The sequence below is a fragment of the Molothrus ater genome, chromosome 6 (assembly GCF_012460135.2).
Source record: "Molothrus ater isolate BHLD 08-10-18 breed brown headed cowbird chromosome 6, BPBGC_Mater_1.1, whole genome shotgun sequence".
NCBI classification, from domain to species: domain Eukaryota; kingdom Metazoa; phylum Chordata; class Aves; order Passeriformes; family Icteridae; genus Molothrus; species Molothrus ater.
Window position 1 is genome coordinate 26,934,945 of NC_050483.2, and position 142,164 is coordinate 27,077,108.

At 41.9% G+C, this 142,164-nt stretch overlaps 6 protein-coding genes across 12 annotated transcripts; 1 reads left to right on the top strand and 5 right to left on the bottom strand.

Moving 5' to 3' along the window:
• Positions 1 to 438: 438 nt before the first annotated feature.
• MIDEAS (mitotic deacetylase associated SANT domain protein) lies at positions 439 to 53,877 on the top strand. 3 transcript variants are annotated; one of them, XM_036383861.2, is made up of 14 exons: positions 625 to 924; positions 26,473 to 26,578; positions 29,632 to 31,321; positions 35,370 to 35,693; positions 36,668 to 37,013; positions 37,429 to 37,495; positions 41,714 to 41,856; positions 42,702 to 42,805; positions 44,146 to 44,221; positions 45,369 to 45,457; positions 46,573 to 46,722; positions 46,926 to 47,105; positions 47,502 to 47,701; positions 48,790 to 53,877. In XM_036383861.2, the coding sequence occupies exons 3-14, from the start codon at positions 29,867 to 29,869 to the stop codon at positions 48,995 to 48,997; spliced, it is 3,342 nt and encodes a 1,113-aa protein (XP_036239754.1). In that variant the 5' UTR covers positions 625 to 924; positions 26,473 to 26,578; positions 29,632 to 29,866; the 3' UTR covers positions 48,998 to 53,877. The 3 variants fall into 3 exon arrangements, with proteins under 3 accessions (XP_036239751.1, XP_036239754.1, XP_036239752.1); XM_036383858.1 differs by lacking the exons at positions 625 to 924; positions 26,473 to 26,578 and adding an exon at positions 439 to 515; XM_036383859.2 differs by lacking the exon at positions 26,473 to 26,578.
• Positions 53,878 to 58,607: 4,730 nt separating this feature from the next.
• On the bottom strand, positions 58,608 to 71,097 carry DNAL1 (dynein axonemal light chain 1). The gene is made up of 8 exons (XM_036384505.2): positions 71,053 to 71,097; positions 68,483 to 68,521; positions 65,449 to 65,558; positions 64,745 to 64,800; positions 63,173 to 63,228; positions 61,815 to 61,941; positions 61,259 to 61,402; positions 58,608 to 59,724 (listed from the first exon to the last, which is right to left on the bottom strand). The coding sequence occupies exons 1-8, from the start codon at positions 71,053 to 71,055 to the stop codon at positions 59,654 to 59,656; spliced, it is 606 nt and encodes a 201-aa protein (XP_036240398.1). The 5' UTR covers positions 71,056 to 71,097; the 3' UTR covers positions 58,608 to 59,653.
• A 955-nt stretch (positions 71,098 to 72,052) lies between these two features.
• On the bottom strand, positions 72,053 to 79,284 carry LOC118687775 (acyl-coenzyme A thioesterase 5-like). The gene is made up of 3 exons (XM_036384900.1): positions 78,747 to 79,284; positions 75,609 to 75,811; positions 72,053 to 74,800 (listed from the first exon to the last, which is right to left on the bottom strand). The coding sequence occupies exons 1-3, from the start codon at positions 79,282 to 79,284 to the stop codon at positions 74,225 to 74,227; spliced, it is 1,317 nt and encodes a 438-aa protein (XP_036240793.1). The 3' UTR covers positions 72,053 to 74,224.
• Positions 79,285 to 79,475: 191 nt separating this feature from the next.
• LOC118687768 (acyl-coenzyme A thioesterase 1-like) lies at positions 79,476 to 92,264 on the bottom strand. 5 transcript variants are annotated; one of them, XM_036384890.2, is made up of 3 exons: positions 91,655 to 92,196; positions 83,036 to 83,238; positions 79,476 to 81,279 (listed from the first exon to the last, which is right to left on the bottom strand). In XM_036384890.2, the coding sequence occupies exons 1-3, from the start codon at positions 92,112 to 92,114 to the stop codon at positions 80,674 to 80,676; spliced, it is 1,269 nt and encodes a 422-aa protein (XP_036240783.1). In that variant the 5' UTR covers positions 92,115 to 92,196; the 3' UTR covers positions 79,476 to 80,673. The 5 variants fall into 5 exon arrangements, with proteins under 5 accessions (XP_036240783.1, XP_054371259.1, XP_036240785.1 ...); XM_054515284.1 differs by lacking the exon at positions 91,655 to 92,196 and adding an exon at positions 84,910 to 85,473 and having other exon boundaries at positions 83,036 to 83,241; XM_036384892.1 differs by lacking the exon at positions 91,655 to 92,196 and adding an exon at positions 84,504 to 84,887.
• A 2,167-nt stretch (positions 92,265 to 94,431) lies between these two features.
• LOC118687335 (acyl-coenzyme A thioesterase 6-like) lies at positions 94,432 to 97,123 on the bottom strand. Its single transcript, XM_036384259.2, has 2 exons — positions 97,037 to 97,123; positions 94,432 to 95,486 (listed from the first exon to the last, which is right to left on the bottom strand). Exons 1-2 carry the CDS (start codon positions 97,121 to 97,123, stop codon positions 94,905 to 94,907), a joined length of 669 nt encoding a protein of 222 aa, XP_036240152.1. The 3' UTR covers positions 94,432 to 94,904.
• Positions 97,124 to 98,813: 1,690 nt separating this feature from the next.
• Positions 98,814 to 100,628, bottom strand: RIOX1 (ribosomal oxygenase 1). The gene has a single exon (XM_036385174.2). It carries the CDS (start codon positions 100,611 to 100,613, stop codon positions 98,856 to 98,858), a length of 1,758 nt encoding a protein of 585 aa, XP_036241067.1. The 5' UTR covers positions 100,614 to 100,628; the 3' UTR covers positions 98,814 to 98,855.
• Positions 100,629 to 142,164: the final 41,536 nt, after the last annotated feature.

Here is a 142,164-nt window from a genome sequence, read left to right on the forward strand (position 1 = left end):
TTAGAGAGAAAGGACACGAAGCCTCATCTAGCTGAAGAGGCTGGCTCTGAACTCGGGACATCAAAGCGGCGCTTTCCGCCGGGTATTGGACACGGCAGTATTTTGCAGGGCTTGGCTTTCAAATCAATGCTGCAAACTCTCTGCCCGCCCCTCACTCGCTGGGGATTTCCTCTCCTTCGTTGCCAACAGCAGCGACAGCCAAGCGCAGAAGGTCAAGCCGCGATCTGTGGACAAGGGCAGGGGGCCCAGGCCCGTGGCGGGACGAGGCGCTCAGGGCCGGCGGGGAGCTGCGCCGCGGAGGGAGGAGGAGGAAGGCGGGAGGAGGAGGAGTTGAGGAGCCCAGGCCCGGGAGCCTCCCCGCTTACTGCACTAGGAAGTGACGCTTTCGCTGAGTCCCGGAGAGAAAGAAACAAAGTTTGTTTTTTTTTTTCCCCCCCTCCTTCTTCGCTCCCGCCCCCCTCTGCAAACAGCCGCTCCACGTTCCCCCCCGGCGCCCGCCGTGCCTGGCTGCGCAGGTGAGCCAGCACGTTCTCTTTTTTCCTTCTCCTGTTTTCCACGCGTTTGGTTTTTTTTTTTTTTAACTTGCACAATTTGCTTCCGTTTTCCTGCCATTTTGGAGAGGGGGTGTCTTTCCTGGGGCATTTCTTTTGGGGGTCGTGATGCGTGCTTTGTTTGTGGGTGCTGGGTGCAGGATGAGGAGCAGAAGTACCTGTGGCGGTGACGAGGGCGGCTGGCTCCGCGCCCGGGCCGCGCAGCCCCACGGGGCTGGGGCAGCGGCACTCCCGGCCCGCCTGCTGCGGGGGACCAGGCTCGGCTGCTGAGCCGTCGCCTCCTGCCGTACCCTGAGTTGTTACGAGCGCTCCGAAGGGGTTTCTTCGCGGCTGCCTGGCTGCAGCACCGCTTTCAGGATGTGTCTGTGTCCGGGTGAGCTGCCTGCGGATGGATTTTGGGGGGTTGGTTTGGGGCGCGGGGAGGTTCTCTTTGCTCGCGGCGTGTGCGGGGCCCCGGGTGCTGCGCGGGAGCCGCCGGGTCCCGGCCGCCGCCGAGCGCGCATCGTGGCGAGGGTCGGATCGCTCTGCTGGGCTTTACGCAGTGGAGGGGGGTGGGGAGGAATTTGTTAGATAATTTTTGAAAAATCCCGTGCTCCCAAGTGTACAGCTCTTTTCTGGCAGCAACTGCAAAAGACCGATTCGTTGCAGTTTAGCAGTAAAAGCTGACAATACACCTACGCGCGTATGTGAGAGTCTTATATAATACTTACGGGGTTTTTTTTAAACAGGCGTAAGCAGGATTTATTTTTGGTTTGTAAAGTCTTGTGTGGTTGCAGCTTGCAGAATTAGTAAAATATTCTATTTGCTCATCAGAGATTTATTTTACATTCTTTTTAAAACATCCAATTTTTTAATAATTACTTGATTTCGTTCCGGCTACGTGCTTTGAGCTTAGTGTAAAGGCCATCTGTACTGGAGCAAGCAGTTAAGGGAGGGGAAGAGAGAAAAAGAAATGTCCTAATGCAGAGACTATTAGGTTGTTTAGAGGGCGAGACTGCAGTTCCAGGCAGCAACAGCAGCAGCTTTATGACTGTGTGTAATTACAGAGTGATTGCATAGGACAGCATTGTTGGAACGAATACGTATACACAGGCTATTGTGCAAGATTTCTGTACCGAACAAAACCTAGTTTTGCATTGCAAATGCTAAAAAGAGAATGTGTTCTGCACTGAACTGCCACGTTCCTCTTAGACTGACTTCATAGAATTAGAAGAGGAAGGTAGGAGAAGTGGAGTGAGGCTGATCGTAGAAATCACAGATCTGAAATACTCAGCAGTAACGCCACTAGTAGTTTCTGAAATCACAGCAGACAGAAATTAAAAGCTCATTGAATCTGCGGGTTCATGTTTCTAAAGTGATTTTATACAGGTGAAATCTACTCAGGTTTGCTACAGTCCTGCACATTTAGCATAATTCTTGCTCTGGTCAATTTTTTTGTGTGCTTGTGTGGGAAAAAGACCTATGTTAAAATAAGCAATTGCAGTTTACCTAGCTGGCTTGGAAATGGAGAGAAGAGTATCGGGGAGAGTTTCTGTGTCGGGCCACAAAAACTTAGAGCTTGAACGAACTACCAGACCAGAGATTGACTCAGAGCATGCGTTTTCAACTCTATCTTAAAAGTTGCATCTGGTTCAGTGATCTTGGAGGCAGTGTTGGCTGAGGGATAGTATGAGGCACTGAGAAAATGTGCCACTGACACTGTATTAGCAAGGCTTTTAACTAAGACTTTAAAGAACATCATAATAATGCCAAAGTTATTGTGGGTGCAACTTAAGTTTCCTAAGATTTGTGTTTCAGAAATGCTGGTCACGTGTTATTTTTATCAGCTTAGTTTTGAGAGTACTTGGCATTCATGACAGATCTGAAAGATTTCAGATCTGGTGCTCAGAGAGTGGCCTTTCTAACATTACAAACAATTTTCTGGAAGTGTTATCTTCAGTTATTATAGCTGATGTCTTATAAAAGCCACAAAGGCTTGTAAAGTATTTTGAGCACTGCAATGAAAATTACTATAAAAATGGAAAGTTGCTTTAAAATTTCTCGGTGTTCAACTAAAACATATTGTAGCTGAAGACACACATATTTCCTAGTTTCCTCAGGTTGTCAAGAAAGTGGTTAAGGTAAAATATATGTGGCTTTGTTAATGAAGAATGAAGGGATCTTCTGACAATGTTTTTTGTGTTTTGTTTGTTGGTTTCTTTTTTTTTTTTTTTTTTTTTTGTCATTTGACAAACTATCCTAGTGATCCTTCTGTACGTTTACTGGAGCATTTTGTTTTAATAAAACATCAAACAAATATGGTAATGCATTCATTACTGTGATGTTCTACTTGTAGATTTTTCTTGAAATTGTAGATCATGTCTTGACTTACTTGACAATCTGCGTGTTTTAACATCAAAATTACCTCTGGAGTAGTTCTTAAAGATTTGATTTGAATCATTTGTGGTAGTGATACAAATAGTCATTCCTTATGCTAAGTCTTTTGGTTTTCACAACCTATGTGGTGGGAGAGAGTTTTTGGCTAGGATTCTTTGGGCATGTATACAAAGGAGTAGGTAACTTGCACGTCCTTGAGTTGTCCTGTGGTTCTCAGTGGAATTAGTCATAGATATATATACATTTGTGTGCACGCTAGCAAAACAAAGGTGTAGCTGTGCTAGCCTTTAACCCGTCCAGGTGTATGCGAGTAGTGGTGATATGAAGTGATGAGGGCTGTAGCACAATGCAAGCTTTTCAAAAGCCTGCATAAATGCTCCAAATGTTAGTTTACATTTTTGCATTTTCACTCTTATGGTCACCTGACAGTAGTGGCTGCGGAGCCACAGGAGATATTTTCAAACCTGTCATCCCTTTCATGATACTCTTCTGTCAAGCTGCTGATGAAGCCATTAAGTTGCCCCTGACTTGAGGACCTGCAGCCTCTTTTTGGAAATGTCCACCTTGGTGGTGCATGTGTGGAGGTGTGCCCAGGCACGTAAGGAGACAAGAGGGACTGCCATGAATCAGAGTGGAAATCTGCTAGCCTGTGGCCCTGTTTGCAAAAGTGTATATATTTTCTATATGCTTAGTTCTTGAAGGATTTCTACTCAAGAAACTTAAAGTTTTCTGTTGAGTTTAGGTAAACATTTAACAAACACTTTTTTTTAACCTACTGATCAAATTGTGGAATAAGAATGTTGGTAAGAGCTGGGGGGTTTTTTTGTACCCTGTTTTTTGGGAGGTTTTTTAGGTTTTTTTGTTTTGGTTTAGGTTTTTTTGTGGGTTTTGTGGGTTTTGTTTGCTTGTTTGTTTTTGTTTGGTTTGGGTTTTTTGTTTTGGTTTTTTTGTTTGGTTTTTTGGGGTTTTTGGGGTTGGTTTTTTTTGTTGTTGTTGTTTTTTGGGTTTTGTTTTTTTTTTTTGGTCTGGAGCGTTGCATAAAATCTTAGTACTGGTTGCAGTAGATTACAGTTTATGCTAAAATTAAATGTAGTAAATATGAATGTTGTCTCCAGTGCAATTAGTTACATTCTAAGAGACATGAAGTGAGAAGTAAACCACTTTGAGTATTCATAGTGTGAAATGGGGAGGTGAGGGAGGCAGGGGCTCTGGTGGTGAGGTTTTGCAATACATGCCCAAAAAGCTGCAGGTTCTGGCACAAGCAAACCAAGGCTTATGAGTCACATCCAAAGGGAAGAGTTGTCACTGAGCAATTTGTAAATAGGAGGGATGAACTGCTAGTTCAAGGAAATATCCTCAGGACCTTCCCTAATAATTGCAAGTGTGGCAGAGAGCTTTATGTCAGATGGGAGTTGCTTGTACTTTGAATCACACGTTCCCCGGTGTGATTTGAGCCTTCAAACTAAGAAATCCTCGTTATGCATTACAGACGTCCCTGAAAGAGGTGGCTGGTCGGTCAGTAGTAATTTGAGTTTTTCTAGCTGCATAGCAGCCCCTTGCATTCGGTGTGGAAGCTCCAGCAGCTCGCAGTGCACAAATGGCATGTGTGTGCAGCAGGAGGCTGCTCAAGGAGCGCTTCACAACGCTTTCCACAGCTTCTCTTTCTGAGCGGTCTCCAGCTGTAGCCCTTGGTGCTCTGCTGGTCGACTCCAGTGACTGAAAAAGTTATGAGGGAAAGCTCTACTCTGCACACCGGGAAAAAGTCTGAATACATGGATTTTAAATGCAGTCTGGGTATTTAGGAGCAACCATTCGAATGTGGATGCAGAGATAATCTTGGTAATTAATTCTTTGCTTTTCAGGCTCTCTTGATGCTTTTTATTGTATTTTGTGCAAGTGACAGCACCAAATAACAATGCTTAAGTTAATATAATTCATTAATCAGTATATAATATGATGTACAGATATTCTTTGAAATGTACATACCCCAAAATTAATGTTCTCTTTATGTACAAGTAAACTACTTGATTGCCCCTTGTTGAATTGATGTCTGGTGTTAATCAAGAAGTTGAGAACTGGGAAAGCTATATTGGGAGGGTGTGGCCACTCTGAGTTAAATTTTTCTTTGTTCTTAAAGACATTTTGAAAGGCTTACAGCAAAGCAGAGAAGAATGTTTTCCTTTTTACCCTTAATTAGTGAAAATTAAGGGTACAGTTTGACTTTAGCATTGGTAAGAATTAAAATAAGTTAAATGCTATTAGTACCTGAAGTAGTAAAACGAGAAACAGTTCTGATATCTTTTTTACTAAATATGTTACTGATACATAACATGTTCAGAGCTGGGATGTAAAGAGACACGAAGAAGAATAAAGTCAGTGTTCATGTTTTGTGTTTTCTTTGCTGCCTGTTATCTTCTCACATTGGTTCTCAGTTGCTTGGCTTTCCCCATCATAGCAGAGAGTACAGTACAATGATATATATTGGTACATCCTCCTGTCGTTTATTTCAGGAAGACAAATTAAATGTTTGTGCATATTTATATGTACACACACTATTTGTTATATACACGCACCTATCTCATTTTATAACTCAATTCCCCTGAGAACAAAAGTTTCTTTTCTTTGTGATGCTAGAGTAGTTTCGGAAGTTTTGTTTGGTTTGTTTTTTTTTTAAACCATGCTGAAGTTCTTCGTTTGACTGTTTGTACTATTATTTTAACCTTGAATATAATGCTGCATTTTGGAGTTTATCTTAATTTCTTGTCTTTGATAATGTTGTTTTTGTTATTTCTAGAGTAATGGTGATCAAAATATGCATGAATTGTAACTGCAAGTTTTGTTCTTGGCTATTTCTTTATTTTCTTTTTTGAGGGCTTGTAACTAATAGGACTTTTTGAAATACTGGTTTGGTTTTGCAGCCCGTTTGTGGTACGGAGTTCTGTGGTGGATTTCCAGCTATCGGAGTGGCTGCTTCCCTTCAGCATGGACAAACCAGAGCCTGTTGTTCTCTGGAGCTGCATGCTGTGGGGCAGTCAGGGCAGTCAGCCTGCTGAAATGCTTGCCACCTTGTCTGCGCTGTGCATCGTAATGAGGTCCAAAGTTGAAATAGTCCCAGAAGTCTGAATAATCTCCAAGTAGCCTTGTTATGGCATAGTCCATTGGTAAAAGTGCATTTTTGTTTGGATCCCAAGTTTCATGAGGATGTTGCAAGATTTCAAACTTGACTTAATCACATATGTTTAGGTGCGGCCTTACCTGCTATGCCGGTGTACACCTGGGATTCCTTGAGCATTTCCTTTGCAACTCCTGCATATGTCACCTGGTTATTTGTCAAGAATTGGATTCTTGTTTACAGTTTTATAATATCCTTAACAATACTTTTGGGAGTTTAAATTGTTTTGATTTCAGGCGTTTATTTCTCCCTACATAATGGATTCTTTCATGCACTTCCTGAAAGGAGAGTTTGCTGTGTTTGTGGGAAATTACTGCACTTGGGTGGAGAAGAATTTAGCAAAGTATTTTCCTATTTAAATTTGATTTTGTACCATTTGAGAACAAAATCCCAGCATTGCCAAATTCCTGGTGGTAGGAGAGAGAGCCACCGTTGTAAGACTGCTTTAGGAGATTTCAATGATGACAGCTTAGGATACCAGATACTCACATATGTGAAACTGGCAGGGAAATCTGACTACCCCTATGATTTAGTTTGATTTCATGACTTCGAAAATTCTGAGTTGAATTATTCTCTTTGAATCTTTTGTGATAAACTCTAGATGTTATCTGCATGAGACACGCTATATACTGGGGACAGATATAGTATCCATAATATTTAATTAATAAAACAGATTTTATTTGTATTTTTTCATGGAAAGCTATTGTATTTTCAAATCTTTATAAAATATAAGTATATATAAGTAAATAATGTGGACTTTCCAAACAATATTTGTTTAAATTAACATGTTTTAAGGGATGTTGAAATGCCACTGCAGAAGAAAAGGAATATATTAAAAACAAAAGCTAGACTTTTGTCATACTAGTGAAGCATTACTGTACCCTTAGGCATTCTGGTTATTAGGGGCTTAAGCTGCCCTTCTTGAATAACTAGAAAGCCTTTGCACATAAAGAGTGTGATTGTAAATAAACAATTGTGTAAAATGTTGTGTTTGATTATCAGACTGACTTTTTTCTGATTTAATTTCAGCATTGGTCTTTCGTTATCATGATTTTCTAAATACATTTAAGAGTCAAAAGGATATTTAAGACATTTCTTTCCCTTTGAAGTATGGGAATTGCTTTCCTGTTGAAGTATGGGACTCCTTGGTTTAGTCCTTTTTCTTTGGCAAAAATGAAATATTTCAGGTATGGTACTAGATGACTTATATTGCTATTGCTGCTTCCTTTCTGCAGAAAATGTACTGTAAATGTTTCTGTAGAAAAATCTGACCTGTGATAAAAAGACCTTTTAGTACCTAAGTAGATACAAAAAGAATGTGAGGCTCCTTATAAACAATGTATTTTAATTTTGAATTTGAGATGTAAAGAATAAACATTTAAATAACTGAGGAATTAAAAATCTGAGAAGTGTGATACAGCTGATACTGTACTTGGGGTTTGAACTTGTTAACAGTGAATAAGGGTCTACCCTGCAAGAAGCTTTATTGATGTCAATGATGATATTTTTCTATTAAAAGATGAACAAAGCTATCTGGGCTTTTTAAAATTTTGCAATATAAATAAACCTGGTTACCTTACCTTTAGAGAGGAAATTAAAATGCAGAGAGCTTTGTTAGCAAAAGAAATGCAGATTTGAAGCCTTGATTTGTAAAATTTTTTTCTGCAACTGGAAGAGCTTTTTAATAATAATAGTAATGACTACTGATAAAAATTTTACACTGGAAAATTCAGTTTCCTTATTCAGGGAATCTCTCATGGCATTTTAAAATGAACTAGCCTGCCTGTGCTCACATATATGCCATGATGCAGGTCTTTGTTTGTTTGTCTGAGAGTGGCATAAACATGTATTTGCTGAATTCTTAAGCACAGGAGACAGATGAAGCTGGGGTGGACTGGTCATAAAGCAAATGCATTTCTAACACAGAGGCGACAGAGCAAGGCTAGAGACCCTTCATTGTCCTCCAGATTGCACTGCTGCTTTTTAGCCACTTTATGGATTTCTTTGCTAGGCACCTCTGTCAGAGGTATCATTAGGCAAGTATGAGAGCAAGGGCAGTGGCCCAAATACTTGTCAACACCAGCAATTGCTTGACCACATATACATGGATATTTAGTTAAAGGGACAGTGTATTTGATACTTGAAGTTGATGTTAAAACATCCATGTTGGCAAGATGCTGCTGCTTCTGTGCTGACTAAAGTGATGTTGAAATGGCTTTTACTTTTTTCTTAACAGAAGTGTTTCTTTTTCCCCAGTGGTGATAAATCAATAGTCTGTTCCAATCCTGATCAGCAATATTCTATTGTTATAGTACCATAAATTTCCTGTTGATATTTGTGGAAGAATGACATTTAGATGAAAGAGAAAAACACCTTGTTTTTAAAAGACAACCCACAAACCAACATTCTTCTGCTCACACAAAATAAAAAAGTGCCAATATTTAGGTTTAGAAATGCTTAATGATTCCTTCAGAGAGATATTGGTATTTAAACTATATTTTGAATTTTGATCTCAAATTGTAAATGCTTACTTGAGCCTGTATGGTACCATAATAGCACACTCCAAGGACCATGTGACAAAAGCAAACAAGAAAACTCAGTGGTTCACATGTTACTCAGCTGAAAAGCAGAGATGGCACTAATGTTTGCAGCAACCCTTTGGTGTCAAATACAGAAAGATGGTTTTTTATGAACCAAAAATAAAATCCAGTTTCCTATATTCTCTTGAGTTTGAGGTCTGCTGAAGAGGGATTTTGAGGGATTTTAATTCAAACCTGTATAAGATGTTTTTCTTCTGCTCTTCTGTCAAGGTTTAGGAATGGTACTCCCCAGTCTAGTGCCCCCACTCTCCAAACCACACATTGGTTCTCTGTCTTTTCTCTTCCTCTCCCACTTTGATAGCCTGAAGAGGAGAATTGGAGGCATAAAAGGCAAAGATCATGGGTTGAGCTAAGAACAGTTTACTGGAAACAGCAGTGAGATAAGAAAAGGAGCAGTAGCAGCAATAAAATAGCTGATGGCTCTGCCACATTTTCTCACCTCAAGGAAATCTACAATTTGAGCAATCACCCTTTTCCCTAGAAGAATGTCCCTTTCCTCCATCTCAGCAATGACATGAGATGGGGTAGAGTAACCTTCATGACCTAGATGTGCCCCTCATGTCTGCTACAAAAAATAACCCTCTGCTGGCTGGAGCCAGGACATCTTCACATCATGAGCATTAATAAAAAAGACTGCACCTGATCTCAGGCTGCATAGAAAGTTCTACTTTCGTTTTCTGAGGCAATATGGTTTTACTGAGGGTTTGTACCACTTTAGTTTGGTTTACAAAGGTGCAGGATACACCTAGACGTTTGGAAAGCTAAGCAATCTATAGGGGTCCTTTTTGTCAAAAGTAAATTTGAGGATCTCATTTGCCAGTGGAAATTGCAATGCTGTGATAGGGTCTGTACCAGCAGTTTTTACAGAGATCTGCTTCAGGGACACAGCCTGGAAATTGAAGCTAGGGGAGCTTTCTAACATATTAATTGGGTTAAAATATTTAAGAAGTCACATCCATAGTCTTCCCAAGAAGGCAATGGCTTTGCATTGCCTTTTAAAATCTGAAGTAAAATCTTGTTCTTAATCTCTTTTAGTAGCCTGAAGTGCTTTTATTGTTTTTTCAGTGGTGTCCCACCCTTAAAGGGAAATGATGATTTATGATTTAATTGAGTCTTTTATTCATACTTAGACTCAACAAGCTGCTTATATGGAAGCTAAAATGGGCAGCAATAAGGAACAGGTGCCCTGAGCTTAGAACAAGTCATGCTCTTTGCCCTCATGCGGAAGAGATTAGGTTTTCCAGTTGTGGAGTTTCCTGTATCTAATACACGAGTCTTCACTTGCATCTACAAGCTGTTAGCTATAGGATAAGGAGGACTAAAGGCAGGCAGACCTGAAAGAGTAGACAACAAAATGCAATTCATTAAGCATTTGTTTTCTGGTGCCACGGGACATAAAACAACAAAATGTTTCCAGTCTGCTCCCTTTCTTGCAAGCTCTCAGCTTACAAGTACTTTACATCCTTTGTGCCACGTTATCATCTCGTTTAAAGGTGAGGTAATCGTCTTCAACCGAGAGGCTACGAAACCATACTCTCACCTAACACTTCGGTGGCATAACGTGAGTAGAAATGGAGATTATGCCCCACACAGAGGAGTTGATTGATGGGCCCTCCTGATAGGGGAAGGTGTGGTATGTGAGTGTGAATTTGCATCTCTATGGCCGGGTGAATGTTTTGTCAGCAGCCTTTGTAGAGGAGGCCAGACCCTCTCACACCTCCTTGAGAAGCAGGTGACATCGCTGTTCAGAAGTGGTTTTTGGCACCCTCTGTTTGCCTCCCGCAGATAGAGGCACTTAAGCCTTTGCTGAAATAGCAATTTTTCATCGAATTGCAGATACATTATTGCCTATATGCATCTGCTGTGAGCCTTCTTGACTGGCTTTTTCCTGGACATTGTGATTAAAAGTCTGAATTATAGTTCTCTGCTGAATCCTGTCATGTTTGTTCTGGAAATCGAAGATGTGGAATGGAGTCTTCTGGATTGCACTCTAGAAATGCGTGCGTGGAAATGAGTGCTTCAATTTCTGTGTGGAGCAGATTGAGTAGTTTCTCTAGCCAGGTTACTTACTTGGCTTTCAATCATGTCAGTGAACAAAGTTATTATCTCCCTGGTTCTGAGCACTTAGGTGATTTCAGTCTGCCTCTTATGCAGAGCTATTTCATACTTTTCTGTTTCTCAGTTGGGTAACTTTGGTAGTGTCACTGAAAAGGTCAAAGATGGAAGAAAAGAAAGTGGTGGATCAACATTCTCCCTTGAAGCATGGGTTCAGGACATTTTTTACATCTCTCAGCTGCTCTGATGTGGTTTTTTTTTTTTTTTTTTTATTGTGAAAATGAATAGAACTACTCAATTTTGCTACGTGCTATAAAGCATTTTAAAAAGACAGTTCTTTCTGAGTGACTTGTTTTATAAGAATACAGTTTGGAGGTGGAAAAATATTCTTTGTTCAGTGACAGCTCTAACAGAGTAACTCTTAAGTGACAGAATTTGCTTGGGAAAGTGCTCTAGGTTAAGTGTAGGATGCCTGGCTGTTTACAAGTAACCATCGAAGCGATATCGTTTGGATGTGTGGGGGCAATGTGAAAATCTATTGACATCTTTAGTTACTCAACTGGTTTATTTTTGGGAGCTCATGAATTGGCAGGACATCCTGACCCTGTCTGGAGGGGAAAAGCATAATGACTTTGAATGTAAGAGACTTTGTGAATATTTTGTCAAGTTACTTACTAATATTTCTTTGCAGCAACTATCATGGAGGTTTTAACCCTTTGCTTTCCCCTCTGAACATTTTTGCATATTGTTGATACATATTAATGAAAATCTACTAGTCTGTCAAGACAAAATGGCTTATTGCATCCTAATTTGCATCCTAGATTTGAAGAGTGTGAAGTTTTCTTGCATGAAGAAAGGTGAAAAATATTTAGTTATAAGATTACTTGTTTGTAACCCTTTGTAATATTAAACCTTCACTTGGACCAGCTATAGGTTGGATTCAGGATTGGTTGTTGATGCAGAAGGCCAAAGTGTAGGAAGGACAGGGCAGTCTTGCACACAGGTAGTTTTGGATTGTAAGGAAGTAAGGAGTTGAGAGAAGCTGTATTTATGTTAAAAAACACAGCTATATTTTTTGTGAAACTGATACTACTTTTGCTCTATGTGACTAGAGAGGACCAGCAGACAAAATCAAAAACTGACAGTAACAACTGCAAAGTGAACACTTTGCCCTTCCTATTATAAGGTTTCTGCTTGTGACTGATTTACACAAAACTATTACCCACTGTGCATAAGAAAATGAAAACAGGAAGGGTTTCTTGTAGTGTTCTCTTTGTAGCTACTACTTATGGTTCTGATTTGGAGAGCTGGTGCAAGGGTGCATGGAGTAAATAGGGAGTTTGTCATGGAAGAAGGTGGTTTTCTTTTGGCTTTCAATATTCAGTATTCTGACACCATCAGAAAATCTCAACTGCATTGTCAGATTAGTTGAAAACAATTTTGTTGCAGGAAATAAGTAACTTCAAAACATTTTGCTTGATGATACTTGCAGTCATCTTACTGAAAAATTAAAGTTGTGTTTGTAAGTCTTAATTATTCCATATCCCTTTATTCATTCACACAATTAACTTGAAGTCTCATACCCGCATTGCAAGATTTCTTCCAAATGCTGAATTGTGAAAGAGATGAGTTACCAATTGCTTTGAAGGGAAAGAACCACTGATTTGACTTTTCTGTGTTACACAAGCAAAATTTAAAAGAAACCCAACAGATGAAGAAATAAAATAAAGCACATGTTAACACTTGGCAAGCTGACTGGACTCACTGAGACTATTTTGTTTGAAAGGTGTCTCCTTCATCATCTCTTTTTTTTAAATAGGTAGAAGTGGTGGTGAGTTTTTTGTGTTTGTTTGGATGGGTTTTTTTGGTTTGGTGTTTTTTGGTTGGTTGGTTGGTTTTGTTTTGCTTTGGTTTTTTGGGGTTTTTTGGTGGTTTTTTTTGTTGTTGTTTTGTTTGGTTGGGGTTTTTTGTTTTTGTTTTTGTTTGTTTGTTTGTTTGTTTGTTTAATGTTTTTAAATATGAAAAGGGAGATCTGGAAAACTCATGTGTCTGGAATGATGTCAGCTTATCTGTTCAGCAACAGCCCAGTTCCTTACTATTATTAAATACAATTGCTGGAAAAATTGGCCTTGAGGCAGGAATGTTAATTTATTTTTGATGGGGTTTTTTTTCTGAAGTGTGTGTTGGGCATTAGTTTTAAACAGTTGGTTTTTTTCCCCCTCAGTTCTATCAGTGCTACTATTCACCTTACTGTAATAAATTTGTGACTTTGTTATAAAGTTATATAATGAATGATTTTGGGGCTTTCCTTGCAATGCAAAAGTTGAAAATGAAGCTGTGTATATTCATAGCTTGTAGAAATGTCAAATATATAAACAACAGAAGACGCTGTATATTTAAAAAAAAAAAAAAAAAGAAAAATCCTCATTCACGACCTAAATGAAAGGAGTGTATTGCAGAATGCCTTTCTGTGCAGGACGCAGTGCTTCGGTGCTCGTGCTGCAGGCGCCTCCAGCCTGGCCGGCCTGTGCAGGGGGGTTCCGTGTTCCGTGCCCGGCTGGCGCTGGGGCCCGCCCTTGGTGGAGGTGGGGCCGGGCTGGGCAGCAGCCGCAGGTCGGGGCCTGACGGGCGGACAGGGGCAGCTGCCGGGTGCCTCTCGGGAGGCAGCCCTGGGCTTCGTGACTTGCAGGGACGGAAAGCTCTGCTGCGGGGGGACACAGACCCTTTGAGAGATACTGTTTCTAAAGGCTATCAACTCGGGCTCTTGCTCAGCAGCTGAGGCATTTCACTGGGAAATGCAACATCAGAAAAGCATGCTTTTAGACTCCAAGTGGCTTTGGAACAGCTGTACTGAGCAGCTAAATAAATATAACCCTCTATAAGAGGAAATAACTTTTCTAACAGATATATGCACAAATGGATTATAATCATACTGAGCCCAGTGTTTGCTTGAGCAAGAGAGGAAACCTTTTAATAGTGATCTATAAATGGAAATTTGTGCTTAAACCAGCTTCTTCTAGCAGTGATTGGAGAACGCTACTCCTGCCTAGTGGAGGAGCATCTCAGGGAATTGGAAAAACTAGATGAGCTGGGGAGACACTGGCCAGGAGCTAAAACAGCAATGTACATTCAAATTTATTGGTGCTCAGATGCCAGCAGAAGTGTCCGGGCAAAAGCAGTTCTTTTACAGTAGTGTGAGTGGGCCTGGGTAACACAGAACTGAGCTACTCAGTATGCTTGGAGAGAGCAGGGGAGCATAGCACTCCTGTCAGGGGAAACCCAGCGTTTTGCTACCTCCAAAATGCAGAAAAATAAGATACTAAAACAAATTTCAAATTTGGAACATATTTAGTAATTACAGATGCACGTCCTAAAATATTTTATAATAATAAAGCAAAGCACAGAGCTGAAATCATATGCAAACAGCACTTACCAGAGTTGCTGCTTCAGGAAAAAATTAAAATTGTAAAATAGTCAATCTGGTAAAAGTTCATCCCAGGTTTGTTTTTTGGTTTTTTTTTTTATTCATGAATGAGGGAGTTCTTTAATAAATACTTTAATGAAGTACTGTCCATTTCTTAATTTTCAAATTTTAAGATATTTAATGAAGAGGGAGTTGTTACTGGTGGGATTTTGCTTTCAAACAGCAGCTCCAAACTGAAAGCAAATTGGTAGATTTAAACACCAACCTGTGTATCTTCAAATAAATTGATGGCATCTCCTGACAGACATGGTGCCAGTAATCCAGAGGAGACCCTGGGGCCATGTGATGAAGTTGCATGCTTTAAAGAATAAAACGTGACTTCAAGTTAGTGCATACATTTGTAATTGTATGCCTGTATTTTTTTCTTGGGGGGAAAAAAAAAGGGGAGGGGTTCTTAAACTTGAGTGTGGGATGGAAGAGGTGGTCAAGGATTGCTTTTAAAGACTGAGGTTTTCCAGAATGCCTGGGAAGGACATGGTGCTGCTGTTGTGGTGCACGTTTGCTGAGGTCTGTGCCGCAACAGATCTCTGGCAGGAGCTTGCTGTGCTGCACAGGCCAGTTTTCCACAAGCCTCAGCAAAGTTGGTCACTGTGGATTATTCTTTCCACATGTCGATTTTGTGCATGAAGCTGCTTGAGGGAATTGAAGCCAAAATTCAGGAGTTGGAAGGTTAATTGTTTTCCTTGCCCTTTGTTTGTCTGTGTGTGCTATTTACTTGGAGGGAGAGGGAAGAGAGTGTTAACCAATTACAAGTATACATCTTCCATTTCTTCCTGGAATGATAGTGGAAAATATTCCTAGGGTAGTTAACAGCCAAGTCACTCTCAGTAGTAGATACTGTTGTAAGTACACAGATTATTAGCAAGAAACACATCAGGACTTGGATTTTGTTGCTGAAGAATTAGTTCTCCACAAGGAACAGGAAAAAAATGTGTCGATACTCAGCTGAGGAAATTTTTACTGATGCAGCTAGGCGAGCATAGTATATTTATTGCTGTGGTCTTTATTTTAAGCCATTTTTTCAAGGACTGCCAAAAATGTCATTTTACCTACTTAAGCATAAAAAAATATAAAATTGGAACTGTGGAAGGCAATTTCCCTTTTTAACATTGGAGCTGCAGATACACTTATTTTAGAAGTTTACTAGAGAACTAGTGAAATGATACTGGGAGCTGAGGAACTGACAGGTGGGGTTTTTCCAGTTGCTGCTTTTAAAAACTTGAACTTTTAAATCTAATATCTACTGAATGCTAAGGAAGCTTAGTGTATGAACATTTTCAAATTATTTTAAACAATTTGCAATATTTGAAACTATGAGCAGTTTTCCCAGTGATACTGAGAAAACTGGCACACAACATTCTCTCCATATATAAGAAAAAGGTGCTAATTCCTCTTTACCATGCAAATATCTTTGCATAAAATGAAATTCATATTTATTAACAAGAAAAATAAGAAAAATATTTTAGAAAACCTTATATTTCTTCAAGAAAGGGAGCTAAGGACTGTAACAAAAATTATAAACAACTTCTTTTTATTGGATGCAGCTTTTTATATGTCCAAATCTATCTTATTGTTACCAGGTAGAGTATAAGTAAAAAAAAATACATTTAAGAAATTACCAGTTATTAAAATCTACCTTTCTACCTTTAAAAAAAAGGGGGGTGACACACTAAGAAGTTATTATTGTGGCTCAGTTGGATGGGTGGTTCATATCTTTTGGAACAGTTTGAACTGCCATGATGTCTTTGTGGAACTAAGTATGTTAACCTGGAAGGCATCATATTCTAGAAAATGGACAAAATCCACTGGAAATGTAGGAGCAAGAGGAAAGGCATCTGGAGGGACTGATACACTTGTGGTTTGATGAGATTTTCTTCTTTCTGCTAGTTTTTTTTTTTTTGTCATCTCACCCTTTTCTCACTTGTTAGCTTCTTGTGTGTTGCAACACAAATGAAACTGAATGGAAACCAACCATCGTGCCTGACCTCGGTTGGAAGCGTGAATTCTTCAGCCCTGGGCCTCTGAAAATGCTGCTGGGGAAATAATCCCTGTCTCTGCACTGGTGCTACTGTGAAACTTTATGCCAGCACCAGCGTCACAAGTCTTGCAGAAAGTGAGTTGAAGACAGCTGAAGGGTGTGGAAACCTTGCTTAAGCAGAGCCACTGAGTTTAGAAACGTCTGCAGTAATACAAACTTAGCCTGCTACCTGCAGGATCTGTATATGTGTAAAAGCCATTCTTTTATTTAAACTTTTTCCTCATGGTCTAAAGTACAGATAGCAACGAGTGTGAATTTCCTTCTGCTTTTTTGTTAGTTTTTGTGGCTCTGGCAGTACTTTTGTGACTGATTTGTCAGGTTCTGTCTGCAAGGGAAATTTTTGTGCAATGTTCAAGATTTTCAGTAAGACAGAGAGAACAAAACCACAAGTACAAGTGGTACAAGACTTCGGAAGAGCATTGACTTAACTATTTAACCTACTGTAATAGGTGAATGTCATCAATTATGTGCAAATCAGTACTTGCCCTTTTTTTTTTAAGTAATACTGTGACAGCATTCCTCATGCATAGCTCTCAAGGCTTAGTTCTGTTGCTGTTTCTTGTTTGTTTTTCTCCCCTGTAAATAGCTGTGACAAGTACATATCTTTTTATGTAAAGGGAAAAATGACACTGCCAATTTCATCCATACTGTTTACATTTTAAAAATTCTGGGTCCTATTTTATTTTTTTTCTGTGAAACCTGACTATATTTCACCACCAAATGTGTGATTGTTCTGACCATCCCTTCCCCCTCTCACCCCTTCAATGACAGAAATCTGACATTTGCTGCTGCAGGTTAAAACAGTAGCCAAGGACCATGGTGCTCCCTGACTTCTGGGGCCCTCAGAAGGGGCAGTGGGAGCAGTGGCAGAGCTCTTTCCGCAGTCTGCTGAAAGGACCCTTGTTCCTGTAGTCCAGCTGCTGTGAAGTGTGCTGTCCTCCTACTAAAAATCAGTACAGGTTGCTCTTGTCCAGGTGAAACAGAGCATTCAGTCAGAGGGTTCAAGGAGTGGAAGATGCAGAAGCTTGTCCCTGCACGAGTGAGCTCTGAACACATGTGATATCTTTTGAATAAATACCTATCCTTTAACACTATCTAGCCTCTGTTCTAGGTAGCCTCTCAAGGCATCACATGCAGTTCCAATTCATCCAATCCCTGTGGGCCTGAAAGCTGTTTCTTATTTGTGGCATCTCAGATGTTGCAGTTGTGGGGAAAGAACAAAAATTCTTTTTTCTTGGAGTGGTGGTTGGGAATGTGATTGTGAAGATGGGAGGAATATACATGTCATGGTAGTTGCTAAAAACACTCTTACAGGCTTTTAGAGCCCCCTTTTTTGATTCTCTGATTCCAAATTGTGCTTATGGTGCTCATAAGCATAAATGCTCATAAGCATCTGATGTAAACATATGAAAGCTTGTATCAGCGTTAATCAACTAATAGGTATAAATAAATACCTTCCCTTCTTTGTTCATATGATTTTTTAATTGCATGCAGCGAAGGAATTGGATGAGATTCTTCAGCAATTTTATCTAATTCCTAGGCAAAGTTAGTAACAATGTCATGATTGCACCTGAGTAGGTCTGCCTAGTATCCTGAATTTCTCTGTGTCCCCTGGACACCACCACAGCCAAGGCTAGCGTATGTGCACATAAGTCTTACAGATGACAACTCTAGTAAAAGCTAGCATGGTATTTTTAGATCCACAATAAACCTGCATTGACTGCTGTATGCTTATCTTGAGTTTATTAATATGCATGGCATACGGTCTCGTGGGCGGGCTGAAATAGGAAGAAATGTTTTGGAAAGGTTTCATGTGCACTTTAGCCAACCTTAGGATGGGATTTCAAACTGAGTAAGAGACTAAATATGATTGAAAGGATAGTCACTAACCTGAGACCGAGTTAGGTTATCTCATTTGTCCTAGACCTCTTCAGGCAAGTAATTTTAAAATCTCCCTCTCCCAGACTTAGCTGTCTTCAATAAAAAGGGAATAATAGTAATTTAGTCCCTTAAAGAGACATTTCCAGAGTAAGTGCATTAAGAGTGTAATCTTTATGCATTCTTTAATGCTGTTATACTGTGAATATGAGGCCATGCAGCCATGTAAAGTAGAAAATGCTGTAATTTGGGTTTTTACTATAGCACCGGGAATGAAGCCATGGACAATAAGAGCAGTACACCTGCCCAGTGTTGTCATTTTCTTTTAAAAAAAAGGAAGCCTAAAACCCCAACCACCACAGATCATGCAAGTGGAAGAGCCCTTCCCCTTAGGCTGCAGTTCCAGGCAGAGCTTGAGGAGAGTGTGAAGGCCTTATGGAACACTGCATCTGTGGAGTATCAGAGATTGCTACTATGACACTGACATGTATATTTTAATGTTAGAGCCTTTAATGTCTACAATTGAAATTTCATGTGCTTTAGAGGACTTTGTGACTTTTATATAAATTGCCTTAAAATTTACCTCTGGATGGGGAGAGTTCTACAGCATACTTAAAAAGTAGTGTTCTATAGTAGTTTCTGAATTCGGTATAACTGTTCAAATGAAGATGCTTTACCTAAAATCTTGCAAATGCAGTCTGTAGACAAAATTGAGATAAAAGAAATACAGAAGAATAACCTCATCTTGGCTGCCTTTGCTTTTTAGTGGAAAACAGACTGCTTTGTCTCTCTTTGTGTACCTGGTAGCAATACAGCATGTTGCAAGTGACACATGTTGTGAAGTTGAATGAATTGGTGTTGATATATTGCTTTAACTATTGCCAAGTATTATGTAAATGGTAAGTATTCCACTAACATGAAGTTTGTTCATGGACAAGTTCCTTCAACTACTTTCTGTAGGAGAAATTTGTCTGTGGTATAATAACTGGTAGAATGTTTTTCTGCCTTGGTGGATTCCCAAATGGGGAAGAACTGTGTAACATTTGTTACACAGTTGTCTCACAGCCTGCTGATGAGAGATTGGATGTTCATTCTTATTGTTTGGAGATGTGTTGAAAATAGTGATGTCATCAGATGCTGTGGGACGTAAGCTGGACCACTTGAATTAACCTGCTTGAAATGGAGAGAGTGCTATATACCTGGTGTGAAAAAATACTTTAGAATCCATTATCACAAAATCAGAATAGTTTGCTTTGGAAGGGACCTTAAAGATCATCTCGTTCCACCCCCCTGGGAAAGGCTGGAACACTTTGCTCTAGTCCAGGTTGCTCAGAGCCCCATCCAAACTGGCATGAAACTGGATGACTAGATGCATTATGGATTGTAAAGGAGCATCAGTCTCAGAGTTTCTTTGGTGTGAGACAATCAGGTTAATGGAATCCATATACCTGAAGACATGATTAGTTCATTAGCCCTTCATTCTGAAGTGAAAACTATATAATATAAGGGAATTTTTTTTTCCTTCATGCTTAGTGATTTCTTTTGTAGATGGTCAAGTGTTTAGTGCAGATGATCTTAACAGCTTTTCTAGTAAGTCTGATCTTCCAATTATTTGTATCCTGAGGTTTTTTTTTCACAATTTGCAAGGACTTATTGTTCCTGTTAATAGCAATTTCATAGCCTGTATCTTTAGCAAATACAGCTGTTCAAAATGTAATGTGGGATTATTGAATCAAAATGTTATGACTTCAATTAAAATATATTCGAGGACACGCAGAGTAAACTGTGCAAGTGCAGGATACTTCTGATCTCCTTAAAACGCATAGAATTCCATCTCCAGGTGGATTAATGCATAAACTTTAGTTTTTCTCATAGTATTGAACTTAATCATAGCGACCTCAACTTTGTTTTACTAACAGCTGAGTCTTTTGCTCAGTTTAAAATAGCTTTGTAAGGATTCTTGATAGAGAACGTTTTTCCTCATGCTGTTATCAAATAACTTATTTTCTTTCTAGTTATAAAGTACAGAATGAGTGGCTTGTTTGGTTTCAGGTAGGTTTGTTGAGCTGAATCTTTAGGAAATTTCTGACTTTGCTCTGAGACCATATGAACCTGATGTCACTTATGCCCCTTAGTGGAAGTGCTTTTATAATGCTAGTAAGGATACAAATAAGCCACTACAGAAATGGAAGCGCTTTGTATTTGATCCACTATTGGTGGCAGCCATCTGCTCTTTCCTTCCTCCACTGAAATCCCTGTGGCTAAAAGGAGGAAATTGAGCAGGTGTCTGTCAGGTAACTGGCAGGGAGCTCTGAATCCAGCAACCTGGAGAGTGCTTTGATTTTTTAATTAAAGGTTAAGAAATCAGACTGCTCTAAGCCCCTGGAGTCTTAAAACCTTACTGTTTTCCACTGTGTGATGATCCTGCTTGCCCGCATCTTTCAGTGTTCCTACTCCCAGTGCTGGTATGCAATTGCTTAGCTGCATTGCTGTAATGCCTGACAGCCCCAGTCATGGCCAAGAGCTTACTGTACCTTGTAACAGACCAGCACAATAAAGAGACCCTTTTATAGTCAACAGGAATTCCTAAAAGACGTAATTTTAGAAATTTGAACTGAAGCCCTGTCAGTGCTGTAAAAGACTGTGCTCAGTCAATACTGTCATCTGTTTGCTGCAAGTGTGTGGATGTGGGCAAGCCAAGGTCAGTACTGCTTCAGCTTAGGTAACTGCTGATAAACAAAGATATTTCTGGGTCAAGTGAGATAGAGGCAGGCATATGACAAAAGAGAACTATGTTATTGTGCGACTTTTTCCCTTCACTTTTTGTCTACTCCCTCTTTTTTGTTTATCACTACCCTGATTGCATCATGTCTGAAATTAGGCTTCTAAGCCCTTTGTGGAAGACTCTCCATCTAGGCAGTTAGTGGCTGTTGTTAAAGATAATACAACTTTTATGACCTCAAAATACTCCATTAATATCAACGTTTTTGGTTTCAAGTATTATTTTATGAAACAATTTGAAGTGGCTTGCTTAAGGTGCATGTCTGTAGCAGAGTTGGATGCTGATCCCAGATCCCAGGGTTCTTCCTGTATGTGTAGTCTCAGCTACTGTCCAGCCAGACTTGGGTGAGTGATGATGCTTGCTTGACGATCTTAAGAATGTCTCTGCCAGGGGCTCAGGCTGAGGAATTGAGTACCTTTATATTTCTCATGAAGAAATCTCTGGGAATGGAAAGTATCACTGTCTCTATGAACTTTCACCATTCTCTTCCCTTAGTTGTAGCCCATTACCCCTTGCAGAGCCTGAAAGGAATCTGTAAAACATTCAGACTTTTTTGTTCTGTACACTGGATGTCTGTGCAAGCCTGTTTTTTTTTTTTGCTGGAGTGCTGAAGAGGTTGAGATGGGAACAACTGAACCTGTAGCAATCTTTCTTGTTTAGCTCAGTGCGTTCAGTTGTGTTTTCTTCTCAGGGCTAAAGTGCAGAGAGATTTGGCCTGTCTCTGGGATATGCATGCAGTTCTGCAGCTGGTGTGTTTGTGGCAGGAGAGGCATTTGGAGTGAAGGATGTGTTGTGGTCCTGTCAGGCATGAGAATGCGAGGGCAGGGAAAAGCTTTTGGCTTGCTCTTTGCCATTCTGACTTTAGAGCCTGCTGTGATTCCTGCATGTTAGTCTCTGTTGCTAGCAACTGCCTTCCCAGACAGCTCCAAACAAAAAAGCTTAAAATAACTGTCTAAGGGCTTCCAGTTAGAACTGTTAACCCATTTCCAGTGGGAAGGAATGATGTTCCTGTAACTGTACAAAGCCTGAAAGCAGCATTTCATACTCCGTAATTACTGTGCTCATTCTGCTCTCTAAGACTGCCCAAACCTCTTCAGATCAGGGTTTGTTATCATGACAGATTATAATAACAATTATTCCTAACTTCAGTACAGTTTATAAACATTAACCAATATAAGAAATGTACCATGTATGTATTTTATTAAAGGATAAGCCTGGTCTGTGTTGCAAAGCATTTGTAAAGATGGGCTTTCCTGTGTTTGTGTTTACAAGTGTCTGGATTGTGGAGCTGCCTCTCTCGTGGTACATGACAAAAGACTAGTCTGCTGCAAATCATGAATAATTTGTTTTCATGTGATGAGGTTCGCATGAAATTTCGGTTATTTTGGAAACAGCACTTAAAGTTTTGGTTGAAAATAAGTGAAAATCTTACATATCCTTTCAATAGCTGGTAGAAGCAACATTGTCAGTTCCTTTAAAAAAATCTGGTTGTGGCCTTTTTTCCCTTTTGTTGTTTGTTTTATTATCTATTAAGTTTTAAAATTTTAGTCTGTCTTTTTAGTAGTCTTCCTACCTCATCCATACTGATTTTCTTCTGGTGGAGCTGTTTGTGTTAGCCAGGTTTTGTCTGGCTTGTTATAAGGATAAGACTAATCAGCACTTGATGGGCATTTTCTTTTTAGCAACTTTTGTCTCTTCCTCATCCATTAGAACAAAATTATGTGGAAAATTCTGGGTGTGTTTTGAAAAGGAAACCTCCAATAAACTTGTAACCAGGTTTACAGCTTGAACTGAGGAAGACAACCCCAGAAATTAGGTTATTTTTAAGTGTTCAGCAACAGTCTATGACTTCCCCTTATAGAACTGTTACCTGAAAACTTCCCTTTGAGGTGTATCTGAGGTGCTTCAAACCCTGTAATTCAAAACACCAAAATCCTTCTCTGTAACATCCTCCATACTAGGATGGATCTGTGTGTTTAGATTGAGTGTGGAAAAATTGTGGTGATGTGGATAAATAAAATCACATCCATGGATGTCAAAAGTAGGTCCAGATAGAATCAGAGTGCATGCTTTGGTGAATTTGAAGACCATTGGAACAGAAGTGTATCTAATTAAATAATGTTTAAAGGATTGCATTTTCACTGTTTCACATTTATTACCTCCTTTACCATAAACCAAAACTTTTTCTTGAAGTAGGATTTGTGTTTCTCCTTGGATTGATTACTTTGTGAAGTGTAGTTCATGTATTTCCATTTGGGTATGTGTATATTTTTCCCAGACAATATGGTAGTTCTACATTTTGTGTTATTTTGCTCGCTGTGGATAATTAACCTCTGATGGTGCTGAATGTCAGGAATGGTTTAGATTGGAGCAGTAGTTTGGGGTATGGGGTTGTCCAGTACAAGTGACCTGATTTTGCTGGCACGTGGTCTTTCTCAGCATGACTGCTTTCTCACATGTTTCACCTCACAGAGCTGATGGGTTTCATTTTTGAGTCTCTGGTTAGTACAGTGGTTTAATAAAGCTTTATTAACTCCCATCCTCCGAAAATGGGAAAGTGAAAGTGGCAGCACAGTAATTTTAAGCGTGTCCTCAGGGCAGAGGTGCCCCTGTAGTCAGTCATAGCATCAGTCTTGCTCTGCAATAGAAATGGGCCAATCACATGAAAATTTGGGCAGGTCATATACATACTACTTATTTAGGTATGTGTTTGCTAGCCTCAGGCAGGCACCTTCAGGAATCAGTGGAAGTTGCCAAACTTCCTGGATGCTGTGTTTTCCCTTTTGTTGTCTGCCTGTGAAGCAGCTTTCCTTTCATCTCTTTGTCTATATTACTGGCCTGCTGTAGGATTCCTTTTTTTGCTATGCAGTGTTGCACAACAAGTAAGCCTTCCCCATTTCATAGGCTCTGTTGATTCTAGGACTTTGACCTGATAAATTCTCTGGATTAGTTTCGTACTTGGAGGTGTTAGGGGAGATGATTGATACCTAATTGCATTCTTTTATAGTGGGCTTCTTTTAAACTGCAGGACTGCTCAGTTGGTTCCACACTCCTGGAAAACACACCTTTTGCTATAGAGACAGACATTCAGGATGTCTAGAAAATGCCATACCATAGGTGATAAAGTGACAGAAACATAAAACCATCATCTTTGTATTTATGTGTTTTGCTTTCTTGCACCATATTGTGTTTTGTAGTTGCTTTGAGTTTTCCCCTGCTTTCTTCAGAACATAGATTGCTGTGCTTAACTGCATAGAATTTACAAACATGGTTTATTTTCTGTGCTCTGCTGTTATCCTTCCTGTTCAAGGTGTCTGAAGGTGGTGAGTGGGAGGTTGAAAACAATCTGCAGGAATTTTGATGTAGGTAACTGTCTGGAAGAAAATGTGACAAAGTGAGCGTGCGGGAGAGGCTTTGGAAGGAGGGATTGAAGCTGTTTCCATATACAGCAGAGTAAGCATAGGTTATATGCAATAAGCTTTGCAAGTCTTCTACAAACACAAAAACTGACCCATGCTTTCAGCCTTTTCTCTGTTCTCACTCAAGACTTTTGCAAATGGTGCTAGTGGTTTCACAGAGGCAGATTTCTGCTGGCTGGAACAAGTTTGTGATGACCTGTAACTCTCCAGTCATTTTCAAAAATGCAAACCACAAAAGCCAGAAACAAAATCTACCCCATTGAGCCTCCTCTGACCTTCTATTGCACTGAAGGAATTTAAGCGTTTTTGCCCTTTCTGCACATGTGTGAATAGCATACCCACTTTCCATCTTTCACAGGTAGATTTAATTAAACCCAGGTTTTCCTTCAGGTTTGAAGGGGAACTGGTAGCTATTCTATTATATTGCTTAATTTTTGACCTTGCTTGTTGTGTGATCTTAGAAGTGAGTTGTTTTCTCTGTTATTATTAAAATATGTATTATAATTCTTTATGTGTTTCATAAATGTGGGATTTTACCATAATGAGCAAATTGGAGAAGGAAGGTTTGATTGTTCTGTCTCAGAAGGACACGGGGTAACTTGCTGCATTTGTCTTAAATGTAAGATTGTTCTTGGAATCTGTCCATCATCCTGGTTGAAAGTGATTGAGCTGCTTACTGGGGAGAACCATAATTTCACTTGCTGGCAGCAGGAGGACTTAGTGAGAAATGATTGTCATCGCCCTAATCGGACAGATTTCCTGTAAGGAACAGTGACTGCATTGTTGCAATTAAGGCTGAGAATGTACATTAGCTAGAACAGAGGAACACGTTATTTCACATGAATAAAACCCTAAAAGAGAGGAATTTTAAAGCTAAGATGGTGGACTAAAAGATGGTCTACAACTGCAACTACAACTTGTTAGTATTCTCAGCATCCTTAATTTTGCTGAAGTTTGAGGAGAAATCTGAGTTTCCTGAGTCATTTCTTGAGCATTCTGTCAGAGAGAAATGCTTGCAAATGTTCTCAAAGGAGAATGAGAAATGTGCACAATTTAAACTGGCTTATCGTGCCAAATATAGCTGATGTAGCAAATGGACTGAACAAAGCACAGGACAGCACAGCCCTCAAAAAGTGAGCTGAAGAGTAAAGTTCGAGATTACTACAATATGTGAGGTCATGAACTTGATATGTGAAACTGTACAAATACACATATGCTTAGTTAAGAGAATATTTATAGAAACAGAATAATGGTGGATAGTTACCAGTTATACAGGCAACAGTTGCCAGCTGTACAGGCAACAAGTTTTGAAGAGAGATAGAGATACTTTACATTAAATGGTTACCACTGAGCGTTTTTTATTTGTTCCCTAAATCAAATAATCTTTTAACTTTAGTTAAGGTTTTATATCAGGCTCTCTCTAGGCTAATAATAAACTGTGGCAAGACAGCTGCACTGGGTAGGGATGTCTCAATAATTCTGCTTTGAATTGGGTAAAATCTGCTGATGGGTGGTCTGGCTGGTAACTGCCTAGTGAGTGGCTCTGAGTGTCTGTGCCCTGCACCCTTCTGATATCTCCTTTGAAAGGACTTCATCATTTCAGAACAGAATCCTGCATGAAGGAAGAGACTCCATAGTCCTGTTGTATACTTTAGGAAGCCCTTCAGCATTCTTTGCCTAAATTTAGCTCATGTGGTGTTTTATATGTGTTTATGATTTTATTTAATGCATTAGTGCAGATACGCTAGAGAAGTTTTTAGCTAAAAATGCTAACTCTAACTTTTCTCAGTAAGGTGCCATGAATTACTTTCCTTAGGTATTTTTCCTTCCAGAAAATACTGCATATGTGCCCATGAGATATGTATATCTAATTTGTCATTCTTTTTAGGTGTGGAAGAGAAAGCCTTAAAATATCAAAAATCCCTTAGAAATATGAAAATATTTACAGTATTAAAGGAGGTGATGTACAATTTGTATTCATCTGGAGGAAGTTCAGGAGAAGTTCTTGAATTTCAGAAGCTCCTGGAAGTGAACATAACTGATGATGTTGCATGCCAAATCTTAGAGTTATTAAAACAAAATATACTGATGCTAGGTTCTGCTTTTTCTCTGTGCAGTGTAAAAGCAATGCTAAGTATCATAATACTTCTGTATATTTGGAGGCAAGACACAGTATCTTCTGGGAATTAGAGTATTGGAACTGGCTCTGTGCTTTATTCAGAGGTAAGGAATGGTCTTGAGTGTACTGCTCCAAAGCACTTAAGCCTGGAAGCATGTTGCCATTTTCCTGTGCTACTGCAGGTTGACTCTTGTGCTGAAATTCAAGTAAAACAAAACAAAGCAGAAAAACCCCAAAGCTGGTAATTGGCTGGGATGATGATTGTGTGAGCTCATTCCCCCAACCTCAGGGAGGGAAGCCTGTTTAGTCAGCCAACAGTGCTCATGCAGTGAAGCTGCCAAGCATGAGCTTTCCTGAAGCATAGTCATGCTGCAACTTGAACATTTATCACTGCAGCTTAAACTATGAGCTGTTATTATTAGGATGACATAGAAGATACTTTTCTGTAGATTTTCTATATAGAAAGAACTTCTAAAATGCAGATTTTGTGATACTTTCTTTTACCATCAAATACCAAATGCACCAAATCCTCCTTTATCTTGGTGATCTCTTATGTTGTTATTTTTGCATGTAACTGGGAGAACTGGGATGTTCAGTAAACATGTTTTGTTCAAATTACCTTGAATCTCTTTTCCTGGGTTTTGTGCTGAATAACAACTTCAATTGTACATATTCCTTTTCCTCATATAGGTTATCTCTGAACTTGCTCCTTTTTATACTTTGCGTCTTAATAGTTTTGTTAGATCTCTTTCCCAGATTGTTGCAGTTCTAAACTGGTCCGAGTTAGACCTTGTGATGCTGGTGTTTTCTTACCTAGTAATAGAAAAAGCAGAACCAAAGTCCACACAAGTGTTGTGCTAATGCAATGCTTTTTACTAATGTGAGAGTTCTGTTTGTAAAGGTCTCCTGGGCACTTTTCTGTGTGGTAGCTGCAAGTCTCAGCCACAGCTATTAAGAACAGCATCAGCTGGACTCTTTCTTTCTTTTTTTGGTTGATAACAAGGACCCTTCAAGTTGAAAGTTGAATGCTGTCTTTTTGACGATTATTGTTGTCTTTTTCTTCATAGTGTAAAAAGTCTAGAGCAGAATTTCAGAAAGCTGTCAGCTTAAAACTTGATCTACTGGTAATGTCTTCTAATATACAGAAGACCTTGCATTCTTTTTATCAAAATGATGTGACTGAGCATTGCAAAAGCATCTGTGGAAGGAAAATGTTGCCTAGTTTGGAGATAAAAATAGTTTGTGATGATTTCACAAAGTAAGACTGACAGAAATCACTCTTAGTAGTATTACCTCAGGTGTTGAAGTTTAGCTGTTATCTCTGATACATTTGCAGTACTGCAGAAAGCAAGGAGAGAGGATAGCATTAAGGTTTCTGAGAGGCATATAGCAGCTTATCCACCTCTACATTTTTGCTACCAGGGATTCAGTTTCCTGCTGTAAGATGTTTTTTCCTCTCCTAGTGAAATTTTGAAGTAAGAAAAACTTACTTTATGAAATCATCATTCGTGTACTAGTTGCAGTTTAGAGAGAATTTTCCATCTCACATAATTTCTCCTAGAGTTATTTTCATCCTGTTGTGATAGTCTTGGGAAATGAGCTGAGATGTTGTGCTTAGAGGAGGGAGGAATGCCCTGGCTCTGTGATGCGGGGTGGCAGAGGTCCATGGTTTGTAGCCAAAGGCGAAGGGGAGGCAGTGTGGGGGAGCAGCTATGTAACAGCCTGAGGAAGTGAGTCACTGCGCTCTGAAACACAGTCCCATGGTTCCAGTGGCACTGAAGCCAAGCTTGGCCTCTGAGGTGGAAGTTGCGTAAGTTAATTAAAACTCTTTGTCCTTTCCTCCTCGTCATGTTCCCAACCCCACCTCAGTGTTAAAACCTGTACCGTCTGAGGAAGCCCAGGTTACAGGACTGCAGTGTGCTGTATCATTTTGGTTTATTATTTTTCATTTTAGAAAGCAGAATAAATAGATTGCAGGTTTCATTGGAGGGAATGTGTGTGTTAGTCTTACCTGCTCCACTCAAGAGAAACTTGATTATGTAACAGAAGGGGTGTAATAAGAATAGTTTTTTTACAATTTGCTGTAATTTTCCTGGAATGTATTGGCTGTGGGATTTAAAGTGGAACAGAATGCACGCTGAAAAGGATAGGAATAGAGACTTACACTAGAATGTTAGTAGTGGTAATCTGATAATATAATTGAATTTAAAACTAAACATCTAAAAAGGTTTTAGGTATCCAAATAGGAATACTAGTGTATGTGTTCACACATTAGACCTTAATCCTGCAAGCTAGCCTCTTAGAGTTTGTGGATAGCTTTTCTTCATGGAAAAAGGGGGTAAGAGGGTAGAATTGTTGTAGAATGTCTGTTCTGGAAGGGCTTTCTTCTATTACATTTGTAGCTTTTCACTAACAGATATTTGCTGATGTCTGCAAGCAGCTGTTACAAGAGCAGCTGCCTGAACTACCTTTCAGTGAGTGTGACCTGAGCGGGAGCAGTTTCTTTCAGCTGAAGAAAACTTCTGAGAGAGCCACAGGTTGAGCAGGCCGTGGCCCTAGGATGGGATCCTAGGGGCTTGGATGCTGGGTGGGCAGATGTTGACTGGAAGGCATCTGTAACCATTGGTGGGGTGTGTGTGTGACTGATGGGCTGTTGCCTGACCATTTTCCTTCAGAATACTGAACTGAGCATCTTGTTGCATGTTTGGCTGCAGTCTTCATGTACATATGTGGCTTTTAAAGGTCTTTGGGAACTGTGGCCTTTTGGCAAGCCATGAGGGGTTTTTGTTTTGTGGTTTTGAGCTAAGATTAAAACCAGATTATTCTGGCTACAGAAAGATGTGGAAGTAATTGGCCAGATCAGATGTAGTAAAGAGTAAAAGTAAAACTTTCAGGGTGAACTTAAGTGATTAGTCAGAATTCTGTGTGCAGTAGCGAGTTGCATCATGCAAGTACAGTGTGATACCTATTTTGTAAAACGAAGTTGTTTTGTTTTGCATTCTTCTAGCAGGTCAGATCTGTTCTTTCTTCCATCTATTATCCTGGTCTTCATTTCCATGGGAAATGGGACAGACATACACATTGTTGCTTATCGCATGAGCATTCATAGGCCAGTTATGTCTGTTGATGATTCATTGCAATTGCTTCTCTATTTCAGGACCTGTAACTAAGTGGACCCTACTGACCTCTGAACCACAAACTATAAGAGTGAAAAGAAGTGGGAGAAGCACACAAAGAAAAAGGAAGTGAATGCACTTTCATCTGGACTTCTTTCCTGCCCTTTATTACTTAAGCTGAATGGAAAAGAAAGACTGCTGTGCCTTTCCTCCCCCAACCTCAGGGATGGGTGGATTATAAATACTGTGTATGTGGCTGGGAGAACAGACTGAACCATGAATCTTCAGGCTCAGCAGAAGTCTTCAAGCAAACGGGCTGGGAAACGAGTTGCCTATTTTAACGAGCAGGACATAGCAGTGCCGTCAAAGGAACCACAGCAGCAGCTTAAGGAGGGACAGTACTATGGTCACGGAGGGAATATACCAGTCTCTCAAACTATGGAGATTTCTCATCCAGGAGGATTAACGAATGCACCCAACAACGTTGCTTTGATGAACTCTGTTTACAATCAAGATAGGGGAGAGTCAGTGATGATGCCCCAGTCAGTAACAGCTGTCAAATGGCAGAATTCACTAATGGGAAACCGGTTACCAGAAAGGGGTGACAGCCACTGGCAGTCTCCACCTTCAATGTGGAACCACGGTATGGTTTTTGGGGGCAACCCAAAAGGACCCCACTCCAATGCTGGTGCCCCAGGCTTCTATGGCCACCCAGAAGCCCTTAAAAGAAATCAAGAGAAAGGAGTGTTTGTGTCACAGCTGGATTTGTATGGAGATGCTGTCCAGCAGATGATGTCCCAAAAGGCTCAGCTGGAACAGCAAGCCCTGGTTAGACAGCAAGCTCAAATGAATTCTTTTCATCAAATGCAGAAACAGCAGCAGCAGAATCAAACTCTGCCATTGCAGCCTTTCCAACTTGCATTTGGTCACCAAGGCCAAAAGCAGGGTCTTCCTGAGCTGTTACATGTCTTTCAAGAAGCCCCAACTTCTTCCAGTCCAGCATTTACTGCACAACAAAAACAGCAAGCTCTTCCCCAGCTACAGCTCTTTGAAAATTTCTATCCTCAGCAGCAGCAGCAACAGGCTGCCACACAAGCCTTTGGTCTGCAGCAAACGACTTCTATAGCACAGCCTCATGTGGCAGCTGCAGCACCTCAGCATCACATGATGCCACACCAATTTCAGCAAGCAGAGAGGAACCAGGAGCTATTCAAGGCATTAACAGAGCAGAACCAACAGACTGTGCTACCTCAGACGCAGATTCCCTTTCCAAGAAGGTCACGGAGACTCTCCAAAGAAGGTGGCCTGCTGACATCTGCAGGAGAAGTGTTGACTTCTAAGCAGGCAGAAGAACAACCCAGCAATTTATTTCTGCACCACTGGCAAACACATCAGCAAGAGGTCCCGATACAGCAAACACCTGAGTCGCTGGGCCACAGTAAAAGTAGCTATTTGCACCCCAAAAGATTGGATCTGGGGCAGAAGGATGTCCTGGTGAATAGTGAGCAGTGCCAGATGGAAACAGACAGGCAAGCTGCAGCCCAGAATGGTAGAGATGAGGAGAAGCAGGCAGCAGCACCTGAAGAAAACAGTCAGAGAACTAATGATTTTCAGAGTGTCAGAGGTGGTGTAATCCAGAGTACCCGACGGAGGCGACGTGTTTCTCAAGAAGCCAATTTGCTGACTTTGGCCCAGAAAGCTGTTGAGCTGGCTTCTCTTCAGAATGTAAAGGTAAGGTATAGACCCTAACCATATAGCATGTTTTACACGACAAAATAGGGCTGAAAGGAAGGGAAGTCATGTACGTATGCAGGATAGGATGGTATCTTGGAAGTGTGCAATGAGGGCAGCTCTGGTGTGGAGGCATGTAAGTTCAGCTACTGTAATTCATAGATGTGGGAGAACAGAGATGTAGTATAGTGAAACCACTAAGTGACAGTTTTATTTCACTAACACCAAACATTATTTTAGCCCATGACATGAAAATATGGAAGTTTTCAGCTTAGGTCTCAAGGTGATAAGGAATTTTGAGAGGCAGGTACAAGCAGCTTACTTGTTGTCTTTTTACCAATTTAACATTCTCTTTCTTTTCTGTTAAAAGACTTAGGCTTACCTGCCAGTTTTTCAGTTTCAGCAGTTGAAGTGTTTCTAAAATGTGCTCTCTAAAAATTACATAATGCAGTTTACATGTTCAATATTTCTCAAATATTAAAAGTCTAAGAAAGCTTCACTTACATGAAGGACCAATACCAGGCATGACAAAGGCCTGTCTCATGCAGCATCCCATTTCTAAGAATGACCTGAGGGCCTGTAGACCTCCTGTAAGACTTAATGAGGAAGAAATTTAGTGCTGACTGATTTGGTAGTTCACTACTCCTAATCTTTTGATATCCCATCAGTCTAAACTAAACAGTATATATTCCATATGGCAAGATGACAGAGTTCAAAATTAACTAGCCTATTGGGAGACAAGTGATGGGATTTTTGGAGTTGAGTGGGGGTTTTTGGAGGGATTGTTTTTGAATGTTTTTCTTACAGTTGTGGTTTGCCTAATCTTTTATTGAGTGCTTCTTAGGAGGCACACTTTTCCTTGGAAGTTCTCTTCCCAAAGGCTGATGAAATATACGTTACATGAGCTGTTTTTACCTACACTTTGATATCTGAGTTGCTATCCAGTCACACAACAAAGGGAAAGGCATTTTATTGTCCGTTTCATCATCCTTTTTATCCTAGTCTGTCTCTCACTGTTTTTTTCCATCTCTTCCTTAGGGGAATGTGCTGTTTGAGTGAAAGAACTAAACTAATAAACAATGAGCTGAATATCCATAGCCTACTCCATCTCTTGGAGAGCAGAAACCAAACAGTGACTTGACTTGGTTGATGTTGTCTTCAATCCTTTTTGCTCTAACTCCAGTTGAACCAGCAGATTTGATAAAGAACTGGTAGTTTGTAGTAGCATGGTGTATTGCTCTTTGCCAGCCATTGTGTGATTATATTGCAGAAGGCCTGCAATTCACATTGCACTTGGATCACTAACAGAGTGTCAAGAAGAAGCAAATAGAGCATTTAGGAAAGGGCCCTGAGAGATGAAGCAAGAAATTGGCTGTTTGAAGGCACGTCTGCTTGCAGTCTGATTCATAATGTAAAGACCAGAGAAGTGTTTTGACAGATGCTCTTTTGTTCTTTGCAGTTATGCAAGCATAATGGCACTAGCAGAACTCTTTATGTTTAGATCTCTTCAGGTTTTCAGGATGAGGTTTTGAAAAATGATAAAATTCTTACCAGAGGTCTGATGGATTTTACATCTTTAAGGTGTTGAATATTGTGTGAGGGAGAAAAAGAAAATATGTTTGCTGAATGAGAGTGGGCTGCTTCTCTTATGAGTGTCTTTCTGTTAAAAACAACCTAGAAGCCTTCTCTGCATAGATGATCTGAAGAGTGTGTAGAAGGCCATAGAGTTAAATTATTGATTGAAGAAGATATCATTCATAATTTGAACCAGTTTTTTGAACATCCCAGTCTAGGTATGTGTACCTTATGCAAAAATAATATTCTGGACAGTAATATCTGTCTACATGCAGTGTCACGACTGATGCTTTGGAACAGGCCTGTGGCTGCCTTTTTTTCAGGTGATGCAAGCTTGTTGCTGCCTACAGGCTGCAGTAAATTCTTAACTCCTTAATTATTTCAGTGTGACTTGTTGAATTCTGTAAGTACAGAAAACTTTTCTCAAACCTTAATGGTTTTCTACAAGGGTGTCTGAATTTAAATATTCCTTTATGGAAGGAAGACATGTTTTGCTTACCTAGCTGCTTTCCCCTGGCACAGGGCAGGGCACCAGCTGCTACAAACAAAAGGAAGAAAAAAGTTTTGTTTGCAGAATTGTAGTTCTGGTCTCGTCTCTTTCATGGACAAGCTTTGGTTTGACTGCAGACAGAAGCTGCCTCTCCTTGATGCAGATGATGCAGAATGATAGCAGAAAGCCCTATGTGGGCAGGTGTTTTTAAAAGGCTGGTGTGGTTTCTAATCAGATCACAGATGTGGCCTTGGAACAGTTCTTCCAGCTGTTGTAGTTGGGTTTTTCTGTGAATTCTAAGATTTTTAGAAACAGCTTGAGGGATAGAGAGGATCGATGCCAGGATGTCTGATGGGTTTCTGTGGATTTCCTGGAGAAAACTATGACTAGTTCATACCTCAGTATTTATGCAAGAGTCTAAATGAAAGTGCCATATGTTGCACTTGCTGAAGTTATCCAGCAGCCCTCCTGCCCCAAATTCTACAACAGGGATTCTGAGGTAGCCAAAAATCCCCTAGCAGGTCCCATCCTTTCTGCTTACCTCTGAGAATAATCAAACAGCTGAGAAACTGTTTAGAGATCTGAAGCAAAAGGCTTAATTCCAAAATTAGTCATGCCTCTTGTAAACATTAGGTATGTGTGAACTTTGTGATCAGAAAAGCTGTAGTGTGGACCAGAACATCTTTAAGGATGTCTTAACTATTTATATTAAGTCCTACTGGTGTTTTTTCTCTATCTGTGCTACTATTCAGGTCTCCTGTTCTTGTTTTGTCTTGGAGGGGTCAGCACTCCCATCTCTGAGGAGGAGTCCTTTGCTGATTGCCCCCCAGTTTTGAAAATAAAAGGAGCATGGTAAACCAATCATAAAGCCAGAGAAAAGTGACACTTTTGGGTGACTGTGGCACTTTTGAGCTGCCATAATTTCCTTCTTGTAGTCAGCAAATTAGTTCAGGTCTCTCGACCTACAGAGGTCTGTGTAGCACCCAGGAGGTACCTGAGATTTTTAGATTGGTCAGAATTGGTGCTTTTTCACACATTCACATTGTCATTATGTGTTGCTGTACCCAGAAAGTGGTGGAGGAAAGCTACAAAGATTTACAGGAACCCCTTTCTATGTAGAGTCAGTGGACTCCAGTGATGTCTGTCAGCATGATGAACATGATGAATGCCCTCCAAACCCAAAATTGGTAGTTTTATGGGAAAGTACAGCCTGTCACCAACCTGAAGTGAAGGCAGGTCCTCAGACCTCATTAATTTCTCCTGAGGCTTATTCTGGGACAGTGGATGCCACTTGTGACTTTACAAGTGCGTGTTCCATCACTGTGTGGTAGAGGTGTGCATTTGCAGTGTCTGTGAAGAAGCAGTCAGACTTGTAAACTGCAGAGTCAGGAATAAACCTTTCTGTGCAACTTAGCCCAACTCAAAGGAGGCAGTCCTGGATCTTCTTGATATAGTAGATTTTATGTGCTCAATCTTGTTATCTGGCTTATTTTGAAGGCTTAATGTTTTCCAGAGTCAGAAAAAAAATGAAGCAAAAACTAGCTCTGGGTTTAGGTTTTTTGTGTGTGAGAGATTTAATTAAGATAATACCACAGTTCAGTCTTCCCTGGAGCAGAAATCCAATATTTGAAATTAATAACCTGCAGCTTTTGATCGTTACTAAAAATGAAGAGCTGTTGTCGAAAGTTATAAAGCAGGACACAAATTCATATAGAAAATAAACTGTTAAAACATAGGTAGTGAAACAATTCTTATAAATGACCTATATAAGTGTTCTAGCAGTTGAGACTACAGGCAATCTTCAAGTAATTCTATGAAATTTTAGTAACACTGCGAAATATTCTTTTAACCTCCAGTAACACTTCCAAATCAATTTCAGCTTGCAAATTGCTTCGAGAAACTTGATATACACTGAAAGTGAGATGGTATCTCATTTATTACATAAGTAATACAGAATTTTTAGGAATCTATTTTTCTTCTCAGGAGCTGGATAATTCAGAGGAGAAGAAGAGTGTGCTAGTAACAGCTCCAGGACCTACTGGAGCTTCAAAGAGTGTTGTGGAATTCGCCAGTTCTTCACCAGCTCCCAAAAAAGCCCGGGAGGATAACAGCCTTGTGCCTCTTATCATTCCTGTGTCTGTGCCAGTGAGAAAAATTGACTTGCAGAGCCTTGAAAAGGAAAAGTCTGAGGATGGAAAGCTCCAGAAAGGCCAAACAAACGATCGAGCTCCTTGTGAACGGAAGCCTTCTGTGATAGTCACTCGGAGGCGGTCTAATCGTAATACTAACATGGAGACCTCAAGTCAGGTATGGATGCACTAAGAAACCAAAGATGAGGCACATCTGTTCGATTTAATCACACAGTTTTTAACCATGAACTTATCTATTAAAGTAGTCTGATCTCAAGGCTTGAACTTGGAATGTACATAGTCTGGGGATTTTATCATAGTGTTGCCATGTATTTGAGCATTGCTGGCTTTTCATGACCTACAGCTAATGCTAGTAAAGCCAGGCAGCGCCTCACTAAATTCATTAAACAGTGAATAAGGCCAGATGGACAGTAAGACTAGAATAGTTGTCTGTCTGTGTCAAGAGTGCTTTCTTCAGACATACATTAATACAAATAAATTCTAAGTTGTGCACATATCTCTCAATGTGAATAAAATCCAAAGTGAAGATTTATTCTCATGCAATGGAAACTTTTACTGAGTTCTGAAGGTCAGTACTTGATTGTTCCCCTGCAGCATGGTAGTGATGAGTGGGTGGGTTGATATTTTTATTTCCCTTCTCCTTTATCCAGAAGTACAACAGAATGTTCAGATATCACAGGAATGGCAGGCATCTGGGGAGGTTTCTCTGTATTTAAATGCTTGACCATCTAATAAAATACTGTTATATTGTCTTCTGTTCTCTTACCACTATTCAGTGTCACTGCGTATCTGTATGAAGGTTGTGGTGTATCTCTACCAGGATTCTGCTGTGCTTTTTTATTGTCTTTTAAAGCTACCATGAAGGTTGGACCAGATGGACATGAAGTTCTTGTAAAATATAACTTCATAATCACATGGGCTAGCGCTGCTACCTAATGGTTCCTGTGTCCAGTCCATTCCATTCCCTGTGTTCTTCCTCTCACTTTCCCCTTCTGCTAATTGTTGAGACATCCTCCAACTGTTCTATCCAGATTTTAAGCTGCCATGAAAAAATGTTATCATCTCACTGACATTTTTCAAGCAACCTGAGATTTTAAATTAAATTAACAATGCAATTTCTTTTTCTAATAGCATGAAGATGCTGTTCCAAAGGATGAAGCAGAGGGCTTTGCCCGAAAACCAAAGCAGCGGCCAAGACCCGAGCCCCTGTTCATACCACCTAAAGCTGGCACCTTTATTGCGCCGCCTGTTTATTCCAACATTACTCCATATCAGAGCCACTTACGGTCACCTGTCCGTCTGGCAGACCATCCTTCAGATAGGAACTTTGAGCTACCTCCTTACACTCCTCCCCCAATCCTTAGTCCAGTGAGAGAAGGATCTGGGCTGTATTTTAACGCTATCCTCTCTTCAAGCGGTCATTCGGTTGCACCTCCAGTGACGCCCAAAAGTGGTCACAGAACTCTGCTTAGATCAAGTAAGTTGCATTTTAACCTTCCTTTCTTGTGTAATTTATGATCGGCAACTGTGGAGCATTGGGAGGACCATGATGCCCTTAGGAGATGTATTTGTGTGAAACTGGAGCTCCTTCCTGATAGTTTGGGAAGCCAGAATACAGGAAATGCAGTATTGCTCCATCTGGGCATGGATGTTAGGATGGGTTCACAAGCAACCTGCAACACCCCCTGCTGACGTTCTTAGGAATGAAAAGTCAGTTCCTCTCCCAGGTCACTATCTTCAGCTGAGGGGAGGAAAGCTCTGGTCATCTGAAACTCCTTTATTTAGCCTGGGGGTACCTTTTTTCAGAGATGGACAGCTCTGATTAGATTTGCAAGCTGTGTGATAAGTAAATCTCAGATGTGAAGCTGAGCAGTTCTTCCTTCTTGTTGCAGATAGTTCAGAAGTTACCCCTCCGATTCTTACAGTAGTGGGGGAAGCCACCCCGGTCAGCATTGAACCGTAAGTAGGCAGCAGATTCAGAGTCTCTTAGTAAAAGTGCTTCCTTGCTTCCTCCTAAACTTTCAAGCTGCTCCCTGTGTGACTGATGTATCTCTTAGAAGCATTAAAACTATTCTTATTGGTGGCTCAAAATACAAGTTGTGTTGATTAAAAATTGCACCATATGATAAATATTGTTTGGTTGGTAAATGTAATTCTGGTGACATTAACAGCTTTCTGTTGATGCTCACCTGTCTCTGGGCTGAATTACTGTTAGTTACCTAAAGGGGAATCTGTCCTGTGTTGTTCTATACGAGCACTTCTTTGTATGCTGTGTGCTTGTTTTAGGGTGGGAAGATGATGCTCCTTTAGAGGAAGGACAGAATGTCCTTGGAAAACTGGGGTTAGCTCTCCCATGGACTGGTCTGGTTGCAGGTGTGTTTTAGCTGCAGCACAGCTGTGAACACTCCGCTCTCCCCTGGGCGAGCTCAGCCTGAAAACGCTACAGCCAGTGGCATATGGGCTGTGTGCCCTGAGCTAATCAGCCTGGTTGGTCTTTAGCTGGCTGTGTGCTGGGAAACCTGGGGACACAACAGCAGTAGGGAACACAGTCTGGAGATGTTGAAGCTGGAATTGTGAGCTTAGGCTTGGTGTCAGTCCTGCTAAACCTGAGCAGAGCTGCAAATATCTCTGCACAGCCTTTGCCAGTGCTCTGGGAGTGTTATCAGTTCAAGCTGAGTACTGCAGAACTACAGCAAGGGAGTGTAGTTTCAGTTCATTACTATACCTAATTAATTAATTCCTGCAAAATCTAATCATGGAGATGCATGGCTTGGAAGCACCCATATGGCATAAAAACACCCACATGGCTCTGCATCTGACTGTGCAGTCAGGAATCTCTGCTCAAACTCTGCAGCATATCCCATAACATTTGAGATATTTGACTCAAAACTTCCCCAGGTAAATACAACGCTTCTTTTGCTTTTATCCAAAATGGTTGTATCTTAAAAATAGACTGGTGCATTTGCTGAAATTTTTTTTCCTCGCCCTTTTCCCATTCTGCCTTCTTGTTTGAAGGTCAGGTTTTCTGCACTTGTCACAGCAGCCTGTCCTGAGCAAATGTTGCAATTGTGAATGAATGTAGATTTTTCTTGTAACCTTTGCAAACCTCCTCTAGACCAAGCCCATTCATTGAAATAAGCACATTTATTGTTGTATAAATTTATTTTGGAAGTGTCCCAATTAATCTTTTTCCTGTTAGTTCATTTAACATTAATCCAGGGGAACTTCTTGAACAGATATTTTTTGTGTCCCTCTCAGGTCTCCATCTTTGACCTCTCTGTGGTGCAGTTGTCTTGTGTCTGTTGGCTTAAATTGCTGAAGTTGTTGACATAAAGCTGGTTGTGATTTTAGTTGTATGTGAAAATTTTCATATTTTCAAATTAATATTGCCATTAATTTCAAACCATGGTATCTTAGTAGTGCAAGTTCATTTACTTTTGCCAAAAGGGATTTTTGTGCAGATAGACAGTTTGTCTAACTGTCATCTTAAGTCTTGCTGAGCAGATGCTTATGGAGGTAAATTGCTTTTAACTTTTAATGACAGCAAATTATTAACCTGGTGTCACTTCGTGTTTGGCAGCACTGGGATGGTCAGTTATGTAGACATGTCTTCCTTAAAGAAAATGTGGCAGGAAGCACTTTTTTTAGAAGAAAAAAATGTTTAATTGGCTTTGTAGTCTTGTCAGAAGTTGACTCTAACTTGTGATTACCCAGTATAGTAGTCTTAATTGCTTGCCAAGCCTTCTGTTAGTGCTTCTTAAAAGGTTATTTAATTGCAGTGATTTGAAATAGGAAGTGTGATAATGAAGCTTAATTCTTTGTGAAATGGTACAATAGGCAGCTGTTGTCACAGATCCTTGTGTCCTGCTGGTTTTGTAGTTCAGTTGCACCAAAGTCTTGGGGTCACTGCTGAAGTAGGCAGCCTTAAATATACCTGTGGTGTATCACTGTGAACTGCCTTCCCAATTCACAGCCTCAGTTCTGGATGTTGTCACACTCAGCTCCCATGGCATCCCAGGAGCACCACTGGTGCTTTCAGGCAAGAGCTCTTTATGTATTGAAGTCTAGACTTCATCAGTAGAGGAACAGAAGAATAATACAACTTGAATGGATCTCTGGAGGTTATCTGGTCCAAGCCCCTGCTCAGAGCAGACCAAATTTAAGTTACCCATGTCAACTCTTGCAGTAGAATTCTGGTTTTATTTGGGCGTTGCAGGTACGAGATGAAACTTTTTTGTTTTTTCTAGCCCAGAGATGTCATATTCCAAGTTCAGTTTCAAAATGAGAGGAAACTTTCAAGAAGGCGCACATTCTTTCCCTCCAGATCTTCCAGTTGTCTCTTTCTTTCTCAGAAGTGAGGTCAGAGGAGTCTGTGTCCTGAGACACAGCCTCTCCCAAATTTCCCAGTGCAGTCTTTACTGCAAAAACGCCTTTTTATCTGTTTCCACATGGCAGTTTTGAGCAGTCTTTTCTTCAAGGGCAGATTATAATCCATAAGCCTTTCCTCCTCTGTGAAACTGCATGCCATAACAGTAAGCAAGACTAATCACAATGAGTAGAAGACTTCACATGAACATTAATCTGCAGTCCATCTCAGTGTGCTCTACAAGGAGAGCTACTGCTGAGTGGGTGATGAAGTTGGAACAAGTGTATAGGGTAGTTAACTTCTGCATTGCTTTGTTTACACATGAGCTGTTCCCCTTAAGGACATCTGGATCTGCTATAGATGCAAAAAAAACCAGTTCGCAAAGTATCTTTTTATGTGTGTTAGAAGTCGGTAATTTTTTTGAACATGGGCTTTTCCAACACATGACATCTTATGATGAAAGTGTTTCATGACAATACCAAAATGAGGAATTGGGTGGAAAAGGGACTAAGGTATTTGCTTCTTCTCCTTCCATACCCATTTCCTCCTGTTTGATAACACAGTCTCTTAGGACTTCAGAACACCATATTGAAACACTTGCTGGTATCTCTGGATTTTTGTACAGGTTATGTGTTGTTTCGAGGCTTCCTCACTCCTTTTCCAAACTTCTTTTCATAATAGACGTGTGTGTCATTTCAGAGGATGAGAAAAGTCTGGAGGTTGGGATTTCTCAGAAGTTTTTGTTATTATTCCTTATTGGACTATATTATGCTCTTTCTCTGGTAATTGTGCTAGGTGTGGGGCACCAAGCCAAGACTTGAGAATTATAGCAAACCTTGTCCTGGGTGCAGGGAGTTTTACTTTTTTCTAGTGAAGCAACTCCAGAATTTTATCATCTTCTGGGCACTGCCTGATCTGCTCTCTCCAAAAAGGAGCTTTCTTTCTCTATACTTTACTATGTCAAGAGCTACCAGTGTGGTTGACTGACATCTGATTGAGGAGTATGCTCACATTAAGTACAGAGAAAAACAGTCTTTCACTTGGGGTTCTTACCCACCTCTGTGCACAAAATCACACTTGCCAATACAGAGTAGAATCTTTGTGGATGGTCACTTGACTTAAAGCAAATGTAGTGCTCTGTGCGTTGCAGGTAGTGAAAAATCTGTCTGCTAATTCAGATGTAAAAGTATGAGATTGCTGCTGGAAGGGTAGGGTTTGGGTTTGGTACAAAATGAGCAATACAGGTTTCATTGTTTTATAGTTTTGGTTTCAGTTGTTAGAAGGAGTACCTGGAAGACACCAGCTTGTGTCAAGGTCATAAAGGACTAAATTTTGATCCTGCTTTGAATGGGAAGTTGGACCAGATGGCAGTGTTTAGGTTGAAAAGGACATTTGGAGGCTCTGGTTCAGTTGTTGGCTGACAAAATGTTAATACTAAAACAGGCTTACCTGTCTTATGCCTGAGGAACAAGCTTGCCATAAGAGGACCCTATATGAGAGCCTCTCCAAAAGTGATGATTATTAGAAGCCAATAACTGTTCTTTGAGCAGCTATTAGGGGATGCTAATTTAAATACAGTTTCAACCTATGCTGATAAAAAAAAAAAGGAAGATTAAAAAATATGGAAACGGGTAATAGATGTAAAACCTCTCAACTTCTAAGTTACTTATATAACCTACAACACTGTTGGTGTTATATGCAAGAGCCTGCATTTGTATAGGCATTTGTTTCTTCATTTGGTTCTTCATTAGTGTTTCTAGCAGAGACGGAGACTTCCTGGGCCTGACTGTAACATTTTTCCTTCTCTGCAGGCGAATAAATGTAGGAACTCGCTTTCAAGCAGAAATCCCATCACTCCAAGACAGATCTCTGGCAGAAACTGATGAACATAAAGCAGAGCTGGTGTGGCAGCCATGGGGTGACTTGGAAACCAACAAAGTTACCCAAGAGAATGGTAAGAAGTTGGAGGGCTGTTAAAGAGGGGCGAGTTGTCGCAGTGGTTGTAGGGATAACCACTTATCTACTGTAGGCATAATTAAAAATCTTCTAGAGCTACCATTCAAGTGACATGTTTAAATGGTCTTGAAAACAGTTTTAGGAGCAAAACTTGTTTGTCAGATTGCATGTATGGGGCAAGGGGAGGCTGGTAGGATTGGTTCTTTTAATAGTAAAAAAACTGTGACTGCTGCTTCTGTCAGGCCAAGAGCAGCCTTTTGCTCAGTGAAGCTTCCTTGGTTTTGTTAACATTGAAAACCACACACACTCAACTCCTGTATTTTTGAGGGATGTTCTAGATGTAATAGTATTTCAAAAAAATCAAGTTGTAGACTGAAGTCAGGATGAGGAAGCAGGAGTTGTGGTAGCTAGTAGCAGACCTGGGGAGCTGACTGCTTCTGTTACACATGGGTTGTGGTCTGTATAAATCCTGAAGGGAAGAGGAAGTGGGCAAGCTTGGAAGAAATATTTTTGAATGAGAGAGAAAAAAGAGTTTTGTGAAATGGAAATTCACAATATAAGGGTGGGTTCAAAAAATGTGTGAGGTGAAGGGAGGTGGGAAGAGCAGGGAGGAGATTTGCAAGAAATTCCATGTGTAAATAGTGCTGCATGACCTTGTAGCCTAATGAGTGCTGGGGTCCAAATTTGACCCAGATAAATTTGCAAGGACATGCAGCTTCTCTGAGTTTTACTTTCTGTTATGTCTATTTCTCCTTCAAAAGAGATAATTAATCATGCCAATGCAGTAGGAAACTTCATTTTAATCTTCTTTTCTGTTTTTTTTTGGTACCCCTGTGGAAACAGTGGAAAAACTGCTAGCTGCTGCCTGTTCAAGCATTTTTCCTGGGGGTGGAACCAACCAGGAGCTGGCATTGCATTTCTTACATGAAGAAAAGGGAAGCATTCTGGTGAGTCTGTCCCCCTGTTCGCCTCAGTGTGGTCAAAGATGTTAAGGAAGGTCAGGTAACCTCTCATTCCTGAGAGGAGAGCCTTGAAAATTCCTTTCAGTGTATCTGGTTCCCATTGTTTGGTGTCCCTTGTATGTCCCTAATGTGGGTTCTGACCAATGTACAGTGCCATGTGCACTTACTTTTATATTTCCAACTTGGACATGTTTGGCTTTTTAACAAACACACTGACAGTCTATCAGGGCAAGTGAGCCAAGACTTCTAAATTAATCTTAGGTGTTGTCTTCCTGGAAAGGTTACTGTGTAGAAGGGAAAAATAAGAGGCTGGGGCCGAAAGCTGAGTCAGAGGGCAGTGTCTTGCACCTCTTTGTTTTGCTAGATCCATTTGACTTCTCTGTCTGTGTCTGTAGAACAACTGTCCTGCTAATTTTATACCAGTATTGTAAGACATGATACACTTTCATTATTGCCCTTTGACACCTCTGGGAGGTAATATCAAAGAGCAGAGCGAAGAGCAAAGCTTTGTCATCTTTTTATAGTCTATGACTGATTTAGACTGGCATAAATCTGCCCTGTGTTCAGGAGTATCCCACACTTTTGCCTTGCTGCTTGTTTCCTATCCTGTGGGACTGACACTTGTGCATGGACTTGCATCAGAGAAGAGATCAAACAGAAAGTAGTTTTTGTATGTGTGTGTGTTATGTTTCTGGCAGCCCATCGTTGTGAATGCTGCTGTTGGCATTAGAGAGGAGCAGGACTTCCTCTGACAGCAGGAACTCATTGTTCAGGTGGTTTAAACTGCCAGTGGAAGCACGATTCTGTTGTCTCCTTCCTACAGAATTTGAAAGCCTTCTGGTATAAATGAAAACTAAAAAGCATCTTGAGAGGTGGGAGTTTTGTGTGTGTCATCTTTCAGTCACGTGACTGCTGATTTATTTTGAAATAATGCTCAGTCAAGTGAGATCAAATTACAATTACTTGGATATGTAAAACAGGTGTCACTTAGGGCAGCATTTTTGGATATGTGTGTAATAGGCCTTTGGTTAATGAGAGGAAACTGATGCAAGGTCTCTATGTATGGAATTAGCTCTCTCCCAGTACCCTGGTGGTTGTGTCAATTCACAGATGTGAAGAGGTGCCAAGAATGTACCACTTGTCTCTGGTACCCAAGATTAGATGGGCAGTCAAGAATGTGGTTTTTAAAGTTGTCCCAAGTGGTAAACTGTACTCTGTTTCTTTTCTGTTAGCTTGCCACAGAAAAGAGGGGATAAAAAATTGCCTGATCTTTGTTTTTAATACCCCAAATATTAAAGTAATTATTTTACTTGTGTTTATCCAAGGGAGCTCTGACCAAACTGCTGTTGAAGAAGCCAGTGCGACCACCTACCCACCCTTTGGCAGATTATCACTACACAGGTTTGTCAACCAGAACAACTCTGTGCTACCTGCTTATATCCTTTTCTGATTTTTTGGGGTACTCTGTTACATTGCAAGAGGATTAAAAGAGCAATCCTCTCTTGTAACTCAAATGATGGCTTGCCAGAATTTTTGCTTATGCAAATTATGACCCTTTAAATGTAAGAAACACTGCATCCTTCTGAACATGTGCATGTGTATTGGGATAGGTATGAGTTCTCATTTTCTTTATGGGGAAAAGGGAAGGTAATCCCTTGCACTGAGACACAGAGAATGTAGAAAGATAGCCCGTATGTATAAGAAAGGCTGTGGTAACCTTAGAATCATAGCCTCTCTGGCATGAGTTTCCAGGGTGGAGTTAAGCAGGGGTTTTATGGGAAGTAGTTTTCAAGCTTGCTGAAGAAGCCTCAGCCAACTATGAATACCTGTCAGTGTTTATTCAAAATTCAAATGCCATAAGCTACCTTTGTCATCATGCACCTAATTAGAAAATAGTCAGCTGTGTGACACTGATTTCAGTGATCTGGAGAGACCCAAGTGACCTGAAAGATCTGATGTAAAGCGGTAGAGAGATGTCTAATAGCTGGTACCACAAAGCATAGAAAATACATTTTTGTTACTATGCATTCCTACTGTAGTTGTTGGCAAATATTAGTTGAAGAATATCTATAAGGAAGGAGGGGATTTGACAATGTTATTATTAGAGGCAAGGAATATTTGAGGAATACTGGAGATGTAGTAAATCTTCAAGTACAGGTTCCTACTGAAAGAGAAGATCCTGTTCTTCTGCCCCAACATTACCCTACTATAAAATCTTATGACTGGGTCACCACGAAGTGTGTCACTTCACCTTGCTTGGGCAACATCTTAGTTCGTCTGAGTGAGTGGTTTTTGCAAGCTGAGCTGAATTAACCTGTGGTGATGAGCACTTGATCTAGCACAAAGGAAGTGTTGGGAGGAGAGCTGGGGTGGAGCAGCAAGGGAGGAGTTACCAGCAGTCCGCAGTTTTGCTGTAGTAGGCTCAAGGAGAGACTGCACCCTCATGTGTGTGCTGGTCTTATTTAAGGCAAACATGAAGAAGAGGTATGTAGAAGAGTAAACATTTGAAATTGTATGGATTTTCATTATAACTTACTTTTACCTACAGGATCAGACAAGTGGAAGGTTGCTGAAAAAAAGCTATTCAACAAAGGCATTGCAATCTACAAGAAAGATTTTTTCTTGGTCCAAAAGCTTGTAAGTTACTTTTGTTTGTTTTCATGATACATTTTTACATGTTTGTTGAACATTTTATACAGGAAGTTCAATCTTGGTTTTTCTGAAACCTCTGTTTTAAGCATTAGGTCCCACATTCAAAAGATTTCAGAGAAATGTCAGCCTCCAGCACAGCATGAAATCTCACCAGAAAGCTAGAGCAATTATGTTTGTTTTGATTAACCCTGGTATTTAAACTGCATTACTTCCATTAGTCCATGCTACAGCTATCTCCTCTGCAGAGCACATTTATAGAGCATTGGCAGTGTTTAGCTTAAATGGCTTGCTGATAAAACTAAAAAGAAACACATCTTTGCCACTGATGGAGAGGACCAAAGAAGGATATGAAAATGATGGATCCTTTAGATCTCTCATGTTGTGACAATGATAGGAGAAATGATCACTCCCTTGTTTTGATGAGGTATGACATGTCAGCAAGGGGGAAATCACTGAAGGAGAGTGCAAAACCAGGAACTGCAAACGTATTTACTGAATAAAATCCCCAAAGGCATTTAAATTGCAAAAGCTCAGAAGTTGAAAATATATTCCAAACATTTTAAAGAAATCAGTGATGCAGAATATGTAGATGGTCACAAGTCCATGCTGATAATTGTCCACCACCATATGCCTACAAAATGCACATGGCCAAAACGGGAAGGGGCTGCAAACCTTCACTTCCATTTTTGGATTGGTATTCTGGTCTGGTCTTCTCTGAAGTGCTGCTGCAAAATAAAGCTCCTCCATAAAGCTGAGAAGCTGCTGTCATGCCTGATAGCTCAACTGGAACATTTCAGAGGCTAAGAGGTGCATTAAGCTTACAAAGTTCCAGGTTCTGTCACCTTTACATTAACCAGCTTTTCTTTGGAAAGTTTGTCCTCTAGTTCTCAGTGAATAACAGTGGCAGTAGGGGATATGCTGTGGGATGAGGCACACAGGCGAATATGACACAGAAAAAGAGGCTTGAACAGCAGCTGTGGTGGAATGGAAACTACTAAGGAAAGAAAATACAAAGTTTATTTATTGCACCCCTAGTAGTTATTTATAAATCTTTTTAAAATCATGTAATCCACTGGTGTTTTATGTTTTTTAAACAACAGATAAAAACCAAAACAGTGGCTCAATGTGTAGAATTCTACTACACATACAAGAAACAGGTGAAAATTGGTCGGAATGGGACCTTAATCTTTGGGGACATTGATGGTGCTAATGAGAGATCAATGAAAGATGAAGCTGAAGTTGACATCAAGGTAAGTAATTTCCTAAATTTCTCTCACCTCTTTTGGGCTGTGGTTTGAAGTCTTTTGTGTTGTCTCATTTACTGGTCAAATCAAAAGCACAAACAATCTGGCTTCTCCACAGGAGTCCAGACTCACAAATTTGTGTCCTGTGTCACGTAATGTCATTTACCTACCGGCATCAAAATTAACAGTTCCTTTATCTTCTGGTGAAGAGTTCCCATAGGTTTGCACGTGTTCTTCCTCTGAGAAGGGACATCTTCAGTGAGGAACGGGGGCATGTGGAGGAGGAGGAGGAAGAGGATGAAGAAGAGGAGGCAGAGGAAGGGTTGGATAACAGAAAGAGGAGCGCCGATGCTCTGAAAGATGAACAGACACTACAAGATGGTGTAATAGTAAGTGCTGCATTGTGCATGTTGTGCTTTCTATGCACCTTCACTTTGCAAATGGTTTAGAAAACATGTGGGCAGTTCCAGATGCAAAAAGTTTCCATCTCTAACTTCTTCTGGAGCAAGAGAATGGGCTGAGGTAGATCAGAGTGTTACTATCAATCAGACTGTGAGCTGTGATGGGAGAACTGGGATGTGTAAGGTGGAAAAATGCAATGTATTCTTTGTGGCTGGTGGACACAGAGGGCCGTGATGAGAAATGTCCTTAAAATAGCCTGAAGATTTTGCCATTAAATAAAACCTTTGTCTGGAATGAGTGAAACACAGGAGCTCAGCTACTGTCTTCCTTCTGATGGTGGGTTTAAGTGTCACTTTGACTCAATTCTTCTCCTCTTTGCAAAGGCCAGCAACACCAATATGAGGAGTCATGAGGCAGCTGTCATGGGCAGAATTGGGAGGAAGCCAAGGGAGACAACAGTGAAGCCTCGAAAGCCTATTACTGCTCCAGTGCAGAGGAAGAAGAGGAAACAGAAGACAAAACCAGATGCTACCAGTAAAACACAAAACACAGAAAACACATTTCCATGTAAAAAATGTGGCAGGTAAGACCAACTCTGCTTCCAGCAATAGTCACAGAATCACAGTAGGGCATCTCCTGTGGAAGCTTTTTCCCAAATGAACTTTCTGTCTTTCTGTATAGGCCATAGACATTGGCAGTAGTTCTAATGAATTACTGCCCCACTAATACTTGCAAATTAAGGCTTCTTTTTCTTCAAATGGCATGAGATACCACCTGCATTTCAGCTGTGTACAGTAGTTGGTGTTAAGCTGCACTTTCAAGCAGCTGCTATGTTGGCCCTCTGTAATGCTTACATTTTTGTAACAAGTTTCTACGTATTTGCTAGATCACATATAAAGAACATGGTATAGACTTAAGAACAGTGGTCTAGAAACACGAGACGTTAACATCATTATTGCAGCAGCTTATTAGGCCAGTAGGTACATAGTTCATCTGGTTACATTTGCAGCTGTCTTTGGTAGATGTCAAATATATTTGTATTTCCTCACACAGTTTTAGTAGTTTTTGCAGCTCTGTTGCCACCAGAATCAAACTGTCAAGAAAATTCAGCTCCCTACATAAGTTGCTTACTCTTAAAATAACAGGACAAGCAGACAAGGCTTCTTAATGATGTCTGAACTACACTTGTGGCGCTTCATGCAAAATCCAAATAGTTAATGGTGGAGGGTGGAGGAACAGATCACAGAAATGTAGAGTCAGAAGGAAAAAGCTCAAGTATTTCGAGCTCTGTGGACAAGGCTCAAGAGTGGCATTGGGCCATCATTTGCCTCGCTGCTTATGGTATTGTTGCAGCACAGGGGTATGCCTGAAAACCTGGGCTATGTTAAGCAGCACATGCATAATTCAGATACCAGCACTGCCCCTCTGAATTCAGAGCTGAATGAGAAATGGCCACAGTAAGAAATTAAGCTCAGGATCCCCTGCTAGCATTGCACCTTGCTCTCCATGTCCTGAGTGGCGTTTGCTGTAGGTGCTCTATTGCTGTGCCTGTGGGAGTTCCGGAGCTGAAGCTCGTGAACTTGAGGCCAGAGCAGCAGAAGCTCTTCCAGAAAAATGTTGAAGGAGGCCGTAGGAGAGGCCAATGCTAATGTCCCTGTGTGCTTTCCTCAGGGTGTTCTACAAGGTGAAGAGCCGCAGTGCTCACATGAAGAGCCACGCGGAACAGGAGAAGAAGGCGGCGGCACTGAAGCAGCAGGAGAAGGAGGCGGCAGCGGCGGCGGCAGCCCGCAGCCAGGCCCAGCAGGACGAGAGCAGTGACAGTGGGAGCAGCAGCAGCGGGAGCAGCAGTGCCAGCTCGGATGAAGATGGAGAAATATAGCAGCAGACCAGAAGTGGAGGGAGTAGCAAGGCTGGACCCAACCTCCTTCTCGCTGGTCTCATTTGTTTTTTGCTTGCACTTTTCTTACCTGAACCATCTGGTTTTGGTTTCAGTGCTGCCATTTCCTCATACCACATGTTCCACTTCACCTTGCCAGTACTGACCAGGCCAGAATGGTGGATAACAAGATTTGTTTCAACTTGGATTTTTTTTTTTTTTAAAGACTGATAAGATTCCTATTTATAATGATACCCGAGGTACATAATAGAACAATGTCACCTGCAGTGGAAGTAAGTTCTCTCAGGTCAGTCAGACCTTTCTTTTTGTTCTTGTCAGGAATTTTGGTAGTAGGACTCTTGGATATAAAGGTTTCTAGACTGGAGCTCTACTCTGAGCTAAGTGTATCCATTTTCTGTGACACTGGTGATTTCTAGTTTTTTCCTTTCTCAGCAAGTTCTTCTTCCTTTTATTCTTTCCTGCCTTTCTTTCTGAGCAGTTATTCAGGCAGACAACAAGTTTTGTGGAAAGATGGTGTGCACTTTTGACCTCTGTTTCACAAAAATTAAAAGTAGGATGAGAAAGACACTCTTCTTCCTTTTAAGAGGAAGTTTTATTTTTCAAACGGAAGCCTGAGGTCAGTTATCTTATGGCATTAAGAACATAGCAATGGATATGAAAATATCCTGTGTGATAAGAGTAGCCACAGGCCTTGCAGGTTGTCTCATCTTGGAAAACAAAATAGTCAGCCTTTGATTAACTTAAAGGAGTCTGGGCTTCACAAGTGCAATTTAAAATGAAAATTACTGGGTTTGAATTTACATAAATGGGAGCAAGTTTGTTTAGTGAAAATGAACCCAGATCTTCTTGTGTGCTAGGTTGTGTGCACCTCAAAAATGGGAGGAATGGAGTCTCATCTCCAGCAGGCATCCCTCTGTGAATGCTTTTATCTCTCAATATCCTCTTCTGTCTTGTAGCAGCCCTCATTTACTCCTTGAAATTGCCATCATCAAGCTTTTATGGCAGGGCCTTAGTTTCCCAGGCAGTTGCTGTCAGACAGTATGTACAGGAGAAGCTTGTCACCCACTTGCACACCAGTGGCAGGGCAGTGCTGCCTGCTGGGTTGTCCTGCTATGAGCTGTTCTCTTGCTGAAAGGCTGACTCTTCTTCAGAACTGACACAAGCTAGTAGCCCAAAAAGTCTAGCCGCCAAAATCTGCTGGTGAAAGAGAGTTAAGAAGAAGTGGCCCAGGTGACAAATGTTAAATTCGCACAGGATTGTTCTGTACATCTTTATAGCCCACATTTATCATTATTTTGTAAGGATGCAGAGAATCACTTGTGCTTCATGGCCAGCTGGTGCCATCCTGTAGCCTGGCTGCCCAGCTTCTTCCCTCCATCCAGTGCTTAGGAGCAGCAGTGATCCCCAGTTTCTCGGGTGCTGGCACTGCGTCAGACCAGACCGTAGGAGCTGATTGCTCCTGCCTTCCCCAGTAGGGATCCAAGAGATGTTGTTGTATGTGAACTGCTGAGTGTGCCTGACTGGCAGATTTTTTTTATTTAAATCTTGACCCTTCCAGCTGCTAGATAAATTCCTGGCTAACTATATAAAGAGGCTGTAACTCCAGCTTGTTGTCTGTCAGTCTTCTTGCCCTGTAGTTTTATGCAACCATGATGGCTTCACTCTTTTTTTTGGGAGGCTTTGTATTGTACAACGTTTGCTTTGACATATCTATGCCTTTGCATAGAATCCTTTTTCAGAATAGCAGAAACAGTTACTGCTCTTACAAAATCAGGAGGAACATCATTAAGGACTGCACTCTTTGTAAAGTTGACACTTTCACCTGTAAGTGTTCAATTTTCTGTCAAGACTGTATTTTTCATTCCTATCAAAACTGGGGTTCCTTTCAGCACTTAGATGACTGTTCCATGTTCCTACATTGAATGGATCTTGTTGACTAAGTAAGAAACACATGGCACATTGTGAACTGTTAAAATCATTCAAAAACTGCGAAGAACTAAAAGCTGCTTCTTTAAAAAGAAGCTTAAGCAAATCAGTCTTCCTCTTTAAGATTTCAGTGTTGATTTATATTTTTTTTTTCTTTTATAAATCGGGGGAAATTCTTGTCTGCCATTATCTTAGGGCCCTTGGAGAGAACAGAAGCTTTAGCACAGTATGTCAGGAGGAAGAGTGGGTGAACCAACTGCAAGCATTACTACAGTCTTCCAAAGGCCAGATCGTTCACTGATTCTCCCTATTTTAGGAAACTGATATAATTTTTCCTCTTGTCAAGGACAAGGTGTTGAGGTGCTGGTTAGAACAAATCAGAGATTTTCTTTACTTGCATAACAATGTTGTGTATATTATGTACTGATTCCAGTACTGGTTGTTTCTCTCCCACCCTGCTGCAGTTTAAGTAGAATGGAACAGGAAAACTGGACACAGTCTGTTACTGGAAGAAAATCAGGAAAGGGCTTTTCTGAGGATAACCTCTATAACAGCTGTGGGTTAGCAGGGCTGACCACAATCAGGTATATGTGCTAAGTGGCATCAAGTTGGAATGTTTCTGAGCATACTTCCAAGTTGCCAGTAGCCCCCAGAAGACTTCTTTTCTGGCATGGTAATAAGTAAAACAGTTCCTCGAAGTGTCATCTTAAAAGACAAACAAGCAAACCAAGCCTATTCACTGGCTTACAAAAGGAGTTTGGAATTGATCCTGCATTTGAATTAGAGCTTGCCTAGTAGCAAAAGTTGGCAGAGAATTGTTTTTAAAAAAAAGAAGAAAACCAAAACCCAAACAACCAACACCCAATTTCTGTGGACAAAGCATTTAAATGGAATTTTTCTAATCTGGAATGAGTTATGCTCCTACTTTTTGTGAGGGGGAAAATAACTTGAGTGGCTCTTTACTGCAGCACAGTGTTAATTAAAGTTTGTTATTCCAGTTAAGATTTAAAAAACCCATCCCAAACAAACAAAATGCTTCTCAGTGTTCTGTTGATATGTCTGTTTTAAAACTCCATGCTCATTATTTCCCATTGTTTAAGGGCCTATTGATCAATCCCCATTTAGTGTAAGGGTGTGCTGCTAATTTACAGAAAAAGGCAGAAGAACGTCATTAATTTGAACAAGGTGTCTCTTCACTTTGAAGAACAAATGGGAACAAATATTTATAGAATGCAATTCTGTAAATGTGTACTAATAGATTTGCCTTTTATAGTGCAGGATGAGACTTCAGGTGGTCATATACCCCACAGTCAGATGGCTGTATTTCAAATCATTACCTGCTTGAGCCTTGATGCCAGCCCTGGGCATCATGGAGATGCAGTGACAGGTCATGCTTGCCCTGATCACATACTTCTGCCTGTGCTTCTGCCTGCCCTTTACAGATAGATTCAGTCTTTCAGGTCTGTGATCTGCATGGAATAGCATCTGAGTTTTGTAAGACTATGTGTGTATGTAATTACTAGATAGATGCATGCACTTGTGATGCAAATCTGATATAGCTGCAGGTGTTTTGCAGTCTAGCTGCAAGAACCACTCTGCATTTTAATTTACTTGATGTTTGTTCTTTTACTGATACAGGTGATGGTATCAGAGAGAACTTGGCTCTGTAAGTTGAAAGCCTACAGAATTTCACTCAGCTGTGCAGGACCATGGCATTTTGCTGGCTAGAAAAGAGGTAGGGATGTAGCTGCTTAAAGGCAGGACAAAGATAGAAATTCAAAAGCTTCAAAATTCATCTGTTAAACCCATTGTAGATAAAGTCCAATTTAACTAAAAATACTCTGATTTATCAAACTGAGGCTTTTGGTCATTTTTATCACTGCAACAAGCTTAGATTAAAATCAACACTTTTCAGAAAAAGTCTTTCTTAAATCACAAACATGAGCTTTCTCACTCTGCAGTTACACACTTCTTAATTCTCTTTCAGGCAGTGGACTAGAGGGTTCCTGCAGATACATACTGTATTTTAAAGAAATGGGAGTAGGAAGGACTATAACCATAGGAGTCTTGCTTTCATACAATGGCACATTTAGTCCAATGCTTACCAGAAACCTTATTCTAATACACATTTTCCCACACAAACTTTCTCCCTGCTTTATCTTCTGATGTATGTCTCGAAGTTTATGAAGCTTTAAAGAGACAGAGAAGTGAGTCTACAAATCATGTTTGATTTCTGGGGGGGCTTGAGTTTCTAAGTAAATTCGTCACTTGGGTTCAGCTGCTTTACTTTCCCACCTTCTCTACTGTGTCGTATGTTAGGAAGACACAAACTTTAAATCCCAAGCTGTCTAAGGATCTTTCTTTCCAAGACTAAGATTCTACTGACAGCTGAGCCTGAAAAAACCCTTAACTTCTCCAGATTAGAAGACAACATATATTTTTATAGAAATATAATTGTGTATTTTAAAAAAGTTTCCTGCAGCTTCTCCACCTGTATTTTTTCTCTTGTAGCTCAGATTTGATATAAACTTTTTTGTGTTCATTCTTTTTATGTTCTGTTTTTAAATTTGTAGTCAAAGCTTTGGTGTACTGTACAGGAGCAGTCAGCCTTTGTAATTACTGTATAAATGCTTTATAATAAAGTATATTACTTTTATTTTAACAAATGAGCAGACACTTCCTTTTGTGTGTCTGCTGCCTAGTGCACCTTTTAAAAGACTGTTACATGTTTAAAATGTACATATATAAATATATTTACCTGTTGCTGTACAGTTGTGATAGACTGGACTGAATTTATTTTTTGTGTGCTTTTTTATAAAATATTAATACACTAAAGGAAATCTTTGTGGATGTGATTGTAATGTACTATGTAACTTATTTACTTAATATCCTCTATATATCTAAAAAACCTTTTATTAAATGAGGTTAAAAAAATAGTCTCTTAGCTGAGTTTCTCAATGGTATGAGGGAGTGGCCGGGGGCTTGTGCAGGCTGTGATGCACAGGAGGCTGTCCTGAGTCCTTCTGGCTGGTCTTCTCTCTCTTCGTACTCACCTGTGTTTCCCACACAGCCCTAGAGGCTGTTTCTCACCTTCCCCCAAGACACAAGCCTGCAGTGTGTTTTATGTCCTACATCCAAGAACGTAACTGGCACCTGCCAGGAGCCCAGAGAAATCTGCAGCTCCACCGTTTTACAGAAGTGTTGATGGGATGTGTGTTCCCCTCCAAGCTGAGCACCCTCGCAGAAAGACAGAAACAACCTTGACAGTGTGCTAGGAATTCCTGGGGAATAGGTCTGCTGTGCTCTGAGTAAGGCCAGTGGGATTCTGACACTACCTCAAACAACTACAAAGACCATGGGCAAGGCAAAGACATCGTGGAGTAACTTAGTACCTGATGAGCCTGCATCAGGTGAGAATTCTGCAATGGCTTCAGTTATAGATCACATTGTATCACACTTTCAGTGATAAAGTTTGAAAAAACTTTTAGTAAATACTGTCTTAAAGGCACTTATCTGTTACCTGAATCTGAGGGGGGGATTTAACAGGTTTTGTTACACAGCATGTATTTTGTTTCTTCTGGCAGCAGTTGGATCTCTTGTCATATTTATGAGGATAGATGGAAGCATATCTAAAATTCAAGATACGGATTTTAAATATGCTTCCATCTATCCTCGAAACATCTTCCTTCTGTTTTGGTACTTTGCCTTCTAGTTAACTTGGCTACACAGGTTTTCTCACACCCTGTGGGCATGATGTCTTTAAAAGCTACAAATGCTACATAAAGCAGATGGCAGAAGTGCGTACCGGTGCCCGACTGGTCTCCTGTGAGATTGCACTTACGATCTACGGCAGCACACCTGTTAATTTATGCTGACCTTTTCATTTCAATATTTTTGGCAAAGCTGGCAGGAGAAAGACTCAGCCCAAGACATGAAAACACTAATTTTTTCAGCTCAGTGTAGAAGTCCTTGCTTTAGTTTATTCCTGTGCCTATGGTGGTTGGATCAGCAATAGCATTGGGAGAAAAAAGTATTTTGCTTGGTGTGTGAAGAGACAGGGAACACTTAAGCCTTCACTTGAGATAACAGACCAGGACTTAAAGGCTTTAAATCATGCATTTGCCTCCCTGTCAGAGCCAGCTGACAAAAGTGCTGAAGTCTTTGCACTAAATCTGAGGCTGTGCAAACAAACCTTGGACGATCAAAAAACCCACACATTTTGAGCAATTTGGGTTCTATCTTTTTTGAACTGCTGGATCTAAGCCCAAGCTTCTGGAAGTTATTTCAGCTACTGAAAGAAACCTTATAAAGCATTTTAGTGACTAGTAAGCTTTGAGTTAGTGGAACTGTGAGGAGTTCTGCAGTAACTCCTATATGCTTTACAACCATCACTGTAGGATGCTGCTCTTGTCATTATTGAGACTAACTGCTCTGGACTGTGGGGTAGGAAGAGTTTTCTTTATATCAGAATTTTGAAATTACATTTCAGTGACATGGTCTACTGAAGGCTGAAGTTTCTATTAGAGAAGGCTTTGAATCAGTTAGCCTTCCCCTGTCTGGGTTTAATGGAACTGATTGTTTATTACTGTTAATAGAATTTAAATTCAAAGTGAATTAGTAATTTTCTACTGAAGAAAGACCAACCATTTCTCTACTTACCTGGATATTTTTCTACATATACCAGTAGTAGATTTTCTCTTAGGACCTAAGAACAAATTCTGACAACCAACGTCTTAAAAGATTGAAAAATATTTATGTATCAGATGACAACAATCACAATATATCAGCATTTTTAAAGCCTTAAGTTATTTTCTATTCTAAAATATAGAGGCAATAAGGAATAGCATTTACATGCTATCATACTCTAAATACATTGCTTCCTGAGCAGCCAGGAAAGTTTAATGAGAACAAAATTTAGTTTCCAAATACTCTTCACAAGCTGAACTATTTCATTACACATCAGCCAAAGACATTTGTATAAAATAAGGTTATATTATTTTTGAACAAGTTTCACAGAATAACATTTATAAACATAGGCCTAAATAATTTAAACACAGCAAATTTAACAGCTTTTCATTCCACAAAATTACTGTATAAAAAAGATTGCCAAAGAGGATGTTAAAAGTGCTCTCTTACTTGGAAGTTTTTCTAGATGAGCCTACTTCTAGTGTAACCCGAGTCATCTGCTGGTTCTCAGGTCTCTTATGTCATTTTTCCATCAGTTCTCAATAATCACTGCATACATCAATCAGCTCTTTGAAGACAGGTGAGTGTGCCAACAAGCAAGCAAAAAAACCTAGCTAGTTCGTACCACTAATTTAATTTTAGGATATTTCTCTAAGGAATAAAGTGGATGCTAGTCCTCTGTAACTTCACTGGGAAAAGCAGAATTCCACATGGCTTGCACGTTTTATATGGGTGCCCTTTTCATTCATGAATAATAGTGTACTTACTACTTCACTGGATGTGGTGTGATAGGGAACAGCAGAGTGCACAAGTGAAAGCCAGACCTTCCAGCATGTCACTTTAGTGTCCCTGTGGGCACACAGGCCAAGGTGTCACTGTCACCTTATACATAATATCGTGTAGCCTACCAATATACAAACCAGCTGTTTTAATTCTACCACCTCTCTATGTCTTCCATCACATCCAGTGCCTAATTTTAAAGTGCAAATTTAAAAATTTAGGGAAACTGCTTTGGGGAAAAAGTTTGGGGAGGTTGTTTTGTTCTTGAGAGTAATCATGACTCATTAGGCAAAGCAAGATAAAGTGAAGATACCAGCTTTGAGACAAAACATCTCCTGAGAGAAGCCACAGCCAATTATTTTCTTACTGAATTGTTTCAATGAGACTGACACATAGTTTTTATCAGAAGGGTTTTAAATTATGCTCTAAGACTAGATGCTCCCTTCCTTCAATAATGATTTTTTTCTCCTTTTTTTTCTTCCTTTTTTGTTGGTATTTATAATGCAGCCTTCAAAAAGAGCTAGAGAATTTGCGCCATTTCATCTGTGGAAAGCACCAATGCCAGTGGGCCACACAATCCCCCCAGCTCTACCACCACCTACAATAGTTTTGGACTGATCCCTGTAGGTGTAGCCTCTATTGATCACTTACAAGAGTCAGGAACTGCTCTTATCCCTCACCACTTGTCAATGGATTTGTGTTTCACTTCAATCATTACAACATAGTCAGAACACTAAGTTTCTATTCTGCTCTCAGAATGCCCCAATATAGCCAAAGTGTAGAGTATTTGCTGTATCTAATGTAACCTTCAGAAATGTACAGACTTAGGCCATATTTAAAGAATCAGCCAGCAGGATTACTTGGCATTGGACTGTGCTCATCACTCCCTTTTCCTCTTGTCACAATCATGTGTGGAGCTAACCCAGCCATACACACCACTTGCAGCTGTGCTGGAAGAGACTGGTCCATAGCTTCAACCACTTTTCTTCGTGGACAAGCACTAGGAGAAGAGCACCATGTGGTCTATTCTGAAAATATCTCCAAACACAGAGATGAATTTGGCATTTCTGCTTGTTGGGAAGATTCAGAAGGCAAGTTTTGAGTCAGTCAAGCTCTGGCTCACATGAGCCACACTTTGACTACAGTGGTGAAGGGCACAGCCAATCCCCTGTGGGCACCCCCAGCAGATGGGGCTAACAGGGGCTAAGTGTGCCATGGGCTCTGTACTGCCCAAGCACACAGTTCCACCTTGCCAAGAGTGGTTGGCTGCAAATGAACAGAGTGGCTTGGCTTCCAAAGATGTGTGAAATGACTGCTGACTGTAGACACTCCTCCATGGTGCTTCTTGGTCAATGCTGCCTTTACTCATAATAAAGCTAGGAGAATACTTCTAAAGAAATAACAAACAAAAGTGAACTAGCTAACTAAGAAAGTAGTTTCTGGTAAAGAGAACAGCTGCCTGGAAATAGTTTGTACTGGGTGAAGAATGTCCAGAGTTTTTGCCATTGTGCTCTTGACTTACTCTTAGTAACGGATCCAAATCAAACTCTTCAGCAAATGCAAACTTAAATCAGAATGCTTTAGAATTCCTCCAATAATCACAGTTCAAACAGCAATATATTGAAATTAAACTGTGATTGTCTTATAAGCATTTACTTCACAGTGTTCAGTTAGAAACTGATTAGAGAATTGCCTACTACAATTATACTTGGAGCTTGAGATCTGTACCACTGTTACCTGGGCCAATTCTACCATTCATCTCTGAACTTGGCTTCCAAGATTTCAACTCGTGCCACACCTTCACGAACAAAATAACTAAGACTGTCACTCTGACCCCATCCCTTCCATGCCTGGGCTGGAACCAGCAGATACACTTGTCACTTCACTTTAAAAAAAAAAGATGGTACCACAAATTGGAGGAAAAGCTTGTTAAAAAACCAAAAAGGAACTGCAGAAAAATCTACTCAGGTGACTCCATCTATTGTTCAAAGAGAAGAAGAAAAACTGCACTTTTGGCATCCCACAGTGCAATCAGGTATGTCTTCATCGTTGTTTAATGCTTTTCACTAGAAATAGCCACATAAGAGTGCTTTACTAAAACTGGTTACCCTGCAATATAGCACACTCGGTACCTCTTCAATACTATTTTTACCAATGCCCTCATCATCTCATCTCATTCATCTCATTCATCTCATTCATCTCATCTCATCTCATCTCATCTCATCTCATCTCATCTCATCTCATCTCATCTCATCTCATCATCCCACTGTCCCCACTAACTACATATACTTTCTCTCACTGCTTATACCTGTGCTTTCACAAAAAATTAGTATCCCCAAAATCAAAATTTTCTGTCCTCAAGCCCAGGTTTTCTGTTTGCTGTTAGTTTCTCTGTTACTATCAGCCTCCTTAGTTACAGGAAGATTCCAGAGCTAAGAAGGGTTATGTCCACCAGTGACCCAATCCAAAGCCAGAAACCAGCTGTAGGCTAATAGGCAACATATTCCAAAGTAATGTCTTAGTAAGAGACAAAACCCAAAGTTACCAGGTATTTTAGTCTTACAGAAACCATGCAATGAATTTCCATTGCCTCTTAAAAATAAATAAATATATAAGTTATACATGGCCTTCTAAGCAATGCAGTTGAGTTCCAATGTGAGAAGCCCATTTCATGACTTAAGGCCAGGAACAAATGCTCATCAGACCAATACCTTTTTTGTGCGTATGCAACTACTGGGCCTGTTTGGCATAACACTTCAAGGAATGAAAAGGCAAACTCACATATTAAAACTATTGAGAAAGTCCCATGACAAAATTAAACACAACAAAGCTCATCAGGTGTCTCTAAACTACAACATTATTCTTCTGGCCTCAGAGTTTCCAATTCAGTGTTGGCCAGCAGCACCAAATAAGCTAAACCAGTTCTTTTATAACCCAAGTGAACAACAAGCACCACTAATCAGGAATGAAAAATAGCTATGTATTAATTTAAATAAAGATCTCTTGCTAGCCAAACAGCAGGTAAACTCAGCTCCACTAGTCTCTACAGAAGGTCTCATAAGCTTGACAACAAACCAGTGTGAGCAATTTTTGGTAACTAACTCTTTGGGTGAGAGATTGTGGAGATAAGATGGTCTTTTAAAAACTGCCCAAAGATTTTCTTCAAAACAAATACTTTTATAAAAGTTTATGTGCAAAGCTATCTGGAGTTATTTTAATAATTTAATACCCAATAAGAAAGTGTCATCAGTTTCCTCCTTCTGCTCCTTCTGCTCCTTCCGCTCCTTCTTCCTCTTCTCCTTTAACAACTAAAGTACCTAGGAGAAAAAAAATAGGAAAAGAAGAAGAGGAAGACATAGTTAATTATGATCTACCTGAAATTATGAACTTATCTGAATTATGAATTATGATCTTATCTGTCCTGTTGGAAAGAGTCAAGAGTTGTATTTCCTGCCTGTTTCTAACCAACATAAACTTCTGCATACCTCAACTGGTCTTAACTAGAAAAGCCTTTGACTTATGAGCTCCTCTGCTGTGGGATGTTTTTCTTGGGTAACTTCTTGGGTAACAGGGAACAAAAAGATACTAAAGTATGGTCTGCAAAGATCAGCCCCTCTTGGTCTCTGGGAGATGCACCAAGTCAGTTCAATTGCTAACAACATACCCTTCTCTTGTGGGGCCCCTACTTTGTGCTGCCTTTTCCAGGACATATATGCACAAGCTTTAGTGTGGTTTGTAATACTACCAAGGACACTTTTTGCCCACAGATATGTGCCCCATTCCTTTTTTTTTTGTTTTACATTCTAAACTTTTCCTGTTACAACAGCAGATGGACCACTGCAGGCCATCCTTCCTAGCAGTGCAATTCTCTCATCACGCTTCCACTTTCTAAGATTTTTTTTTACTGCAGTTGATCTGGTTTTAGATAGAGTCTGGTAATAGGCTTGCCATCCACTGCTCCCTGTAGTGAAGCTGTCTCTTCTTGTTGACATGCCTCCACCCTTCCCTTCCCTTCCCTTCCCTTCCCTTCCCTTCCCTTCCCTTCCCTTCCCTTCCCTTCCCTTCCCTTCCCTTCCCTTCCCTTCCCTTCCCTTCCCTTCCCTTCCCTTCCCTTCCCTTCCCTTCCCTTCCCTTCCCTTCCCTTCCCTTCCCTTCCCTTCCCTGCTGTTATTCTGACTCTGTGTTAGTGTTACCACTCCTGCTCTCCCCTTCATTGCTTTAGTACACAGGGGATAATAGTGAACAGCTAACATCTCCATTGACGGGAATTAACATATTTTAAAAGAGATTTCAAAATTAACTAATTTGTAGTCACTAAGCAGTTGAATATCTTTTCATAGCAGTGTCTTAAATAGGAGAGGACAGCTCACAAATTGAGGCTTACTGCAGTAATGGAGGGGGATATTCAAGCATTTAGGAAATTTGCATGCAGATTTGAAAATTTGCCCTTGCATCAAAAGCAAACCAGAACATATTCCTGTCTATCTCCATTATCTCATGTCACCTCTTTTGTTGGGAAAATTGTAATTCAGCTTGGCAGATGAAAGCCATGTTAATTTATTTAATGCTAAATCTTTCCATTCCCTATTAGGTATTTGATAAAACTACTTGGGTAACTACAGAATAATGCCCAACTATAGGTTGCAAGACCACTTGGATTTAGCACTCCAAAATCCATCAAACACTGTGGCCAGGATCTCAGTAACTACTTCTGAATAACTCTGAAGAGGAGGGAGGAATATTAATTTCATGGGCACACAAATGAATCTCTGAGGTTATGTTTAATTTCCCTGTGGTTGTCGTTATATTAAGCTTTTAACTCACCCCAATTACCTCTCGCCCCAAACTCACCATCCAGCTTTTTCAGCTTGGGTACCCGTTTGGTTGCTTCTTCAATCCAACTGTTCTGATCAGCAGCAAATTTCTCTTGTAGTGGATTGCCTACAAACACCAGCTCCTCTAGTACTGGCACTTCTGCCAGCCTCACAAACTCTGCTGCAACCACAAAGATGAAAATAACAACCAGATTGTTGAACATGGAAAGAACATCTGCACCACACATTCCTTTCACACTCAGTGCAAACATAAAGAGCATGGGATACAACAGGAGAGGGACTGCTTGGATTCTAACTGGTGTCAGGTTAAAGAACAGGGATGTGCTTTAAGAGAGGTTAGAGAAAGATGATTCAAAGCATGAACTTGATTTGACTAAGAAGTTAAATTCAATATTCTAACTATTTTTACTCTCTTGCATGAGTGGATGTTTAGGGATTTTGCACATGTCTGCAGGCTTGTCAGTTACAATCAAAGCTCCATGAGATACAGCACTATATTTCACTTGGTGACTTAACTCATGCATTCACCACACTATACAGAAATCTCTACAGAGTAGAGATGCATGGCTTACCCCAATCTTTCACCAAATTATTTGACATATAAAGAACCTTCAGTTTCTTCATTACACGGATACCCCTCAGTTTCTCAATTAAGTTGTATGAGATCCACAGCTCCTCTAAAGTTTCAGCAACTGCCTCCTGGAAAATGACAGGACTACTCAGATAAGCAGAAGTACATCTTCCTTATTATTCATACTCTTTCTTCACCTTCTACAGGTAACATCATGTGAGAAAATAGTAAGGTATATTAGTCCTCATTTCCTTTTAAGCAGGTCCCTAATTATTAGGCATGGCAAATGCTCATGGGAATTTAAAGGCAAAGTTAAATATGCAAATATATGTAAGGAGGACAGAAATCGCTATAATTAGAATAAAACAAGATGTTTTATAAAACAAGATGCAGAATTTACTGGCTGCAGTAGCTCTTAAGGCATAAGGGGCAGAGGAGACAAATCTGCCTACTTGTGCACTGCAAGCATGTGTGAAGAGAATTCAATTCAACAACTGCTTTGGAAAGGATGTTACACAGTGTGAGAGCATTTTTCATTCTGGTATTTTCTTATATGTTTGTATCTGCTGGCCAGAAATCACATTCCTAATTCTCTCAAAAGAGAGGTCATTACACATTAACTCTGCCTTTCACACTTAAGAGATTTGGCATCTCTGAAGGTGAGAACAGCTTTGAGGTGAAACAGTATCTCTTGAGAAAGAATTTATATAATCATTTAAAAAATGCTGATCAAAAAAAGTATTCTTCTGACCTGAATTCAAATGTAACAAAATTGATCCAATTTTTTCCTCAGCTAATTTTCCCCTGCTAGGTAGATTCAGTCCTGCCACCATCAACTCTAAAGCCATACTGTGTCAGGTGCCAGTTACATAAAAGGGACTGACTCTAAGGAAGCGTGTTTTTACAGGACTGCCAATATTTGTATTAAAGAAGCACAGCCTAAGTATCTTCAGGTAGAAAATTCTGCATGCAAAATGTCTGCAGGAATTATATTCATGTAAAGCCAGCAGAAGTTAAATGGCTTTACAGATAGACAGCAATTTTCAAATAGAACTTCTGATTTTCTTTATTAAAGACAATAAAATCTCTTTCCTAAAATTTTTCAGTGTAGTAAATTAAGGTAGATAAATTTCCAAACATTAAGAGAATTTGAACCAAAAAAAGTGAACAACTATCTGAAAATTGAGAAGCAATGTGAAAGAGTGTGAAGAGATGATAGCAAAAGGAGAATATAAAAGGTTAGTGCCTAACCTTTTATTCACTTAATTTTATTGAATTCAGAAAAGACTTGTATGAACATGGAGAAATTACCCCATATTCTATTTTATTAGTGAACTATTGATACTAAAAAGCACATACCAATCCATTCAGGTTCTTTATGTTATTTCTTCCCAAAGACAGAATCCTCAAATTTTCTGCAATAAATTTTAAAAAATCTCATAAATGGGGTTTCTTTAAAATAAAAAGGTGCTGTAAGTCAGGTAAAATGCCATATTCTGCTTACAAACTGCACTCTGAACAGGCTACCTTAAGAAAGAATGACCTAACAGAAACAAACCCTCCTGACCTAAACAGATCAGCAGGAATTGATGCAGGGGAAAGCTCAGAAATATACTCATGAATACAAAGCTGCTCATGTATAGGTTACCTAGTTGAAAATCAGTTTTGATAAATACTGAACAAAAATTATTATTTCACCTTGCACTTGAACTCTAACTGCTGACTTGCTTCTTTTGATCTTACATAATTCATGTCCCTTCTTCTCCAGACAAAAGTGGTGCTGATCTTATTTTAAGGCAGTAGATTTGGTTTCTATACTACAGGCAGCATATAAAGCTGCCTTACAGATGCCTGACGAGAGACATTCAACTTAGTTCTAGTTTGTCTGGCTTTAGTATCAAATACTTGGTATAGACTGGATGTTTTGAATCTACATTAATATAAATATTTAAGATGCTTTAACAGCTTTTAATGTTTTATACCACTAAAAAATTTCATTGGTTTCACTTCTATGTACAATTGCCTAATTAATTTTTGTCATGATAGTTACAGAATTAAAGTATTAAAGAACAATTATTTGGAAAGACTATTGGAATATATTTCCCTGACTAGTATTCCCAAATCTTTTGAAGTCTGAGCTTATTATGCAAAGAAATAAGTTTATCAAGCTCTTTGGCAGATCTCTTGATGTGCAGTTGGAAAGGATGAGATTCCAGGTTCCTTATCTATCCAGCTGGCATTTTAATAGGAACAGAAAAGCCTGGAAGCTCCACTTCAAAACCTGCACTTCTTTGTCAGCCTCATGCCACAGTCAAAATCTTGAAGACAGACCATTAAGACTTCTGTTCCAAAGTCAGTAACCCAAGAGTTTCAAAGACAGGTGTCCAAGAAACAAAAACTCTACTTCTAGACAGATGGCACATCCATGTATAAAGTATGAACAAAATGAAACCAAGTATACCCAATTCTCTGCAAAGTGGAATGACATTTTCTCCATCCAGGTCTACAACACTCCAACCTCACTGCAACCAATAATGCATTTGTAGAGTTGTTGAACTGCAGACTGTCTCCATCAGGAGCATGGAAAATAGTCATGACATCACTCTAGAACTGATTAGGTGTTGAATAGCACAGCAAGGCTCATGGGAAGGTTCTGAAGTGCTTACTGAATGGAATTTTTTGAATGTTGCACTGTGAGACAACTGTCAAGGCTAGTGCAAGGATACCTGCTGCAATACACCACTGCTGCTCAGCATGCATTCTCCAGTAAGACTGGTCATTTTAAAGGTCACTTGTAATGTTCTATGAGGAGGGAATAAAAAAGGATAATAACAGATATAAATAAAGCTGGACACATGTAACAAATGATGGCATATCTCCTAGCCAGGCAACTAGAAAACAAACACAATGGACAGCTGGCTTGTCACTTACTTAGGTTGTTCAAGTTGGCGATTCTATCAATGCAGTTTGTAGATAGTGATAGTTTCCTTTAAAAGAAAGAATAATCAATTCACAGTATATAAGGATCACTACACTGGAAGAGTTCCATGCCCCAACACCACTGCATTAGAAATAATTATATGTTCTTGTCTCATTAGATGGTAAACTAACTGGATGTGTAACAGACTCAAAATATCCTCAAACCATTAAGCTTTATTTAGTTTCTGGGAAAGTACCATGACTTACTTACATTAAATACTGGATTATCTTTTGATGCCTAGCCTTATGAAGTGCATGGATGTTTATTTCTGAAATTACTGTAATCTCTTTCTGGAAGTCCTGCTCAAATTGCCTCTTTTTTTCCATGAATTTTGGAGTGGATCATAAACATGACTTTTAGCTGATAGACTCCAAACACAAATCTATAATTATATACTGATAAACCGTATATAATTTTTCTGGGGACAAATATTAATGCAGAATCTACCCTAACACCTTCTGAGTTAAGTTACAGGGGTCTTTGAATTAAAAAGGGCAATTGTGTGCAGAAAGAGAAGCTCAGTTAAGAAAGAAAGAAGAGTTGCTGCTTTGAAGGCCACACTTAAACAGAGTAAATACATATCTGCAGTGGACAGCAGAAAAACTGAAAGGAAGAGAGGATATTTTGTTTCCAGCATGTTTTTAATTGAACTTACTCGCAGTTAACAAGAGCAGAGAGGGCACCATCCATTTTTTCCACAGGAGGAATCTGCCCATACAGTTTCACTTCCTTTGCCTCTGAAGCCTTCTGGCCACTTTTCTCTTCCTAAAGAAAAGAGAAGGTGAGGAAGAGTCTCACTGCTACATGCAATTACCAAAAACTACTACACTAAAATAATTACTCTAAAAATGAATACTATAGAAGGAATTCACATATACTACTGGAAGGAGAAAGCATTTTCAGTACTGTTATCAGGATTCCTGCTAGTGTAGCATAAAAAGGGTAAAGCTAGCTCATTTTCAAGGTATCAAAATAACTTATACATTATATATGTTGGGTTTTAAAAGTTGTGTAACACTTGAGCAATTTAGTAAAGGAGTCATCTGCCACAAGGAATGGAGAATAGATTGAAGGCTAAAATTCTAGATTAAGATATTACCATGGAGACTGACATACAGAAACCTCAGCTAGGGCCAGTTTATAGCAGAAGCAGATTTAAAAGTTCTGACAGAAAAGTCTCCTCACTTCACCCAGAAATCTCAGAACTCATGCCCAGCTCACGACACAAACTGAATACAGGGGAGTGTGTTTTGGGGGAGAACTTCAACAGATTCACAGCATTAAGAATCTAAAAAAAAAATATTCTAATTAGCCATTAAGAAAGAGTGGGGGAAGATGTCACACTTAAGAGAATACAGCAAAAGACAGATTTCCTATTGACAACCTAGGCTGATAATTCAGAGTCTTGAAAAAATGGACATAACTTCGGCATTTAGGTTTATTAAAAAATATCATCAATTAAAGCTTTTAAAATTCTGAAGTGATGGCAATTATTGACTAAACGCTTGGAACAAGTATCTGTTTAGAGAGTAGCAGCAGTTTTGACAGCTGCCTCCCTGAGAGCACAAAGGGAGCATTTTCTCCGTTCACTCAGTGTTCAGTGCAAGCACTGGAGGTCCATTAACAAAGGAGAAATCTTGGCACTTTCAAAACAAGGACTCCTGTTTTCTCCTCCATTTCATGCATCTACTGAAAAGAGAGATAGCTGAGTGTGCCCCAGTTTATATGGCTACTTTGTAATTAAATTAATCACATCCCATAAGTCTTTCAGTATCCCACAGCAGAACATCAAGTTTTGATAACATTATTTTTCCTCTTATGCACCCAAAATACTTCAGAAAACTTAATTTAATTTTAAAAGATCATGTTGTCTTGCACACTTATTTATATTCCAGTTTCTGTCCAAATTCAGTGTAACAGTATTTTTACTCAAAATTAATGATTTAGCAAATAAGCACATCAGATGTTTTGCTGGAATATGGTGATACATGTTCAAACAAAGAAACTATATCAATGTGAAACTTCCATTTTCTTTTCTAAGAACACTACTGTATCTGTTTGAATTTACACTCAGTTTCTAATCTATGAGCTCATACCAACAAATAAAAATACATTTTTCCTTAAAAACATGAAAGGGAGAGAGCTTCCAACATGGACTGGGCCAGCAGTGAGCTCACAGCAGTGAGCACCTTCAGGAAGAAAATTCATCCAGATTGCCAAGGACTTCTGGAAGCAGCTGCACAGCCACAATATGCCACAGAGAAAATATAGGTAGAACAGACATGTTTTTATAAGAACAGGTTACATGTTTGCCAAGTTGAAGCTGCTTTGATTTCAAATTGCTTTGATTTAACTATGTCACCCTGACTGCAGGGCATAGGTAAACCCATATACCAAAAGGGAAGAAAAACATTTGGAATGCAACACAACAGCAAATGCAATTGTACAAGTCACATGGATCCAGATTAGGAAGAGTAAAAGGAAGATTTAGACCCACCCCTAATAACTTGAACAGAAAAGCAAATTCAGCACTTTATGCCTAATGTTAATGGAAACTCACTGACACAGGCTGATTCTGTCTAAGAAACATGTGACAGAGCAGCAAATGAAAAATAAATCTGTTAATAGGAAACATGGAGCTGAAGTTCTGGAGGGCAGAAAGAGTGAGGGAGGAAAAGCAAACTATTTTTATACACAGTTCATACCTCTACTAATGCTTATGTCTGCAAGTTGTTGCATTCTAGTTCTTACTAGCAGAGCAGCAATGAAGTTTGTGGGATATACCAACATAACTGGAAAATCCCTGAAATACTGAAGGTACTAAACAATGATAAAACTCAAAATGGAAGTAATCTTCAGTTACAGGCTAGTACCTTGAGCTTCTGGCTTTCAAGTGTACCTACCCATGCTATCACATCCAGATCTTCCAGAGGCCAAAACATTTATAAATCATTGCTTTAGCAGCTGGCCAGAATTAGCAGGAAAGCATATGTACACCAAACAGCACATCTGTGCCTTCATCTAAAATTCAGAGACTGGGGAAAGATTCTCATTGGTTTTGCTGCACAGTGAACCTGACCCTTGAGCATCCTACATCATCATTTGGCATTACATCCCCATCTTTGCCAATACATAGCTTTTTGGAAGACCAGGTTAGCCACAACCAAATGAGCTTCTGTATGAAGAGAGTATTTAAGAAGAAAAAAAACCCAAGAAACTCATTCTGAGTTAAGATTTGCACAATATGAGGGACTATATGTCAAAAGACATGTAGAAGATTCACTGAATTCAGTACAGTGAGAATTTCATACTTGTTTATTCCGTTTATTCCCATACTGTTTATTCTGGGAAAGACTGCACTTGGGTAAAGTGAACAGAGCATAATTAAAACATAATACATCCCCTACTTTGGATCTCTTTTGTGACTTCAGGCCCATGCATATCCAGCAGAACAAGGCAGGAGGGCAAAACAGACTAATCTTTACCAGTTGTATCAATTTAACAGGAACATACAGAAAGTCCAACAGAATGTACTATAGAACAACAACAACAACAGTAACCATCATTTTACTTTGTGAAACTTCTTAAAGCAGATGTTTCATGCAAACATATTTCTTACAATATTTGACAAACAAAATTAGCTGAATACAGTCAAACCTCATGCCACTAGACATTGTTCTAGTTCTTACCCATTTGGCTAGAGCTTCTTTGATGGTCGTTGCTTTTGCCTAAAAGTGAAACAAACTTAAGTGAATATTCATTGAATTTTTTAAGTGGCTTGTTCACTGCAAATCTTTCCTTTTCCTTCCCTCTCCCTATCCTGCTTGTTTGCCCCCCTTCCACCACTTTCCTGTAGTATCTTGGGTCAGCCAAGTCAAAGAAGTTGGAACCCCCCAGTGTCCTGTAGTTTTGTTTCTGGGGTACTTTGCTGCATTTTCAGAAGCAAACAATGAGCTTAATGTCAGGACATTATCTTCCTGATCTTACTCTCTGTCCCATGGCACACTGCTTATTAGCTTTTATGGTGAAATTCAACTTAAAGGCATAAGAAGTTACTGCAATGAAAATTGTGGTCTAATGCTCTTAAATCCTCACACTTCCTATTGTGCATTAGCAGTTTCCTGCCTGAAAGCAAGTCTGCGACCAGAAAATTATACAGCCTCCTAAAATTCACTGAAGAAAATAAGGTACAGCTTGCCAAAACTCAAGAGCAATCTGGATTATATATATTTGGGGTTTCTTACCAATGGTTTCACACTGAGCTACACCATGTGATGTGAAAACATGTATGTGGTATTATTATTCAGTTTGGAAAAACCTGAGAGCTGCTTTTTAAGGACTGACCCACTGACCAACTTTCTGTTGTCACTAACTCTACTTTTCCACCTCACATCAGAGTCTCAGTGAAACCACATAAAGATATCCAAAACAGTAGTATATAAACAACATGCCTAATGCTTCTCTAAACATTAAACATAATCCAAGATGTCTTGGATTAAAAAGGTTTTAGAGATCAATCTTTTACAAACAGTGATCAACAGCCTTCTCTCTACAAATATAGGAAGACTCAAGTTTTGGCATCTCTGTTGCTCCTAAGTGTAGCAGGGCGTGGATAAAAGCAGCCTTTCGGGTAATCAGATATATAACCCCTCCTTACTGTAGAAGTTAAAAACAACAAACTAACTTCCCCAAAAAATCTTACAGGCAGCCACCTCAGTCACAGAGCTTTAGTATTGGGTACTTTACTCTGGACCACAGGAAACTCTGGTCCCAGCAATAAAAGGCAACAGCTGAGGCAGCTTTATATAAGAAAAGGCCACGGCCACCGAACACCCAGCAACAGCCTAAGAGCCAGCAACACCAGGGAGCCCGAGCATGCATCTCAAACATCAACACGCACCTCCATTTAGACATCCTCAGATGTTCCAGCTCTTTCTGCCCACTGACAGGCACTCATTTCAATCTGGTCCATACCAAGTGATAGCTAGCTCTTAGTCCTATTGGAGATGACCTGCAAACTTGAGCCCCAGCAGTAGCTCCCCAGTGTCTGCCAGAGATACACATCTGCATGACCTCCTCTGGTTCAGAAGATCACATCCCTAAGCTCCCACTACAACAGCCTCGTTCAAGCCAATTAACAGCTACCAGTGTGGGGGCAAAAACAGCTGGCTTCCAGTTAATTGGGGATTTTTGAGCAGAAACTTCATTGCCTTTTTCATAATTATGGCAGCCAGTCACCAAAGCATTTGGGTACATGATCTCAGTCACTCATGTTGAAGGGAGAAATGCATTTATAAGATCAGTGTCTGCTGCTGTTTTGAAGTCATGCTAAAAACAGTTTGGACTTTAAAGCTACTGATCCATGTGAGCACAAGGAGCAGCTTCTTCCCTGACCTCTGTACACTTATCTCTGTTGATTTTATGAAAACATGGATATCAGCACAGCAGGTTATCTCTCTCTCTCTGGAGAGCACATATCAGGGATTTAATTTTCTTTGAGATGCACTTGAAATTTCTCTAGGTAAATTGGAGTATCTTCTGCCACAGGAGGTTACTCAAGGGAAACTTCCTCCAAGAAGCTTATCTGCAGGGTTCTTCTACCTGCTTATTGAACAATTTTCTACAGGTATTTAGACTAAAGAAAGTCATAATACTTTATTTTAAAATATTCAAAGTGCCAAGTGATCAGTGGGCATCCCTGAAGAGTCACCATCAACATGGCAGAAACAAGAAACAGAATCTCTGAAGGGGAAAAATAACCACACCTGTACTAGTAATAGTTGTAACAAAAGATTTATTCCCCTCCCAAAAAACACAGCAGTCGGACACATAGTATCTACAAAATGTAGACCCCCAGGAAAAAGCAAAACAGCAACATTTCGCCTTTATTTGCAGACATTTATTTGTATTTAAAATAGATGAAATCAGAATTGCACAGCAACAGATACCAAGCTAATCGCTTGGTGATCATCGATACCGCCGCCTTAAAACCACGTACTAGCGGAGGTTTGGGAGTTCGTGACTCCCCTCTTTCCTCGCTTCTCCCCGAAATCCCCCTTTCCCAAGGCACAGCAGCAGGCCACCGGCCCCCGCCTCAGCCGCCGCCCCGAGCCCCGCGCTGCCTCCCGGACGGCTCTCGCCGAGACCGGGCTGCTCGGCGGGGCCCGGCCCCGGAGGGCTCCGCGCCGCCACCGCCGGCCCGGGGGCCGCTCCGACCCCCGCCGCCGGGCCCTGGCGCCGCCCCGGCCGCAGGACTCACCATGGTGCCGTGGATACCGCGAACGCTCCGGTTGCTACGGGCGCGGGGAACGCCCCGCCCGGAACTCGCGTAGCGGACCGCGGCGCCTTGTGGGACGGGCGGCGCCGGCCGGGGCCTGGCCCGGCCCGGGGCTCACGGCCCGGCCGCGGCGCTGGGGAGCCCTTGGGCAGCTGCGAGGGCCCCCAGCTGTGGCCGGTGCAGCTCATCCAGCCCCCGACCACTCGTCTTAATGGAATGGGATGGGCGTTTGGCCTGGCAAAGAATTACTGTGGCGGGTTCCAGGCTCCTGAGTACAAGAGCAGCTACTGGAGAGGGGCCAGTGGAGAGCCACAAAGATGATGGATGAGGGTCTGGAGTCCCTCTCTGGTGAGGAGAGACTGCAGGACCTTGGCCTGTTTCGTCTGCAGCAGAGGAGAGCTCACCAATAGATACAAATTTCTCAAAGGTGGGTGCCAAGAGGACGGTGCCAGACTTTTCAAGGGTTCAGAAGATCACAATATGAGGGACTTGTCCTGCCCAATGACAGGACGAGGAGAAACGGCCTTAAGCTGAAACACGAGAAGTTCCACCTCAAGGTGAAGAAGAACCTCTTTACACTGTTCCAGCAGAGCCCTGGAACAGGCTGCCCAAGGAGGCCATGGAGTCTCCCTCTGGAGACAGTCCAAATCCACCTGGACACATTCCTCTGTAACTTGTTCTAGATGACCCTGCCTTAGCAGGAGAATTGGACTAGGTGGTCTCCAGAGGTCTCTTCAAACCCTAACAAATGTAAACCAATATAAGTAACATGGCTGCAACAAGGCCATAATCAGGCACTCAGTTTAGTACACACTTCAGGAAATAGCTACACATTCTGCAGAGTGTCTGCAATGCCTCTTGGGTCCCCAGGTAGCATTGTAAATATACAAAATGCTAGTAAATATACAAAATGCCTGGTTTTCAACAGGTCCTTCTATTATTTTGTCCAGGAAACCCTGATTGACAAAAAGGCTCTTTGCAGTAAAATTACATTGTTTTTAATTTTTCCTCCATTTAAAATAAAGTATCACTTTTCCAAACAAATACTTAACATCAAATTCTTACACATGGTTGCTTTTTAATAAAGGAAGTGTTTTGTGTTTTATTTCTCTTTCAAATTGCATGTATCTGACAAAATCTAACACTGAATTATTTTAAAAGCTTGTGCTTTAGAAATTAAGTCTGAGACCTCTTAATCTACCTGTTTTCTTGTTGTTTTTTTTTATTTATTTTTTATTTACAATTTAACATTTACTTCCTGAACCTCCAGATTGCAATCTTGCATTGCGGTGCATATGCTGAGGTAGGACTGCAGTGTGGAGACACAGGTATTGGCACTGGGAGAGTGACAGAACAGGAATAGGGGAGGTGCTGCTCTTGCGCAATTGATAACAGGTCCAGCTACTGAAGAGACACAGGATGAGGCAGGAACCTTCACACAACAGACAACCCTTTCTCCTACAGTTCCTACTTGAAATGAGTTTGGAAAAGAAGGCAGTCTGACAGGTATGGGTGATACCAAGGAGCACATTGCAGCAGGCTCTGGTCCTGGACTTCTGGAGCTGCTTGTGTTAGCAGAGGTTCAGGCACCAGATAGGACTTGACAAAAGCCTATTCAGCTGATGAGGGAGTTTAGAGACCAGGCGTGAAGAGATCTTTTGTGGAGTTCACAGAATGGAGCTTCTCTTGTAAAGAGTGGATGAATAAATTGTTCAGTTGGCATTGATTGTGTGTGAAAAACATGTGACTTTAATCAAATGATAAGGAATAATAAGAGTTGCAGAAAGCTATTGAATCTGAGCAGCAGCATAATGACAGTTAACTGGAGAGAGATCCCTGAGAGCAAAGCAAAACTGAGTACACTAATGAAAGATTTTTATCTTCCTGGGCTCTCAACTTTCTAGGCAGCTCTCAAACTGGTCTGACAAAAATGACTTTGGAAGGAGAAATTTTGTTGATAGAGGCCCTCCTTCAACAGGCCTTCAGCACTGGCACTATTTCAGCAAGACCCTCTTGAGAGATCAACACATTTGGGAAGAAATTTCTTTCTACCTGAATGGTGAGGGAAAAAAAGGCACTAGCCAAAAATGAATTTGGATTAAAAAAAATAATCTTGGGCAGTCGTGGAAAAGCTATCATAGATTTGGCTTTGGTTGCTTTTTTTGGAGGGCATTGTTAATTTGGTATGATTCTGAGTTAATCACCACCATAAGGTGAAAGCTTTTTACAGTCAGTTTAAATCTAGAGGCTAGGTTTTCTGTCTCCCAATTCTGCTTCCTCCCTAAGAATAGCTGTCAGCATCTGTTGACATCACTACTAAAGAGTTCTACAACTAATTAATCCCTAACTTAATTGCTGTATTTAGACATGCTCTAACTTATCCAACAGAATCTTAATACCCTGAGTGTCAAACAGCAATCCAAGACATTACAGGAACAGACAGGTACATCCCAAATACAAGACAGTGCTAGTACTGCCATTCTTCTTGGATGACAAGGAAAAGTACTCTTCATTTTTCCATTCAGCACATAGTTCTTTTTTGGAAAGAAACAGACTGTCACCAGAAGACCACAATGCTTAGTATATGAGCCTCATTTCAAGTAGCTTCAAATTTCTAGTAGGTTTCTCGAGCTTCATGTAAATGGAAAACGTTTCTGAAGTGTGTATGGCTGTAAATATGAGAATTCTGGGGTAAGGTAGCTTAGGACTCAAAGTCAGAGTCATCATTATTTGGATGTCTACGTTTATCATCTGTCATTGCCAAGGTGTGATCCTCTCTTTCACTGCTGAGGGTGCAGGCTGCTTGTTAACATTCTGTGAGGTGTAAATACTGCAAGCAAGGAAGTATCTACTACTCTCTTCAGGTACTTGTTTCTTCATATCATGACCACTTTGAGCTGTCAAATTTGTACCATAATGCAACTTGCTTGTTGTTTCACATCTCCTCTGTTTACCTAGTTAAATTAACTTAGAGTGCTCCAAATAAATCCCTTTCTTTTTAGATTTATACTTGTAATTAAGCAGTCATTTGGTTATTTGCATATTTCAAGGCTTGTCTCAGTCAATCCCTTCAATTCACCAGTCATCACCAGTCATTTTGGTGGCTCAAGTTCAATCCTTGCAGATCTGCAACTGCTTGCATGTGTTTAAGTGTTCATCCCAAATGCAAGTGCAGAAACTCCTGAATCTTTCCCCAGGAGTGTTCCTGTGCGTGGGCATGTGCTTTGCTCTCTCCACCCCCCAGAACAGGCACCCCCAAAACACGATCCATAGCTACCTGACAAAATGGAGTAGAAGGAGGATCAATTCGGTGACCTGCTCCTGGATAACTAAGGAGTTCAAAGTTCTCCTTCCCATGCTGGCGTAGACGCCTGATTGCCAGCTCAGCATATAAGGAGCTCTTCCACATCCGATCATCTTCCCCTACCACTAAGAGAAAGTGACCTTCTGCTTTTTCAATGGGGATCACGCTAGAAGAATTAGCAGGATTCGTTGGGTCATCCAGAGCTTCAAAAACATCAAACACACCAGACTCAGAGATAGTGACTTTCTCCATATCAAAATGCAGCCCAGGCAGAGTCGTCTCACCATAATGGAGGTCTGCAACTGTGTTTGAACTACAGCCAGAGATTGAGACAGCAGCCACTACTTCTGGCAGGAAGGTGATCATGGAGAGCGCTAATTCCGCCCCTTTCCCAGTCCCAATCACTCCAACTCCTGGTCCTTTCACCTTCAGATAAGATAGGGGGTGGAAAAGAGAGGAAGAAAGGAATAAAGAAAGCATACATTATAATGGGATTAGCCATTAATTGACTTTGGAGTGGTTTTATTAAAAAAAGGTTAGGTTAATTATTGATGTAACCTGTTGCAAAGTGACAGTCTGGACTCACGCTCCTCCTTCTGTTTTTTTTGGTCTTATTTTTCAGAGACACCAAGAGAGATCACACCCCACAAAAAATGCCAACAGGCACAAGGCATATTATCACTCAGTCTTTACCTGGTCCCTACTGCATATGTTAATACAAGTTTTTTCTCATTTTCCTAAAACAGGTAACAGGAAATTCAAGTCTCAGGAAAATAAAGTAACCTCACAAACTACATTTGAAGGCTTAGATAAGTAGCATTTGTCTTGTCTTATTCTAGCCTGGAAAGTAAAACTGAAAGCAACATTCCACATCATCAAAATCATTCTTTCAGCTACTATGAGCAGTGTCATATCATCCTCTATTAAAACTAATTGCTTCCATGTAAGAAAAAACCCCAAACAAGCCCAACATTTTATCACCACTGGTCCTGTTTGGAGGATACTCCAGCATTCACTATCCTACTGATCAGCAATCTTCTAGCTCCAGCATGAATTTAACGGATACTTTGTGCTGGAAGAAATTCACTCTCCCCAATCATATGTGTAAGCCACAATTGGGCCTAAGCTTGCCCAGCAGAAACTGATACTCAAATATAAAAAAAAAATCACCACCACCACTTAGGCATAACTGCTAAATCCTCCCTAGTCCCAAGAGATTTCCCACTGCACTCACCTTTGGGTGACGCTGTAGGAACCTTGCTGCCTCCTCAAAGTACTCAAGTTTTAAGTCTTTCAAGATCCTAGGAAGATCTTCAAAGTCAAAATATGGCAGAGAAAGAGCAGCAAAACCATGAGTAGCCAGGAGACTGGATCTAAATTCAATCAAGCCTCCTTCATCACCATACATGTCAATCACTCCTGGAAAGGGACCATCCCCTATATTAAAGAGAAGAGTTACAGAGGAAAAGTTATCAAACAGGACACAAAAAACTATCTGGTGAAGAGTAAACAACAAAATGCTTAAGACATTTGCTATTAATAGTCATATAAGACATTAGCTATTAATAGTCATTATTTTTCCATTTGCACAGCAGAGATTTAAGAGAACCAGTGCTATGTCCCTCTCCAGCTATTTCAAACTAAGAATAGGTCCAAGTCCTTACATTCCTGTAAAAATATATGAAGTTACAGGTTTCACTTTTTAAAACAAAAAATAAAAAAATCAACCAACAAAAACCCCCAAACAAACAAACAAACACAACAAAAAATAATTAACAGTTCTAAATGTATTTTTCCATGGTCTTAACCTCCTGCCCTCAGACCAATCATACACCAAGTCAGCTATTTTCCCACAAAGTCACTTCTTAATTAGCAAAGTGCAAGCTCATGAGTAATGAGGCAAGAGCACTGAGCCCTTGAAGTAAATTCTACAAAACTTTCATAAACTCTGAAATAAACTGCATTGAGCAAAGCGCAACAAAGATAACCCATTGTTAAAACCAACTGGACTTACTTGCTCTCTCTCAAGCTCAGCACTGTAAACCTTGGCAGGAGAGCTGCTCCTGCAGACATGACGAGACAGAAGGCCGAACTGAGAGCTGTGGGTGCGGCTGTGTATGCAGGATGATGTACAGATAAACGTGCACATACATGTGCACAGTCTGTCCCACCAAACTACACAAATAGTCAGAACCACAATTTTAAACAGCTGTGCTTTTGCAGCCAAGGTCATGTAAAATACCTGTATGCCAAGCCAGGAGATCTTAGGTTAAAAGGCTAAAGATGCTACTTAATGGAGCTTTAAAGACCCCAAGCAAGCTAATTTTTTTGGTTTTTTTTCCTCTGGCCACCAGATGTCACGTCTTATGTGTCCTGATCCAGCTCGCTACCACCATCTCAGTACAAAGAGGACACACTTGTTGCAAGAGTGTGTTAATTCTCTGACACTACTTGTATGTGCTAAAGAAAAGGTCTCTGGCATTTCAACACACTGGAGAAAAGGAAGTTTTCTTCCTTTTCCTTTTAGCATGTCCTTCCTAGACATGTTAAATGGTGGAAACCTCCCAAATTAAAGCATTAAGAAGTCAGAAAGGGACTGAAACTTGCTTCTGGGTTCTTACTCGTTCAGTTCTGATCTTTTTTTTTATTGAAGTTCAATATTCTACTTGAGAGAAAACAAGTTGGAATAAATTTATTATAATGCTATGGTCAGCAGTAACCTTTATTTAGCAGCAATCAGCCTATATGGCAAGAAAATACGTATTTAATCATCACTCCTACCTGGAAAGCTTTCTAGCAAGAGCATGTAATCAGAACATAGTCATAGATGAATGTGTTTCTCTCTCATGAAGACACCCTTTAACTTGCACAAGGATCCTGGACTGCTTCTTTGAGTGCCTACACATGCCCAAGTATATGGGTCCTGCAGAGCTCACTAAAAAGCAGGATAAAATGGGCTAGACAACTTTACCAACATTTAAAAACAAACAAACCTCCACATCTTTAACTCTTATTCCTAAATTGAGAAATTGCTTTCATATCAAAATTACATCATAAGCCCATTCGTCCTCTCACTTTTAATAAGAATGATAAGACTGGTTCACATTTAAGATTCCTATCTTTAAAATATTAACTTTTTTTTGTCCCTGGAGCAAAGAAGGGTATGGTCATAATGCTGTAACTGGATCCTCAATCATGAGGGATGGCAATATAATTTAAGCAATGATTCCAGACTTTTCAACACTGTTACAATGCCAGAGTTTCTAAAGGGGAAATTGCAGTTTCATCTTGCAGATGTCTGGATTCCCACTGAGCTCAGCAGAAATCAAACTCATCCTCTAAGGCAGGATAGATCAAAACAATGTCTCAGAGATGGAAAATCCAGCATGCTGACTAAACATCTGAAATTCAAAGTTCAATCTCTGTTGTTTTTTTCCTCAGTGGACTTTGGATCCGTATCTAAATGGATGAAAAAAATCATTGGTTTGGAATGAAAATACTTAAATACTTAATAACTATAGTGATACTTACAGGAGTTGCTGAACCAAGTAGTTTTAAATTATAGGTAATGTGGAGGGCAGCTCCAGTACCCACAACACTCGGGGAACTACAAGTTTAACTCATAGCTCAAGCATACAAACACAATCACTGGTGTAAGGTTTCATTTTCCAGCACCACTCACAGACCATCAGAATATCACACCTCATAAAGCACAACCATCTCATAAGCAGAATAGGCAGAACTTGATCATAAATCCATTTTGGTTTTATACCACAAAAGACCCAACTACTAACTGTAGTAACTCTGTAGGAACAGAGGTGAGATACATATATTTTTTAGAATTTCATCTGCCGCTCTGCTTCCTGGCTTGTGTTTCAAAGCGAAGAAGAATACCTTTTAAATTCAGTCCTACTTAGGGTAAAATTCTTGGGACATTCAGCACAGGCTCACACAATGAAGCGCATCAACTTTTCTGGATGTTAGATTCTGGTACTCCAGAGCAAACATAAAACCTACTGAAAAACCACAGGCTGAGCACAGCAACGAAGTAAACTCTACATCCCCTGTTCTCCTTTAGCTCCGGCCCGTCCCGCAAGAGCCGCCTCCCCGCGCCCGCCCTGCTCGGTGCCGCCGAGAAGAAGCAGGCGGGGCGGCCGCGCGAAAGCCGGGCCCTGTCGCGACAAGCACTTGGGATATCTTAAGAGTTCAGGGCCACCTGTCTGCAGGGCAGCGTTCGGCTGTTGGGGAATGAGGATTCCCCGGGTGACAGCCTCTGCAAGGGTTTATTTTACGAGATTTTCCTTGCTCTGGTCCGAGAAGGCGGGGGCTTCCCGCCGGCCTCGGAGCGAAGGTCTCGGGCCGGGGCACTCACCCGGCGGCAGGAAAAGAGAGCCCCTTACGACTCCTTCCTTCAGCCGGATCCTTCGCACGCCGGGGGCTGTGAACAACCTCTGCACCTCGGCCTTGGCCATCACAGGCCCGGGCATGGAGCCGGGCAGGCTGTGGCCCTGGTGGACCAACACCTCCACCTTCATCGGGGCGCTGGTGTTGCGGGGAACGAGCCGCTGGTACGGCCTCTCCATGCCGGCGGGGGCCAGGCTCCAAAAGAGCCCCATGGGCTCCACGCCGGTGTAGTCCCCGCCGTGGGAGGCGTCCGTGCCCAGGTGCAGCTCCCCGCGACTGTCCGCCCGGTAGTGCGCGCACGACTGGAAGAGGCAGCCGCGCTCATCGGCCGCCACCGCCCGCAGGGTCACCGGCTGCCCCGGGCTCAGCCCCGCCACCCGCGTCTCTACCCGCTCGTCCGCCGGCCCGGCGGCGGGGGACACGGCCAGGCTGGCAGCCCGTCGGGCCGGCGGGGTGCGCAGCAGGGCCCGCGCCGGGGCGGCGGCGGCAGCCAGCGCTCTCCACATGGCGGCGGCAGTGGCGGGTGCGCGGTGTGGCCGCGCCGCCCGCAATATCGGTACCGCGGCCGCCGCCCCTTCCAGGCGTCCCCAATAGAGAGCAGATCCCCTCCCCGCCCCCCAGCCCCGCAAGGCCGCCAGCCCCGGGCCGCTCCCGCCTCCCCCAAACCATCCAACTGACTGGAACAGCGAGCCGTGGGCATCGGTTAAAGTTTCACTTTAATCCATTACAAGTACAGTGGATACCAAACACACAAACGGGCCTGGCGCACAGACAACAGCAGAGGCCGCATGCGGGCTGCAGGCACCGCCGGGTACAACATGTTCGGCGACACAGTGCAACTGCCCCGGCAACTCCCGGCGTCTTCTCCTTCAACCCCACGCTCGGCTGCACAAAGTTACTGCCGATCCCGGCGGGGCTGGGCGCTCACCCGGCTGCGCAGAGAGCAGCGGGCGTGCAGTCGGAGCCCCGCTCCGCCACAGCGGGCCGGCCGCCTCAGGCCCCCTCCAGGCCGCCTCACGGAGCCGCCGCCGGGCTGTTCTCAGCAGCCCTTAGGAGCAGGCAGCTGAGACGGCATTTGGGGAATCTACAGGCAGGGAGCTCCGACAGTGCTGCGGATCTCCACAGCGACACCCAGCCGTGCTGAGGAGACAGCCGGAAGCGACTCCAGGATGACAACTAACAGGACCTGTTCTGTTGTTTCTTCACGCTTATGAACTCCCAATGACTATTTAAATGTCTCATTTCTACTGCATGCTTTCAAAACATCACATCAAGCTATGGGCTGGTTTGTTGCCTATAAATGTGAAGTGTTACCTGAGGGTGCTGGCACAGTAGTACTGCTTTTGATAAGTGAAATATTAGATATTTTTAAGGCATTTTATTTTTAAGGCATTTTATTTTTAAGGCTTTTTTGTGGTTTGAGAGAAGGGCAAGGAGCAACAAAGGAGGGAGAAGTGCACAGGGAGAACAGAAACATTACTGAAGGCAGATTACTGCCTCCAGAAAAACTGGAATACTGGAACTAGAACACAAAGCTGGGCATCGGCATACATCTCATCTGACAAGGCCAAGGCATGTTTTCATGCTGGTTCTCAGCTTGGATGAGTTACCTACCACTTCAATTCACACTCAAAGCACACAGCCTTACCACCGTTTGTTTTCCCCAGTTTATAACCCTGTGCTACATAAAACAGGAGGCCAAGGCCTCTAACCAAGATTAGAGGAGTGTATAAAAAGGAAGCTGCTTTCTTGCTTTCACCAACCATCACCCTCCAAGAAACCTAATAGCTTATTCTCTGATGTTCCTTGTTCTCATTCTGAGCCATTTAACAAAACAGTTAAACAGAACATTTAACAAAACCAGCATCTTCATCTGTAAAGTAACCTAATTCATATCAGAGCTTACTGGATGTTCCAGATGGCTCGCCTGTGAGGTGTTTACGAAAGAAAGCTTGGATCTGCTGCCAAGCATCTATCTGTGCCTCACAGTGTGCCTTGGGCTCCCCTCCCCACATCACAGGCTTGCCAAATAGCAGGTGCATTGAGGCTGCACACATCGGGAAAAAGGGAGGTTCAATGTAGTGTCCTGCTCCAGGATAACAGACTATCTCAGGCTTTTCCTTCCCATGAGCTTGCAAACGTTTGCTCCCCTCAACTGCAAAGAATTCACTTTTCCAGTTGTGATCATCCTGGCCAACAATGAACAGGAAGCAACACTGAGCCTTCTCCAAAGGGATAAAGCTTTGCTGGTCAGGCCCTTCTAGTGGGCTGTTCAATACATCAATAATATCAGCAATCCCGGACTTGCTGACCTTGATGCGTTTTGGATTGATCCCAAGGGGTGGAATGGTGATGTCCTTGTAGCGGAGCACCGCACCCACGTTTGCCACTGAGCCGTTGATAAGGGCAGTGGCTGTGATGCCCTTTAGGAAGGAGGCCATGGAGACACACAGGTCACCCCCCTTTGAGTGTCCAAGCAAACCAATTCCTGGACCTTTGACCTGCAGGTGAGAGAAGAGAAACCATAAGCAATGAACCATGGCATGCTACTTCTTTAATATATTGCCATGTTTGCAGCTGTGTCTGTCCTAAATTTGGACCCCACCTACAGGCATCTGAGGTTCGGTGTACAGGGCCCATGTCTGAAGGATCCTAGGCACTGTTCTGTGCTTGGTTTATGATCCTAAGCCCTACTGAGACTCCAGCATCATCCTAACAAAACGACAAGGTTCAGTGCTGAAGCAGAGTACAGCTGTGTTTGCAAATGTGCAGTCCCAGATTCCCTTTATTTATTATGCAGTTAATAGAAGAAGAGGGCAAGTGCAGGGGAGGCCTCCTCTGCAGTTGCTTTCTTTCAGTGCAAAATGCTCAAAGCCAGCAATGATTATGATATTGTCATCACGTATGTTAATGTATTTCTTATATTCAAGGTTCCCCTATTAAGAAGCTGACGTGGGGTAGCAGGCTCCACATGAGCTGCTCTCCTGCTTCTCTAGAATGTTTGGTATCTAACTCACAGGAAGTAGTCTGAGGTAGCTTATTCATTAAAATTCATCTTAAAAATATAACCTATTGAAACCATTTTTCTAGGGGAATTGTACACTCCCCTGGAGTCAGTCTAGACTAGGTTACCTTTATTTTCTTTTACACAAGGCAAATTAACTAGAATAGGAAAGTTAAATGACCTTACTGGGTGCTGAAATCCTGTAAGGATACTGGAAGAGGGTTAGCTAATACCACAACTCTTCAATATCCAAAGACTCTCAGGGGCAAATAGGCTCTGAGACAGCATCAGAATCTAATACCTTCTGTGTCTTATAACCAGTGTAACAGGCTTCAAACCCACTAACTTTGAAATATGGGAAGGAAGAAATTAGAAAATATGGCCGAAACTTTGCAACATATTAAAAACACGGTGAGAATAGCAGTGGAGGTGTTAATGAGTGGCAATGGTACTGTACTGCTCTCAAGGGAAAAAAAATGCAGGGTGAAGCAATTTTCAGATTTTTTTTAGGCAGAAAAGTGCCATGAGCAGTTAAGGTTAAGATAACTAAAAAGCAGACAAGACCTTTAAGAACTACTCATCTTTCTGAGGTTGAGGAAGGTATTTATTTTCATTCTCCAGAGAAACCAAGTGTTGGTTTGTGCAATTCTAGCTACTTTCACTCATAGCTACTTATAAGGAGATGCAGAATTGAGCAGGGCTGTCTTCCAAGAGGTGCTGAATTAGAAGGAGCCCTAAGTGCATAACTAGCTATTAAAACCCATACTTATGATATACCAACATTTGGAGTGATTTTAAGAGTTTATAAAATACAGAGGATCAAATATGTATTGGTGGACTTCCTTGAGTTTCCTTGGTTTCCCTGAGATCTGGATCACAGAAGGCTATCATGTGCTCCACAGCTGAAAAGGACATTTAGTTCTGAAGGACATTCTACAGAGCTTAAATCTGAAATCCCCACTGCAAGTCCAGTAAGCCTCCAGGAAACTAGCACCCTAGTTATGACACTGGGTTGAATGGAGTAGAAATTACCAGTATGTGACCAATGTGTCATTGTTTCACTTGGGCAGCTCAAAAGGAAGAGATGGAATAATCTGCCAGAGAGCCATTTTAATGGGAGTTAAAGATATAAAACAATAACAGCCAACTCAACAGCAATGCTATTTTAAGTACAGCAGCTCTGCCCCATCTGTAGTCTGACAGGACCTAACTGATGAGAGTTTGCTGTAGTGAGAGTCAATGAACAAACTAACCTGGGTGTGGTGTAACATATAGTTTACAGCTTCTTCAAAATATTCCAGGTGGAATTCCTTCATCCCTTTGGGGAGATCTTCATAGCTGTAGAAAGCCAGAGCCAGCACAGCAAAGCCGTGGTTGGCCAGCAGGCATGCCCTGTATTCAGGGAGTCCTCCTCCAGTTCCATACAAGTCAATAATTCCTGGAAAGGGGCCACTTCCTGAGAGAGACCACATAACAGGACACATTAACCCACAATTTTTAATTTATATTCCAAATTCATAGGCCTTGGAATGTGTCCTTAAAAAAAAAAAAAAGAAGAAAAAATACAGCAGCAGAATGGTATTGAGGGTCCTAAATTACTGTGACAGTTTTAATGAAGTGGCTACATTGCTTCAAGATTAAACAAACTAGCACAAATTAGCAGGTCTGCTAATGTTTTAGATAACATCAGGAAACAGGCAGCTGGAAGAGAAGGGATCTTTTTACAGTCACAATTAGTTCTCTGTATCATGTAAATTCACTGCAAATGTATTAAGCTCTACTTCAAAAAAAACCCAGCACGCTTCTCCTTAGTGTGTTTCTCAGAAGGCTGATTCAAAAAAATCGCATCTTCTGATGGTTCCAGCTTCTCAGTTTTAGTGTAAATGCACCTCAGTCATTTATTCTCGGATTAAGAGAAGAAAGTATTTTAAACCAGCCTTGCTCACCTCGTAAAGGAAGCATTACATTAGGTTCATCATGGGACAGGGACTGAAGTCCAGAGCTGAGAAGGATTGCTGCAAAGTACTAACCAAGTATGGAAAGGAGGTGGCCAAGAGGGAGACTTCCATTCCTGCTTAGGAAGGAGGGTGAGGCTTCCCTCAGGTGTCTGCAGACTATCATCAAACGTATGTAACAAGCAAGAACTTGAAATTCACCTCCGGCTTCAAGGAGACAGATGAAGTCAGAGCCTAAGGCACTGGCTGGCACAGCACATATGATTTTAGAACTGTCATGAAAGAGTTATCTGGGACAGACAGGAAGGAAAGGAGAGAGGGGAAGGCACGTGATACAGAGAGGAGCTCCTTGGGGTTCCAGAGATATGCTTGGTGAAAACCTCTGTATTACGGGGGGAAGGAAAGGTGGGATGCTGTGGGGGTGTGGCTACTGCAGAACCAAGGGAATGCAAGAGATGAGGTTTCCTACAGAACACAAGCAGAAATCTGGACAGGTGATGGAAGGATAACAGAGCATTTGTCAGGCAATCTGAAAAACTCACAGGCCCTTTCCATTATTTTCTGACAAAAATACTGCCACGGCAAGTCTCTCCAATGTTTTCCTTGACCTGCTCACAAACAGGGAAGAACTGGGGACAAATGTGACAGCAAAAGGCAACTTGGGCTACAGCAATTAGGAAACTACTAAGTTCAGAATGCGTGGAGAGGCTGGAAAGGGAAGCCACAGATTAAAACTCCTCAGTTTAGGAGAACATCTTCCACTTACTCAAAAGAATTACCATCTGATTTTCCTGGAAAACAGCAAGGTGCAGGAAAAATGCCTTGAAAACTGGCTGACTCCACCTCCCATGGCATTTGGGAACAAAAAGTGTACTGTGATCAATGTCGTCATGTCCAGTAGAAGTCAGATAAACAGACACACGTGCTTCACCACATGAGGCTGCTCCGTGTGAGGAGTACGGCCAGCAGATCAAATCTCGTCGGGCGGATCAGGCCACGCCTTGAGGAGTGTCCAATCCCTACTGGCGAGACGCAGCTCCTCCTTGTCCTCTGCCGGGTCGGGAGCGCTAGGGGAGCCCAGAGGCGGTCTGCCTCCGGACCTGCGAGAGCGGGGCCGAAAGTAGAGGGTACAACGTGGGGGAGGGAGCCCGGCATGGCCGGTACTCACCAGGGGGGCAGGAAAAGCGTCGCCCGGATCCTCCCTTCTCGCACCGGCACTCTCCGCACCCCGTCCCGCAGGAACGCCCGCTCGTGCTGCGCCTGGGCCAGGAGCCGCCCGTGGCGCTCCCCGTGGCCCTCAAACACCTCCAGCTGCAGGAGGAAGGGGCTCTGCACGTCCCGCTTTACCAGCCGCCAGAAAGGCTTCTGGGGCTGCAAAGCCCAGAGCAGCCCCATGGGCTCCAGGCCGGAGAAGCTGCCTCCCGGCAGCGCAGGACAGCGGGCGAGGTCCAGCTCCCCGTCGTCGCCCGCCTGGTAGCGGGCGCTGGCCTGGAAGAGCTCTCCGGTCTCGTCCCGCAAGGACGTCCGCAGAGTGACCTGCTGCCGCGGGCCCAGGCCCTGCACGGCGATGGCCAGCGGCTGATCGAAGAGGCTGCGGGCGGCGGGCGACAGGCGGATGGAGGGGGCCATGGAGGAGAGTCCCTGGGCGGGGGCTGTCCCGGGGCTCCAGGCGGGGCCGCGGCTCCGTGGGGCTGCAGGCGCGGGGCCGGGCCAGGGCAGCCGCCTCTGCCCGGCGCGGGAGCTGGCCCGGCACAGGGAGCGGGCACTGACCTGCCACATGGCTCCGGATCGCTCCCGCCTCTGGGGGCGGATTCTGGGGCAGATCCTCGTGAAACCAGGGCCGGGCTGGGGCCTGGAGTGCCGCTGGCACGCCCCGGAGGGGAGGAGCGGGGCGGCAGCTCCCTTGTCCCGGCCGCCTGCTTCCTTCCTACCTACCTGCGTCCCTGCCGGCTTCTGCCTCCCTACTTCTCTGAATGCGTGCTTCCTCTACTGTCTTCCCCCCGCTGCCTTCCCCGGCTGTGGGAGGCTTCATCCAAACGCTGCCGAGTCCTTGAACCCCGTCTGGGCCTCGGCGAGCTCCTCGGTGTCCCACCGAGCTCTCCCGGGCCGGGCGGTGGCTGCGGGCAGGAGACGAGCCACCGAGCAGAATCGCAGTCGGAATTCACTGGAGGGAAGGGCCAGTATGAGATAGATCGTACAGAGATGGGACAGGGAAGGGCCGGTGTGAGACAGATCGTACAGATGGGACAGCTCTGCACGGCACGGCCAAGGGACCGCAGCGAAGGCCAGCTCCAGCCGAGGCGGGGAGAAACCACACCAGCACTAGCTCACCATTGCTTCTTGTCTCCTTGCCGGCTCTGCTTCTCTGTTCGTTACCTCAAGGCATGGGCAAGGTGGGTTATGTCTCCACCAGGCTCTGCCCGGCCTAGGCAGCCTCACAGCCTGGTGTGTTAGGAAGGATGGTCAGGGTGCTCAGGGATGCAGGAGCAATAAGGGAGGAGCACTTTCTCAGACTATTTAGGTAGGTCAGGAAGCATGTGGCTCTTCTAGTAATGGATTGTACAAGGATTTAAAAAACAGGGTCATTCAGTCCATCTTAGGCAGAGATGGATCTTCTGATCCAAAAGGAACTGCAGAGGGAGAGCCGTTTCCTGAAGCTCCCACTCTTCCTGGAAGATGCTGGCAGGGATGCCTTGTGCTCTGAGCTCCTCGTGCCTGTCTTAGAGGTGTGAAAGTAGAAGCATCTAAGGGAATCTTACATCGCCCTAATTGGAAATACTAAGTGGTCAGAGATACTGGGCACTGTTTCATTCACCATGGAAATTACCCTTTCTCTCCAAACAGGTGAGGTGTTCTGTCATCTAGCATTTGGGTATGTTGTCTGGTGCCCTGAATGTGTGGCAACTATTCCTGTTGTTGAGAGCAACACTCTGTGGCTTACACTATTGGATTTGATCATGGGCTTGACCATATGCGGGAGCAGATGCTAAGGGTCCTGGAGGCTTCAGCAAAATTCCTTCTCCTCCATGCTTGGTGACACAGGAGCTGTGGAATAGAGTGAAGGTAAGGGGACTAAGTGTCCATCTTCTGTGGTCTCCCGTTCCCACCTGGGTAACCTTTGATCCCAAGCTGCTGCAAGCTTTCTTAAGCCTTCACCCTGGGATGAGAAGGTAGTCAAGCTGAAAAGCCTGCTTCTAACCAAAGCACAGCAAAAGACTCCATGGCTTTCAAATCTCAGTCTCTTTATTACAATTCTCATCCCAGTAACAAAGATTAAAATGTTCCACATCATGTAGGAGAAGATCAAAATGGCTGTAAATTCAACAGAAAGTTTTTTTTGCATGATATCTTGGGGCCAGAAGTATCCACAAGCCAGAGCACTTCCTTTGGAAGGGAAGATGGAAAGAAGGCACAAAAGGCAAACAACCTTTCCCAAGCTTAACCAGAGAGAGCCCGAGCATCCTGGCCATAGCAGCCATTCTTACGCACTTCCAGCAGCACAGAGGTCAGAGACGTTTCCATTGCAATGACACAGTCACCAGAAGAGCAGTGAAATCTCTGCTCCAAAACTGTCATTACAGACAATTAGTATGACCTGAGGATAGCATATTCATGTAGAGACCACAGTGACATGGAAAGCACTGTCAAGTATTAGAGGAATAGAAACCACCCAAGAAACATAGCTCTGCATTTTGCACATGACCTGTTTTATCAAAGACTAATGCAAAGACCATTCCTTTTCTGGACACTTGAGCAAAAAGGTTGAGAGGGGGACAGAAAAGGCAAACCCATTATTTTCTGTGTTATGGATATGCAAAGATATGGAAAATATTGTAGTTGTACTGGTACAGCTGTGACAAAGGTTTGACCTCATAACTGCAGTAGAATTTATCAGATCCGGTTGTTCAAAATTGTGTGTTGCTTGCACATTATTTGTTGCACATTAGTTAACAATTAAATACTTTTTGAAAAATGCCTGGATCTGTGACCAAGCATGAACCTGAGCTTTAGAATAAGCCCTGAGCTCCCCACCCAGGACTGCTTGCTTGTGAAAAACAGGGTGGCTTCCTGTGTGGTACAAAGGGAAAAAGGGTGGGTCTATGCAGTGCCCTGTTCCAGGGTAGGAGAGAATCTGAAAATTTTCCTTCCCTTGAGCTTGCAGAAGCTTGCAGACTTCAGTAGCATAATACTCACTTTTGACAACACGGTCATCTTGGCCTACCATGAATAGAAACTGTGCCTCACCTTTCTCTAGCGGGATCCGGCTTTGGTTGCCAGGGGCTTGAAAGGGATCATCAATGACATCAGAATAATCAAGAAATTTGGAATTGGTGGCCTTGGCTTTGTGTTCATATAAGGTCACAGTGGGGATGATTTTATCTTTGTAAGAGAGAGGAATCAATGTAACAGCAACAGGGGCATTGAGGGAAGCAACAGCCAAGATGTTCTTCAGGAAGGCAGCCATGGCAAGGGACACTTCGGCTCCTTTGGAGAAACCAAGCAGGCCAACCCCTGGACCCTTCACCTGGGAGATAGGAGGAAGTGCTCATCAGTGCTCAGCTGAAAAGCACAACAGCTGATTCATGAATGGGCAAGATTGTCTAATGCTGAGAGTTTCCAAAACCATATGAAGAAAGTCATGGCAATGATTACTTTTCCTTCTGGACAAATGACAGGCATACCCTCCCACACCCCCTATACTTCCTCCTCACACTGTACTTCAAACCACTCATATGCAGAATGTTCCCTGGTATTCTGAAATCAGCCAGGAGTGGGGAGACATGATTTCATCCATCTGGGGACAGCTTGTAGGTCACAGCTATGAATTATTTGTCTTATACCCTGGCAGATGCTCTTTACTTTTCACTCTTTAAACTGTAGGAGGACATTTGGTGGCAACTCATGAAGGCTTTCTCCTGCACACACTTCCCACTTGGTTACATCTGATCTGTCTCTTGTGATATTGCTTTGTGATCTCTCTCCACCCCCCTTCCAGAGCATGTATACTTGCCCCTTCTCTTTCCTAGAACTCAGACACCCAAAATCCTTGCAAAGGCCAGCCCTGCCAGGTGAGTAATTCTGCAGCTTCCTCCAAAGATGACTTAAGCAAAGTGAGAGGACTTTACAGGAGCAGTTCCTGGAACCCAGAGCAAATGGCTGTTCCTACCTGTGGGTGCTGCAGCATATAGTTCACTGCCTCTTCAAAATATTCCAGGTGGAGTTCCTTTGGTTCCTGGGGCAGATCCTCAAATTGATAATAAGCCAGGGCGAGTGTGGCAAAACCATGATTGGCCAGCAGGCTTGCTCTGGGCTCAAAAAGACCTCCTCCAAGTCCATGTATATCAATGACCCCTGGAAAGGTGTCTTCTCCTGGAGCAAACAAGACAAAGATCAGAATTGCCTGAAATGACTCCTTTCAATGTTTCTCTGGTTTGGAATACATCAAACGAGGTACAAAACAGGAACTGCAGAAAAGCTTATTTTGGGGAAAAGATGCTATCAGTCACCTTTGCAGTGTCAGCACCTGAAAAAATTCTAGAGTGTGTTGTAGAGGAAAAAAGTGCAGGAGCAGAACCTCTTAGGTAAAGTGCAAACCTTTATTTGTTTTAGGAATCAGCACTACTGTGCATTGTGCTTAGGGCCAACAGGAGGAGAGTCTTTGGTAAAAGAATTTTGTTTCAAATTCTCTTCCTGTAAGCAGCCCTGTAACAACAAGCGCTTCATCTACCACTATAAAAATCCTCAAGGTATCATGGTTTGATAGATGCAATGCAAACTAGAAACTTTTAAGCTTTTTTCTTTGTATTGTGGCTTTTTAATACTTGGGATCCCTTGGAAAGCTGTAAGTCACCCAAACCAGTATACTTTGTTTCTTTGCAAGTCATATCTGGCAGCAGTCAGTATCAAATTCTGCACAGGATGCCACAGGTACCTCAGTGGGTGATCAGCAGATATCTGGATCTTTCTTGGTCCAGGATGCTCTTTTCCTCATCCTGGGAGAATCCCAAACCTGTCCAGCCAGTGCAGGGAAAGAGAATGCTTTGCATGTTGCATTCCTCCAGCCTGATTTGTTTTGGGACTGCAACATGCAGGAAAGCTCCACAAGCCGCAGGCCAGAGAAGGTGACCCTGGACCTGTTGGGAAGTGAAGAAGACCTAACTCACACCTACTTCTGGCTTCAGGAGAGCCACAGGCCTGAGTGGGCTCATGCCTCCCACCCTTTGAGGATGCCCTTCTTCCACAGTCTCAGTGGCTTGCACCAGTGGCTTGTGCATCCGCAGATAAGGCTGCAGGCAGAAGGTGGGAATGTGCTGTGGAGTGTCACAGAGGTGAGGAGAGAGAGAGCACAGCATCTGTTCACTCTCTACCTTGGACCAAGGAGAGCCCTGCCATCAAAAGTGCTGTGCTCTTCCTTCTGTGGCTGTTTGCATGCAGGCAACAGCACGTCTTCTGGCTCTTCACAGGCTCTGAGCACTCAGAGCAGCGGCTGTGTGGCCAGGGGCCAGGAGTGCAGTTGTCTGTGGCCCATGGCTCAGCTGAGTATGGCAGGGCTCTGTGGACTTGCACTGAACAAACCCAGAAAAGGTGGTACAGCTGAATAAGGCCATGGGGGTGCTCAAGGGAGGTGCGACAGTACTGTAGCAAAAGCCCTTTGAGCTCTCTGCCTCTGCATGGCCTTAGGTCATTTGCTGAGGAGTATCCAACTCCTGAATCTGAATGTGGAGATATGTGGTGTAGAGACCAGGCTCGGGAAATGAACATCATTGTGAGGTATCTCAGTGCAGGACAATTTGAGTGTGGTGAAATCATGGTTGTGAAACACATCTCCAACTAGAACTAAGAAAAATACTGGCTACAGACTGAGCTTGCAGTCTTGCTAAGTTGAAGTTTGTTTGTGGTGGCAGTAGGATGGGGATAAATGCTTTTTATCCTGTGCCTAGGAAACAACTTGAAGTGCCTATGAAACAATTCAAAGCGCCAGACAATGTGTGGCAAGGGCTTATAATGTTAAAAGACAGGCAAAAGGTGGAGGTCAGGGGACTCGGAGGAATTGCACTAACATTTGACTTACTGAAAGTGCCTCAGCTCAGGGGAAGTGGGACATTTTGGAGACAAAGTGTATACAGGTGGCTTCTTCCCTCTCCTGGTCAGCAGGTGGGGGTATAGGTGAGGCAGAGGAGGGACTTCTGGCCTTGTTGTGGGCGGGATGCTTAGTCTGTGAAATCAGCCTGCCCACACCCTGGACTCTGGCAGGAAAGTCTTGGTGTAGCTGCCCAGAAGATGCTGGAGACAGGTGGTGTCTTGGGCAATCCTTAGATCTCAGAAAGGTGCTCTGCACCTTTTCCGGAGCAATTAGATAATTGTCTTTTCCTGCTTGAAAGATTTATTCCCTGTAAATGTTCTTGAGCCCCTCCTCTTCCCTCTTTCACAAACTGATGATGCTCACCCCAGTATGGTGGGCCATGGTCACCAAATAGTTACTATAGTTAGTTGCTGTTGGGGGAGGACGGAGAACCCCAACCCCTCCCAGGGAGTAAGAATGTCTGACTGTCACAGAGCCCTTCCCCACCACTGTATTCTGCAGCTTCTTGTCCAGCAGCTCTCAAGGCACACTCACATTCCCTTGCTGTGAATTTCTTCATGGTTGTTTTTTAGTTTGTTTTCTTTTTTTTTTTTTTTTAACCTCAAGCCCCGAGTAAGAATGGTTTTTCCTCTCCCTTCTGCAACTGTGTCCTGGCACATGCATGGGCTGGTGAATTGGGAAGCATGGTCAGGCTGGTCAGTGGCATGGGAGAGGGGAGGGAAGGATGGGGGAAAGAACGTGGGGCTTTAATGGACTCCACAGAGGTCATGGAACAACTTTCACCAATAAAACACCAGTTTAGAGAAAGCAGGACGGCTGCAGTTGGTACTCACCGGGGGGCAGGAAAAGCGTCGCCCGGATCCTCCCTTCTCGCACCGGCACTCTCCGCACCCCGTCCCGCAGGAACGCCCGCTCGTGCTGCGCCTGGGCCAGGAGCCGCCCGTGGCGCTCCCCGTGGCCCTCAAACACCTCCAGCTGCAGGAGGAAGGGGCTCTGCACGTCCCGCTTTACCAGCCGCCAGAAAGGCTTCTGGGGCTGCAAAGCCCAGAGCAGCCCCATGGGCTCCAGGCCGGAGAAGCTGCCTCCCGGCAGCGCAGGACAGCGGGCGAGGTCCAGCTCCCCGTCGTCGCCCGCCTGGTAGCGGGCGCTGGCCTGGAAGAGCTCTCCGGTCTCGTCCCGCAAGGACGTCCGCAGAGTGACCTGCTGCCGCGGGCCCAGGCCCTGCACGGCGATGGCCAGCGGCTGATCGAAGAGGCTGCGGGCGGCGGGCGACAGGCGGATGGAGGGGGCCATGGAGGAGAGTCCCTGGGCGGGGGCTGTCCCGGGGCTCCAGGCGGGGCCGCGGCTCCGTGGGGCTGCAGGCGCGGGGCCGGGCCAGGGCAGCCGCCTCTGCCCGGCACGGGAGCTGGCCCGGCACAGGGAGCGGGCACTGACCTGCCACATGGCTCCGGAGTTGTTTGTACGCTGTCTGCATTCAAGTTGAGGCCTCTTTTATAAATGAAGTTTCCTACACATAGGCGGGGGTGGGGGGAATTTAAGCAGGAATGGTGTGGATCCACAGGTGCTGGGAGACGCCAGATTTGCCTGGAGCTGTTGCTGCATCCCTGCCAGCACCCACGGCAGGGCAGGATCATCACAGCCGATCTCCTGACACTGATGGAGCATCTCAGCTCAAAGAAGAGAAAGCTCCAGGGACACCTTATTGCCACCTTTCAGTACCTGAAGGAGGCCTGTAAGATGGAGACAAATTTGTTAGTAGAACAGTGGCTTTAAACTATAAGACAGTTGATACAGATTAGACATAAGGTAGAAGTTTTTTACAACGAGGGTAGTAAAACAATGTCCCAGGTTGCCCAGAGAGGCGATGGATGTCCCATGCTTGGAAACATCCAAGACCAGGTTGGACAGGGCTCTCAGCAATCTGATCTAGTTGAAGATGTTCTTGCTTATTGCAGGGGGGTCGGACTATATGACATTTAAGGTCCCTTTCAACCTGAACTATTCTATGATACTAAGATCTCCAAAAGGCTCTCTCCAGACACTTGTTGATGCATAGTGTGCTTATCTGCTGTGGTCGAAGTTCTCTACAGCAGGCCTGCTGGACTGGACACAGACACAGTTGCATCCCTCCTTCCTGGGTTTCTCCTGTATGCTCTTTTTTCCTCAAACTCAGCCAAGCTGCAGGCCTGGGAACATCTCAGGCAGAGACAGCCCCACCAGCCAGCACTGCTCTCCTGGCATCTCCTGAGACATGCCATTTTGTGTGATGACAACACCTGACATTGCCATGAGCTACTCCGAGATTTATGTTCCTCCCTCCCTCCTGCTCTATCACATTCCCTTCTAGCCCACGCTCAAACAAAGAGTCTTATCCTTGCTAGGGCAGGCCCAGAGGTGTCAGACAGTGCTGCTGATAACATCTGTTATGAAACATGCTGGGCAGGGAAGGGCTACAATGGGGATGCCCAGGTGCTGAAAACATGACAGGACTGAGAGGCAACTGCTGGCTCTGAGGTTTGCCCCAGTGTATCAAGCTGGCCTGGAGGACACCTGCAAAATGGAAAACCCAGGACAGCTGGTTCAGCTTGCATGAGGGGATGGTGTTCACAAAGGAGGTGGCAGCCCTCCAGGTCTGACAGAAATGGTGCTCCCTGGCCCCTGGTTTTGTCCTCGCAAGGCAGTTGTTGGGTGCTGGTGGCAGTTCATGATACACAGGTGTTTTAGAGTGTGTGACTTCTCTGCTGAGGGCAGGAGGCCCTCAAGGCCTTTCCACCAACAGGGCCCTTAATCTACCCTGGGATGGGAAAGTGGTCAAGATGCAAAACCTGCTTACACCAAAGCACAACAAATGAATACACGGCTTTCAAATTTTAGACTCTTTATTGCAATTCTCACCCCAATAACAAAGAAGGCAAACAGACTTTCCCAAGGCTTAACCAGAGAGAGCCCAGCATCCTGGCCATAGCAGCCATTCTTACGCACTTCCAGCAGCACAGAGGTCAGAGACGTTTCCATTGCAATGACACAGTCACCAGAAGAGCAGTGAAATCTCTGCTCCAAAACTGTCATTACAGTCAATTAGTATGACCTGAGGATAGCATATTCATGTAGAGACCACAGTGACATGGAAAGCACTGTCAAGTATTAGAGGAATAGAAACCACCCAAGAAACATAGCTCTGCATTTTGCACATGACCTGTTTTATCAAAGACTAATGCAAAGACCATTCCTTTTCTGGACACTTGAGCAAAAAGGTTGAGAGGGGGACAGAAAAGGCAAACCCATTTATTTTCTGTGTTATGGATATGCAAAGGTATAGTTGGTACTGTAGTTGTACTGGTGGAGCTGTGACAAGGGTTGACCTGCACGGCGATGGCCAGCGGCTGATCGAAGAGGCTGCGGGCGGCGGGCGACAGGCGGATGGAGGGGGCCATGGAGGAGAGTCCCTGGGCGGGGGCTGTCCCGGGGCTCCAGGCGGGGCCGCGGCTCCGTGGGGCTGCAGGCGCGGGGTCGGGCCAGGGCAGCCGCCTCTGCCCGGCGCGGGAGCTGGCCCGGCACAGGGAGCGGGCACTGACCTGCCACATGGCTCCGGAGTTGTTGTGTAAGCTGTCTGCATTCAAGTTGAGGATTTTTTTATAAATGGGGGTTCCCATGCATAGGTGGGGATGGAGGAATTGGGGCAGGAATGGTGTGAGCACACACGTACTGGACGATGCCAAGTGTGCCTGGAGCCTTGCTGCATCCCTGCCAGCACCCACGGCAGGGCGGGATCATCACAGCCGATCCCCTGACACAGATGGAGCATCTCAGCTCAAAGAAGAGAAGGCTCCAGGGACACATTATTGCCACCTTTCAGTACCTGAAGGAGGCCTGTAAAATGAAAAATTTATGAGCAATGTAACGGCTTTAAGATAAAGGACAAATTTTTCTGTTTTATGGATATGCGAAATCATGAAATATGCTGTAGTTTTAGAAACATACTGTGGTACAGCTGTGACAAAGGTTTGACCTCATAACTGCAGTAGAATTTATCAGATCCGGTTGTTCAAAATTGTGTGTTGCTTGCACATTATTTGTTGCACATTAGTTAACAATTAAATACTTTTTGAAAAATGCCTGGATCTGTGACCAAGCATGAACCTGAGCTTTAGAATAAGCCCTGAGCTCCCCACCCAGGACTGCTTGCTTGTGAAAAACAGGGTGGCTTCCTGTGTGGTACAAAGGGAAAAAGGGTGGGTCTATGCAGTGCCCTGTTCCAGGGTAGGAGAGAATCTGAAAATTTTCCTTCCCTTGAGCTTGCAGAAGCTTGCAGACTTCAGTAGCATAATACTCACTTTTGACAACACGGTCATCTTGGCCTACCATGAATAGAAACTGTGCCTCACCTTTCTCTAGCGGGATCCGGCTTTGGTTGCCAGGGGCTTGAAAGGGATCATCAATGACATCAGAATAATCAAGAAATTTGGAATTGGTGGCCTTGGCTTTGTGTTCATATAAGGTCACAGTGGGGATGATTTTATCTTTGTAAGAGAGAGGAATCAATGTAACAGCAACAGGGGCATTGAGGGAAGCAACAGCCAAGATGTTCTTCAGGAAGGCAGCCATAGCAAGGGACACTTCGGCTCCTTTGGAGAAACCAAGCAGGCCAACCCCTGGACCCTTCACCTGGGAGATAGGAGGAAGTGCTCATCAGTGCTCAGCTGAAAAGCACAACAGCTGATTCATGAATGGGCAAGATTGTCTAATGCTGAGAGTTTCCAAAACCACACAAAGAATATGACAGCAATATTTACTTTTTCTTTTAAACAAATGACAGGCATCTCCTACACATTTTTTTTTCTATTGTATGTAAAATATTCCCTTATGATAGCCAAGAGAGAACAAGCACAATGACACTATTTGAGCTCTGGTTGCAAGAGAAAAATAAGATTTTTTAGAGCTAATGTGGAAACGTTTTGGTAGTGGGAGGCTGTAAGAGGAGATCAAGGTTCCCCCATATTTGACAGAGACGGTTTCAGCCATCTCAGAGATGTACCTAATGCTGCTCAAAGATGATGAAGAGGTGGTTTTAATTTTCTTTTTATATCTCTCTGTCTACTCTGCTATTTACTGGCAATAAATTAAATTGATCTTCTCTAAGTCAAGTCTGTTTTGCCAGTGATGTTGGGCAAAACATTGATGAATTATTCCCTCTCCTTATCTTGACCTGTAAGGTTTCCCTTCTTAGTTTCTCCACCTCTCCTGTTGCTAAAGAGGATTGAAAGAGTGGCTTGGCAGATATCCAGATATCCACCCAGCCAAGGTAAACCTCCCACAGCTGGCTACCAGTAAAGGCTTTTTTCTTTATATTTTTTAGACTAAGGGTTCACGTGTGGGCATGTGGTGACAATTCATGAAAGCTGCTTCAAAAAATGCAGGTACCTCCTCTCCACAATGCAGTTGTCTTCTTAGTCACTCTGAGATTGTGGTAGCTGAATAGTACACATGCTCTGAATAGTACCAGTGAATATCTGTTGATCCTTCCCCTTTCCTAGGTGAGCATTCTGGCAGGGGCTAGCTAAACCAGATGAGTATTTCTGCATCTTTCTTGAAAGTGGCAAAGTGACAGGCACTTGTGGGACTGCCGACTCCCCTCCCCACTTTTTGTGCCTCATAGAGATTTTGTGAAACTCAATGGTCCTTGTGTCCTTCAAAAAGATGCTGTTCCTGTGCCCCAAGGGCCTGATTATGAGAGCAAATAAATGCTTACTCTCTCAAAACTCTCCTGTCCTGCTCAGCTTCACTTGGAAAAATTGGTGGATATGTTCCCTGTACTTTCATTTGTGTTTCTGCACTGCTTGGAAGCCCATGAAGGGACCATCAGCATGGTCCTTGCCTTACAGCATGCAGAACATTCCCCTCCAATAGCCACGGTGTCATGACCTCTGGAGGACATGACACTTCCCCATGCCTTTGCTGCCTGTGCTGTGCTGCCTGTACAACAGGGCCTTCAGGCCTGTGCTGCCCTGCACAGAACCCAAGCCCTACAGGAAACTCAGCCAGCTCTTCCTTACAGAGACCACAGGCAGCTCCCACCCAGGACCTGAGGTAACACAGCTAACGTGGCCCTGCCCTTATTGAACAGTGCAGAAAGACATTCCCTTGCAAACACTGTTTCTCTTTTACTGTAGATATGCTACATAGAGCTGTTTCCTTATACAAGAATCTTACAATACCTTAAAAGACTGAAAGGAGACAATCTCTGCTATGCACCACGTCTGCGTGACATGGGGAAATGCTTCTTTGCTTGGGGTTCTCAGCATCTAAAGGGATGTAAGTTTAGTGTTAGCTATAATACATGGCATTTTTAGATACCTTACAAAATATGCTTTTCTTACTGGGATTGTAATGGACCACCACCTTCTAGTTAAAAAAATTTGGTATACTCTGCAGGTCTCAGCAAGAAATAGCTTTCTGCAGAAAGAGCAATTAAGAAAAGAGAAACTGTGCCTCGCTAGTCCTGTGTAAATCTGTGAGGAGTACCTGTAAGGTGTCCTGTAAGCCCAGGCAGTTTCCAGAGTCCAGGGAAAGGAAAAGCTAAGATTTTATGCTGTCTTTGGTCGGCATTAAAATGCTCAAAACAGACATGGGAGTGCTTGCAGCCATCGCAGAAAGAACTGCATGAGCTCCTGGTGCAGCTCTGCAGCACAGCCCCAAGCAACAAAGCTGCAGTGGTGGTGCCTGTGGTTGCACACAGAGCACACAGAGCAACCCAGGAAGGGCACCACTGAGACAGGAGATATTTACCAGGGACATAAATGGTGCGGGTAAGGATGGCTGGTGAGGATGAATAGACAGGGGGGTCAGAGGATGAGTTTGGCAACAGCATTTCTGTCCAGCCACTAGCACTTCACAGAGCCAAGAGGCCCAAGGGCATCCCAGCATGATTTTGTGCAATTTTACACAGCTCAACTTTCAAGATTTAGCAAAAGCACACAGGCAAAAGAGGGAGGAAAGGCTGGCAGTGTTCCAAGTATGGGATCTTGGAGGATATACTGTACACTTAAATCCCAAATAGCTGAGTATATGGGTGCCATCTTGCAAAACCTGGATAACCCAACAGCTCAGAGGAGCACAGGGCAATGCACCCTGCTCACTGTGAGTATAGCTTCAGGAGGCTTTAAAGACAGAATATCTCTCACCTGCTGACTGCTATGATAAAATAGCATTGTGGAAGTGTTTCAGAGGTTTGCCAGTATTTATGGGAACTAACCTCACAGCCAGGCACACATTCGTGTAACTTGATAGGTCCTAAAATGAAACTTTTTCATCCAGCACAAAAAAATCCCCAAACATATTGGAAGGCACCCCACTTACCTTGAAAGGACCAATAATTTCATTGCTAAAGGCTGCTGTGGGGAAACCAGTGGGGGAAGATATTTTATCTGTATTACTGGACTGAAAAGGAAGCAAGCAAACCTGAAGCATTTCAAATGCAACAGATCACATTTGCCTGAGAAAATCTTACTGCATCATTCAGTAAGGGCAGGGCCACATAGGTGGGTGTGATTGCTCAAACTGAGTGGGAGCTGCCTGCAGGCCCCTCTTTTAGGAAGAGTAAATGTGTGACCAAGGGATCTTTACAACACAGCATGAGCCTGAAGGCCACACCATATATATAGGATATCCCAGCAAAGGCACACAGAATGGTGACCATTACCAAATATGCCTGTGAACAGTATTTCCTGCATGCAGCTGAGCAGACTGCTGTAAAATACTCTGAAAACATGACAATTACCTAGGGTGTAATAACATGGCTGGTGAAAAGAAGATAACAAATTCTCTTCTCTAGGCACTCAGCCATGCAGAATTGCTCCTACAGCAAATGCTTATTTTATTCATAACATTTGATTTCTCTACCCACAACATAGACCTTCTACCCCCAGATGAGATGCAGGGACCTGAACTGCTGATTCATATCTAGCAGACAGAAGGCAAGACCAAGACAGAACATTTTCTAAACAAGTGTACTTTTATTTTGTGAAAAAATAAGGGTTAGATTTTTGCCAGAGGCTTCTTTGTAGTCAGAATACCTTTCTCAAACAGAAGTGTAGCTAGAGAAATCTTTTCCTCCAAGGTTTCACATGGAAGGTTAGCCACACTTACATGATTTGGATAGGAAGACAGAAGAAATTCTATACTGTCTGTATATTCAGGATCTAGCTCAAGGAACTTGGGTTCTTCCTTATGATACACTCTTGAGTTTTCTGTAGTGTAGTATAGCATCACACCTGCTTCTTCATTACACAGTCTAACGATGCCATGACGGAGCAGGCGTACTTCGGTGTCTTTTGTTATCAGGATATCAACATTGCAGGGGCCTCCATCTTGCCACCGGGCTGGGAAGCCATAGACACTCTGTGCCTTTTCACTTTGCGTGAGCACTGGAGGGAGACAGTCATGAAGAAACGACTTGGCTCTCTGATCCACAGCAGCATCAATGGGTGCATAGTCAACAAGTTTCTTTATCAGGCTCTGCACCTTCTCCACAAAGGCCGTTCGCCGAGCATCGACTGTGTCACAGTTAGCAACCCCCATATACTGCAGGTAGTCCATTGGAAGCCCCCGTCGGTACTCCACATCTTCCTCCAGGGCCATCTGCAGGGCAGCTGGGAGGAGCTTCTCCAGAAAGTCCCCCCAGGAATTCCTCTGGTAGGAAGACACAGTGATGTGGAGTGAATGTGCATCAGGGAGACAATCACCCTGGTGGATAAAGCCACGGGGGAAGTACAGCAGGTCTCCAGCCTCCAGCACAGTCTCCAGCACAGGCTCACCGAGTTCAGCCTGCGTGAGGTTTGTGCTGGAGAACTGGGGCAGCACCTCAGCATCTGTTCGGGGCCTGTAGACACGCCAGTGCTTCTTCCCCTCCAGCTGCAGCACGAAGGCCTCGATGTCATCATAGTGGGGGGCAAAGCCCTGCGTACCCGGGGGCGTGAGGTAGGTGTTCGCGCCTGCCATGCTGCCAAACTGCTCCTGCAGGATGGAGAGAAAGTGCCAGACGGTAGGGGAGAACGCCTGCGGGCAGAGGAGGCGCAGGGAGCAGCCGTTCTGGTAGAAGTCCCACACGACAGCGGGCAGGGCTCTTCCGGAGGGGTTGTGCGTCTCCCGCACCCCCTCGGCATAGCTGGTCACATCCAGGTGGGTGCCGAAGTGAACGTCTCCTCCTTGCAGGGCGGCGTCGAAGTCGGCCGTGGAGAAGAGCCCCGCGTAGTAGCCGGGGTCGCCCCGCCGCAGCAGCAGCGGTGCCCGCTCCCAGTGCCGCCCCAGGAACTCCGCCGGCGCCACCGGGGCCAGCAGCCAGCGGAAGAGCTCGGCCGCCCGCTGCCGGCTGTCCTCCAGCCGCGCCAGCCGCCGCAGCAGTCCCGACACACCGCCGCCATCCTCCCCCGCCGGCCGCGGGCCGCCTGGCATCGCCTTGGGGCCGCCACGCGGTTTCGCATCAGGCCCGGCGGCCGTCGCCTCGGGCCGAGGATCCACGGGGGCCTCCACGGGGGCCTCCACGGGGGCCTCCAAGGGGGCCTCCACGGGGAGCTCCACGCGGCTCGGGGGTGCCGCGGGCGGAGGAGCCTTCGACTCCGAGCCGCCGCCTCCCGCCCGGCCGCGCCTCGGGCGGGCCTTGGCCCGCTTGCGACCCGCGGGCAGCGGGGCCCCGCGGCGGCGCCGCTCCATCCGCCCGGCTCCCGCCATCCGGCGGTACACGGCGAGTGCCGAGAGCCGCCCCAACTCACGCTGCTCAGCCGCCATGGCCGCCATGGCTCCCCGCCCCGCGCAACCGCTTCCGCCGGGAGCGCCCCGGGCACGAGATGGAGCCCGCCCCCGCCTGTCCCCGCCCCCCCGTCTGCCGCCGGAAGGACGCATTCCATGGGTGCCTGTCGTGCCGTGTGGAAGAGAATGTCTTGTCTTGTCTTTTGTCATCTCCGCCGCTTAAAATGTGCTGGGTATATTTGCTTCCCCCGCCCTGCGGAAGAAAAAGAGAGGCGATTCGCCTTGGTACGATGCAGGTCTGTTCCTTGGCTGGGAAGCTTCGTTCTGGAAGTACGCTCTAAGCAGTACGTTCAGAAAGTTATGTTTTGTCTGAAGGCGTACGGTAAAGATATGCTTTCAGACAGCCTGGAATTATTTTGTGACCTAATGAGTCTAGGTGAGCTAACACTCATTTCATAATGTGTTGCACAAGGAGTAGCAACCCAAATTGAATGGAGCTAATTCTTGTGTGCCACCCCCCTCCCCTTTTCTTGTGCTTCTGATGGTGATGGCAGCTGAAAGGCTGTCATCTCAAAAGGATCCCAAAAACCCAAAAGACGGTCATGTCACATAGTATTTGTTGGTTTCTTGGTTTTTTTTTTTTTTGTTTTGTTTTTTTTTTTTCCCCAAATCCATTCACTGTCTAATAACCTGGGCAGACCTTTGTTTCCTCTCTGTTTCTCTCCGAGGCTTCCCAGAAGGCCAGCATTAGTGGTGCTAGGCAGCCTGAGGGCTGCTCTGCGCTTCCAGAGGCTGCAGCTTCAGCGTAGGAAGCTTTGCTAGAGGGGTAGAACAAGACTCTGCTTGAGGCAGAGGTAGAGGTTTGTATTGACAGACATATTTTTGATCAAGATACAAGCTTCAGTTGAAGAAATTCGCTATGCAGTACTTTTGTGAGAAGAATCTTTGATGAACTTCAGTAATTCATGGGAATGAATTTTGCATGAGAATTTCATCTCCAGAGGCTGCTGTGAGTCTAAAGCATTTAACTGCAGCAATTACCCAAGTATGCCCAGGAACCCTCTGGTTCACAGGGTGTTATTAACCTCTCACAGATATGAATATCAGCTGCACACAATATATTAAACAGCTAACACTCTAAGGCATATGCAGATTTGTTGTGTGGGCTACTTAGTGTATCAGGCATAGGATATAAAGCTGAAAAGAGAATTTTCACCTTTTGCCAGGTTTCAACCCAGACCTACATTTCAATTTTACCACAATTCAGGAGCAGAAATCAGTTAGGCCTAATAGGATAAGTTCAGCTGTTAGCTCAATTCTAGAATTGATGCAGATACCTCAAAGGTTGTTTGAATTGCCTTAAAAACAACACAAATCAGTCTCACAGAACACCAATATGCTCCAATCAATGAAGGCCTTTATGTATATGTGCAAGAACAACTGTTTTAATTTTGGAGGTGTTTTTCTGACGGAGTGCTTCGGGCATAGCCTTCGCAGCCAAAGCTGCGTGAAGAGCAACGGCAGTAGAAGACTGTCCTCTTTGCGCCACGATGGTTTTAGTTAATGGAGACGGATTTTAGGAGTGCACAGGCAGCCTTCAGGCTCCGATTTCACGCCTGGGCCGTTTGCGGCTTTGCCAGCAGGTGGCAGAGGCCGACCAGCAGAATTGCCAGGCAGCGCTGTGCGCCCCGCTCCGGGAAACGCGCGCAGGGAGCGCCGCATCTGCCTGGCAAGGTGACCCGCGGGGTGCGGAGCGCAGAGAGAGGGGAGCGCAGGCAGCCTGTGCGTGCATCTGTAGACTAGAAGAGAAGGGAAGGGCGAACGCTATTTCAATCCACTCTTTGTTTCCCCAAGGTTAAGCCCTGCTTACTAGAATAATCTTATCAGCTGAAACCATTTCAACAGAACTAGACTCTTAACAAAATCGAGATGCAAAGCGCTTGAAATATGGTAAAAGTTAGGCCATTGTAGGCTTTGATTATACGTAAGCACGGCTAAACAGGCTTGGCAGGGGGAAGACTTTTGAAAAACCTGGGAGTCTGGATTGTTATTTGTGTTACTGCTTAATTTACTGGAGTGCAACTGATCCTTCTGAGAAGAAGCCAGGCGCTGTGCACAGAGCCTGACCTGAGTTACATCAGGATATCTGTAATGACAGCAGCAAAGCTGTTCTGGATGTTTACCAGTACAGGGGGTTCAAAGTCTCATTTGAGGCCCCTGATCTTCATAGGGATGTCACTTTCTACTGCTGAGAGACAGTTGATTGACACTGGGTTTTTTAGATATATAACAAAGTCTCTGAGCAAAGGACACAGTGGAAAATAATAGTGGTTAAATCTCTATAACAAGAAAACATTTATTTTGACAATTTAGTCTCTCTAATAATAAATTCTTTTGAGAATAAAAAATGTTGCTATTTTTCTGTGTGACACAAGAAAGGGTTTTGACCTAGGGCAAAAAAGAGAGAGCTTCAGTGTCACTTACAGAGTACTCAGATGGTTGTTTAGGAATAGCCACAAAGTTTACATGCTCTTTGCTTTCATTGTCCAATATTTAAAAGGAACTTGTCGAAAGAAATATGTGTCATGTACAGCTCTTTAAATAAACAAAAGGAAAGCAATACAGATCTCTGAATGATTAGGTGATCCCTAGCTGCTGCTTACACAGACAGAGTAGCAACTGGAGGCTCAATTAAATTTCTTAATTAGAATTTAGCACAAAATTGCTTGGGTTTTATGAACGTATAAGCTGCATTGCCAAGAGCCACATGTGTTTTATTTAAGAGGACATATAAATGTGGTGAGTACAACCTATTAGAGAGTCACAAGTGACTTCAAAAGAAGTAAGTAAATGGCACCTTAAAGAGATGTAGGGTTCATTTGATATTTTAACCTTATGCCATTCAAATAATTGAAATCTCAAATTTAAAGAGCAGTTTGGTTTAAGTCCTGACCCTGCAAAGCTATGAGTAGTCTTCACTAATGAGTGGAAAGGACAAAATTCTTTGCAGTTTCCTGTGTATTAGATACTCAGTTGTTCACCATTGCGCAGATCTTCTCTGTGTTCCCAGAAAATCATTAATGTAAACCAGTCACTATTAGAAAATTAAGCCCAGCTTAATCCTTCTTCTCATTATTACTTTGCTGGTGACCTTCCTTTTGCACCATCAGTTTTGTTTTCATGCCAAAACTAATACCTAGTAAGGATAAGGAGCATTTCAAGCCTTCACTAACAGGTTTGCTTAGCTGACAATCTTTCTTATACAGCCTAGCTACATCCACTGTGTCATCACTGGAAGGACACTCGGATGGATTGTGAAGCCTGCTGCTCATTGTGAAAGCTATAAAGTTCACTGCCAGATATAACAAGACTGAAAGCTAATTCAGGAACTGTTTCTCAAGAGCTATCCTCTGGCCTCCCTCATCAGAGTGAATGCACTCACTCACTGAAGCATCTTTTGGCAGCAGCTTTGGCCTCCCTCCAGCTGTTTCTCTCTTCTCAGGAATTTTCTTATTCAGTGACTGGTTGTGGTCTTTAATCCTGGTTGTCTTGTACAAGGAACCCCACTGAGTAAAGAAGCCTTCCCTGCCATGGAACAGCCAAATTAAAGCACATTTGTAAAAATCATAATTAGAAGGTCCTGTCCTCCCTGTGAAATTATCTTTTTGGAGGGATTTGGAAGCACAGACATTTTCTTTTGTACCATGTGACACTAAAGCAGAAACATTAGAATTAAAGCTGAATTAAAATAATGTATTTAAGTAGAACCCTTGGCTGAGTTTACTCACCCCGTTGAATAGGCATGTGTACTTTCAAATTCTGAAATAATTTTATGAGGGTTTTTGTACTTTTATTAGATGCCATCTAGCATTTGGTAGCATTGAGCAGATACCATCTGCAGTGACTCCATAGGCAGTGATTAAATACAAAGCTCCAGACTTCAAGGCTCCAGCAGAAGGAGAGAAAGAAATGGCCATAAAGAGAAAATCCCCATCCTAAAATGAAGGCAAAGAGGACCTGAATGAAATACTTGTCATGTGGGATTAATCACATCTAAAGAACCAAGGTAGAAAGTACAGTCAATGCATAAATCTTGTGCTAGAGAATATCCTTTTGATATGCACAGACCTTGGCTCTTGACAAGATGTTTGGCTGATGCCTTTCCATGGAAGAAAGGTTTTAAAAGATTCTTGCTCCTCATATCCTTTCTGCACTAATGATGGCAACTGCATAGCTTTGTTCATTAAATACACTTATACCCACTATTTCAAGATTAACATATAGCTGTGCCAACATAGGGCAGCCCTATTCAACATTTGCTTCTCCTGTAAGCTTCTTCTAGTCAGAAGCCTTGCAAAAAGACTTTACCTTTTCTTCCCTATATTGAAGTTTTTCTGAAGTACTCTGAAATTGCTTGCTCACTTCAGATGCTGTACTACCAAGACGAAAATACTGTGCAAACAGAATGCCTTGGTTTAGCAACCATATTGGCTCAGATCTACTCAGAACACGACAGGAGAAAGCCCCTGTAGTACTTGCTTATTTGCTTCCCATAGTAGATATGTGTTGCTACTAACCAATATGGCACCTTATAGAAGTATTTTTGAACATTTCCAGTGCTCATTCAGACACAAAAGCTCCTATTGTTTTATATATATTGCCAGAAATATGGAATTCTTCTTTGTGAGCATAAAAATGCATATATGGTAGTATTTATACTGGTATGGCTTGTTCCTAGAAGGGATAATATTATGGTGTGATTAGAGAAGGGAGATTTAATCACTGACATTATTTTAGATAACCAATAGGGAAGAATGATGTTAGGCCTCCGGGGTCTGCAGTAGGGATAAAGGAGTTTGCATTGTCATGAATGTGTGTGTAATATATTCTTAGGTCCTTAGGGAATAGCATACTCTCCTGCTGTCCCACTGAGTCCAGGAAGGATCTTGGCTAGAAAGGCACAGCTGACAGGAGTCAGTGGGCATGACAGGGACAGTCAACTCCATTAATCCTGTGTATTACACAAGGAGCCCCGTTCCCAGCCTTAAAGAAAAGGTGATAAGGAGCAAATTGGGTTTGGTTTATTGTGAATGCTATGAAGTATCTTCCATTTCTTTTTTATCCATGAAGATCAAAGGATTTGAAGCATTGCTTCTAGTGTCAGACCTTGGAGAAGTAATTTCCCCCCCTCCCATGGAAAGGCTGTGGGAAGACTTAGTACTCAGAATGTGCCTTGGTCCTGCAGTGCAGCACTGTGAATGTGCAGCTTGCTGTGCTCGATGCTCAGCATGTCCAGCTAAGTGACCTCTAGGGTCATCTTCCTTTCCTTTCCCACCACAGCCCCCTTTCCCTTCAGTTACCAATGGGAGGTCAAGTTATCAGCTGAGCAGAGAAGCAGTAATGACAACAAATGAATTTTGCCATCTAATAAATATTTTTAAAAGCTATAAATAGCTGAAGCATACATTAGATTTTATTTACAATAGCATGTCCTGGCCTTTTCCTTTATACTTTTCACTTGGATGCAGAGCTTCTTGATAATATGGGAGTTGTTCATTTGGAAATAAGTTTTTATAAGAAATTAAGGGCACCATGCTTTACAAAAATTTCTGTCAGAAATCCAAAGACTGTGAATAAGACGGAGTGTTACACTGAAGGTACTGGGAATACAACATTTTAAGAGCTATGTTAAGTCAGGAATGTTTTCATAAAATCAGAAGAAAACTTAGAACTGGTAGAAATCATTATCTTATCCTCCAGCAATTTTTGAATATTTGAGAGGGAAGGCAGCTCTCTGTCTTGATTTTGCTTTCCTTGGAAAGCAAAGGGATATGCAAAAAGATGTAAGGAGAACCCCTGCATCTTCTCAGATTAATTTATGAACAAGGGATGATTTGGGGGTCAGAGCATCAGTGTGAAACTGAGTCAGTGTCATACTCACACTTCTGCCTGAGCACTTCCTATGTAAACTTGGTAAATTATTTTTGCACATGATACTCTGAAATTCCAGTGATTTCAATTGCTTTGTTTTCTGGATGCTTGCCAGCCAACATTATAGCCCGTGTTCTTTGTTGCTCTGTTTCTTTGCTGGATTCAGAAGCAAAGAGGAATAAGTGGGATGGTGTATGCACGGAGAATATAATAATGAAGAGAAACATAATGTAATCTTTGCATTTCGATCACCTTCAAATTGTTTTTATTTTTTTTTCCCCCAACTGAATGCACCAGGAATCATTCTGGCTTGCATTTTGGATGAAATAGCTACTTGAAAGTCTGGTGAGAGGAGGCAGCTGTTGGAAATATGCATTCTGGTTAATGCATTCAGGCCAAGCCCCGTATGTGCAGTCGCAAGGGTGCTGCTCCCAGAGGATTGCCCTGGGTAACTTCCCTTTGAAGCGGAGCCTCCTTGCTGAATTCAGCACCTGGTACTGTCTCCATTTGGAAAATGGAGGCATGCTAGTGTTTCTAGCCGAAGGAAGGATATCCTGAGAATACTGTGATTCTCAGTCTCAGTCGTGAAGGTTAAAGGAGCCTGCTCGCGATTTTCCTGCAAGCCTGGCCTCTGGCTGATGTAGGGCATCACGGTTTCTGGAGAGCTGGCATTAGCAGCACGTCCCACTGCAGCCCCCAGGGAAGGTGTCAGTCACCACCTGTGGTTTATCGGGGGGAAACCGAGGTGGCAATGGGGCTGCGGGAACCCTCCTCCTGGTGCCACCACCGCAGCCGTGAGGAGACGAGAACCACAGCTGAACCGAAGCGCAGACAGGCGGTGGAAGGCGCATCACCCCTTCAGCGGGTCCCCGAGGTGCGGGGGATCCCCGGTCCCGACTCCGGCCGGGTAGCCACCGCCGCCTTCCCGCCGCGCCGCGCAGTCGAGCCCCGGGGGGGGCGGGCGCAGCGCCGCAGTGGCACCTCGGGCAGCCAATCCTGGCACGCTATCCCCACTGCGTCAGCCAATCGGAACCGACAGTGAGAGATTGGGGGCGCCAAAGCCCCGGAGTGAATAAACCACCCGGGACCTGTGGGGCGGGGATGGGCGGGGCCGAGGCTTTGACGGGCGGCTCCTCACACCAATCCAGAGGCGGAACTTCGGGGCGCGTGGCCAATGGACCGCCGGGGTAGGCGTGGCTGGCGACGGGGGCGGGAGCGGCGGCCGGGGGGCGGGGGCGGAGCGGCGGCGGCGGCGGCGGCGCTGCTCGGTGGCGACGGGCGGCGGAGGAGGCGCCGGAGGGAGGCGGCTGCGGGTAGCAGGTGAACACGGCCGGGCCGCGATGCGGGGAAGGGCCTTCGCCACGGCGGCCGGTGGCCAGAGCCGCGGGCGGGCGCCACGGGGCCGTGCCAAACCCTGCGGGGCGCGGGTGGGTCCGGCGGCGGGGGGAGCGCCGGAGGCGGGGGAAGCTTGAGGGGCCGGAGGGGATGAAGGGGGGGCAGGGGTACTCCGGGAAAGTGCGTGCGGAGGCGGGAGGAGACGTGGGGGCACCCTCCGGTCCCCTCCCCGGCGGGGGGCGGTGGGGTGGGGCGCGATCCCCGCGGTGCAGTGGAGCGGGGGCCCGGCGCAGGTGGAGCCTGCGGGGGGCGGCCGCGGCACCGAAGGGCCCTGCGGGGAGCACCGAGCCGCTGGCCCGAGGAAGCGACCCCCGGGGCGGCGCCGCTTCATGGGATTCTCCCGGGGCTGCCTCCTGTGCCTGCGGTCTCTCCTAGGCCTTGAATCCCAGCCAGGTTTCCGTCAGAGGGTCCCTCCGGCGCGGCCGCTCCCGGGCGCTTTGTATCGCTTGCCGCCCCTGCGTGGCCGTGGGAGCGAGTGGGGGCTCCGGGAAGTCGGGGCTTCTCCGGAACCGCTGCCCCGTCTCAGCTGGGGCTGGGGCGCTGTGAAGTTCGGGAGGCGTCGGGACGAGGCTTTCGGGCGATGGTGCTGACGACCCAGTCTGGCAGCGGGAGTTGTAGGGGAAAGGGCCCTTGTGAGCAGCGGGGCTCGTCTCTTTTCACCCCGTTCGTGGCTTGGCCGGTGCCTTAGTGCGTGTGCAGCAGCTCGCCAGGCTGCACAAAGGAACAGCCGGCCGGGTTCGGCCCGTCCTACGGGCGCAGGAGGGATGGATGAGCAACAGCGTGCGGGGCGGGGGCTGCGGTGGGCCCGGGCAGCATCGCCCCGCTCCGTGCTCCGTCGGGCACGAAGGGTTGAAATGCAGCTCCCGTTCGGGGTGCCTTTAAGTCCTTTTATTGCGTTCATGAAGAGATGAACAGTGTTCAAGAATGAAATTATGTATCCCTCACAGTAGAGTTAATGTCTTGCAGCAGCTCTGATCTACAACTCCTTCGGTCCAGTAGATTTATATAACCTGCTCATTAATGGTTTATGAAATGATAAGGGAGCTTTTCTGTGTGCTGCTGTGTTTTCTGTGTTGTTGTCAATATTTCCTAATTCAGCTGTCCGGAGTAGGAGAAGCTTATAGCTGTTAACAATGTGTATTTCTACCATTTAAGGGATTTTGTTTTGCTCTCGTTTTGTATTTTTGATCATTCTGCATCTTGAGATAGGCTCCTGAATGAGGAGAGTGAATAAAATGGAAGGCACAGTCATTCTCTTGGCTACAGTAATACTCTAGGTATGACTTGTAACAAAAAATGTAAATATTTAAATGGATTTCTGACTCAGTTCTATTTGACTTATTGATCTATGGCTACTGCTAAAATGGTCTATATGATTATGCAGAAGTTAATAGTTACCATAGAGAAAGAGATTGTTTTTCTGTTCATCAGTGAGTGTTTTCCATTTCTTCATCTCTTGGCAATTGTCTGTGGAAGTGCTGTTTTTTTCTCTTAGCAAAAGTCTTACAGAAGAAATAAGAATGTGAGCGAAGTCCAAAACAATGAATTTCAGATGTGTTCAGCCTTGCCTGTGATTCTTGGTACCCTGAGTTATCCTACAGTAAAAGCTTTTTAATCTCTAATTGCATATAGTGTTGGTTTTAAGCCTCGGTGAAAATTCAGATTTACAGGACTCTAAACCTAACACATAAAAGATTTTTTTTTCCTAAAGTATACATGTGAAATGCAATTCAAATGAACCATTTAAATCCCTACTAGCAGAAAGTCTATTTTTCATTCCTGGGAATTACTTTCCTGCATTTATTATTTAGCTTAAATGTGTGGAATCTGAAGGTGCATGTAAACTAGACAGAGTAGACAAGTTTGTTTATCTTCTCACGTACTGTTGTGAAACCTTCTGATTTTTTGTTAGTAGTTTGACAGCATTATGCATTTGAGAAGAAAAAAACCTAAACCAACAAGCCAAATTGGGCTCTTAAAACTTGCCAGACTTCTAAGTCTCACATTTTGTGGTTTGATAGAGCTGCTTGGTGTCAGAATGATCTGTAAGTAATTTTCTTTCCTACCATAATGGATATGATGGGATAAAAACTTTCTGAAATGGTAGTGGAAGTCTTTGCAAAAATCGCTTCCTTCCCCAGGAATAGAAGGTACTGGGAAAAACATTTTACAGTATGTTTTTTATTGTGTGTTTGTGAGAGCCTATTACAGCACTGTGAAATATCTCTTGAATTCTGCCTATAGTTGGTTTTATTCCACTAATATTGATGGAACTACATAGCATTGGAGAAAAAAAATTGCTCTAATGCTATAGAAATTTAATTTTTTGTACTGTAGAAAAGATGTTTTACAGAAACTGTCAAGTAAGAGATTGGCAGCCTAAGCTGGTCTAATTGATGAGTTTGGAGTTGTATCCTACTTATTGTGTTCATCTACTTGTCTGACACTCTGCTGACTTTGTTATTTTCTTTAGGGGAGGGGTCAAAGTTTACTTATATTTTTATTTGCTTTGCCAGCTTATCAAGCAAGCTTGGTTTAAACTAATGTGAAATCTTGTTCTTAGTCTTGTTTTTGGAGTTTGCTTTATGTCAGTGAACATATATTAAAATTACAGATTTCTTGTTAAGTCTCAATTGATCTCAAAATATTCATAAGTGAAAATTGGAACATATTGCCTTTCTTTTCCTGCAGAATACCAAGCATAAATTCAATCAAGCTAAGACTTAACATGTCCTCTACAGTCATATTATGGAATTACCACCAGAGCAGCTTTGATTTTTCTGCCGACGCTTTCACCAAAAGGATCTGTTTTCCCCTGTTAGTCTTTCTTTGCTGATCCAGCTGAAAATGGCCGTACAGAAAAATGTTAAGCTTCAGTTGGATCAACTGTCTGAACTGACTTCGTGGCTATACAAATGTTACTGCTTGCATAGGAGGAGAGGAGGCTGTGACCATTCTTTGCTGAAGCAGCTCAATTTTAGTTTTACCTAAATAGTTCAGCCTTGTCAATAGACTTGCAGCTTAAACTGAAGCTCTGGTGGTCGTGTCTCCTTCTTGACTGTGCATCTTCAGCTGCTGGCAAGGAGGCCTTTGTGAGTTAAATGAAGTCAGGGAGTTAATCAGGTAGTTAATTGCTTTTTTTTGTTTTGTTGAATTTTGGCTGGATCACGTATCTGAACTGGCTGATCATCCAGGTCATGGGGTGGAAATGGGATTTACACTGAAGTGGGGTTGAAGATTGGTAACTCTGATTGAAATTTCTTTGAGCTTCTCTGGAACCATACATTCCCATCAGCATGACCTGGGTTAACAAGGACCTATAGCAAACTGTTTCAAGCTGGCTTGGCAGGTAAAAATCACAGTAAATTGGAGAGTGTTTGTTCCATTTCTTTCAGCTGGCATGTTGGTGTGGGTGGCAATAGTAATGAGCAGAGGATGCGGAACTAGGGATGTGCTCAGCACAGCAACCTCAGACTGACACAGCTGTGTCTGGAAGGGGATTTGTTCTCATCCTAAGGGTGGGATACATCAAATGTTCATTTTGAACTTATGTTCTTTATGGTGTATAGTTAAAACAGATGTTGCATCAGAAAGAACAAAATTTTAATAATAAGTAATATCAGGAAGACTCTTCTGTCCTGCTGTGCAGGATGTGGTTTTTGTTGTTGTTTTGTGGGTTTTGGTTTGTTTGTTTGCTTTGTTTTCCTTCATTTTTATTGAGCAAGACTTGCAACTGGCAGATACCAGTTTGGATGTATAAATGGCATCATGTCATATGTAGCTGCAGTTAGATGTTCATCCAGACCCCTTTGAAGCGTGGGGTTAGGAGATAGCTCTGAAAACGTGAATTGCTTTGTTTGGCATTTGTCTTACATAGTAATTCTTTGTGGAATCCTGGTGTTCTGTAGTAGCAATTACCAGATGTGATGGCTTAAAGATGTTTCAGTATGGTAACTTCTGTTTCCGCAGAGGTGTAACTGAAAGTGTGTCAGGACAAATTCATTTGTGTGTGAGGAATTGTTTAAAAGGAATACATATGCCAAAGTGTAAAGGTGCTCTGGAGGAAAATATAAAACCATTAATTTCAGAGTCTGGGGATGTGAAACAAGCTCTTGGCTTCTTTGAGTACTGAGTCTGTAGGATTTTTGAGATTTTGCTGGTGGGCTTTGATACTGAAGCCAGAACCAAAGCTGTTACCCTTCTAAGTGAAACAATGGAAAAGTACAGTGTATTAAGACTTGGACCAAACTGTTTGGAATCTTTTTCTGATTACCTTTCCTTTTCTGGGAAACAACAAACTGGAACTTCCTGGTGAACTGGATTATAAGCAGTACTGTAAGTATACCTACAGAGAGTTTACTCTTCAGAACTGCTTTCTGTAGGTGTGTACTTGGTCATTGGCCTGGGCTTGTTCACTGATCTAAGAGCTGCAAGTGTTACTGAGACTAAGAAAAACGTGTACTTGGCCAGAACCACTCTTACTGCATGCTAGCTCTTCTAAGTTTGGATGTGACCACTCTTTATCAGTTTATTTTTCTGGGGCAAAACCTCCAAACATCAATGACCTCTCTTTCCTTTTTTTTTTGTGTTGTTTCAACTTCATTAATGTGATTCAAGCCTCTGTTGAGGCTCCACTCTTAATGGTGGACTGATTTTAGACTGTTGAGGAAGGTTGTTTCTGTAATCCACCAGGACTAGAGATACCTTGGCGTTTCCAATGCTGTGCAGTTTGCTGATGGGCACCACTGAGCATATAAGAGCCAAACTCTCCTCATTTTTCAGTGTGCCTTGTAGTGCAGAGTGGCTCATAAATGCTTGGATCTTTAGTTAGCTGATATATTTGTGTGTTGCCTTAAGATTTCAAGTGAAGATAGTCTTTTTTTTCAAAGGCATTAATTCATCGACTCCTGTAGTAAAAATCTGTGGAGACATGTGAAGGAATTTGTTCCCCATATGGAGGAATGACACAAATAGAAACTTGGTTCACAATTAATATAGGCTGGGTCTAGATTTTGTTTAGTAACTAATGATAAAAGTGTTGGATTTATATTTTCCCACAGTATAAGGGAAAAGCATGTTCCTGCCTTCCAAATGCGTCTAACATCAAACTTCTAGTTTTGTTCTTGGGTGGTTTTTTCTGGAACTCAGTAGCACTAGACCAGTTCACATGAAACAAGGAGCTGAATACCATAGTCTCATGAAACGTAATTGCTGTTTTTAAAAAATTTTTCTCTCTAATACTTGGTTCTTACTCAAATTAATAATCTAAATTCTGTGGGGAGAAAAAAGCAGTGCGTACTTTTTGTTACAAAAAAAGTTGTTGTTAATTTCATTTGTACAGGTGGCTGTAACTGCAGGACTATAGAGCTGTCGTGCTTTAAGGGTTGTGGCTTCCTCATGTCTCAGCAGTGGATCAGATGAATTTTCCAACCTGTTCCTGTGCTTTACTTCTATGCCTTTAGCATAGACTTTTTTTAAGGCTGGTTATTTTATTGTCAGAGTCTGCTTAACATGGTATTTCTGCTGACTGTTTTTGATTTAAAAGAATGAGATGTGACACTGTTTTCAAAAAGTCTGTGAGGCTTAATCTGGTCTAAAAAGTCTGAGAAAGAATTTACCCATCATTAGTGTGGTACTACTCAAGGTTTAGTGCTTTGGGCTGGGCTGGGGTTCCTGTGCAGTTTCTTCCTTGTAGTTCTGATCAGTGCAGAGTCTGTATTTATGTTGAGTCATCGCATTTCAGGTTGAAATGTACATCACCTGTGCATCAAATTCCCTAACCCAGTCTGAAAATCTGAGTATGAGAATTAGATTGTCTAGTTTAAAGTCTTATATAAACCAGAGTTTATAGGATTCAGTGACTGTGATGTTGGTTTTGCTTTTTGTATTTTAGCACATACCTACTGATGGAGCGGCTTTTTTGGGGTTTCTTTCCTTCCTCCCCCCCCCCCCCCCCCAGCCCTCCCAGTTGAATGATTAGTGAGCTAGTTAATAGTTATGATTATTTGTGTGCTCTTATATTAATGGACCTTGAACATTATCAGAGCTTAATATTGATGTCCAGTTTTGCTTGTGTCTATAAAGTTTGGTATTTCTGTGTAGGTTTCAGTGTCTATGTGAGAAGCATCTTTTGTGTAATGTGCTCTTTCTTTAACTGGATTTGCACAGGGTAGCTTTGAAAGAGTGTCATGACATTTGTATGTATATTTATTTGCACATGAGGATTGCTTCCTCTTTATTTTAAATGACATGAATTTGTCAGAGGTCATTTGATGTTTAAAGTGCCTCTCAACTGTGCCATCTTTGAGCAACTGGCCATTCCTTTGTGTTCTCTTAGCTTGGCAGCAGAGAGCCAGCCTCCTGCAAGGGAATGAAGGACTGCAATTCAGTTGGCCTGTATCTTTATGATAGAATATTTTCTGAAAGTGTCTGTAAAATAGTTGTGTTTTTAACAACCTTTTTGTAGCTGACTTTATGTAGAAAATCTAAGCTATGGTTTGGATTTGCTGTGTGCAGCTGGCAAATAGAAGACAGTCACTGAATGCTTTGTCAAACTCTCTGCATGTGCTATGGATAGGTGCATCATGCTAATATTAATGTGGACTGTGTATCATTGTAAAATTTGCTTGGCCCACACTCTTACAGCCAAAATACATGGCTATTTCTTTGCTGTCAGGTGGGGTAGGGTACACCCCTTTAAGGAGGTATGTGCTTAGTACTATCTAAAAGTTTTCCTTGTTCTTAGAAGTACAGAATTTGTATCTCAGACATGATTTTATTGATGTATATGACATAATATAGATTCATGTCCATTATCTCACATTTTAGATACAGTCTCATACTTAAGTTTTATTTTCAGTTGCAATAAGTTATTCTCTGGACAGTTAACTCTTGCTTTGAGCATCATTTATTTTGTCTGTTAGAGTTTGTTCTCAAAGTAATCAGTCTTATCCACAGTGTTCAGTATCTTGTCCTTGCACAGGCCGGGAACATAACTGTTACTAGAAAAGGCAACGTGGTTTCTCTGCCTACAGTATTTGTTGACTTAAGGATGAGGACCCAATTCTGAAAATCACACTGTGTAAAGAATATTTATCATTCAAGCAGAGAAAAAAAATCAGCTCTACCATATACTAATTTAAGTACTGTTAAATTATTATTCTAGTACTGTAGACGTAGTTCTCCCTTTCTTCCGAGGCAGGCGGTGCTGAGGTAGGAATACAGATACACCAAAAATAGTGAGGTCATGTGAACTGCAGAAATTTTATTTTTGATTTGAAAGTCTTAGTGAAGATAAAGAATGAGAATATAATAATAATATTTTTTGAGGAAATCCAGGATGAAAATCTTTCTGATTCTGTCTTGATTTCCTTATTGCTAATTTTTATGTTTTAATTTCTTAATAATATACTGCAGTGTTTTGCTATGAATGAGTATCATAACTTGGTTGGGGTAAAAAAAAGTTTTCCACAAAATGGCTTGCCTTCTCCTTTTGCATATTTTCTCTCACTTGCAAGAATTTGGTTGATTTGATAGTGTATTGCTCTCTTTCCTCTCCTGTGTTTCAGGCAAAAAAAAATTTTAAAAATGAATTATGTATTCAGAGGTAAGAAACTTTTTTGGAATGTGATGTGTCCTGGAATTTTCTGAGATGCTGGAGCATGGGATCTCCAGTTGTGCCTGATGACAACTAAACTTCTTGCACTTCTGAATTGCAGTTCAATGTCCCAGGACTGTTTGACTGTATATTCCTTTCTTGAATTGAATAAACTATTTTCTTTCTCCAGGTTTGTTTTCAGCAGGATCAGCCCCTCTTTTCACTTCTGCAAGCACCCTGGAGCTTTGGGTCGGGGAGGACAAACAGAGGGGGTGTGCTGTTGCCAAAAGGAAGTTACATGGGTCCGGTGCATACAGCTAATGTAACCATGATGTAGTACATTTTTGGAATGATCCTGCCTATCTGCCTCCCTCACCCTCCAAAGATCCCACCTGAGATAAAGATTATGCAATCAGGAGGTCTTCCCTGGAGTTTCTTCCAGATGCATCAGTGATTTCTGTGGCACAAGTAGTGATGGCTCTGTCCTTTTTCAGTAGAGAAGCTTCTGTAGGTGCTATTATGGGAGCTGTAAACTGCTGATAGTCTTGTTACAGAGATGGGAGCACATCTCAGCTCCATGAGTGACAGGACATCTCCAGGTACTGTCACATTGTTTTGTTATCTGCTTCTAGCAGATACCAAGATTTTATTTAAACCAACTGGGTCCTACTCACTGCCTTGGCTCTGGCTCCTCACATAGTGTATCAGGTCTAGCAGTCTGAATTAGTTCTGTCCCCTTCCATAATGGCCCTAGAAGTTGGGGTTTCTGCAAGTAAAGGCTGTGCAGCCATCTGAGCACGAGTAAGGAGGGGTAACTAAATGCATGTCTTTATTTTTCATGGCATTAGATCAAGTGAGAAATGGAACTGACTGGTGTGGGCAGAGAGTAGGCAAATGCTAAAATGATTAATGTGGTGATCGAGAAGACACAGTTTATCTTGCTAATGTTACCTTAGGGAAAAGAAGAGTAGTCCCAAAATCTTCCTTCCTTCAGATTTTCTACAAAGAATGGGAAAAATTTCTCTTACAGAGGACTGGTTTTTTGTTCCCTTTCACACAGTGTCTCTGGCTCCAGTTACATTTAGAAATAAACAAACATGCTTGCTTCAATGTTATGTGGCTTTGACACTGGAAATTATTGCTTATTGTTCAGCTCACTGTTTCAGTGTTTAGTCTAGGTAAATGCTGCATGAGCTTCTTGTCCTCTTTTAGAAAGAATCTTTGAGCTTTCTAATATGCATCTTTGCTGTGAGACACATCACATCTATAAAAACGGATCAGTTGCAGGTGAAATAGCTGCTATCATGAAATAGCTAATGATGTGTTGACTCATCTGTGAGAGATGACACTTCATCCGGTCTAGTTCTGTACAGAGATACCAGATCAGTCTGCTGTGAGTTGTCCCAGTTTCTTCAGTTGAAAGTGACTGGCATCTGGCAGTCTTGCATTATATCATCCTCAAAACATGAGGACTGCTGTTCTTTGGTAGGTGTAAAATGTCATATTTTGAAATTTACATTAGACTTAATTCCATCTTCCATCCAGGATGTGATTTCAGGTACACTTCAGGGTATTGATAATGACCAAAAATTGGGGTTTTACACTGCACTTTTCCTTGGTTTTCCATGTGGTGCAGGTATGTATGACTGTTAGGGCTCTAAACAATACTGGCTTAAAGCTGTAGGCCTAATTTTTTGGGATAATCTAATTACATAAAGTTGGAGATGGTACTGGTGTGAAGTACACTGGGAATTGCTTCTCTGCACAGGTGTTTACATGGAACTGTGAACAGCTTCCTACTCAGGATTTAGTAGCCCTTGAGATCTAAGCAATGAGGGTGTTGAATTCTGGTAATTCTTAGCTCTTGCTGCTTTCAGGCACCTCATCGTTAATAAAGACAGTTTAGGGATGTAGTGAGGATGGTCTTGGGGAGTTTTTAGGTTTTTTTCCCAGAAGCACCACATTTAGTGTTTTCATCTTTTAAAAACAAGCACAGTTTGTCTGTTGTGTTAGGTGTCAATAATGAGTTTGTATTTAGCTTCAACCTGCTGTTGAACAGGTAATGTTCCCCTAGTAATCCTGGTATGGAGTGTATGGAGACCAATCTCATTTATGTGTAGGTGTTAAAGTGAGCTGCATTACTGTATTAAATTAGGCATAGCATAATTCTGTGTTTACTTTGGGGACTTCATTATCTGCTGTTTTAAATTTGGAACTGGGTTACAGAAGTTCCTGGGTTTAATCCTAATTCTTTCATGCAATTTAGAAGTTGTTTTTATTTTTCTGAAGATAGGAAATTGTGTCCCCATATCCTCATCACAGGCCTTTAGTCCCAATAACAATTGTAAAGAACTTAACCAAGAGAACTGTCATTAATACATATTATTTCTGACATTATATATATTATAATTTCCTGTAGAGTTGAGATCATTTAAGTTCACATGCATGGAAAATGTGTTAGGTGATTACTATTTAGATTGTAACATATTTTATTACTCTCAGTCTTGTCCAGAGCAAAATTAGGGAGGTTTTTCACATCAACTTGAGATTTTTATGACTCATCTGTTTGGGTATAGAAATATCACTTGTCTTTCATCTGAAGGGTGATCAGAGTAGTTTAACATGCTTAAAATTCACCTTTACTCTATAGTAGGCCTAGACCACTATATAGTGGTCTTAAAGGAAGGAGTAGAACATTTCTTCTGAGACTAATGGAACATCTGAATATCAGAAATTCAGATCAGAAAAGGGAAGAGGCAGGGCAGTAGCAGATTGTGTGATTTTGTGAAATCATTGAAGTAAATCTAATGTGATGGACTTAGTCTAAATAGAATTCTTGTAGTACACAGGAAATAAAGGATGTTGAAAAAAATTGCAAATTCATTGATAATTTTGCAAATTAAAATGGTTCATGGTGCAGCACAGATTCATTGAGAAGGAAGGTGGTTCATGGATCCTCTGCTGTTTTGTTTTCCTTTTATTTTTCAGTTCTCCGTAATCTCTTTCCATAGAAACTTCAAGGTAAAAAATGCAGGTTCTGGTAGTAGAAATGCAGACTTGGGAGATCTGGCTTAATTTTTATTTTGTTCTACAGATGTATTCAGTGATTGGTTATTTGTGGTTAAATCCAGAAGACTTAAATTTTTCCATATTAACGTTTAGGTTCTTGCCATGCCAAACTCCAAGTCAATCATGTTTTAATTCTCCTGTGCATGGTGGAAAGTTAGAAATGGAAGAATCTCATTGAAATGAAAGGGTATTTACTGCTTAGTGTAGAAAATAAGACACAGAGTCTAGACTCAAGCCCTCTTACTTTCTAGCCTATAGCCCTTGGGATTTATAGTTGTATGCCTCTTTGGAAGTTCAAAACGTTTCTGTGGTTAATGGGTTAATCCTTCTAACACATGTCTGATAGATGTGCCTCTAACAGGGTTTGACATTCAGAGAAACAGACAAACGTATGAGCTGCTGGCTCAAACATGTGTTTCCCAAGCCTGTCCTATTCACTAACGAGTGGTTTTGATCCTGGCAGTGACACTAGTGGGGATGTCTAAGGATGACCCAGGATATCCCATGAATTCTTAACCTGACTGCTGCCACTGAAGAACTGCTCTCACTGTCCATTGTGTACTTCTGCTGTGCCTTTTGTATTTGACTTTCTCATAAACCATAATCATTCAATGAAACCAACAAAAGGTATTTTTGCTGCTGTGGTGAGCTGGATTGTCTCCAAGTGGTCTGGCAAGTGCTGTCTAAGGAAGAACAGGAACTAGGGGGAGCACTGGGTGGTTGGGCTGGCATAGCCACCTCCTGCAAACTGCTTTGAAATGTGAGTCATAATTTATGTTCTCCAGTGCAGGGAATAGAGAAAATAGTTTACAGATCGTTTAACCTAGCTCAGTTTCCATCTGGAAGTAGGATGCTGATGATTTTTGAGCAAAGGAAGTTGTTTGTGTGTTTTGAGAAGGCAGGTTCACAAAGTAGTAAACAAAAAAGGAGCTACCCTTGAAAAAGTACAGTGTTTCAACCTTTTTTTTTGAGGGAAAAGTGTTTAATAGCATCACTTTGAAGGTTGCTCCTTATTCCAAAAAAAAAAAAAAGGAAATAAAGGATGCACTGGACTAGAGAGTTGGGCCAAGGGCAAGCATAGCCTTCTAGCCCAGTTGTGAGGGCCCCTTCTCAAGGAAGTGATAATGGTGGAAGTAGTGGTGACTGACTTGGGGACTTTTTTCTCCCCTCTTTAGTGTGAGGATGTAACACTCTTGGTGTGTTTTTGCTTTAAATGATGGCTGCTTGGTCAAATGGTAGTAGGTTTGTGTTATGTGGGTAGGGGTGAACTGCACAGCCATGATTAGAGGGAACAAGTGCTGGGCTTGCATGAGAACAGGTCCATTAGAGAATTTCACTTACACAGAACCTTGAGCAATGGCAAAGTTTAGGCTGTGAGAGGAAGGAGGTTATTACTTGTGGTCCCTTAATGTGTGTTTTCATCTCACCCCCTTGCTGACTGCTCTTTCTGCCTCTCAGGGCAAGGAAGAAGTAGCTTTTGTCTATGTAGTCTACCTACAAAACCTTGTTTATTTCAGGAGCCATCTCTTACAGAGAGCTCTGAGCATTGATTTTTTGAGACTGATGCTTTAATGAAAATAAGCATTTATATGTTAGTTTCCAGAATGTCTTAATTTAATCAGCTCTTGCTTTCAGGAAGGCTGCATTGTACTTCTTCCCTAGAAACCCCGAGGCACCAGGGAGTGCAGGTGCAGCCACTTGCCTCAACTGTTCAGTACAATCTGTAGAATTCCATCTTTCACTTGTTAAAGTTGTAGAACCATCTTTTCACTGTATCTAACATGTTACAGATGGTGGCTGTGACATGGTCAACCCTTAACTGTGTTCTGCGTAAGTGAAGCATCAAGTCAGTACCTTTAAAGGTTAACTTACTTTCTTAGCAGAAAGCTGTAGCAGTACCAGGTACCCACATCTGGACTGGGAACATTGTAGCTGATTATGTTAGTCTCCAAAGTCTCCCAAGAGTTTTTAGAAAAAAAAAAATTGACTCTAAACAGCCTTTTTAAAGGAAGCCTAAAGAATAAGTGAGTTTAACGAAGTTGGAAAATTCATCAACGTTGACCAGTTATTAGGGAGGTAAAACCTTGTATTTATGGAAGAGCTAAAGAATTTTAGCCATGAACGAAATGCTGCATGATTATAGACTCAGGAAACTTTATTTGGGTAGGAGGAAGTGTTTTAATTTCAGTCTGCTCCAGCCAACCTTTCTGTAATAACTCCATGATGTTAAATGCCAAGTAATGACTGTTTTTAAAAGTTATTTTGAAGTAAACTTGCATGTTCCATATAAGCTGGAAGAAGAAACTGAATATTAAGTACACTTTGATCTGCTTTTGTGATAAAGATGCCTACATGTTTATTCAACTATACTTCAGTGCTTTATCCTTACCATTTCTATGGAATTTTCTGACTCTGTTAGTCGAAATTCTCCTGTTTCTCTAAAGAATGGTGATTGAACTTTTCTGTGTGCAGGTCTGACTTTAAAAAGGCAGTAAAATAGCAAGTTTTGAAACACTTTGCTTCCCACTTTTAGTTCTGTGATGTGGACATCTGATCTAGAAAAATCTTAATGGGGTTATGTGTGGTTTGATTTTATTAAAATTAATTTTGCCTCAAACTTCCCTACGTAACTTGTCAGTTCAGTTTCATTGTGGATGCAGAACTGTGTGTGCTGTTATAAAGCCTGTGTGCTTTTGCCATTTAGACATTTTAATCTATTCCTGCTCTTTGTTTTAAAAGCCTCTACATTTGATAGTATTTGTAATTTACTAATGGGATGTTAGTTGTGCATAAATTGTAGTAGGAATGATCAGTTATGAGAAATTAGTGTGTATTTTTCTCCCTACCCCCTTCATTCTGGTGTATGACACTAAATTGAAAACTTACTTGCTGGGGCACAGCTGTGATTTGACTCTTTTTGCCAAATGGAGTTGTCAGGTCTCCTGTGTGTTAATGTTCTAAAGCTGATCCAATAAGCTCTGTGTGTGTGTGTTGGACAACTCTTATTTTTATGTCTAAAGAAATGAGGGGTTATTTGTATTACAGTGTCTTCAAAAGCGGGTGTTCTGTACTTCAGGAGAACCTTGACAAGTTATTCTAGTTATTAATAAATCTCTTTTACGGACAGGCATTCAGATTTTTGAAATCAGAGGCCTATCTGTTATAAGCAAAGCAGAGTCAGGTATTTTGTCCTTGGTCTGCTGGGGCCCAAGATCAAAATTCCTTCTGAATTGGGCAAGCAACTCTTGCATTGTTTTCTGAACATGTTTTCTTTTGGTTTTTTTATTTTTTTATTTTTTTATTTTTTTTACTTCCTTGGTGCCTTCATCTCTGTGAAATGGCTTGTACATGGGCACTGGTGTGCTGCTGACAAGTGTCAGAGTAGCCTAGGTGAAATGAAGTGTGAGACTTGTGCTTAGGTGTGGAGATAGTTCTACAGATAGAGCTTAAGAAGAGAGCTGCAGAGAAGTCTGGGCCTGAGGAAACCTATAAAGAGTGGATGCCTTTGAGCACTATTTAGTACAAAGGAGATGTTAGGGTAATGAAGGTGATTGATAATCCAAGTTATTAGCTGACAACTTCCCTCCTGAAATGATTACTTATGTAACTCATTTGATTTTCTTAAATTATATAGTGAGAATTAATTGTCTTTGGTGAGTTGCCTTCAGTCTAGCCAGTTTTGTGGTTTAATTCTGACTAGCCGTTATTTCAGGTTCTGACTTTGCAACTGCTCCACTGCAGCTTCCCTAAGAAGAAGCTCTTCACTACAAATATGAACAAGTTTGCTTTGAAGTGAAGAGTTGAACAGAAATTGAAGTGGGAAAAAGGCTGAGAGTTTAAAGTGAGAATGCATATTAGTGGAAACACTTGTGCGAGGCTTTTCGAGAGCAGCTTTTGTTTGATTCTGAACTAGTCTGGATGAAGTCCACCTTTTTATAATTGATATTTAAAGGGTTTTTTCCTACTTATTTAATAAAACTTGATCATGAATAAAATTAATTTTCTTCTTGTCAAACCTGGTTTTCCATTATTCTTCAAGTGGGAAAGCTTAAAACTTGTAGCAAACTTGAAAGGACAGATCTTAGCCTGGAAAGGCACATTTTCATACTGAGAAGATGAAACAACATTTCCTGCTTCTTTCTGCATGTGGCATGCAGGCTCAAAGCAGGTAGAACTTAAGAAGAAGCTTTTACCTGGGTATGGTTTCCAGTTCTTGTGCCTTCAGATCAGCACCATTCTTCTAAATCCTGAGAGTGTTTTCAGGAGGGCTTTGCTGCCTGTTGCTGCTGTAGCTCCAAGATCAGGTTCTGGTTTCAGAGCGATTGCTAACCTACGGGCTGACTGAATTGTGCAAGGAAAGAGCTTCCTTCACATTCCTGGAGCAGTCAGTGCACAGTTATTTTCCATTGAGGTGGCTTGTTTTATTAGCACGGAGAGAATGGTGTCTGCACCTAGGAATTACTCAGACCATGAGCAAAGGTATGGGTTGCTTTAAAACTCTTCCAGTTCAAGGCAGGTTCTGCCTCATGGCTCTCAGGTCCCACGCTGCGTTAGCAAAAGCAATGCAGATCCTGGGTGAGGCAGGTGTAGAACAAGTATTTTCTTCCTCCCACGGTCTTATTTTAAGTTTGATCTTTTCTTTTTTTTTTCCCCTTCATTTCAGGGGTTAAAAAATACAGTAGTTCCTGAAGACAAAAAGGGTGTGTTCAAAAGATACTTCAAGGAGAGAAAATAAATATAAGAAATTAAGTAATTAGAGGTTTTAAGTACATGGAGAGGACTATCTATTTAAATAAAGGTGATTTGCAAAGCTTCTGTGTCTTTTGTTGGTTTGTTTGGGTGTTTTTTTTAAATGGATTCTGGAGCCACAACATCTACTCTGATTCTTTTAAAATCCATTCTGGATACAAAAGTGAGGGAGGGATCTCACAGTTATGACGTGTCACAAGTCTGTAATTTCATTTTGCAATTAGTTCAGTTATGCCAACTGAAGCTTTTAGTGCTTACAAGTTCAGTATTAATATAGCAATTAGAATTTGTGTTAAAACAGCTAAATGCACAGAAATCCTCTGTCACTGGCTTTACTGAGAGTGAAGATATATCCACTGAAGCACACAACTTAATTATTAAAAGCTGGCTAAGATGGAACATAACTATGACTGAAAATGGATAATATTTTTCTACGAAAAGGACTTAAAATATGAAGACTTGTCTGTAGGAATTCTTCCTCTATAGGCAGTTTCATCCTGGTTGCTAAGAGAGAATCTTGCGTCAGTTGGTAGCAGTAGAGATGGAAAAATGGCCATTTCCAGTTTGTCCCCTGAGCCTCAACTCTACAGGAATGATGGCAGTGTGAACCACAAGGGCCTATTGACCATTCCTAGAGGGTATTTGGTGTTTCTATTCTGACTATAGGAGGCTGAAAGCAAGCTGATGCTACCCAAAAGGAGTGTTAGAAGCATTAAGAAAGAGTTAGCCTTTTAGCAAATGGTAATGTCAGCTTTTAGGAAAAGGGCTTGCTTTTTGGGTAACTTGATTTTAGAAGTCATTGTCCTAGAACTGCTACCCAACAAACATGAAGTATTCATCTTTAGAGAAGATTTGTTTTAGTCTTCTGTATTATTCTTAGTATAGCTTTCAGTCACAAAATAGAACTTAAAAACAATAGCTATATAGTGAAATGAATATATATGTCTGGAGACTGGCTAATGTGCTGTATGGTAATGTGCAAATGGTAACGTCAGCTTTTAAGAAAAGGGCTTGCTTTTTGGGTAAGATGATTTTAGAAGTCATTGTCTTAGAACTGCTACCCAACAAACATGAAGTATTCATCTTTAGAGAAGCTTTGTATTAGTCTTTTGTATTATTCTTAGTATAGCTTTCAGTCACAAAATAGAACTTAAAAACAATAGCTATATAGTGAAATGATTAAAAACAATAGCTATATAGTGAAATGAATATATATGTCTGGAGACTGGCTAATGTGCTGGTACTGAAGCAGTTTGGTATTTAATATCCTTATATCTGGCACTCTTGGAAAAAGAAATTTTGCAGACAGTAAATTATCTGTAGAATTTGAGTCTAAAACATGCAGACTCGGAAAGTAGGTTTTCCTTTTGGAATAACTGGTTGTGAAAGCAGTTTGTCCTTCACAGAAAAGTAATCTGTACAGGTAGCCAGGACACACTGGACAAGAAAGGTGGGGAAATTGGTTGCATTTGTTCATGATTGCTTCTGCTGTGCTCTCAAACTTGAGGACAGTTGAGAGACTTCAGGACAGAAAAGGCTGAATTTCTCATGTTTCCTTCACTTTGTTAAATTGGGTGTTTTAAAAAATGTATATTCAAATAAAGTAGGACTAAGATAAGGTCTAGTAATTGTTAACAATTAAAAGTACTAAGTTCCAGTCACATACAAGTGTTCTCTTATATCTGCATTAAAGCAATCTTGTCTGTTGCCTTCTTTAGTTGTTTGAATGAAGGCAGACATCAAGTTCTTTGAAACTCTCAGTATAATGGATCAAATGCTGGAAAGATTTGCTTTAATAACTGGGGGAGAATGTTGCCAAAATCCAAAGGGAATTGTGAAATGCAGTTTAGTAATCAGTGCAATATGTTTTAAATTTAGTCCCTGAAGTCTGCCTAGAAGAAAAACTATGGTATTAGGGAAAGCTGTTGATGTTAATAAAGTCACAAACTAGAAAAGCAAAGACAGACTTAATTTACCATTTACCATTTGACTCCCAAAAGTGTATGTAGCTGTACTGAAACAATTGCTTTCATTGGCAAGACTGCAGTTTACCATATCTCAGTGGGTTATGTTACTATGCCTTAATTGTACTTGACCATGAAGTTCCAAGTGGAAGAGATTTTGTCAACACTGAAAAATTGTAAAAAGCCTTTTTTTTAAAAAAAAAATTATATGTCCTATCAATGATGTTGTTGGTGCAGATGGAGTAAAAGGCTGAACTTGCAGGCTGTAGGTTGTACTTTCTGAAAAGATCAACAACAGGTTACTGTTAGCTCAGTCCTGCTAGGCTGAACCATTAGTGGCTGCCATAGTTTGAAGCACTTCCCAAAGTGGTTCCAGTGCTGGGGAGTTGGTGTGGGGCTGGTGCTGCACCCAGGCTGACTACGAGGAAGAGGCAGGGTGTGAGGTAGCTCTGTAGCTGCCTAGCTTTGAGATGTGGACTTGGAATGACTCTACTTGGGTGGGTCCCAGGCCTTTATTTTGGGTAATGAGAGTTTGTGTATTGATTCAGTCTGCAGACAGTGGGGCTGTACATAATTGGGTCCCAAGTTTAGACTTGTCCACTTTTAGACAGTGTAGCTGCTGTAACTTTTTTCCTGTCTCTGGAGGAAAAGAAAACCCACCCCAAATTCACCTTGTGGTATCTCTTCTTCATCCTAATAGAGTTAAAAGAATAATATTTCTTTATCAGCAGGACACACCTTTTGTTCCCATAGCTCTATAAAGTGCAGTAGTGTGGAATATGTTTTAGCACATCTCTAAATTGATCTGTTCCAAGTATACTCTGAGTAACTAAAAAAAAAAAAAAAAGGGGGGGGCAAAAATCCGAAACAGCAGCAAGGATAAATGCTTAGGATTCTGGTGAAGAGTATGTTAGCCTAGGGTTTGAGTCACAGGCAGAGTTCTGTTTAAATTAGTGTAGGATCTGGAATACTGTTCTGTTAAAATATTGTCCAGCTGAGCCCCTTCTTTGTAGTTTGTTATTCAGCTTAGAGTACAGGTACTGAGCTAGCTACATTTGGCCTTCTCTTGTGCCAAGCACACCCCAAGTGTTAGCCTTTATGAAATTCCTTGTCCAGATAGTAAAGTACAGAGTTCCCTCTGATACCCTGTTGAGTACATGGGCTTTTGTAAGCAGTCCAAGTGTGTTTGGGTAGGTGTCATTAATGAACTTGAAGTTTTTGTCTAACTCTTATTTTCTCTAAGCACTTCTTAAAAAGTGTTCTTCTCTTTAGATAATGCATGTTAGCTTATATAAAAGCATACCATGGTGAGCTCATTGAGCTTAGAGGCATTAGGGACTGGTATCTCTCTCTTGGCCTGTCTCTCCATGTGCTCACCACCCCAGCAGCTCACTTTTTTTATGAGAGAGAAGGGTGCCAGCTGTAAAATGCAACCAGTCTTGTCTCTGGTATGCAGATATCCACTCTCTCCATGTTTAACTTCTTGATATTTAGGCAAGCCTTACATTGAGAATCTCTTTTCTTATTTTGCTTGTTTTTTTCCTTTGGTGCACCATTTTGAACTACACCAGTGTAGGCTATGGTAAATCGTCTACTAGGGCAAGTGATTTTATAGTTGGAAATTAGATGCAATACAATTTCACCTTAAGTAGCAAGTCTGTGTTTTATTTGAACTATAACTTACTCTGTAAATCACACTTTACATTTTTTTTAAACTTCAAATGTTGGATTCTCCTCATACTCCTTGGCAAATATTCCAGTGTCTAAGAATAAGCTACAAATGTTCATCTAATATCAAATGCCACGTACTTGATCTAGCAGGAAAAAAACAAAAGATGAAAAGAAGTTTGAAGTCTTTGTCATTTAGATTATGACCTAGTTGTTGCTTTTTTTCTATTTCAGAAGTCAGTTAAGCAAAATATAAGAACTCAGTTTTCATGTACGTGTGAGAGTGGGACGAGTTTCTGTTAAAACATGGGCACCTGAGCTGTAGGTACCAGTTGGAGATGAGGGAGACCTGTCAATGGGCTTTCCCTGCCTGTGCGTTGCGTGGTCATTTATTCTGTCTTTGCAGCATTAAATACTCACCTTGTCCTCATTTTCTTACCAGCATAATTAGAATTCATGCTAGTCTCTAGTTTAGCCTATATTCTTTTTTGTGTGTACATGATCTTATGTTTGACTTGTCATAATGCATATGGAAATAATTTTACTGTTGAAAGGAACTTTGTCACCATAACTAGTCCTTTATTGCTACTTCTGAATTTGTCAGTTTCTGATACTGGCAGATTATGCTGTTGAATATACTTCTTTGCAGACATAAGTGCAATACAAGAAGTATTAAGCATAATACTAATCTCTGCTGGACACAAATAGAAAATAGAAGCATCTTCTTCTTTACCATGTGGACTTCTGTTTACCTGTTAATCCAATTAATTGATCACATAGGTAGGTCAGCATTTAACCCAATTGAAATTAAGATTATGCAACTAAATTTTATGGGGTTTATATGCCTTTATTTAACTCCCTTGAAACCGTGATACTAGAGGTTAATTTGTGGTTATGGTGGTTCTTGGGACAGAAGCTCAGAACTTATGAGAGAAATGGGGAGATTGCACTTCATTCTTTATTTGACAAATAATTGTATTACAGAGGTCTGGAGGTATCTGAGTAGAGAGAAAAGAAAGATTTAATTACTGTATTATCATATGATCTGATTAATTCCCAAATTAGTAATGTAAGAAACCATGGCTTACAGATGAGTTCAGCAGCCCTTCCATTATTTGCTGAATAGCTAGTATGGACATTGCAAGAGCTTCCAAGATGTGAAGCAAACATTAGAATTGTGGACTGTTCCTGCTAAAAGTATTTTATTTTCTGAATGTAAAAGTTCTTACAATGTAAAAAGCAAGATATGAAATCAAATATTTCTGCAGTGTGGTTATGACTGAATTGCACAAGTCAAAACCTGTCCTTTCCTCTTTACCAGGAACTCTTTACTCTTTTATATGCGCTCCAAATAGTGCATAGAATATGCTTCAAATCAGTCTATTCTAAGTTGTTTAGATGAACTTCTCTCAAAGTAGCTCTCAGGAAGATGGAGTTTACTATTGTCTTATACTAATTTTTCTGAAGAAGTTGAAAAAGCTACTGTATTTCACTGCTTTTTTTTGGTGCAAAATTATGTCAAAACTTTCAGAAATAATGCCAGAAAAAGCAATCCGAAGTCTTTAAAATAGTATTCTGTGCAGTACATGTGAAAGCAGTTTCTGAAAAAATCTTGTTGGAAACCTCAGATGGCAGCCTTCAATTTAAAGAAATAGCAAAATGAGTCATTCTTAAAGCATAAAAAAAATCTATAGTGTATTTTTTGTCCAGTAATAGGAAAAGGATTGACTCTGGATATGAAATGCTGAGCTTTATTGCATTTGCATTAGGCAGAATTATTAACATTGTATTGTAGAGGCTGTGGCACATTTTTGGCAAGCTGATACATTCCTCCCTTTCTCTGTTGCTTCCTCCCACTCAAGAGCTTTTGTCTTTTTTATCTGCTTTTTGAAGAGAGAAATGTGGTATGCATAAAGACCACTGAAACTGTAACTCAAGTTTGGATTTGATGTAAAGCTAAACTGTTACCATAAATTCAGATTACAGAAAAACACAAAACTAAAACCTTTGTTTTCTTAAAGCCAAATACAGTTAAACTGTAGTAATAGGCAGTAGGGAATACAGCCTGACTTCTGTAGCTGATACCTGGCAGAGCTGAGAAATGACTATTGTGTGAGGTAGTTGTGCTTTCTCCGTGCATATTTGTGTATCATCTTTTCTCATTTGAGAGGAGGCTGTAATGAAAGATGACAATGAGTTTTATATAAGGAAAACCCAACACTTGTAATCGCAAGAAGTGTATGATAGTATGATGCCAGCTGCTGTCATGTTCTATTTTTAGCAAGTGTGGACCTGGTCTGTGGTTTTACTGAGAAATCTTGGTCTCTACTGGATAAATTTAGGGATGAGCAGTGCAGCCCATATTTTTTTTTGCTAGAACATTTGCTAAGAACATTTCATCATCAAACATATTGAACGTCCCATGAACTGTACCTGAAAATGGCTGCTCGCCTTGAGGTGATACCTTGGAGGATTCTTTGAAGCCTGCTGTATGCAAAACCCCATTAGCAAGGTTCAGAGGTGGCTCCATACACTGCACACACACATAAGAATTTTTATGAACAGCCTTGGAATGCTACATGTGTGGTTGTTTCTAAAACAAACAGATAGTAACTCTTTCCCCTCTGCCTCTGTTTATATATAGACATAGATGAATTAAAAAGCTTGATTCATCTGCAAATGGCTTTATATTTATTTAATTTATTGAAACAAGAAGTCTATAAAAGTAGTATCTTTAAATGGATAATAAAGTAATTTAGGACTAATATTTCTATAAATAAGTATTTTTATACAACTAGTAATAATTAACTAAAGACATTTCACTGTGATGTTTTACCTGTAAGGCTGAAGAACTATGTTACTGAGATGAGAAGAGAGGAGGCAGGGGAGAGAGGGCTGAAGCGGACTCTTCATAGCCAAGGATATCTAAAAATGGAGCATAAATACTAACACTAATTTTCCTTTTTAGGTCTTCTTCAAGTTTTATGCAATAATATATTAGGCTTACATGGAAAGGTTTTGGTAGCAGGAAGAGCTCAGGTGTGGCTTGTGAGAAACTCCCCTCGTGCCTGACATAGCCAGTGCCAGATGGCTCTAAGGTGGAGATGGCTAGGTTGGCCAAGGCTGAGCCAGTGCAGTGGTGGGATAACAGGTTTAAGAAGGGAAAAAAATCTTTCTGTGTGGGAACAGTTGCAGACAGACAGGAGTGAGCATATGAGAGAAGCAGTCTGCTGTCACCAAGGTCAGTGAAGGAGGGCCAGGAGAGCTTCAGGTGCTGGAGCAGAGATTTCCTGGCAGCCTGTGGGTGGAGACTGTGGTGAGCCAGGCTGGGTCCCTGTAGTCTGTGGAGGTCCAAGGTGAAGCAGGCACCCAGTTGGAACCCCTGGAGACCCCCATGCCAAGGCAGGTGGGTGCCCAAGGGAGACTGTGACCCTATGGGAAGCCTGTGCTAGAGGATGTTTCTGGCAGGACCTGTGGACCGTGGAGAGAGAAACCCAGGCTGAAGCATGTCTGCTTCCAGGACTTGTGACCCCACAGGGGACCCCTGCTGGAGCTGTCTGTTCCTAAAGGACTGTACCCTGTAGTTGGAACTCATGCTGGAGCAGTGGGTTCATGAATTGCAGCCCATGAGAAGGACTCATGTTGCAGAAGTTCACAGAGGATATCTCCCATGAGAGAGACCCCATGCTGAAGCAGGGGGAAAGTTGTTTCTCATTGTCCTACTCTGATATGATTGGTTATAAATTAAATTGACTTGCAAGTCAAGATTGTTTTGCCCATGACAGTAATTGGTGAGTGATGATTCTGTCCTTACCTTGACCCAAGAACCTTTCACTGTATTTTCTCTGCCCTGTCCAATTGAAGAGTGGGAGTGATGGGAATGTCTTTGGTGGACACCTGATGTCCAGCCAAGGTCAGCCCACCACAAATTACATGAAATTTCTGAAATAACCAGAACAGCTAGCAATTTGATAGTGGAAAACATCTGGCTATTTCCAGACAAAGCTTTTCAAATGATTGCAAATAAAGTGTTTTCAAGTGATAGCAAATTTAATAAGTGTCAGGGAAGTATTTAAAGAAATATCTTGTCTAGGAGATTGTCATGGAAGTTCAGAGATGCTTAAGAGTGGGCTTCTGTATTACTGGTGCAGTGTTGCACTTGACAGCTCTTGTTCCCAAAAGATTTGGTGGGGTCAAAAGTTTTCAAATATTCAGCTATCACACAAACCTTTCATCTGTGTTAAGTCCTAATCCTTAGTGGTACACTGGCATTATGGCCTTTTTAGCTCATACATCATCTCAGTATACGCTGCCAGTATACCACTGTTGCCATTTTCTGCCCTTTGCATTTTTGTAATGAAACTGCAGGACCACTTTGTACTGTCACAGAGTTTTCCTCAAGAATAGACTAAAGAGCATGTTCATTTTGGTAAAGTTGAATTAGGGAAACATTAATTGGGTGAGTAATACCGTTCTTTTGTCCATGTGGGCAAACCAGTTTTTCTCGTTCAATGGTAACCAGCATAATATAAAATACGTGTATTTGGGTCATAGTTTCTTTTTTTCATTTATGATCTAGCATTTTGGGAGGATTGTTTTCAGTTTTCCTGTTCTGCCTCTACTGATCTTGAAATTTCAGATTCTGAAACCATAATGAAACTAGCAATTTGAGAAACCAGCAATTTGGAAAAGCTAGCACAAAATTTCATTATTCAGCACCTGGACCCTTTTATTTTGGTTTTCCCTTTATGAAATTTAAGTGCTGGTTGTTTTCTCAGCAGATGTGTACAGATGTCACTGTTATGCTTCGTAGCAGTTTAATGCAGGTAGGTGACCTGGTGGGGACTTTAATTGTAATATTTAGTAGCATGGACCTAGTCATATCAATATTTCTGAAAACTGAATGTCCATAAGCAGATTCCTTGAGAAATTTGGCTTAGCAGTGTTCTCTGTTAGTCTTGTCACTTAGTGCTCAGGAAGGGTTTGATGAGCTTGTTGCTGGCTTTCATATTGAAGACTGACCTATGATAGGTATAGCCCTGGAGAGAAACTCCTTATTAAGGATGTTTCCTCTCCTTATATATAAGGAAAGGAAATTGTATCTATACGATAGAATAAGAAACTATTGCCATTTTGTTCAGTTTTGAGCATACTGGAATTAAAGACCAGTAACAGGAAAAACAGTCCTCATACTAAAGGTACTTGATGGGTTCTTCCTTTTTTTTTCTCTCTCCCAGACTCACACAGCATAAACAGATATATATTGTACAACAAAATTTTTTTGGTTGAAGATTGTTAGCAGTGGCCATTGAATATGGTGAGATCTGATTAAAAAGCAGAAATTCTCTTTATGAAAAGGAAGTAATATTATGAAATGGTCCATAGTATTGAAATTATAATTTATAATAGTTAATTGAAGTTTCTCAGTTTTGTAAAGTAAACTCATTTCTTTAGATGTCCAAGTAGTAAAGGACCATTGTCTCATCCACTCTAAAGTGGAATTTCCCGATGAGCTGTGTATGACCTGTGGATCACTAGTAAGATTTTTGTTTGCTGAAGCTTTGTTCTGCATGTTTTCCTAAAAACCTAAATACTGTGACTGTAACAGACCTGTGTATCTGTTAATTAGTAAATGCCATCAGTTTTTGGACAAAAAAAAAAATTAAAATCTTTTAATAAAATTACTTCTTTTCAGTTGATCACACTTTTTTCTTGGTGAGTACAGAAATAACCTGTAGAGATGCAGGCAGTCTCTGCTTTCCATGCTCAGATGCCTCTTTAAATGAGTGAAGTGCTGAGTGGCGTGACCCATCGTGCTGTTTCAAAACAGGCTTTCAAATGCTTGGTCAGAATTGAGTCAATATGGACAGGGCTCTGAGTGTCCTGGCCTGTAGGGATGCTTGAGATGTTGCAGGTCTCATGTTAATACCTGGATTTTCAATAAATGTATTGAGAAGAGATGTAATTTTGCTTTTTGAATGGATGGATGTTAATAGAACTAGAGCAGTAACTGGAAAATGAGTAAAATTTAAATAAATAACACTAATTTTCATTGTATCTTGTTTTTCTTCTTTACTCATTTGCTTTGATACCTGTTTCATTGAGTTTTAAATCTGATGGGTTAAACCACCTCTCACCAATGCCCACTGGCACACTGAGCCATTGACCACTACTCTCTGGATGCAGCCAGCAGCTCAGTGTCCCAAAGGACATTGGTGACAAATGGTGTCCCTCAGGTGTCTGTGCTATTTAATATCTTCATTAATGATGTAGTTAAAGGGATCAGGTCAGAAAATTTGCTGATGACATCCTCTGCTCTGCTGAGACCCCACCGACAGTGCTGCATCCAGCTCTGGGGTCCCCAGCATGGGAATGACACAGACCTCTTGGAGTGAGTCCGGAGAAGGGCCATGGAGACTGTTAGAGGGATGGAGCACCTCCCCTATAAGGAAAGGCTGAAAGAATTGGAATTGTTCAGCCAGGAGAAGGCTCTGGGTAGACCTTATTGCAGGCTTCAGTACTCCAAGGGGCTATTAGAAAGACAAACATTTTGGCAAAGTCTGTTGCAACAGGACAAGGAGTAATGACTTCAAGCTGAAGGAGTCTATTTAGATTAGACATATGTAAGAAATGTTTTACATTTCTTAAATGAGAGTGTGGTGAAACACTGGAACAGATTGCCCTGAGAGGTGGTAGATGCCCCATCCCTGGAAGTGTTCAAGGTAAGGTTGAGTGGGGCTTTGAACAACTTCATCTAGTTGAAGACATCCCTGCTCATTGCAGGGGGGCATTGGACTAAATGAACTTTAAAAGCTCTCTTCCAACCTAAGCTGTTCTATGATTCTGTGAAAATGGTATTTTTTGTGCAGGTATGATGCATTTCCAGTAGTAAAAGCACTTGCTCAGGCAGGTCTTTGTATTCACTATCACAGTCGGACAGAAAAAACCCTTTCTGACTGTTTTCTGAAGGTATCACGCCCAACCTTTCTTCATCTGCCATTCTGCTGTTGATCAGGTTGTGAAAAAGAAATAGATGAAAGAGCTGCATGCTGGGTATTAGAGTTTTAGTGTGGGTTGGGGTCAAACATAAATAGCTGTATTTATAGAGGAAAGAGGGAGAACTGTGCTGAACTGATTATACTTGTAAATGCACTGGAGTTTTACCTAGAGCACTGAGCTGAAATGAGTACTTGTTTTGGAATAGATTTAATTAAAGTTTTGTTCAAAGGCTTTTTAAAAAACCTGTTAAATCAGTTAGGGAGCCACCAATTTAGAGGGAACTGATTAAGGATATAGTGTTGGATTCCTCAGATTTTCTTTGTTGATTTTTCTACAGATGTTCAGATTCCTTGTGCCTTTAAGAATTGCCTCCTATTATACAGTGGTAGAGTGGCTGGAATGCCTCTAGCTGGATGTACTAAAGCATATCTGGACTTCTGCAAAATTGGATTATGTTTATCCCTCTTAGTTGCTAACCTAGCCTTAGGTTTGAAATGATTTATTATTTTAAAACACACTGAAGTTTGGGAATACATTGCTTTGTATAAGTGTAAAGATGTCATTTTTGTCTTGACACATGTCAGGCTGTTAATAGTCTCTGCTTCTCTACAGCTTTTACTGCTGCTGTTTATTTTGGACACTTTGTTTAAACCAGCCTATTGCTCTAAAGTATGATTCCAATTCACAGAACTGCTTTTATGACCCTTTGCAGGTGAGAGCGGCATCCGCTATCCTGTGACATAAAGCTGGCTTTGGTATATGCTTGTGGGTAGTTCAGTCATTTACCAAGTAGAGTCAGAGATCTTTAATGCATACTGTCCAGACCTAGTGAGTTGTGTAAATTGTTGGTTATAACATTTTGCCTCTTGACACGTGTATGATGTTGCCTTGCCCTAGAAGTGCAGGGCAGGCCGTAAAGTATGAGTTAATACATAAGATGAAAGAGCTGTATAATGTAAAATACAGAATATATAACCACCAGGATGCATCATTTAGATTTCCTGAAAGTAACAATTCACTTTCATCACAGTTATAAACAGAGAGGTTGTGCTACTGTTGAGAAGACAGCTGTGTCGCTGCCTAATCATGCTCATTCCAGTGCATGTTTCAGACTGCAGGAGCAAGCTTAGCCATCATTAGCATGATACTTGTGTCATAAGGCTAAACAGAGTAGAGAGGCAATTTGGTTTCTTTGTTTTGTGTGTACTGTATTACAATGGTTAAGTTAGAATATGCCCAGTATGAAGCTTTTCAAGAAGTGCCTTTTCCCTTACTATACCCTTTTTTGAATCTAAACTTCACTGCTTCTGTGTGCATGAGGATGGAAGAGGTGTGACTGAGATTGGCTTTGGACCTCAGTTTTCAGGTAGGTGTTCAGGGACACAAAGGGCAACAGGAAAGACTTCTGCAAGTACATCACCAGCCAGAGGGAGATGAAGGAAAACATGGGAAAAGCTGAGGTACTAGATGTCTTTTTTACCTTTATTGATAGGATTTGTCATCTGGAGTCCCAGGCCTTAGAGACTAATGGGAAAGTCTGGAGCAATGAGCAATGAAGATTTAGCCTCAGTAGAGAAGGACCAAGTAAGGGAACATTTTTAAAAGTTTGCCACAAGAGAGTACATGGGAACTGATAGAATGCACCTATGAGTTGTCAGAGAGCTGATATCAGAGCAAAACCACTCTGAATTGTTTTTGAAAGATTGAGAAAATAGAAGACTCTTCTTAAGGACTGGAAGAATGCAAGTGTTGCTTTTGCCTCCAAGAAAGGCAGGAGGGTCTGGGTATTTGCAGACTGCTCAGCCTCACCTAGACCCCGGGAAGATGATGGAGAAAATTCTCCTGTGAAGCCATTTCCAAACATAAGAAGGACACAAAATGATTAGCAATAGTTATTGTAGCTTTAGGTAGCGGAAATCGTACTTGACCAATCCGGCAGCCTTCCTTGACAAAATTACTGGGTTGGTGGAGGAGAAAAGAGAAGTTTGTACTGTTTAACTTTAACGGTACTTTTGTCATTGTCTCCCTTAACACCCTCACCATCTGGTCTAGCTAAATAGACAGGGAAAGGGATTGCAAATTGTCTGAAGTGCTGGGCTCAAGGGGTGTCAATGGTGCCACAAAGTCCAGCTGCCGGCCAATTAGCAGTGGTGTACCCTGTGGGTTGATAGTAGGGCCTGGGCTGTTTGTTTTCATTAACACCTGAGTGATGGGATGCCCTGCACCCTCAGCAAATTCACAGATGATGCAAAATTGGGAGGAGTGGATGACAAAACAGACACCTTTGCTGCTGTTCAGAGGGACCGTGACAGGCTAAAGACATGGGCTGACAGGAATCTTACATTTAAAAAGGTTCAGCAAGCAAATCTGCTGGAAGGGTGTCTGCATTCCAGCATCATCATCCCTGTGCTTCACTGCTCACACAATTGCCAGGTGCTGGCAGACTGCTGGTACTCCACTGTGAGCAGCATACTGCCATTTATGTGTGGTGATTAGACTGAAATATGCAAAAACTGTTGGAGAGAACTATCAAAGTCCTAGAGAAGACTGTGATAACAAAACTAGAACTTTTCTTTTAAGGATAGTTGAAGTGTTGACGAGGTGATTTCACAGCTCTGGATGATTATTTAAATGCTACTTTATGTCAGAGTTCAGTGAGGTGAGGAATGTGAAAGTGGTTTTAATCATAGCGGTTTGCTCCTTGAAAATTTGCAGGGTTCTTGCTGTTTAGCCCTGTGTTGCTGAACCCACAGTCTGTACATGTAGTCATCTCTGCTGCCACAAGTTGCATGTGATTTGTAAGTTATTTCTTTGTGAAAGTGCAACATCTTGTCCAGCTGTCCTTAAGTCTTCAAAACGAATTTTGTCACTTCACATTACTGTTTCCTGGAGCACCTCTCTTTCAAGGTTTTGTTCACAGTTCTCATCTTTTGAAATACATTAGCTGTAGTAAGCAGTTGCAAAGAAGTGGGTGATGATGGGCAAAACCTTTGAGGATGAAGATTAGGAACAGATTCTTGAGTTGTCTGTGTTTACCGGTGACCAGAATAGCTTTAGTAGAAGTGTTGGTGTTAAGCATCTTGTTGTGTGATGCTTTATAAAGCATTTGATACGAGAAGTTGGAATCCACGAGAAGGACTTGACGAAGATGACCCGTATTGATTGTCATGGCCAAACTTGCAAGTAAGCAGTAGTATATAAATTCTGGAAGGTTTTCATAAACCTTAAAAAGTGAAACTCTAATGTGACTATAGTTGTTTGAAAGGAGCAAAAAGCAGCAGATTTGTAGGATCAGTGCTGAGTGTGATCTTAGAAATGTAATAGTTCGCAAACTCAGGAGGAGAACTTGGAATCATTACATGCTACGAATTATGCTCTTCCCTGCTAAACAGCCCAGTGTATCAATTTCTGTTGCCTAAGGTTTGAGCTGGTCTGCTCCAGTGTGTCTTTATTGTGGTCTGATACTGTGACATCCTTCCATAGCTTTGTTCCTTCATGAATGGTGGTATATGAGTGGAAAAACCATTGCAAGTTTCTAAAATATGTGCAGTCTCTGCAATGGCAATACTTTTTGAAGTTGTTTAGCCACAGTACAAAACCAAACCAAGACCCAAACTTTGATTAATGTGATTATGCAAAGAATAAGTGCCAAAGAATTGGTGCCACTGATACTTGATGTAGGTGTTCAGCTATACGCACAACACTTTTGCGGGCTTCCGTCGTTAACTTTTTACTTATGTTGGGTTAGCAGATGTGTCCAAGGAAAGAATGGATTTTTTGGTGCATCAGTGATTGGTGACCATATGTATTAATTTCTGTAAAGAAGTTGCACAGGTATCACGAGTTTATATGTGGAGGCAGAATGCAGACTGTTTGACTGGAGGTGAACAAAAAAAATAATCTCTCCTAGTGTTCTGAATCTAGAAATAATGTTCCAGATACTTTATGGGTTCCAAGGTACTGTGTTAGATCAAAAGGGCATTCTCAAGCTTATTTATAAATCAAACCTCTGAAGACTTACATTTGCTGCAGTATTTTCAGCTAACAAATATACCTAAGTGTCTATGCATCATCATACTGTAATCAACTGCAATAAGTTTGGCAATTGCTTAGATAACCCTTGTTGGAAGGAATATATCAATAGAAAGGGGTTCCTGTTTAATCCTAATAACGCAAACTGGAATGTGTATTGTCTGCTGGATTGTTATTTGAAGTGGATGCCAGAAATTCTTATGATATAATCAGTTATACTCATTATGCCAGTTTAGGGAGGCACCAGCTCTGCCCCAGAAGTTCACAGGAAACAAAATCTCGAAAATGTGATCCAAGATGAGACTGTGTGTTAGCCCTGGAATACCTCTCACGCCAAATATGAGTACCCAAATTCTAAAAGCTTTTCTGCCTGTGTGAACTTAGTTTTATTTCTTGTCTGTGAAATTGATCTTATAATTTTGAGATGCTCTTGGCAGGGAATTGGTAAGAAAAATATTTATACAGTTGCAGCTGTGTGGTTCTTCCTCATGTATGTACTGATTCCAGATGTCTAGATTCAAGCAGGAATGAAATGGAGTTGATTTTCTTTCTAAAAGAGATGGTAGTCATATCCCTGATGTGTACAGTAGCATGACTGCAGTGTAGTTTGTTGAAGATCTGTGACAGTAAGTGTTTAAACAGAGTTGTTTTCTCATTTTAAATAGAGGTAATTATGGCACAGTGTAATATGAGAACCACACCATTACAGCTAGGTAAGCAATCCAGGACTTCATGGAAATCTTTTGATAGACTTTGCTCAGTCTGAACTTGGACTTCAAAAACTAACTTTTGCTCTTAAAGGTTGCTCAGTGCAATTGAAGCTGAACAGTAAAAATACAGTGAAGACAAAACAATTCTGTAACAACTCATTGAAGAAGGGATATATTTTGCCTGTGAGTTTGGACAAAGCCCAAGTAGCAGCTCATAATGTAGTGAACCTTTCTAAAAAATTATGTTTATGAATCTTTTCCATGTACTAACATATTTCTTTATTATTTGAAATGGCATTTGTCAATTTAGCAGTACATCTAGTTCCTGAGAAATGGAGATCTCAATCTTAGTTTACTTTATAGAAAATGGTGTGTGTACAATGGACAGAATGTGACTAGAGCCTCGAGATTGTAACATCTGGTTTATTTGGTCTGGACTGTATGATTTGCTTTGTCACTGTTTTAAAAAGCACAGTATGAAAGTGAGCTTCACTGTTTGGTTTTAGGTTTTAATATATGAAAGCTCACATTTGGTTCTGTGACTTGGCTTTGTGTTTTGCTGTGTGTTGCTTGCAGAATTCTCTTTGCTATTTGATAAAATTACATTCTCTCTCAAAAAAATTCTTAGCTGTTAACCTGATGTTAAAAAATGAGATAATGCATTTTATCTAAGGCATGAAAAGCTTGAGCTGGAAAAAATACTAAGTGTTTGAGATCTCGTCTGCCAGGCTTATGTTCCTCCAAATCTCAGTTTCAAGTGCAAGTATCTAGAGATGCAAACTAATTGCTGACACTTAGCGATTGAACTAAATATGCGAGCAGGCTTGTTCAACTGTTTCACTCCAGTAAACATTGTTAGAGTTTATAACACTAACCTGAATTAAGCTTTTGTATGGCTTTCAGTAGACATTTTACTATAAAAAGGTTGAAATAATGTTGCTTATTTGCTTAATGCATAAACTTTAAGAAAATGCGGAGATCACTGTTCATCTTGGGAGAACAGATAGCTAAATATAAAGGTAAATATAAATATAAAGATATGATAATAAAAACACAATAAAACCACATTTAAAGTAGTCATTTGAGTAATCTGGGCCAGTTTTTTTTTTTTTTTGGTTAACTTTGTGCTTGAGGAAATAAGACCTTTTGACCAGTAAAAAGCAGTAATTTTACTTAAGAGAGAAATAGGTACAATATTACCAATTTATTTACGAGCCCTGCAGTTTATTACTGACCTAGACAGCTTGTTCTGTAAGAACTTGGTGCCAGTCCTAAGAAATATTTAAAAAGAACCTGATTAAAATACTTGTTCCTCATGTCATGGGCATCTCCTCACAGGTTTGGTAATGCAGTCCTAAAAAAGGAAACAGAAAAAAACCCCAAAGCAGTAAACATCCCTTCTTTTTTCCTAAATAGGTGCATGTACTTTACTTAGTGAACATACTTGGACTATGTTCAGATAAATTCCAAATATCTATATTGGAAGAAATAACAAATAATTAATAGCAGTTTTGTTCTGCTAAACCAATTTCAGGAAACATGTAACTTCAAAAGAGAATGGATGTAACAATGAAAACTTTCACACCAGACTATCATACAGAGAGCTTCACAAATACATCATTCCTATTCTCTGCAGCTGCCAAGTGGACATGTTCTTCAGGATTTCTGGTGCAGGACAAAACTTGGTTAGAAAAGCCTCTGTATTCTTCGACAAGAAGTTTTTTGAAAGCCAAAATAAGTAACCAGCAAAAGTGTATTTATTGTCCTAATCTCCAAATTTGCACACTTCTTACTGCTTTCCTGACAGGATGTTTTGGTGGACAGTGTGTCCCTCCCTTAAGGTCAAGACAGGACAGGGAGTAGATCTTCACCCTTTGGAGCTGGAGCCATTTTAAACAATGATGCACCTTTGATATGTGACTGTCTGCAAGAAGAGGGGTATTAGCTACAGCACTTCCTCATATTGTTGTGTACTCAGAAGCACGTCACTAGGAAAGTCTCAAATCTTTTACAAAGTCCACATTATAAACTGAACTGTGTGCAAAGCTGTGATTTGTGAAAACTCAGTTTCTTGAGGACCTTTGTACTGATTAGTTTAAAACTCTGCCCTTGCTTTGTAGATATAGTTTAGTAGGCTGTTTTACTCCATGTGACACAGCTGTTTTAAATAGCAAGATAAATGCTGAGGGAGTTTTTTGGTAGCATTTCAGTTTGTTTTTCTGTTTATTTTTTTCCCCCAAATCATGACTCTTAATTTACGTGCTTCACATTGATGTAGACTGACTTTAGACACCTTTATATAGTAGAATTAGAGGGCTGGATTGGTAGGAAATTTTAAAAAAATTAAAAAAAAAATTTAAAAATTTTTAAAGCAGTTTGCTGCTGAAAGTTTTCTTGTGAACTTTTTTCAGTGTTGCAACTCATTTCTGTCTTTACAGTGCTGTGAGTTAGTGCTAAGTGAGTGCTGCTTCTGGATTACTTGTGCTATTGCTCCTCATTATGTAAGCTTCCCAGTTTGAGAACAATGTCACTAGTTTAATTTCAGTGGCACAGATGTAGCATTTTGAAAACTACTGACACTAGGAGTGCAAGAGGTATTGTGCCAGCTAATGCTGATATTTGCTCACTTGCCTGCAAACTGAATTCTGAACCAGAAGTTTAATGTGTTTTCCCAGGTATAGCACTCTGCTTATGGGGCTGTTGGTCCAAAAAAGTATTCTCCAAAAAAGCTGAATTCCATTTTACCATTGACACATAACATGCTTTCAGATGAGTGCAAAGGAGCCATCTTGGTAAATTAAATTATGAAGGGGACTCTGTATGGGTGTGTGCTCTGTGTTGTGGTGGTGGTGGTTTTTTCCCCCAGAGATCTGAATGTAAGTCTGATCTCTGATTACAGCTCAAAGACCTGCCAGAAGATCTACTGTAGTGGTTTGATAAGTGGTTAGCTCTTCTGGGAGGAAGGTTGGGAATGAATATCAGTTTTCATAAGAGGTTTGATTTTTCATGTTCAGAGAAAAAAAAGGCTGCTTTATTCGAGCAGTAGATTCTACTCACCAGAATGATTGTTGAAACAAAATCATTCTTGATACAAAAACTGTAGATTGCTTGAAGGTTTAGAGAGTTTTAAGTATTGATATTTGATAGGATTTTAGGATTTAATTAGGAACTGTTTGACTTGCAGAGAACCACCTGCCAGCTTAAGGTATGTAGAACTCTAATAGAAGAAGGGTAGAATAATTAATATCAACTAGCAATTTCATCAGGGATGAAATTATTTTGTAATTCTAAGTAAATTAGAAATAGTTTTGGTGCACTTACAGCAGTTGTAAAGCAAATCTTTTGCCTTTAAAGGGGGAAAAAGATGGAAAAAGGATAGGAGAGGAAATCATGGCAGTCTTACTGGGTTAGATTTAGTATTCACAACATCGTGACGTGTTGACTGCTGTGATGAAAACTTTCTATTAGTGCCTTCAAGGAGATGG

Coding starts and splice junctions, on each gene's coding strand:
- RIOX1 (XM_036385174.2), bottom strand. CDS start 100,613: ATGGCGGCCATGGCGGCTGAGCAGCGTGAGTTGGGGCGGCTCTCGGCA.
- LOC118687775 (XM_036384900.1), bottom strand. CDS start 79,284: ATGTGGAGAGCGCTGGCTGCCGCCGCCGCCCCGGCGCGGGCCCTGCTG. Junction 75,812..78,746: donor CTCTCTTTTCCTGCCGCCGG/GTGAGTGCCCCG, acceptor TCTTTAATATAG/GGGATGGTCCCTTTCCAGGA. Junction 74,801..75,608: donor TCCTACAGCGTCACCCAAAG/GTGAGTGCAGTG, acceptor TCTTATCTGAAG/GTGAAAGGACCAGGAGTTGG.
- MIDEAS (XM_036383858.1), top strand. CDS start 29,867: ATGAATCTTCAGGCTCAGCAGAAGTCTTCAAGCAAACGGGCTGGGAAA. Junction 47,106..47,501: donor CACTACAAGATGGTGTAATA/GTAAGTGCTGCA, acceptor CTCTTTGCAAAG/GCCAGCAACACCAATATGAG. Junction 47,702..48,789: donor CCATGTAAAAAATGTGGCAG/GTAAGACCAACT, acceptor TGCTTTCCTCAG/GGTGTTCTACAAGGTGAAGA.
- LOC118687335 (XM_036384259.2), bottom strand. CDS start 97,123: ATGCTGAGAACCCCAAGCAAAGAAGCATTTCCCCATGTCACGCAGACG. Junction 95,487..97,036: donor TCTCCTTTCAGTCTTTTAAG/GTATTGTAAGAT, acceptor CCTATCTCCCAG/GTGAAGGGTCCAGGGGTTGG.
- DNAL1 (XM_036384505.2), bottom strand. Junction 61,403..61,814: donor TAATTTGGTGAAAGATTGGG/GTAAGCCATGCA, acceptor TTGTGGTTGCAG/CAGAGTTTGTGAGGCTGGCA. Junction 59,725..61,258: donor CAAGCTGAAAAAGCTGGATG/GTGAGTTTGGGG, acceptor TTTTTCTCCTAG/GTACTTTAGTTGTTAAAGGA.
- LOC118687768 (XM_036384888.2), bottom strand. CDS start 92,264: ATGTGGCAGGTCAGTGCCCGCTCCCTGTGCCGGGCCAGCTCCCGTGCC. Junction 89,108..91,654: donor GACGCTTTTCCTGCCCCCCG/GTGAGTACCAAC, acceptor TGTTTGCTCCAG/GAGAAGACACCTTTCCAGGG. Junction 88,263..88,904: donor ATATGCTGCAGCACCCACAG/GTAGGAACAGCC, acceptor CCTATCTCCCAG/GTGAAGGGTCCAGGGGTTGG.